The sequence below is a fragment of the Nyctibius grandis genome, chromosome 13 (genome assembly GCF_013368605.1).
Source record: "Nyctibius grandis isolate bNycGra1 chromosome 13, bNycGra1.pri, whole genome shotgun sequence".
Lineage (NCBI taxonomy): Eukaryota > Metazoa > Chordata > Aves > Nyctibiiformes > Nyctibiidae > Nyctibius > Nyctibius grandis.
The window spans coordinates 11133678-11276947 of NC_090670.1; the positions used below are offsets into that span (position 1 = coordinate 11133678).

The following is a 143270-nucleotide window of genomic DNA, read 5'->3' on the forward strand; positions in this document are numbered from 1 at the left end:
TTGTAGGCAGGTAATTAAGCTAGTGTCTGCCTCAATTTCCCACCTGAAAAATAAAAACAGAAATTTATGATGAACAAAGGAGTAGGGTTGTTCCTTCTGCATTCAGTCTTGGAAACTTTGAATGCAGTTTTATGTTCTCTCTTTCAGCTCTGCTCAGAGTAGAAAGCCCAGATGGGCACCTCGATGTGTGTGACACAAGTGTCCTTCACTGGTGTCACAGCCTGGGGACTTCACGCACTTGCCTCTCTCTCTGCAGCTCACATGTCTTTGGGACGCTGCCTTCAGCAATGTGCTTACTCAGGCACCTTCTGTGTGCTCCCCCCATGACATCATCACTTGTCATTGCCCTCCACCCATGACATCACCAGCCATCTTTCCCTGTCATTATCCAGAGTGTGACGCTGCCTGGGTGACCCCTACAAGCCCCTATGCATGGCCTCTCCTGTGCAAGGGGGCTCTGTTTGCAAGCAAGCCCCGAGCCAGTGACCCAACCAGCCCCTGCTGAGCAGGAAAGACATGGGAGAGAGCCCCATTAGCAACCACCGGTGCATCGCCTGTGGAGGACACCACCAAGACCTTTGTCATGGGAAAAAATACAGATGAGGACTTGCTCTCTCCTACCTGCGTGGGATGCAGGAGATGTGGGCTTGACCTCCCTGAGGCTAATGGGGGAATTGAGCGCAGGTGCCCCATGGTGTGCAGGAATGATCTCTTTTATCACATTTGTTGTGGTCCCTCAGTGCAGGTGGTGGATGCTGCACGGCTTTTGGAGGAGACAGTTGCAGGTGGCACCTGCTCTGGGAACACATTGTCCCCGTGGCCAGCGGGGACCAGCAACTGGGTTTCTCAGCTGCTTCTGCCTCCTGGGTGATGGTGTTGAGCCCTGGCCCTCCTCAGAGCAGGAGAGCTGCGGGGACAGAGGGAGAAAGAGGAGCTGAAACCATCCACACCTCCATGTGGTGGTCAGGAGTGGAATTTTTTACTTAGATCCTTGAAATATGTTTCACTGCTGCTTCCAGCACTTTTTGTTGGATCTCCATGACTCAATCTTTGACTCAGAAGGGGGCTTCTCTGCTGGTGTAAATGGGAAGGAGCATCCCTGGGAGTGAGAGGTGCTACACCCTCTGAAATGGGGATGCCTCCTGGGAGACATGGGCCCAACAGACACACTCTGTGTCAGAGCAGATCTCCATCGTTAACAATAATGAGCAGGGAGGCATTTGTTGGCACTTCTTAACTGTCTGCAGGGGCTGAAGGACCTTTTCCTTGCCTTGGGCCCTTCACACTGCCAGTCATAATGTGATCAGAAATGCCAGTCCCAAAGGGCATTGCTGCCACTCCTAACCACCATCGTGGAAATGTGAAGAGGAAAATAAACTTGAGGCCTTTTATGTGCTAAGCTCAAACCTGAGCAGGCCTTTGCCACAGATCAGGAGTTTGTGTTTACAGCCCCGAGGTGAGATGTGCAAGTGGGATAAGTTGATGACATGCCACTGCAGTAAGCAGGCTAACAGTGCCGAGGAGCTGGCCCCGATCTCCACGGCAGTCAGTAGCCAGGGGACATACAGCCACACATGCCTTCACGACATGACTAAGGCTCTACATCCCTCAACACGCATGCAGGAATGAATTCATGCCTCCTGGGGTACCACCGCTCCACTACAGCTGCGTGTCAGCCCTAAGGCTGCCCTGCGGACCCGATTCACCTGCCTCTCCCATCACCAGCCTTCAGGAATGGCTGGAGCAGGTTGTCCCTGTGCCACTGTCATCCTGCAAGTTGTCTGTGCATGGCAGGAGAAGGCTGTGGCATGGGGAGACCAGGTTTCGTTGTAGGTGTGGGAGCTAAACCTCAACAACACAGCTATCACAGCACTTCTGCACTCTCATAATCAAAGGACTTTCACTTGGCCGTATCCTTTTTCAAGTGAAGGAAAGCCCAGACTAGACTGTGTCTGCAGCCTCGTAAGCTAAAAGACAGGCTCAAATGGGAGCTGGTGCATGAACCCATCTCCATGGACAATCCTTTCTCCCTTCCCTCCACACTTTCCATCCTCTAGTTAAAGAGATCTGAGCACAGAGGAGATACATGACTGCATGCAAAGCTCTGCTCACCAGTTCACCCATTCACGGTTCCTAAAAATGGTCAACATTTCCGTTTACTCTGGAGAAGTTTGCACTATCTTGCAAAGTGATGAAGGATCTTTAACTCAGCAAAGATCGGGAACCCTGTATACACGCTATGTGATATTTCCTCAGGAACACATAACATCTAGCATATGGTGTGTCCAAGCAGAGAGGCTCCTGGGCTAATACATTAGGAGTGATTTGTGAGTTAGAGGACATAGAGTTGCCAAAACAGACAGTCCCAGCTGTCCAAGCAGTTGCTGGTGGCTGTCAGCCCCATCAGTACATGGGGGTGGCAACTTGTACTCTTCTCTCCCTAATGCCTGAGGGTGATTAGGTGGCCCTGTAATTTGCTGGTGGAGCATTTGCCCTGCAGGATAGCTTGAGGGAAAACCTTTCCTGCTGGAACCTAGAGTTGCAAAGGGTCTCTGGCTTGATGGGTTCAGGCCTGGATGCAGCTGCAGCAGGAGACAAAGGCTGTGTGCTAGACCAGGTGGGAAAGCTTCAGTTGCCTCTGCCCTTCTCTGTTTCCACCTCACGAGGTACACTTCATTTATTTTTCAGGGTGTTTTCCACCTTCCACAAAAGAATGCCAGCTCTGAGGCTGAATATTTTCTCTCTTCCTGCGGAGCTTTTATTACATTAGCAGTTCTGGTTTAGCGCCTGGTTTGTTTTCCTTTCTCTTGTCCTTTTCTGCTTTAGAAGAACAACCATCTTCTGCAGGCATTTGTTGGCTTGACAGAAGAGCCAGCCATCCTGCCAGGGGGGAGAGGGGACCAGGAAAATTTTTCTACCTTAATGGCAAGCCTTTGGGAAAAGCAGCACTTATGCGATAATCGTGATGGCAAGGGAAAGAGCTCCTCATTCCCTCCTGCTGTGAGAAGGACACATGACTCTTCTTCAGGGCAGGAGGTGACACAGCTAAGTGGTACTGGTGGAGCTGTATTTGGAATGTTCCCTAGTGCTAATTCTAATTGTGGTATTTCCTAATGTTGGGTACTTTCTACTGAAATATCTACGCAGAATCCGTTTGCTGAGGGCATCTGCATGCTTGGAGAAGAGGTCTAAAGCATGCCTTGGTGTTGGCAAATCTCAGCCTCCCTCTCTTTCCCTGTTTTTGCTAAAAGGTAGAGACAATCTGATTCACTGCCTCACTCATGCAAACCCCTTGGGACAGCATTGATCCTTCTCTCCCGTGCCACGAACCCAAAGATGAGGGTAGAACACAGATGAACACCCAGCAAGTGCTCAACTGTTAGACACTGTGGAGAAAAAAAAAAAGATAAAAGGGGAAAAGGAAAAAAAGAAAAATAAAAAAAAAAAGGAAATTGTACTGTCTCTGGTGGCTGTAGACCATAAGCCATGATCTGTATAGTATTGGCACAATACTGTCACACTGACTGCGACTTGAAGTCAGCGGTGACCACAGGATAAGAAGGGAGGTCAGGGTGTGGAGCTTGCAGCATGGCAACAAGTAAGAGAGGAGTGAAAATGAATGATTTAATAGTGGAGGACAGCAAATGGCCATGAACACAATCCTCCATGGCCTCTTCAGGGTGATTACAGCCACAGCACATCATCTCCAGCAGCCTCTCACAGCTTTTTTCTGACTCAGAGAACCCCACTGCTGGGTTTTCACTGGCGAGCAGACAGCCCCCAGCAGGGGAGGGAGACCCAGCATTTGGGGTTCTGGGAGGGGCTCAAGGATGCCTATCTTCCAGATGGCAAGAAACAAACATCTCTGTGAGCATCGTCACATATGAATGTGCATCAGCCTTAATGACACTCAGCAGAGATGGGTGACTAATTCCAAAGCAGTCCTTTATTCATGAACATGGCTTCAGGTAGATTATTCAAGAGCACACAACAGCTTCTTCAAATGCATTCACTGCTAAACAATCGGCTTTCCCAAGTTTCCAGTTGTGGCTGAGTGGTCAGGTAATTCATGTGACACGGTTTCTGCTCCCAACTGGGTGAACTTGCAAGCACAAATGTCACCATTTGTGAGTATAATTTTTCCTCTTCATGTATGCCTCTGACATTTGCTTTCCACTTACCTTTTTGCCAGTAACATGCAATCACAGCTGGTGGAAGAGAGCAGTGCTAAGGGGACAGAAAAAGGAGGAGTGGAAGGGCCCAGGAGGGTCTAAATGGGGCCTCTGGTGCCCAGAGCCTTGGCAGAGGCAAATGCTCCTCATGTCCTCCCTGGCACCCAGCAGCTTAATTCAGAATAAGTGCTTCAGAAACACACTGCTGCCAGGAGAGCTCTGTGCTGGCAGCAGCACATGAGGTAGATACTGTACCCATACAACAGCCTGCACGAGACGGGAGCCAGGGCAGCTCATCCCACGGTCAGGGCTCCTGGTGGTACATGTGCACGTGGGGAGATCATAGAATCATAGAATGGTTTGGGTTGGAAGGGACCTTAAAGATCATCTAGTTCCAACCCCCTGCCATGGGCAGCGACACCTTCCACTAGACCAGGTTGCTCAAAGCCCCATCCAACACAGCCTTGAACACTGCCAGGGAAGGGGCATCCACAGCTTCTCTGGGCAACATGTTCCAGCATCTCACCACCCTCACAGTCAAGAATTTCTTCCTAATATCTAATCTAAATCTACCCTCTTTCAGTTTGAAACCGTTCCCCCTCGTCCTAACACTCCATGCCCTTGTAAAAAGTCCCTCTCCAGCTTTCCTGTAGCCCCTTCAGGTACGGGAAGGTGCTCTAAGGTCTCCCACGAGCCTTCTCTTCTCCAGGCTGAAGAGCCCCAACTCTCTCAGCCTGTCTTCACAGGAGATGTGCTCCAGCCCTCTGATCATCTCACACGACCCTGGCATATCAGTGCCATGGCTGGCTGTGCCCTGCACTGCAGAGCCAGGCACACCGTGTGAGGCACAAGTGATCACACAGGAGACAAACTGCCCTGTGGAAATAGTGGAACCAGCTGCTTTTCAAGTCGGGGCTGAGCCTGACCAAGCACAGCCCAGATCTGTAGGGCTGGCTCCTCTTCTTCAACAGGCTCATGGGGAAACCCTATTGCTTTGGCCCATCTCCCCACAGACCTTTAGCAAAGGTGAACCCCCCAGCCACAAGAATCAGGGAGCCACAAGCTTCTGGGGGAGCTGACAAAGCACGTATTGCCCATGGCACCAGGGCATGTCTAAGGTAGGGCACATCCTGAGGGCATACACCCTCAGCACAGCAGCCAGCCCAGCACTGAGAGCCTAGGCAGACAGGCAGTGCTGGCTTTGGGCTATGATGCAGCTAAATAGCACCAGCCATAGCTGGATGTCATGGTCGAGTCCCTGCATCTAACTGCAGCCTGGGAGGCCACAGGGAGTGGTCTGTGGTGAAAGCCTGTGGGTAGCGTGCTGCATCCTGGCCCCTGACTCTGCACGCGCAGACATATTCGCTGACATGTGACATGTACCACTTATCTGCTTTCGCAGATAAGTGAAAACACAGTGGGAGATCACTGCTCTGAGCTTAACTCATGGAGGTCTGGAGGAGTAGGGGTGGTCTGGGCTCTAAACCAAGCAGAGGTGATTTTCCACCAGCCTCAGCAGAAGGTGAGATGACTTTTTCTCCTCTTGTTCTAGCACAGCCTTGTTGTGGACATAACACCTTCCTGGAGCCCTCCTTTTCCCCCACAAGCCTCGCATGCTGGCTGGCCCCAGGACCTTCCTGCTGTGACAGAAACCACAGAGGAGATGGCCCGAGCTGTGACACCAGGACAGAGTATCACACAACCCAGCTTTTCCATGTTTTGATGTCTCTGCATTGCAACAGCTCAGTCTGGCCTGCAATGGGGAAGCTCTTCAAAATTGTCACTCTCCATCCCCCTTTGGGGAGAAGGAGATGTAGAGTATGTGATTTGTGGTGTACCTCTGATGATGAAACCACGAAGAACCATGCCAAGCATGAGGGAAGAGATCATTATGAACCCTAGAGCCAAGGATTTGCCCAGCCGGGGCTGGGGCAGATCTCCCTGCAGGGAAGGGCAGGACAAGGGTGCTGCCTGACAGCCACTGTGCATTGCTCTGTGCCCCTTCAGAGGCATTTTGGACCTCGTCCTGCCCAGCTGCAGTGACACATCTGCTCTGCCCTCTTGGTCCAGATAGCTTTTGAGACCATCTACACACAGGTGTCAGCCAGTGCCAGGAGAGGGGAGACTTACCTCCTTGGAGGGTCTGCTCTGAGCTGCCAGGCAGGTACAGAGGAGAAGGCATCTGGGACAGTCCTGGCGTGAGAGCTCGGACGTTTCCTCTTTTGCCATGGCTTCTCCTCTGTGTTCAAAGTGCTGCTGGATCCCTTCTTTTTCCCAGGAAAAAATCCTCCATGGAAATACATTACTGCATGCCTGATGTAGAGCTCCTTAATTATATTACTTTTTAAAGATAAAGATCAGAAGCTGATGCACAAGAGATTGTGACTGCGAAGATTTCAATGGCTGTTACCATTTCAGCAGGCAAAGCCATAGCACCAGGAACTGATCCTCAGCAGCATTTCTAGAAGTTAAGGATCCCTTTTCCCAAAACTATTGTACCCGTCACACAGCACCCTCTAGGGTGAGCTGAGCATCCCTGCTGAGCTGGGCTTCCCTGGCCTGGGGGAGCCTCCAGCCCCACCAGAGGCTTCAGCTCTTCTCCAGCTCCCCAGGAGGAGGCCACCAGGCCGCTCTGCCCTGTGGCATGAAGAAAGTCTCAGTAAATCACCTTCTTTTTTATCTCTGTGGCTGAAGGAAGAAGCTCAGCCTTTGCTGATCACACTGTTTCAGGCCACCACAGCACTCATCAGCGCTTGCAGCTGAGCCACTCTTGTCCAGGCGCATCCCCCCACTTGCCAAAATGCCATCGCTTTCCCATCCTCTCCGCTGCTCCCACTTCCCTGGGAAAAAAAAGAAGAAAAAAAATCCCCTCTGCAAGCCAGCAGGGGTTAATGTTGTCAGTCCTGACGTCAGGATCCCAATTTGCCCGGAGAGTCCCCCTCCCCATCCCCAAACTCCCTCTCTCCTCCCCTCCTCTTGTGACTTTGCAATGAGCAGCAAAACTCCACAGGAGCTGCGGCAGCAGCACTAGGGAGACATTCAGCCCTTCCTCGGAGAGCAGCTCTTGCCACAGACAGGGATTTATTTATTTGCTACACATGCATATATGTATGTGGTCTTTTACTGGGTTGCATTTGGTTTTCCTTTTTTTAACCCTTTCAGAAAAGCCCCAAACCTCCCAAGTGACGAGCCTGAGATTTCCCTAAAATAAAAATAACAGCACAGTAGGGTTGGGTTGCTTCCCCTTCCCCCTCGGAAAACAAGGAGGGAGGGGGGAGCAAGAAGGCAAAATCCAGAATAAAATCATATTGCTAGATAGCTCCCACCTCCCCCCTCACACACACACACACACACACACACACTCTCTCGCTCTCTTTCTCCTCCTCCTCTTCTCTGAAGGTGGGTAGCAGGAGCCATGCAACATCTGCAGAACCGGATGGCAAAAGAGCAGGAGGAAAAATAATCCAAGTGGAGTGCTCAGGGGACACTGACTTCTTTTTTTCTTTTTTTTTTTTTTTTCAATTTTTTCTTCTTCTCCTTCTTCTGCGTACCTGTGAGATTCGATTGCACATTTTGCTGAGCCCATTTTGGGGCATTTTATTTTGCTTTCTCTTGGGATTTTCTCCATTGCCAGAGGATGTCTCTTGTTGAGAGGATGCTGAAAGGAAGAAGAAACGAATTCTTTGACTGGCACTGAAGGAGGTGGGGGGGGGGGGGTATTTTTCCCCCACATTTTTAAAAGTTTTCTTCATTATTCTTTTTCTCTACGAAATCATTAACTGGGGAGGGGTTGGTTTCTTTTTTCCCTCCCCCCCTTTTTTTGGAGGGGGATTTCAGAAGATCCATCCTTCTTTCCCCTCCCCTCCCAAGATTTTTTTTTTCATCCTTCGCCTTTGTGGAAATGTGGACATTTCAGGCAGACAGATTGAGTGGAATTGTCTCTGCTTTAGCAGCTCTTTGTCTCGCCTGCTGTGCGCAAAGGTAAGGATTGCGATCCCAGGCTGCAGGGGCAGGGGGGCTGAGACAGGATGTGTTTGTTTTGTTGGGGCTTTTCTCCATCAATTGTATGTGGGAAAGGGGAGGGGGTTCTTTCCCCAAATTGCTTGCCCTGCTGCCTGCTGTTGTTATTTCCCAGCCCGTGTCATTTTAAGGGGAGGAGGGATGCTCATACATGAGATGTGGGGCAGGCTCTCTGCAGCCAGAGCCCACCTCGCAGCCCACTTACAGCGCGTGTCGTCCCCGTCCCTGTCCCCCTCCCCCGCCACGCAACCTGGGGGAAAATGGCAAAATGAAGCGTTTTTCTGGGGAACATGGTGCCCGTGGGAGCTGAGGGAGCGCATACGCACCCCGGCACAGGGCTGCCTTGGCCGTGCCCGGGTCTGCACACCCACGGCACACACGCAGCCACACTCGCGTCCGAGCGTGCTGTGCCTGTACTGAGGCTCTGCGGTGTCTGGGAGGCGATGCCTACGTCTGTGCCTCCACGCAGATTTATGGCACGCAACATAACCGTCTGTGGGTGCGATCCGTTCAGATACGTCCCTGCCTGTGTGCATTCATCCGCGCCCATTCGGGCGCACACACGTGTATCACAGTACACCTACAGCATGCTTTACCTGCTCTGTGTGGAGCCATGTAATTGTTTGCACTAACACCCCCCACGCTCGAGATGCAGCTATTCCTGGTGTATACCTTGAGCAGTCCGAGTGAGCCAAGGAACCAGAGGTGCAGGCACCCCTCCAGCCCGGACGAGGTGTACAGAACACATCTGTCTGCTCCGACACAGGTGTTTACCCACTGCCTTCACACACAGGAGTAGCGCTGCCTCCTCCTCCTCACCCTCCCTTCTCACACATGCGGGCAGGTGGGTTTGCACCTCTGTGCTCATGGCGTGCATGAAGTCTGCTGGGGAGGGAGCTGTGGTATGTCCTTGCTCAGCCACGCACGATGAGCAGTGCATTCCCGACGCACACATGCAGGTCCCTGCACGGGCTTGCAGATCTGTATATACAAAGGTTTATGTTCTCATAGTTATAAACATGCACATGCGCAGATTCATGCCCCCCTTACCCACACCATTCATGCATGGTTCCAATGTGCATGGACACATACACAGGCATGCTCAGAGTTGGTGTCCAAGCGAATGTGTAAAGAGCAATGCCCATATCAAAAGCTTTTGCTCAGATGTGTCTTTGCATGTGTGTTGATAGCTGCTTATGTCCAGGACTGATATTCACCTATAGTCTGCATGTATATCTGTGCACATCTTGGAGACAAAACACGCTCCCATGTGCACATGCCTTCAGCTACTCCTACACACCCCAGCCAGCAGCACGGTACACATGTATGTAGACGTTTGGCTCCAAGTGTATGTGTATATGCAAAGCACATGCACACCCACACAGAGGCAGGGACACAGTATTCAAAAATTCAGTTCACAGGCTGGGTGCACATGCTCCCTAAGCGGATTCAGACCCACATTTGCCAGGAATAGCACTTACATGCAGCTGTTCGCCCACAGCCGCACAAAAGCACAACTTGCCTGTTCTGTGGGAGAGATGTGGATTTTTGGATCAAAAGGAGCACTGAGAGGCAAGAGACCTTGGCTTTAATCATGATGCCAGTTTAGGCCCTCCCTGGCCTAACCTGTAGCTGATGAGAAGGAAAGAGCCCCTATATCCCTCTTCCCACTCTGCCCCTTTCTGCAGGGCCCCTGCCACACTGGTTACTGTTTCTGCCACAGTTTCCTTGCCTATATTATGGAGGTGACACTGCTTCCTGAGTTTATGATGTCTTGCGTGAAGCTAAGCAGAAGTGTCTAAACCCCTTTAGAAATACACAGTGTCTATATTATGAATATGGAAATCTATGAATATGGAAATCTATGTACCTAGGAATGGCTGTCTAGAGATGAACAAATGCTGGTGCACACTATCAGTCCACACCGAGCATATATACACACAAGCATGTTGCAAAACCTCACATACCTGCATAGAAATCCACAGGTGCCAGTGTGCCTTGCAAGCCTAGACACGGCGTTGTGGAAATGCCCACGTGTGCACACCACTCCGGCCTTCTGACAGTGACTAAAGCAATGCAATGAAGAGCTGTACCCCTCTGAAGTGCCTGCTCAGGAGCGCAGCTCAGACACTTCCCTCCTAGCACGAGTGCTGAACGGTTTGTCCACGCACCGAAGCTGGGCCCGGGAAGTGTGCTGTCTCACGTTTGCACATCCCTGTTCAGCTGAGAAATGCCTGCACATACACAGCCTGTACATCCAGAGCCTTAATGCATGCGCAGACTCCCCAGTGGCCCCACATACCTCCACCCACACCTATATGGAGACTCTGGGCACCTGGAAACCCAGCCTCAGGCACCTACAATGCCTGGTTCTGTGCTCCTGCATAAATTGCGTCCACAGCCCAGCATCTCATCATAACCCGATGGAGCAAGATCCTCACCCAGTCACCTCCACACAGACTTGGATGTAGTCACACACTTGCATACACACATTTGTGCGTGTTTCACAGCCATCCCCTTGAGCTCCAGCGCTTTCATGTGTTTGCATGTCTGTGTGCACAGGCAGGGAGTCCGTACACCCTCGGTACAGCCGGGAGAGCACGCAGGTCTGTTTGTGTGCGGACACACGGACGTGTCAGCACAAACCCTGGTGTCCAGAGAGGCACGGGGCTGGCTGGCAGAGGTAGTGCTATGGTGCAGCTTTCCAGCTTGGCTTAGATGGATGTGGGAGGCAGTGTTGACAGGGAGACATGCTGTTGTGGTGGGTGACTGCAAAGAGCAGCAGTTGGCAGCGGCAGGGTCTCTATTCTCATGCAAAGCAGGGGATGAGGGTGGCACAGAGGCTGGGTTTTCAGGCAGAAAACCTATATACCCAGCAGCACTGAATAGGTTCAGTATTTTTATCACCCTCTGCTTTCTGGTTTGCCACCTTCAGTTTTGCTTTGGCTCTTGGGCAGTTATTAGAGGGAGCTCCCTTCTTGCTGAAATGGCTGGAGGAACTGGATCAGTGTTAGGGGGGATGGCTGCGACCCTTGAGTGCAAGTCACAGGGTTGGGAGGGAAAGGAATGCTGCCCTGGCACAGAGAGCAAAAGATGGACTCCCCTGTCTCTATCTCTTGATTTGCGTTGCTAAGAAGTCACAGTGATGCTGAGTGACAGCAAATGAATTTTTACATGCCAATGATCAGCCGTATGTTGAGGCCATAAGACAAAAGGAGCGTTGTTTTTGTTTTTTCCTTTACTTCAATAATATGAAGAAATACCTGGATGCACTGAGACAGAGGTTGCACTGGGTTGTGTGACAGTGCAGAGCATCTGCTGCGGGGGGGGACTTGGGTAGTGGGGACCTCAGTGTGTGACGAGTCCGTGCTGTGTGGTGTGAGACTGGGAACAAGTGCCCAGCGTGGGAAGGGAGCGAGCCAGGCAAGAGAGAGGCTGCAGCTGCCCCATGCACGCCTTGGTGGAACATAATGGGTAATTTCTGCGTGTGTGTGTGTCTGTGCACCCAGCTGTGGGTAGGGCGCAGCAAGGTGCACCGAGTGTGCAGGTCTGTGGCTGGGGAGAGGGTGTGCGTGGTGAGCGGTGCCCACATTGAAGGGGGTACCAGCCCAGCAGAACCACTGGGATGCAGGAACGCACCAGGAGGGAACATGGGGTGATGGAGTTTGGAGCACGCAGGAGTCAGGGTGAGCCACAGAAGAGGAGCCAAAATACCTGCTGAGACTCCTGTGCTACCCCCAAGGATGACTTAGGACCCCTGGCAGCCCCGCGGGACTCATGCGAAGGCTGGGGGCCAAGAGCTGCACCAGGGACAGAAAATACAAGTGAAATAGGAAACTGGGAGACTCTGCCCATGGGTGGGGTGTCTGTAGCACACACAGGCGCTTTGGTGCTGTGGGGCATGAGGGATGCTCTGGCAGTGCTGGCCAGATGGGACCCTGTCCCGTGGGGCCGGTGGCACATGGGATGACGAGGACTCTCTCTTTTGTCTTTCAGCCCATCCACTGGGAATATTTCTGTGGTGAAAGAGATTGTGGACAAACTGCTGAAGGGCTATGACGTCCGCCTCAGGCCTGACTTTGGAGGTATGGTGATGGCAGGTTGTGGGGAGCAGAGCACTGGGGCCATCGCGTGTCTGTGCTGCCAGCTCAGCTGCGCGCCACATGCACTGACCTCGCAAAACGCTCCCACCTGACTTCTCCCCCTGCACTGTTTGCTAGCCCTCATCTCCTCCTTGCCTTCTCCCTCATGTTTCTTTCTTTCCTCCTGTTTTCCCTCCTCCTCTCACCAACTCCTCTCCTTCTGCCATAACCAATTTCTGCAGACAGCTGCGGGGTTGTCCGTGGTGTGATGTTTCTGGGGACATTTTGCTGGACACTCTGCTTTTCCTCTACTCTGAACTTCCCTCCATTGTGGACAACAGATCACCATCCTCCACTTCTGTTCCCAATGCCAGATTTTGTAGCTCTTTTCCCTGCAGAGGTTTGGGGTGCCCATTGGTAGGGCTGTCAGTCGGTCTGCCAGGCTGTCCCCTCAGCAACAGTATGGGATAAAATATTCCCTGGGGAGCTCGTGGCCTTGCTGCTTATTCAGTAGGAGATGTGAGGATCTGCAATTCTTCTCTCGTGTGCTGTGAGCAAAAAGAGGAATAGGAAGAGCCTTCTCTTTTTCGCCCTGGCAGAGATGAAACATGAAATAATCCTTGGGAACCGTCATATTCCAGGGTACAGTTGAGGTCCATTTGTTGGAGAGGAGAAGGCAGTAGAGAACCACAGCTGACCACATGGGGAAGGGGATTTGGAGGACTTCTGGCTTCAGCCTGCTGAGGTTGGCTGTTTTCAGTCTTTTCTGGGCAATGCTATTTCCTCCTCATGAAGAGAGGTGTGGGACTGAGGGACCTTCAGCCTGCAGAAGGACAGGAACCACATCAAGATGTCCTTCTCCAGATGACTGCTGGGAAGCAGATTCATGCTTGTGCACTCGAGGGGGAGAAGTGCCAGGGCCAAGTCCATAGTGATACAAGGGAGGAGTTTTACTCCAAAGGGCCTGATCCATAGTTCCTTGAAGCTGGGGATGAGGGAGCATCCCCACTGATTTCATCAGGTTTTGAAGTCACCTCAGTGTATTCCAGTTTCCCATGACCCCAAGAACGAGCCCGTCTCTCCCTGAAACCTCTAGTTTCCCTGCACCTCACCCAAATCTGCCTCCATCCGCTCACTGCCCCTTTCCCTTTGGCGGAGACTGCCTTCCCTCCCTGCGCTCACCAACCCCACCACCCTTGCCACCACGATCTCCCCCAGGGTGGAGCAGGGGCTTTCAGGCAGCAGCATCAAGCGCTCATGGAGGACTGTGGAGTGGGGGAGATGCTCATGCCTCCATAGTGCACAGGAGGCATCTGGGAAGTCACATCAGTGAAGTGGGGAACTCTTTGGGGAGGTTTGCAGTGCTCTGCAAGGAAGCAGTGGTTCCCTCTCTCCCTCCTCTCCTTTGAACATGGGATTTGATTTGAAGGCTCTGTCTGGGAAACAAAATGTTCCTATTAGCTGACCAGCCCCAGTCACAGGAATTGGTGCAGTCACATTTTGTGATGGGAAGAACTGTAGATATGACATAAAAACTGCAAGAAAACCATATTGTAAGCTGTTGAGATGATTAAGATACAGTAAAACGGTAGATGATGTGGCTCTGCGGAGGCACAGAGCAGAGGGGCACAGCAGGGAGCCATGGGGCTGGAGGTCCAGCAGCCCAGGTCTGTTTCACAGCCTGTGTGCTCTGATGCCAGGTCCCCAGGGCATCCAGCTTCCCCCCAGGACACGGACCACCCCTTCCTTCAGCCTGGGCATGGCAGCACGGGGCTCGGTGCAGGCAGTGCTGCTGACCCTGCCAGGTCTGTGCGGTGCACAGGCTGGGCTTGGCAGGCACTGCGTCCTTCCTGACTGTAAAATGGATGATTTTGGGCAACCATTGCATTTAATTTGATTTTACTTTGAATTCCCAAAGTACAAACTGCATTTTCTCAAGCAGAGAAATGGAGAGACGGCAGTAACCCTCTTTCCTGCACTCATTTCACTGTTGCCTTCCACCCTTTCTTGTCCTTCCCTCTGCTCGTGAGTGCAAAGTCCCGGCTGGCAGCACCAGTGATGGTGCCTTTGGTGCTCAGTGTGCTTGTGTGACCTAACTCTCAGTATGTCTGACCCCCTCACCCTGAGGATAAGCTTATCTGGACAAAATTTCCCCTGCAGCATGTACAGATGGGGGAAGGGTGGGCTGAGAGGTGAGTCTGAAAGCTGGAGATCATTAGCGTTACAAGCCCAGGGGGAAGGGGTGGAAGTTTTCATGCACCACTGCTGTCTCCAGAGCTCACCAGTTCTCTGAGATTTTGGGCCAGGTCTATTCCTAGGAGAAATCCAGTGGGATCATGTCAGGATGTGCCTAACCCTTTGTGGCTTCTAGTTCATCCACAGTCCTGCTGTGGAGAGGGCGTAGTTCCCCCCAATAAATTGTGTGCAGCTGGAAAAGGCAGTCTTTGGGCAAAGCCCTGGACACTGTGTGTATGCAGACCTGACATCTCAGGGACTCGTGGGACTGGACTGAACCCCAGTCCCAGCACCCTGAAGACTGGGCTGTTCTCCAGGACGCTGCCCCGCAGCCCCCCTCGAGCTCCAGTTGGACCGTCCTGCTACCTCTCAGCTGCCTTCCAGCTGGGCAAGATGGGTGTAAGCCACCTCTGCTGGGAAGGGCGATCATTCTTTACCCGCTTGTGCTCTTGCCCTGGGAAGACCAGTTAGGGTGAGTTGTGAATGGCCAAGACAGCATCTTGGGGGGGTGGCAGGTCCTGCTCAGAGCTGTCTGCCCCAGAGGAACAGCATGGGGCTGTCTTGGGGCTGGCCCAGCAGTGACTGAGGGGTCTGGCTGGACATGCAGCTGCCTGCAGGAGGAGTGGACAAGACTGGAGTAAAGCAGCTACTGCTCAGTTTCCTGTGAGCCAGGCTGAGCTTCTCCAGAGAGCACCTCTACCAGCCAGAGCCCTCAGCCCTCTGCAGCTCAAGAATGAGGGCACTGGGGGCAGGAAGATCAGAGCAGCCAGTGCTGGGCACCCCAGAGGTGCAGGCAAAGAAAGGTCCTTACCAGCCAGATTCCCATGTGAGAAATGCAACCCACAAAAGTGATAAACCAGGCTGCCCTCCCCTCCTCCCTTCTCTGCTCTTTCCCTACTTGCTTTCCCCATCTCTTCCTGCTACAGGAGCGTTATTTCCTTCTTGCCATCCTTCCCCCACATCAGTGCCTGGTGGCAATCACCCCTGCACTGTCCCCCACCTGCTCAGCTCTGCGGGCAGGGTACCACCTCTGCACCCTGGGGTGCCTCCTCCACACACTTACCATTGCTGCCCGCAGAGCAGGAGGGAGCTGGGGACCTTTGGGTGTAGAGGCACTGGAAGAGCCTGTTCCCATGTACCGTTTGTGCTCCTTGCCATGGTGAGGCAGATCTTGCACTTCTCAACCTTTCTGAGTGAGCCAGTGCTTCCACAGCACAGCAGCCCCAGGCTGCCCTTCCTTGTCCCAGCTCCCCCAGTGTCCCCGGGATGTGGTGCTTCAGTGGCTGCAAATGCAACTCACAGCTCCCCAGTCCTCTTTTTTGAGAGAAAAAGAGAACTCCAACTAATGCCAGAAGGAGGACAGGCCTGCTGGGGATTGCAGTTCACTTTTTAATTTTGAGATGCCTCGTTAGCTCTGGGCCGAGCTGAGTGGCTGAGAAGCGTCAGCCACTCGCTCTCCTCCCCTCTCCCCCACCCCCTTGGAAACCCATTAGGCCGATGAGCGGGTCGGCTCTCAGGGGTGGTGCTGTGGCAATGAGAGTGACGTGCTCATCTGGGGAGCTGGGCTGAATGGGCGGACATGTGGGAGAAAGGGAGAAAGTTGGAGCCATGTAGCGGTGATAGAAAAATCTGGGAGCACCTCCTCCAGAAAGCTGTCCCGGTTCAGAGGGGGCAGCCCAAGGGGGTCAGGCACCAGGTGAGGTGGAATGGAGGGGGTGGCGTTGAAGGGGATGCTGTGGGGCCAGCAGGTACATCAGTCTTTGGGACACAGATGATAAACTTGTCCTCGGGATCCCTGGACAGTCCCCTCTTACTTCTCAGCCACTGTTCCCCAAGCCCTGGAGTAGCACACCATGTTGGGGAAATGTGGAACACACCATGTTGGGGAGATGTGGGACACACCACGTTGGGGAGACGTGGGACACACCATGTTGGGGAGATGTGGGACACACCACGTTGGGGAGACGTGGGACATACCATGTTGGGAGATGTGGGACAGTGGCAGGGTGGGACATGTAGGGACCACAAAGCCCAGTTTTCATGGGCTGAGCAAGGAGGTAGCCTGGGGCTGAAAGGGCAGGGGGTCATTGCAAAGCAGGTCTAAGGGGTTTGGTCAGGATTGTGATGGGGATCTGGAACAGCCTTGGAGGAGGGATTTGAAAGGTAGGAGGAAGATCCAGCCAGGGCTCATGGTCTGCTGAAGAGGGCGATCTCTGTCCTGGTACTGCAAGATCGGCAATGATGCAGAGCAAGGTCTTTTGGCAGGGTGTGTGGGGGAGTGCTCTCAACTCTGGGGGGTGCAAGGCAGCGTATCTCACAGGAAGATCAAAAGGCAGGTGGGTGTCAGCCAGCTGGCCCTGGCCTGGGGGGATGGACAGTGTGGGGGGCAATGTTCGGCAGGTGTGTTGCAAGCCAGACGACAGTAAGGCAAGCAGGATGCTCGTGATTTAGGACTGGATGAGTAGGGGATGCTGCAGATCAAGTCTAGGAAGCATTGCAGAGCCACGAGTTGGGGAGAGAGGGAGCTTTCAGAGCAGCACCCTGGTTCTTGTAAGTGCTCTTAGGCACTCACTTTCAGAAGCATTAGTTCCATAGGAGAAAATAAAAAGAAAGCAAACGAAGACTGTATTGCCCCAGGGTAGAGAAGGCAATGAAGGAGTGGCAGGAGGATCCCACTTGCGCTCAGTGACTCAGCTGCTCTCTGTTGGTGCAACATTTCCAGCCCAAAAGTTTGCAAGAGTTCCAAGTAGGTGGCTCTGCTTCCCAAGAGCGGATGGAAAGGGGACCCTATATGGTTTCCCAGCATCACTTACGGATCTTGTTAGCCAAACACAAGGTGAGAGCATTCTCTGCTCCTTGCCCCGAATCCACCTAGAGTGCAGGGTTCCTAGTGTTTCTCCTGGGTGGTGCGCACAATGTCTCAAAATGCCTGGTGAAAAGGGAATGACTGGGAAGCCCTCAGTATTACACAGTAAATCCTGTGTTTTTATGCCTATGGGTCCAGCAGCCTCCCCTGCCACATTTTTAATTCAAATATCCCTAAGGAGAATTAGCGCTTCGGGGGTCTTGGATATAAATGAGTCTGTGTCCTGCTCCTCATCTGCTCCACGGCATGGACCTGACTTCCCAGCTCTTGTCACCCTCACCCAGTCTCACCTCTCTCCTCTGACAGCCAACACCCTCCTTAGCTGCAGCATCTTGGCCTCCCTCCTTTCTCTCCCCTGCCCCTCCTGCCATCACACCTGCACCGTCTCGGGGACCCAGCCCGCCCCCATGTCCTGCTTCTTCCCCAGTGTTTCTTCTTCAAAAGCCACTCCAAATTCAGTGGACCTGGGGATGAAATCCTCAGCCCTTCACTGCATAACAGCGTCACTTGAAACCCAGAATTGTAAAAATAAATGATTGCTGATGCATAAAGTGTTGCAGTGAAGCATCGTCAGTAGTTCAGGGCTCCAAAACTGGCAGGGCTGGCAGGCTGAGCGGCTGCATTGGCTGGCATGAATGCGGCAGGAGGCAGAGGGGGGCCCCTGCCCTGGCCCACCAGCCCTGTGTGGCTGGGAAACAGCTGCTCTTAGTGGTTCTGTACTGGAAGGAATGGGAATTTGGTTTCTTACATAGTCAAGGCTGGTGGTATTGCACGTTGTTAAGGCTCACTGAAAATGTCCCTGTTTTCCACTGCGTAATAAGGTTCAGCCACAGTGGTTGTGTTTTTTCCACACAGCTAGCTTGCTTTGACTTTTTGAAGAGGAGAGGGGAAATTTTAGGCAAAATGATTCAGAAATTTCTGAGAAGAAGCTGAGACATGTACGTGCTGGGTTTTTTTCCTCTCCTAAAACGTTGAGGGGTGAAACTGGCAGCACCTCCAGCAGGGCTGGCCCAGATGCGTGTGTAGCAGGCGGGTGCCTGGGGCTGCCAGTGACCCGGCTGGCACAAGTGCCATGGCCCTGCCACATCTGCTGCCTGTGCAGCATCCCAGAGCGGTGGTGCTGGTCCAGGAGGGCCAGGCTGTGGGGTTGGGAAGGGGGCAACCTGGCAGTGTGGCGGGTGCTGGTCCTGGGCTGCCTGTCCCGGGGCAGTAGGAGCTGCAAACCTGCCTTTCTAGGGCTTAGCCCTCAGCTCTCCAGCTCTCTTTCTCTCCACTTCTGTGGCAAAAATGTTTACATCTCAGAGCAGCCAGATTCAATCTTCCCTACGCTTCTGAGATGCCTCGAGCCAACTCTTTTGCACGCTTTGGGGTGGAGAATTGAGGCTTAGCAGGAAGGCACTCCATCTGCCAGGGCCGTCTCCTTCACTGTCCGCATGAGAAATTGCCCAAAGCTGGACACAGGGTTAACCTGAAATGCTGCACTTCACAGAGCCTTACTACAGCAGGAAGTATCACCCTTCCTTCCCTATACCCTGGCAGGGCAGAGGAGCAGTTCTGGATTTGAAAGCAGAGGGGTGAATATGGATCAGATTGGGGAAAGGAGTGAATTGAGGAAGGAGAGGCAGGAGCTGCCTGGAGAAGTCTGCAAACCCCAATGTCAGCCAGGGCCAAAGAAAAGGTGGATATGCACCAGGGCTGCCAGTAGTCCCACTTTCCTTCCTGAGAAAAGGGTGTTAAGAAAAGGATGTTCTTGGTCAGTAAAACTGGCTGCAGCTGTGCAGCCCTCACTTCCTCCTCCGTTTACACGACTTCTGGCTCCAGACCATGGGTCACACCCTCTCTAGGGCTAATGCAGAAGGAAGATGACAACCTCCTGCTGTTGTGTCTTACTTCATTAACTGAAGTGGCAGGAAATGAAAGGATCCAGTCCTTCTTGGGACATATGTGGATGTTAACACATTGCCACATGATGGATTTTCTATTTTTTTCACTTTGCTCTTTTTATAGGAAATTCATGCTGTGAAAATGACTTTGAGGCTGTAAAGTCAGACACTCGGGACTTCAGAAAGGCCAGAATTGGGGTTTCTCCCTGGATCTGTATTTAGTCCGCTTGTGAGGGTGCATCAGCAAGCAAGGTCCAATAGCTGCTTCCTCCTGAACGTGTCTACAGTGCACACAAAAGATGTAATTTACACATGGAGCTGATCTTTCTTGTTCCTTTCATTCAAGAGGGGGCCAGGTTGGGAGCATGACAGTGGGGACTAGCTGAGGTGGTCACGACAAGTGATTAGGGCAGGTTGAGGCAGACTGGAGTGAGATGCATGTCTGATACAAAGCCTGGGACTGAGCAGGCAAAGACCATCTTGGACTCACGCTTTCTTGACTGTTCTGTATTCAGACCTGCTCACAACAGAGAATTAGTTGTTTTTATAATTGTCAAGCACACTAGTACAGCATGAACATGTTCACACCTCCCCTCCAAGGACTCAAAGGTATCCCCTGGTGTGGGGTGCCCAGCCAAACCACCAGATTTTCCAGAATACTTAGCAGCATTGTAGCCAGCACACTGCGTGTTTGAAGCACAGCTCCTATCGATTTCAGCCACAGTTGTGAGTGCTCTGCCCCAGTGCCCCAAGAGACAGACATGCAGAGTTCACGAAAACCTGTGAGGCTTAGGTGACTTGCGTAGGAAGGAGCACGTAGGAACCCCTGTGACACATCCAGTCCTGGAGAACAGGACTCAGCTACATAAACATCTTCTTTCCTTTCCCGAAGGTCTCCCTCTCACTCACTGCATGGCTATCAGCTTCTTCAGCAAATCAGGCAGGGACCCCACTGTCAGTGCTATCATCCTGTGTATAATCCTGCGTCATCCACAGAGCAAATCCATCCTCTATCAAACAAGGAAAAGGAATGAACAAGGATCCTGTGGACTGTTTAATTAATAGCTGGCTCCATAACATTCATTCAGCAGTGGGCATCCTTCCACCTAACTTTCATCCATTTTGTTTTCTCATGCATTTTTTTTGAGTACAATAATATTTTAGAATATTACACCAGTCCCTTCCTCCAGTGTGACAGAGCTTGCGAACTTCATGCTGCATGTTGAACATATTTGTGCTTTCATCTGTGGCCCCACAAGATCCTTATTACCCTCCTTCAGAGACAGGAATCTCTGAGACGGAGTGGTGGAGGGAGTTTTGGGTGTTGTGATGAAGACAGCAATGAAGACGTGTTCCCTCGAGTCTCAGCCCAGAGTCAAATTGGACTTGGGTTTCTGAGCAATCTGTGTGCTTGCCCTAGAGCTGTGCTTGGTGGTACCAAGCATTGTTTTCTGGGTTTGGTATCCAGTGGAGGACACAAAATCTTGCTGTCATCCATTAAGCCAGTATACTTTCACAGGAACTGGAGGAGGTGTTGGTTCTCATGTGTGTGTCAAAGCCCATGTCAGATAACTGCATCCGGTTGCCCTCTTCCTTCCTTTTCACCCTTGGCTGGTGCAGTGTTTTCCTGCAGCTCCCCTCGGCCCCTGGCACAGCCTCTTTCCAGCGCTGTTGGAGCTAGCCCACGGTAGTGCACTGTGGCTAGCGAGGGGCTCTGAGATATCTCTCTAAAAGAAAGATGTCATCATCATTTTAACAAAGCATTTATTCTATGAATTTTGCCTCTTAGTCATAGATTTTTTGTGACTGAATACAATGCCTTCAAGTTATTGATTAGTAGAATAATTCCAATACTTCTTTATTAATGAACTAACTAAAAGCAGATTGTTGTTTAAAGCCAGTCTGGAGGATGTTTGCCACCTCACTTGGACCCATCTTCCTCCTTGACTAACATCTACATAACACTCACCATTTCTGAGATTATTCCTGCTGGTAAACTTGCCTTCGAGGGACTGCCACTGAAAGCAAAATGTGAAAAGAGTGTAAAACCCATTAGTACAAGTCCTTTTGATTACTCAAAATACATTCCCACAGCCCTAGAGCTGTTCATCAGAGCAGCTTTACATATCTGCATTGTTCATTTCCTAAGAAAGACCCCTAATATCCCAGTTAGGCAGAAAAATGTTTTTAACCCACAGAGCACAAAATATAAAAGCCAAGGAATATGCTGTACTTTTACTGCTACATGAAAGACAGACTGTGTGTGCATGTCACTTTTCTCACCTATGTCTGGTTCAAAGGAAAAAAGTTGGAGGCTACTGAAGTGTCAGGCTGAGCTGATATAAGATGGTTCTTCAGCGGTAGTGACAGCATTTGGTGCGGAAGTCTGTAAGATCCATTCTTGCGGATAGCCCTTGGTGGGGTTTGTTAAGTGTCTATTTATATCTTGATATTTCATGTGAAATATCATGCACTTGTTAGAACAGGACTAGAAACATGGACAAGACAAATTATGTGCTCAATTATGACATAAAGCCCGTTAAAGGAATTCACGTCACATATGTGAGAAAGAAATGTTGGACAGTGGAGCCCTATAGCGTGAACAGCTCAGTCAAACAAACAGATATTCTGGAGACCCAGTGATTGATCCTGTTGCCATTAAATGAAAAGAAACAGAACTCTTCTCAGTCAGCCCTTCCTCCCAGGCTGTAGGAGCAGGGTATGAACTTCAGGCTGGTTTGGGGAACCCCGATCGTGCAGTTCCTATAGGCTATTCTTCTGGTTTTGGCATTTATCCTTGGTTCCGTGTCAGAGCTAAAAACTCATTTTCTTCTCTGATCTTTGCCCCCTCCCCTTTCTATTTCTCCTGCTCTTTGCAGTCCTGCATGAATAGTGCTGTTAAGTAATTGTGCACTTATAGATGCCTGTGCTTGTGACAGACGTGAGCCTCGGCCAAACCTACCATGGCTTGAATTTCCCTTCCCAGACCTCAGGACCTCTTAGTTTAAGTCTGGGATGTCTCTGAGTACAGTTATAGTTGGAAAAGAGCCTCTGTAAAAATTACATCTTGTTGTTACACATTTATTCTCCCTCAGTGGTTTCCATGTCAAATTTGCTCAGTTTACCAGTCAAAACAAGATATTTCTACCTGCCAGCTCTGCCAGCTCAGCCTGGGCTCTGGAAATCAAGCTGTGCTCTCTCTGCTCTGGACATCACACCAGCCAAAAAGGATTCTTGAATCAGGGCTGAGCTGGATGTTATTTTGATTATGCACGAATATAATTTGTTCTCAGGTAGTATTACAGGCTCTGTGTGACAGATAGCAGCAAGGCTCCTGTGCTGTACAAACACTGACTAACGAATCTTCCCCACTACCTGCGGGATGATGGGCCACTGTGAGGTCCATTTTCCATCTAGGGGACACCAAGAAGGGGCAGCTTGTTGGGGATGACACAGAAAACCCATGGCAATGCAAGGAATAGCACTGGGAAGTTCTGCTTCCTGCTATTGCTCTTTATTCATGAGAACAGACTCGAGTACCTTCAGTGCTCCGGTCCACTGCTTGGTCGCCAAACTGTGACATTTCCTTTGACTGCGGTAGCCTATGAAATCCCCAAAGGGAACAGGCAGGTGGGCCCACTTCTTACTGCGGAGAAATGGAAGGGGTATAGCCATAGGAAAGGCTCTCGCATACAATGGGCATTAATTTTGTTCACAAATAGTTCCCCTTCTGGTGGATGGAGAAGGAGGGCATTTCCCACCCTCCTTCTCAGAAAAACTAAATTTTGAAAATTTGGTCATTGGCTGAATATTTCAAAAAATTATACGTGGCAGGTAATATATTCACTGTGTGTGATCATGTCATATAGTAGAAAAAGTGGGAAGGGTGTCCTGGCTATTGCACTAGTTCCAACCTTCACTCTTCTTGTGCCTCTGTGATGAATCTCACCACGGGCTGTCAGCAAGAAGGGACACCAGAGGCTTCCCTGTTCCAGTGTGAGACTTCATTCTCTGAGCCCGCAGGATCATTTCAGCCACTAAAAGCCATGGTAGGCTTTTATCTACTATGCAGACCAACCCCTACCAAGAGCAATGACCCAGAAGTAGTATGCTTTACTTGGTTCCTATGACAGTTCATCATCCTGCGCTTGCATTTGGGACCAAGTCAGCCGAGAAGTGAGAACACCAAACTGCTTCTTCCTCGTCCGTAGGGCATAACGGCAGTTGAGCCACAGAACCAGGTCGGGTTTTCTGATCAGGAGATCTTTCCAAACACATCTTCTCAGCTACCAGGCATCTCCCTGGTGTTCTTGCTCTTCTCTTACACATTGGCCACAGCAAGACAATCCACCTGCAGGTGGATTCTTTAAGGATCTTTGTGTTAGTGAGACCTCAGCAGATGACTCCTCCAGATTGGGGGAAATTGTGCCATGGGAAAGGCCAGGTTCAGGGGCCGCACCAAGCAGTTCAACAGGGAATGCATAAACAAGGGGGCTCCCCGTTGCAAGTGACAAAGCTCTGTGTGTAACACCAGAGGCTGTCACACCAGGAGAGGAGGCCACCCAAGTTACGGCTGGGAGCTTACTGGTGAGACACTGTCACTTGAAGAAGGAAACCCTCTCCAGCTGGGGAGAAGGTCTGCAGGAAAGCCCAGTCTGCTGGCCTCTGGGGAAGGGTCTCAGCTTGGTAGGAAATTTTTGGAAGTGAGGGAGAGGGTAGGCTATGAGCTGATTTTTAATTCTTATCCTCCTTTCATAACAAAAATAGAACATTCATCACAAGTTCCCCTACATGTTTTTCTTCCCTGTTGCACACTAGCTCCTTGCTAGTATTTGAAGCTAGAGAAAAAAAATTGATGAGTATTCAAGTTAATAATGCGTGATTATTATGTTGATGAATTGCTGGAGATGAATATATATGTAAAAACTCTGCAAGATTCTCTCATCCGTGCATCCTGAGTAAAAGCAATTATTTTGGTGAACAAATGGCAGTTAGTTCTATCTCTTAATATGAGGTGCTAGGGTAAAAGGTAACCTGGTAACCTTTGTCCCGCTGAATTTCCAGGACACTTTTGCAAATCGATCATTACTGAAATGTTGGAAACTCCAGCGCAGGGGTCAGTCTTTCAAAAGTGATCAACTTACAAACTTGAATTCTTCTTCCTACAAAACTCTTGCAATTCTCAGTCATCACTGAATTTTGTAAGATTTTCTCTGTCTTGAGACTGGAGAAAAAGCAAAACAACCTGAACAAGGCACATCCAAGAGACTCAGAAACTGGGAGATGAAAACATATAATCCCATGTATAACATTTGGAAAGGAGGAGGCTTGTTTGTGTATGTGCTTTGCTTCTCATGATTTCTAACTCAGACTCATGATTTTAATGTGAATGTCATGATATTTTCAGGCCTGACTCACTCCTTTTTTTCAATACTTGCACTGTAAATTGTCCTGACTGTCACTGAGCATAAGCCTTGAGCACTGTGCAACCCCAAAGCTCTGCCTCCGAGCTGAGCGAAAGGGCCGTGTGCCCTTCGTAGGGTAAGGAAAGGACCGGATGCGCGGTATGGGGAGGTGGTGGTGGGAGACATCTGAAGTCAGCATTAACAAAAGCCCTAATAGCAGGCTCTGTCGGGAGGCATAAGGTGGGCACCAGGAAAGGGCTGTATCTCCACAAAGGGCTTGACAGAGGTAACAAGAAAGGAATGACCTTCTCTCCCTTGGACACCCCAGCCACGGACTTTGCCCTGTATTGGGGGATGAAGGACCATGTCCAGCAGCATCAAAAAACCATCTCATGGAGATATGGCAAGGGGGCCACAGCAGGACTTTCCCCTACTGCTTCAGGAAGTCCCAGCCTTGATTTCTCTATTTGTGCAAGTTTGGCATGTCCTGACCTGGCCGTCTTGTTTCTTTTCTTTTTTCCCCGCGTGCTGCATGTGTCCGACTGGATTCAATCCAGGAGGTGGATGCTGTGGTATCCTTTAAAGACAAGAGTCTGTAAACAGTGATGAGGAGGTGTGAGTAACTCATTAAAAATTGAAAACGGGGAAAAAAAGGAAAACACCTTCTTGTTGTCACTTTGATAAAAATGACAAGTTCAGATACTTTGTTGTTGTTACAAATACTTCCAAGACGGAGTAATGGTTTTGATATGAACGAAGAAGCTTGTGTTAACCCATTTGAATTAATTTGGTTCAGCTCATTTTCAGCTAAGGGGATTAGATGGCTCAGGATCTGGTAATGTGTGAGAGTGTTTTCCCAGACAGGTCACATACTAAAGTACAGGCCAGGTATGCAGTTGTTTGGGGGAACTATTTCCAGTGCACGTAAGAGAGAGGCTCCTCCATGTAGTAGATATTTATTGGTAATGTTCTCGAAAAGCCCACCACTCAAAAGGTGGGTCAGGACCTTTGTGCCCTGAGTGAGTAGATGAGAAGTGAGACAGGCTGATGGGCAATATGGGAGAAATTTTCACAGCTGCCAGCTGGTATGCATGAAAAATTGCTAAATGGCCTCACCTGTGTCCACTCTGGCAGCCCCCACCTGAGGTGGGTGGAGGGTCCTGTGGAGGGATGGAGCTGAGTGGTTGAATCTTGTGTCAGTTCCCAGCAAGTGCTGGGATGGGATGAGGTGGGATGGCACATATAGCACCGCCCCTGCAACTGAGAGCTGTTTTGCTGTGGGTAGGAGGATGGTGCTGTAGTTTACCTAGGTAGTTTGCTGTCCTCCTCCCTCCTGGGTTTCTGCAAGGAGTGTCACAGTGCTGTTGGGGTCCTGGCACTAGGGGTTCATCCCTAATCCTGCCTAAAAATATGTGTGTGTTTGTGGACTTTGTAGCACTGGAGCTTGTGCAGGAATCTAGCATTTTGTGTTGTGAAGAGTGTTTTGCAGGCTGTGAGGGAGCCCTGGGAGTGGATCTGCTTTGAGGCTAACCTGGTGAGCTGGAGATGAGCAGGAGGAGATGGCTGCCTGTGCTGAGGCTTGTGGTGAGTCTGCTCTGGTGGAAAGCTGTAGGGATGTAATTAAATACTCTGCTCCCTTTTGCACATTTACTTATGAGGTTCAAAAAACTCAGTGTTTCTGTGCAGTTCTTTCTGAAGATCTGCCACGTCCTGTGTGCCTTAAAAAGCAGGGTAATAGGCAGTTGGCTAGGAAATGAGGAGCAGCAGGGTGCCAAAGGCTTCTGAGCCTGCATGAGCTGGGAGGGAGGTGGTTCTGGGAGCAGGAGGGTGTTGATGGCTCTGGGAGTGCAGACAAGTGTCCAGGCTGACTGTGAGGTGATGGAGCAAATGTGAGCTCTGAGGGCCTGAGTAAAATCAAAAGGGCTGGACTCTTCTGGAGTCCCCCACAGCTTCACAGGCAGGCAGAGCTGTGCCCCACGGCTGCACTGGCAGGGCCCACAGGGAAGATGTACTTGCCTGCCAGGATCCTGACAGAGGTAGAAGGGAAGTTATCTCAGGTGGAGAAATGTGAGGGTGGCTGATCAGTGTGAGTCTGATGCTTCATGTTGCTGCTGGGTAAAAAATGCCTGGCTTGTGTTGATCTGCTGTCAGTCTACAATATATGCTTGCTTGTGAAGCCCTGTTGCCCTCCTACTACTCCTCTTGATGGAGAGTAAGAGCTGAAGGGATCTGGGATGCTCTGTGCCTCTGCTTTTCCCAGGGTTAGCTCAGTGTAACCACAAGGAAATGCAATGCTTCACAGAAGTGCCCTGCTCTGCATGGAGGAATGTAAAAGAAAACACAAAGTGTGTGGCCTGAAGACTGCAAAGGGAGATATGTCCCTGGAAGGGCAGGGCAGGTGACCAACTCTTGCTCTAGCAGCACAGTGCACCAGGAGGTCAGGGCATTGCCTTCATCTCCTGATGGTCTGATCTTAATCCGCCTTCTGCAACTACCCTGTTCTGACAAAGAAACCGATGGCTCTGGCAGCTCTGCAAAGTAAACTGGCTGAGTGTTGCCTACTTCAAGGGATGGATGGTAGTAGGGAATTGGTATTCCTGGTAAAATAACTCTTAAAGAGTTGATTGTTTAGGACCCACTGGTGGTGCTAGGTTGATAATGATCAGGTGTGATAAGGTGATGGAGTTGTGTATGAGCTAACCCAAGGCGCTGCTGGGAGGGCAGCTGGGCTGGGCTGGAGCAGGGAGCTGTACCCAATTACATGCACCATCCTGCACTGATTCAGATCTTGCTGGAGTGGAGACCCACATGCCTGGACTTTGGTGTTGAATATGGAGAAGAGCGCAATCCTCAAGTTACACCAGGGGAGGTTCAGGCTGGATCTTAGGGAGAATTTCTTTGCTGAAAGAGTCTTTAGGCATTGGAACAGGCTGCCCAGGGAGGTGGTGGAGTCACCATCCCTGGAGATGTTCAAAAAATGTCTAGATGTGGTGCTTCAGGGCATGGTGGCATTAGGTTGATGGTTGGACTTGATCTTTTAGGTCTTTTCCAACCTTAACAATTCTGTGATTCTATGTCTGTAAATGAGAGCAAATACGCAGTTTGACAAACCTGGGAACTTATTTTCCCTTCACTTTGCTGTAACCTTAACGAGGGTGCATCACCCAGGCAAGAGATATGCATATGGAAGGCTTTGGAAGACTATCTTCATCACTGAGGATGAAACAGCTTTAAAAATCTGTCTCCTGAATATTGACCTAGGCCTACACCAAGAACAGATGATATTCTGAGCAGTCAGTGATTTTTCTTAATGCTGATAGTCTTGTGTGTGTGTACAGGTGCTTTGCTGAACTGGGTCCACAAGCAGTGCAGATGCTGTAAGGGTTAGTGTCTACTCTCTTGTTCTATTTTTTGAGCCTGTACATTTGAGACCTTGTTTTTATTCAGCTTGGGTAGCTGTCTACCAGCATCTTTTAAAATCAACCTTGATTTAGCTTCCTCTGTAATCCTTCAATACCTCTGGGACAACCTTTACGCTGTTTTTGCAGCCAGTTGATTGTTCTCTCACTTCCAAATTTCCATGGGATATTTGCAATATCCCACTCTAATACCTACTAATCCATTAAAAATACCCATGAGGTAGATTAGGTAATCCACTGTGCCTCACTGACTGTGCTCCTTAGCTCTCTACTTCCCCTAGAACAGTCACAGAGCAAGTGCTACATCTGCATGGAGAAAGCATTGTTCCTCCAAAAGGATCCCTCAGCACTGACTCACAAGCAGGCCCAGCTTGCTTGAGAAAATCCTCTTTATCTGTTCAGATCTACAGGGACAGCTTCATTTGACAACATGCTGGAAATGTCGCTGCCATTATCGTGGTTAACCTGTGTGTTTGCAAAGAGCATCACAGGATAGCAGTACTTGAGTGGTCAGTTCTGCCAGCTCTGCAAGTGCTGTGTTTCTTGATTCCTTGCTGAAGAATTGGCCTCATTGCTTGCTTGGAGGAAAGGCTGTCTCTTACTGAAGTTCTTGATTTGTTCAGTGTTTGGATATTCCAAAGGTCTGCTCAAGAGCTGTGCTATGGTTGTATGCTCCATTAGATGTTCCATCAAACCTGTGTGCTGTCCTTGATATCACAGTCTTGGTGGGAGCTTGCTCTAACTTTTCATTTCTCTTGGGAAGTCCCTAGTATTCCCCCTTCTTAAATGAATAGTGTAAACTCAGTCCTCTGACTGGATGAGGTGAAAAGCCAGCCTGCCAGGAGAGCAGGATGGTACAGGCTGGAAATCCTCATTAGCCTCCTTGCACAGGGTATTGCTGTGTCCAGTCTGATGTGGATGGATGGGAAGATTAGCAAGGTTAGTCACAATCTTGTTCTGTGCACAGGCTCAGCGGCTTAAAAAGTGCCAAGCACTCCCTAAAGAAATATGGCAAAATGCAGAAAACCTGTCAGGCAGAAGAAACTGTTTTCTGCCAGACCTACTTGGAGACTAGCTGCAATCTCCATGAGAATTAGTGGTGGTAGATAACTCTCGAGCCCCTGCAGAACAATGAATCCATGGAGGAATAGCAGGCATTGACAGCCCCAGATATTCTGGAGACCAGGGCCCTGTCTTTCAAGTCCAAAATACCATGCTTGCTTCATGTGGATGAGATTCCTCAGCAGCAGCAAGTCCCTCATGCTCCCTGTTCCCTCATAGACAAGAAGGCAATGTCATATTTGCTGACTTGCCATGAAACCATCTCTTTCTGGTAATGTGCAACAGTGGCCAAAAGTGTAATGTCATGGTATGCTTTGCTCTTTTAAATCCAACAGATGTCATGGAGTGACCTGCTAAGAGTAGGGAGAAAGCTTTGATATCATCCTTTGGATATATTTGTTCCTGGCTGTTGTGCTGAGCCTGGCAAGCTTATTGCACAATATTGGCTGCAGGTGGGGGAGAGGTCATGGAAATAAGAGTTAAAAGCACAGGTGGAAACAGGGTGGGAGGATGTTTAATGGATATTTAAACTTAGATTTTCTTGGAAAAGTGTAAGTAGGTTCTTAAGAGACCCTGCTGAACTCAGCACTTCTAGGTGTCACTGCAGATCAGAGATGCTGGATTAAAGTGGTTCCAGGAACATTTCTGGTTTCATGATATGTGGTCAACTTTTCTTGCTCCTGAAGCAATGTTAACACTTACTGAGTTTGTGCTTGGTGCTGTACCTAGCTAAAAAAAAAGGAAAAGGACAGGAAAACTAGTGTTGAGAAACTTCTTTGTGATTTGGCTTGTGTAGCCTGCTGGGATGGCATCTTTTAGACATTCTCCTATTAACTGCTGTAGCAGAGCCTCAGTCTTGATCTGTGAGCACAGCTGTTATGCAGATAGCAATTTGAACTCCTCTTACAGTCCTCCTATACGGTGAAAACTCAGAAGCATTTCTGTTCTCCATGTCCTGGGGGTAGGTATAGACTCTTCCACAGTGAATTTGTGTCCTGATAGTAGGCTGGCATCTGAGTTATCTTTTGGGTGGTTTAAAAAACTATGACCCAGGACTAATTAGTCTGTCAGCTGAAAATTATTCAAGGGTGTTTGTTTTGGGAGGGACAGAGTAGGATTTCTTAAGAGATTGTATGGTTGCATCCAGGCAGCAGCTCCACAGCTAGTGACAAGCCTCGTGCTGAATGTGCTGCCTTCTGCACCTCTGATTACCTGGGAGATCTTGCCTCCTAACTAACCATGTCTGTCAGCCCTTGTATAACCAACTCATCGCTGCACGTAGCAGTGACGTGGGTCGTGGTTTTAAGTAGTAAACACAAAGCCAGGGTGCCCTGAGGTTCAGTGTTGTGAACAAAGCAGAGGCAGTGGCTTGGGCAAACCATTTTCTGCAGAAAGAGCAAGTAGGTACTGAACAGTTCTTCCTTGTTCAGGAAAGTGGGGATAAGACTGAAGGAGTCTTGGGCATCACTTGGAGTGAAGTCTTGGGAGTCAAATTACAGACTGTGTGCTTGTTGTGCCTTTGGCAAGCCCGAGAGTATCCTAACTGCTGATCCTGTGTGTGGGGATCATTGAAAAAGGCAAGCAAGGCACTGCAGTCATGTAGCTACATATATCAGCAAACCTTGCCCTCTTCATGCCTGTCTATATCGCCCTGCATTTGCAGAAACAGTTCTGCCAACCAGTGCAGAGCAACCTTGTCTGGGACTTGCTGTTTCTGGGCTCTAGTGCCACTGCTGTCCTCTGACTTCTGGAGAGCTGTGGATGAGGAGCAGGGTTTTGCATGGATAGAGTCTTATGCCTGTGGGTATTTACCATTGCAGGGTAAGGCACAGACCTGTTCTATACGTAGGTTTAGTGTCTGAAACTTCTGATTTTCTCTGGTTTGCTTTTTTTACTCAGCAGAAGACCTTAAAGCAGCTTTCCTGCTTCTGCAGGGATCTGAGAGACTGATGATGCCACAAGCAGGGTGCAAGAAGGGAACGCTGGGGCTCATGCCCAAAGCTGCCTTGAATAATCTTCCCTCTTGTCCAAAAGAGGCAATGCTGAACTCCTCTCTCTGCGTGCAAGATGCGCTCTAATGGCAAGAGCTAGGCTGCCCCTTTAATGTCTCTAACCTCCTGCACAAAGTGAGCAGCTCCCAGGATGGGTGCAGTGGGTTTGGAAAGGCTTCTGTGGTTTTATGAGTATGCTCTCCAGGGAGGTTGCTTTTTCTTTTCTCTGTACGGTGACATGTCATCTTTGCTTCAGTGGCTGGTTTCTGGATACCGTGCTTTAGAATAAAGATGTAGACAAATTGGCAAAAGGCCAGAGAAGAGCAGCACTAATTGTCAGAGCTTTAGAAAACGTGACCTCTGAGGAGAGGCTGGAGAAATCAGACGCATTTAATCTAGGCAAGACAGTGTTGGGGGGGAGGGAGAGGGATGCAATGGTTTCTTGGTACGTAAAAGCTGTTGTTAAGGAAGGATGAGTGATTTGTTCTTTCACTATCATTGGGGAGAAATGATGAGACAAAACTACACTTGCACTGCAGAGAAGGTTTAGTTTGGATACTTAGGAAAAGATTTTAGTGCAGTGAAATGCAGGAAGAGATTGTCCAGGGGAGCTGTGAAATTTCTGACACTGGTGGTTTAAAGAAACTCTGATCTGCTTCCATGAAAGGTGTGGGCTGTGCAACCTCCCAAGATCCCTGTTAGTGACTCTGTTCCTGTAGTTTAGGCTAAAGGGTAGGTTTGAGGCTGATGCCTGTCCCTTAGCAACCGCAAGCCTGCCAGCATTGCCAAGTTCACGTGGTCAGAAATGCATGAACCAGACTCCTTAAAGCATTATCCGTAGTCCATAAAAACGGTGTGGCTTCAGTGGATGATAATATAAAGTAAGCTCTGTTTATCTGCCCACTGTTTTTGAGTCTTTTTGGCTATGTCTGTATTGCAGTTGGAGATCTGATGGCAGAGAAACCCAAGCTTGCTCTAGTCTAACCTTCTTGGGTAGGAGTGAAGAGAGGGTAGCTTGGACCTTAGTACAGGGCAGTTGCCCAGGGAAGCATCCACTGCCTGGAGACCTATTACACTGAATTTTGTGCTATTGTCTTTGCTGTTCTCTGCAGCTGAGTACCAGGCTGAGATCTGGAAGAGATGTCCTGATCCAGGCTTCCATCAACTCTGGCTCTAGTGCAGGCAGACACAGGCTTGGAAACATGACCCTGCAGTCATGCCATAGGAATTACTTCTGTAGCGACAGGACTCTAGGTTCTGGGGCTTTTAAGCATTATAAAATGTGAAAGTCATAACTGGTTGCTGGGAAAATATTGCAGACTAGCACAACTTGTTCTCTACCTTGCCTGGTTTTATGTTTGACAAGTATCACTTGCAGAAAAAGGACAGGTTTTATTATAACTCTTTTGTCTGCTTCCCTTGCAACTTCCCCAGTACATTTTTCACAGGCATCAAACTACTTTCAGGACAAAATGTGCGTGATTTCTCCAGTGGTGGTGAGAAATGGGGACGTGTGAGAGTGCTGTTCACTGGTGAAAGTGGCAGAATTTCTCACACTCCCTCACTCGTGAGCTTGCCTACAAATCTTTTCTAGGCATAAGCTTTTTCTTTAAGGGGAGAAGGTCTAGTTTTTTGCACCCATTGGCAAGGCACAGATAAAAGCATGGACCTTTAAAATCAAGTTTGCTTCTTTTGCCTTGTCTCAGATCCACAAATGCAGAGTTCTGCCTTTTTGGACACATTTTTACAGATGATGTTATCCCATATTTTAAGTACCCTACTTTTGTATCCCTCTTCCCTGAAGCTATTAACACTGGCAGAATTGATGTCCTTTGTTTATTTTGTATACTATTTTGTGTACTGCCTGAATGTTGGACACCAGCCAGTCTAGTTTTTCATTGGGCTGCAGCAAGAGGTAGGGCATGTTTTTCCTGTTGGCTGTGTACACACTCTTGCATCCCTGTCCTGAGGAGACTGCGAACCAGTCTTCACAGCAGGGATGGAGAAGGTGAAATGGCTTCTCTGTGATCAAGCTAAGAGTAGGTCCAGTAAAGGCAGGACTTTGCATACCTTCCTCTCTGGAGCACTTGTATGACAATAATGCTTCTGCCTGTGGTTTGATGGGCACACACCCGAGGGTTTGCAAACAAGCAATGCAGCTTCCCACTTGCCATGCTAGATGGGGCATACAGGTCTCGGCAGTGCCCAGAGTGGCCAAGAGGAACATTGCTGACTGCGCATGGGAGCTGGGTGCAGCTGAGCCCAGGCTGACGGGGAGCGGTGTGGCTGATCTCCACTCCAGCATTTGTCTTGGAGCTGGGAGGCCTGGATCTTATCCATGGCTCTGACACTGAGTCACTGCATGACCTCAGGCACTCAGATACCATGGTGATGAACACAGCACAAATGTCTAGACAGATAGATTAGGTTGGATAGACTTTGTATTTGACAAATATTTGTATATCACCACTCTCAGTGCTCCCCTGCTAAAACCACCCAGCCTGGTGGTTTCAGTGGGTCTCCTGCGCAGCAGTGGTGGAAGAACCACTTTTTGCACTGAGGAAAGAGGGGACACATAATCACAGTGACACAAGTGCTGGTGGTGACAGAGTGGAAGCAAAGCAAACAATAGGGCAACTTGGAGGAAACAACACTGCATGGCAGAAAGGCTCAGCGATCAGGAGCTGGCTTCTTCCCAGCTCTGCTGCAGCCTTACATGTGGCCCTGTCTTTCCTCCTGTAACCAATTAGTCTGTAAGATCCTCAGGGCAGTGGTGACTTCTTCCTCCTGCTACAGGTTCTATCACAATGCCCTGATTTCAAAAAAAGACAAACTGCCAAAGTAAGACTTCCTTAAAAGCTTTCCTGTGCCACTGTCACCTCTGGCACAAGGAGAGTCGGTTCTCCCTGGAGTGACTCTTTGTTATTTTCCCACCTGGTTCCCTTGTGAAAGGTGAACATAACAGTACAGCAAAGATGTGACTAGGAGGGTACCTGTGTAGGGATTCTCAGAGGCTCTGCAAGGTCTTCTGGGCACCCCTGATGAGTGAGGGAGCAAGGAGTGCTGGAGAAGAGCACTGCCCCTTTAAGGAGATTTGCATAGCAGGGCCTAATTACAGTTGTTGATTCTGATGTTTTCAGTGTTGTTCATATTCCATTAAAGGATAATGCTGCTTAATTTGCAGCAGAGGGTCTTGGTTAACAGTGCACCCAATCACAAGGCAGCCCTAATGACACTACTTCCCTACTTCTAGTAACACATAATTAAAAAATCACTTCATTTCCAGTTGTGTAGTTCTCCCCTCTCCCCCAGTCTCCTAATTACTTTCTAAGCCATTTCATGATTATCTGTAAATATTTCGGCCCTTAGATCTACTAATGAGTCCATGGAAGAGTTAATACCTTGAGTGGCATAACTGCTTGCCATTCCCTTTCTAGTACTGCATTGCAAGGAATCATTTTCCACCTTGCATGTGCGAGAAAAGGGGTTTTGCTCACAGTGGGATTGGGTTTGTGCTCTGGCTGTGGGGATGACAGGAGAGGGGTAGCACTCAAACTACATCTCAAGCTACAGGAAGATTTTTTTTGCTGGTTTTGGTAGTGGATGTGTATCTCTCTGAAAATTATTTTATGTGGCTTAAATACCACTGAAAGGGCTGTCCTGTTGCCTGGCTGGAGGAGCTGCTAGTCAGAGGAGCTTAGGTACAACTGGGTGTGAGTCTGGATCTAGCTGGGATGCCCACACATCTGGAAGAATTGGCTGAAATGGCTGATTTCTGCCCTGACTAATGATGTGATGAAGGAATGAGCTGGAGTATCCTTCCTGCCCATGTATTGCATTGGCTTGATTGCTCTGTTCTTTGTATGGTCAATCAGTAACACCTTATCTAACCCCACTGGGAGCCTACTGATGGTCTCTGAAGGCATTATTTGGAATAACCAGAGTTAATTGTATAACTAGGGGTAATTAGCTTATAGGAATTCAAGAATCAAGCTTAGGCTGCACTACATCTAGGGGTGAGTTTGTAAGGCTGGGAGTTAGAGAAATCTACCCTAATCATTTGAGCACATGTGACTTGGAAATCCTTGATACTTGGGGAATATGAGGCTGCTTCATATCCATGCATTTCTAGGCAATTCTTTAACAGCAGATATGGGAGAGAAGAGCCTGAATATGGTCCTAACCCAGATCATTTGTGTTTCAGGTAACCCTGTCACAGTGGGAATGAGCATCCATATCTCCAGCATTGACCAGATCTCTGAAGTCAACATGGTAAGTTTGGAAAGCAAAAAAAAAAAAAAAGCCTAAAACTGTTCTTCCATTTTCTGGTTGAGATGTGCTTCCAAGACAATGGCTTCTTAGAGCCACCTGAGATCTCAGGGTGCACTTCTGAAAAGGAGGGTAGTCATACCCCTGCTTCCTTCACTTCCTACTACAGATCTTCTCTGCAGCTGGGAAGTTGTTGGAGGAAGAATGACATTTGTTTGGTACTGAAAAAGTTCTTTTTTTCTTCTGCTTTGGACATAAAATTTTGAGGGGTGATGGGAACTCTGATTTAAGACAGAATTCTTCCTCACTAAAGCATAAAGAATTCAAGGATGATTTCTCCATGTGTAGTGTGATGAAATAGAAGATCAAACACTTAATTGGGCCATGGAAATAAGGGTTTTTTTTCCAAATTTCTTTCTCAACATATAGGTCTCAGTCTGAGCCTTGCTCCTTCCATCTGCTGAGTGGCCTCTGTCACTGGGAGTGCCTGTCAGTTGTCCCCACATCCTCAGCCCAGCCCCAGGCTGAAACAGTCCTGAACTCACTGAAAAACACTTGCAAGACAGGAATGGCATGTGGGACCTCTGTGGTACACACCTACCCCTGCTGGTGGTACTCATAAGGTGGTTGGACATGCTGAAAGACTGTGGTTCACTTCCTAATGTGGGGTAAATTCTAGCAGGGTTGGTGAACGTCTATACCGGCACACTGAAGTATCCCTGGTGTTATCTGTGAACATGTGGACGGAGGATCTCTGCAGGCATCTCTGGAGCTAGTGGCATCTTATCCAGAGTGGACTCTCATCCCTTATCCTGCTGTGCTGGTTGCACAGCCACCTCTCCAAGCCATCAATGCTTATGCCTTAAAAGAGTGGATGTGAGTTGTATTTTTTGGTTGGCACAAAGACAGTGGCGGCTTTACAGTCAGACTGTGCCTGCAAAGTTGAAAAACTGTCAGTGGCTTTTCATGCTTGCTGGTGGTAACTTGGCATTTCTTTGGAGATTTGTATGGAAAGGGAGGCATCTAATGGAGAACTGGTTTTGGGTGGCATTGATAGACCAGAGCTTTTCATACTGCTGAGAAGAAAAAATTTAACTGCTCAGATAGCAATGGTTTGGGGTGAAATTTTTTAATTATTTTGGTCGTGGTTTGGGTACATAACCAGGCCTGTGCTATCTGCCTCTTGGAAGCCCTTAGTGTGCCCAGCAGAGGACATGGATTGTGATGATCATTGCCTAACCTTGCCTTCCTCCCTCCTGCCCAGAGGCTTTTCCTCCAAACTCCTCTCCTTTCCAAGAGGCTGAGTGGAGTGGAAGGCTAGTGGGGACCTCCTGGCAGCAGCTGTCCTGTTCCTCAGTTCCTGACCCATGCAGGAGAATCCTAGGCCAGTTCAGAGCTCTTGCTGTTCAAGTCAATTAAAACCTTGGTCTCCCAATGCTCCTGTCCTATTTATCTGTTTCTGGACTCTCCTGCCCTGTTTCTCTGGCCCACCAGCTATTCTGCTGTTGCATAGCGGGGAGGAGGGGAAGTGAGACAATCTGAGTAGTTGTTTTGGTTTCCAAACTGCTTGAAAATCCTGAATGCGTATGTTGATATGACCCAGGGCAAAGGGCCAACCATGAAGTTCAGGTTCTCATATGGAACAGTTTCTTCTGCAGACTCTCTGCTATCATCCCACCATTACCATAATTATCTGCATGGCGTGTTACACCTCAGTCTAGTAACAGTGACACTGGACAGTGTGTACCGTTGGAAGTTCAGGCACAGACCTATGTCCTCATTGCATTGAGTAGCTGTGCTTGAGGTTAGGCTCTACTTAGAAGTGCCAGATGGCTTAACCTAGTTCCGTACATCTTGCCTGCAAGGGCAGAGCTCAACTTTGAGTCACCTCCTCCCCCAGTCTCATCTTGGACCTGAGTTTTCCTATGTGGTGAACCAGCTGTCACCCTCCTTACTAGAGCCAGCATGGCTGTAGCCTGTAGTTTAAGACCCCAGCTTGCACAAACTTGACTATGAGGGAGTGAGGGATTTGGTTCTCAGCTTACCTATAACAACTGCCTTGGTCTTCCTCTATAAACCTGAAAAGACAGATGAGCACTGCAGAGGCTGGTTCAGGATGAACCTCCTGCTGGAGATGTGTCCATGGACTATAAAGGCTGATCAAGTGCTTTGTCATACACCTATTGTGAGCAGCTGTGACCAGGCATGCTGTGTCCTAGGCTAGTAGCCATCCTCTAAGCAACACTTTTCAACCCTTGCCATGTGAATGCAATGCTTTCCCCTCTCCAGTGAACACCTGCTTCCCTCTGCTGCAGGATGGCTGGGGCAAATGTGTATGCTTGTGGCTGGGGAGAAACAGCAACAATAATATCTCTGTGGGGTGCATGGGAGAGCAGGTTTCCTGGCATGGACCTTCATCCACATGCTGCTCTGGATCTTGCAGAATTTGGGCAGCACTGTTGATGGACATTGAGTGTTTTGATGGTTGTGGCATGGCTGTAATCAGGCTGGGCACCAGGCACTGTCTGTGCCATGCCTCTGTTGATACTGCAAGGACATGTCACTTCTGGGCTTTTGATTATCCGTCCTGGCTCTCTGTTTGACTTGACAAGCATAATCTCCTGCCTATCCTTCCTACATATGCTGGGGCGGAGTGGGGGGGAATGGGGGACAAAGTGGTTATATGTGAGAACCTACTCAAAATCAAGATTTATAAGCACTGTGGTGAGGCAGCTTCAAAAAGGGGTTAAAAAATCAGAATCATCTTAAAAAACAAACATTTAGGGAGCAGAAGGGTTCTCATGTGATATAAGTTTCCAGGCTGAAGGGATTTTATGTGCATCATTCTTCTGTGTGACAGATGCCCCGGGGAAAAGGCTATGTCTTACCCCTGCTCTGGACATGGATACTGGCAAGAAAAACAAGGCATTTTTTGGCACTATGTGTGATTGGGAAAGGGACTGTGCAAGGAATAAATTAAAGGCACACAAGTGAAGCTGGGTTGTCATGGCAACCAAACAGCTTCTATTGTTCCACAAGGAGTGTTATTACTTACTGCCCCTTGTAGGATAATTAATTACTCCTCAGACATCATTTTGGGAACAGTGGCCCTGGTGCTGGGAGTGGGCAGGCTGAGGAGAGCCCCCAGCTCTCCCATACCTTTCCCTGGGACTCTTGGTGTCTGCTGGCTGTGTGATGGTGGGGAACAAGTGCTGTCAGTGACTAGCCGTTGTGTGATTCAAAAAGTTGTTTTCCACAGGAGTCCAGCTGGATGCAGTGCTGTGGAGGAATACAGCTCTATCCATAATCTAAGGAGCACTCCTTGCATTCACTCCCATGGGAACTGTATTCTCAAAAGGATGACAATGTGACATTTCAATCCTGGAGGTTACAGGGCTCTCTGCAAAGGCTCTCTGCAGTTATGTCTTTATGCTGGAAGTTCCCAGACAGTCTGATATACATAATGCTTTGTGGCTGCCTGTACATGCTATGTGTTTCCTGGTGCCTTGCTGTACAGAAGTGATGCATCTCCATCTCCTTGGGTGCCGTGTCCACTCTGCCATGGTACAGGTCAGAAGATGGAGTCATGCCAGGGTGCAGGGTGTTCATAGGTGCAGTGCTGGCTTTGTAACTATCTCCCAATGATGAGGGACCAAAACTACAGTCCTTAATTTAAAAAGATGGCACCTTCTTGTTCATTGCAGCTGCTGCCTGTGTGTGGCCAGCCGTATTTTCAAGCTCACTTGCTAGAGTAATGCTTTATTACTGTGTACTCCTCTTAGCCTTGCTAAGCAACACTGAGCTGCAGCCTCTGTTCTTGTCAGTGATTAGAAGGATTATTTGCTGAGCCAAGATCAGTGACATCAATTGAAATGCCTGGGAAAAGATACCAGGGGCCAGGCCAAATAGGTATTGGGGAGGGAGCATTTGACTGGCAGACCCTCTGGGAAGTGCTGATCCATGAAGATGAAAGGCCTAACTGGAGTCTTTTCGTATCCTGTATGAATTTGCAAGTTGGGGATTTAAAGGTAGACTGAAAGGATGTTGTTCAGGAGCTCAGAGAATAAAAGGATGGCATCTCCTAGTTCTCCTTAAAGGAAAGGGACTGGATAAGTTATCTGTTAAATGCCATTTTGCTACAGGTGGTTGAATTGCAGTAAGCACATAACAACATGCAGGTATTTGTTGGTGTAAAGTGGTACTTAGACAGTGCTATGTTCAGACCTCTTAGTATGGTACCCGAGTTATTGAGGAGTCTAGCAGTGCTTCTGCCCCAGGAGAATGAAGAGCACTGGCAGTGTGGAGCTCAAGTCACTCCGCAGCTGAAGCAGCATGTAAGTTTCTGTCCTTGTGGTACGTGGCCTGAATGCTACCCAAAGTCACTATCAGCTTGACAGTCTGGTTCAACTAACCTGCTTTGGTGGATCCAGTTCTGATGGCATCCAGTATCAATGGCTTCAGAAGGAGCTGGAAGACTTCCCCCGCTCCTGCATGTCCTTTCAACAGACAGCTGAGGAGGCCTGTTCAGGTTATATTATACTTGCTGCATGGTGGGACTAGAGGCTAATACTTCCACCTGTAGCCTTCTCCCTCTGTAGGTAGTCTTTGGGGACATATTTTTCTAGTACCAGGCAGTTCAGACTCCCTCCAAGCATTAATGAGCTATTTCAATAAGGAAAACAACCAGAAGTTTTGTATGCATTTGAAATAAGAGATGGTTACTCTTCATAACGCTTCAATTTTCCTGCCCTACGATCTGTGCAGTCCTAAACCTGCTCCCTCCCATGTATCTGCACACCATAGACAGCTCAGAGCATCCAGCCGTTACAGTTGTGATTTCTTTGTGGCTCCTATAACTTATTCATCCCAAGATGCTCTCCTACATCTGCAATAACATTATTTCAGTTTGTTATAGCACTAGCTTTAAAGTTTTATAAACCTGGTGACAAGTTAAAAAGTTACAAAAGGATTGTTGTAGAGGGCTAGTGTAAGACACGAGGCTTCCAAATTGAAATGTTTGCAGGAATATAGATGTTGAAGAAATGATGCCTGTGGGATTGGCGATACCTTTTGCTGGGGGACAGTCTACAGTGCAGATAGGTTAGAGGTTGGTGCAGGATGCTTGGCAAAGCTGACCTTGATGCTTTGCTTCATTGCTTCCTGCTCCCTACTCCTGTATTGCTTGTTGCCACGTCTTGTCAGAGTGACCACACTCGCGCTGGCATACCGCACTGGATCTCTTGGGGGTTATGGAAGGAAGCATCAAGCTTTTTCCCAACTTCCCAAAGCTTGCTTGAAAAACAAGCTGTCTTGTTAGCAAAGTTTTCCCTGTTCATGAGAGAAGTAAAGCATGTCCCAAGAGAGTGATGAGCTGCAAGGGTTTTAAATTGGCTTTTAACCCAAAAGAAAGTGGCTCAGGTTGTGTGTAAGGGTGCTCTTGACCAGGACAGTTCATCCTATAACCTGTTATGCCATCATCAGTGCGGCATCACTCTTCTCACTATGTCAAATTTTCCATCTATTAGGCATGCTTGAAATAGCCTTTGTAGCGGAATCTGTTCTGATCAGGCTTTGCAGTTCTGTTTTCACTGGAACATGAATATGCCCTGACTGGTTGAATCTCAGTTTCAGTTTAACCCATGTACAGTAATATATGTGCTTGACTCTGCTGTGTGCTGGGTGTAGCTGATGAAAGAAGGCATTGTGGATGGCTAGGCTCCATACAAGAGGCTTTCGTTGGTACACAACACAGCAGCCTCTTAGGCTGTACGTTCTCCTGGTCAGAGCTCTTGACCTTTGGGCCCTTTCAAGAAAGGGGAAGGAAAAGGCAGGAAACATGTATATCCATGTAGGATTGCTGATCTGGATGCATGATGTCCAATCCATTCTAGAACTGTTCTGACAGTCAAATTGTGTATGGAAAACCTGGTTTCCTTGGGGCTGATGCAGCTTTGGCAGTAGCCTTTGAGGACCCTCAGCAGACCCTCTGTATGGCTGCAATAGTGGACAGAAACAACTTTGTAGCAATATGCCCCTGAAAAAGATTTTCCATTCATATAAATGTCTTGAGCTTTAAAAAAGATTTTTAAGAAGAGGTTTCTACTATTGTACTGTACCTTATACTACCATATATTATCTTCAAATATATCAGCATTTTTCTTATTCTTAACTGAAAGTGTTCTGTTTTGTTGCCATCTCTTTTCAATGGAGAAATGACATACAGATATTTCCCAGTCAGTCTATTCTATGTCCATGGATATCCAAAGGTTTTTAAAAAGCAAAGGTTAAAGCATTGAAATCCTACAGTCAGAGCTTTCTGGAGTTATATGCTATGAGATACAAGTATGACATGACGCTCCAGTGCCTTAAATGTTTACCTGTAGCCTAGGGTATCTCCAGCACTGTGACATTGTGGTATCTAAACTGAGGGTGTGTTGGTACATTACATCTTGGTATTTAAGGCTGCTGAATATTGAAGACTGCCAAACTATGGTAAAACTAAGAGGCAGCTTTGGTGCTGAGCCAATGGTGCTGCAGGGGCTGTAGTCTTGTTGGTTTGCTGTAGGTTCCTGGGGTGGTAGTGTTGCAGGTAGCAGAGGATGCTGTGGGGTCTTGGTGCTGTAGAAGGGCCAGATCCTTCCAGTGTGGTATGGTGAGAATGATACAGCTCTGACTTAGGGTGAGATATCCCCAGGCACTGTGCTGGCGTGGACAGGGAGGGGTTATGTGCTTTTTTTTTTTTTTCCCCATATGCTAGGGGCTTCTGTGTGCTGTGATTTAAACTAAGGTATTGCTGAGATGGAAGGCTTCTTCAGAACTGGCAAGTGTCTGTGCCTTCCTCTGCTGATGATTTGCTTCAGTACAACTTAGGTCATGCAGCTATTGTCACTTCAAGTCCTGGTGTGCAGGGCTGCAATGCATTGGATGGGTGTTTGCTTGGGAAATCAAACAGTGGCAGTTCTGTACATGTGAAATGGCATTTTCCTGAAGGGGAGGGTTACCGGGATATGTAAAGGGCAGTCCTGCACAACGGTTGTGTGCAGTGTCCTGTGTACACTGCCATCAGTTACATATAGTCACCTTGGTGGCCTTCTCACGTCTCTACTTCTCCAGCAATAGGAAGTAGCTTGTACATAATCACACAGCCAGTTGGCTAGCTGAAGGAATGCAACAGAATCTTGATGCTTTTTCCTTCTGCTAGAGCAATGTTTGGAGAAATAAAAGATGGTTGTAGTGGGGTGGAGAGTAACCTCCAAACAATTGTAGACATAGCAGCTTTGAGCTCGTCTCTTTTGCCGGAAGAAGGTACAACTGCCTGGTCTGTGGCTTATCTAGATAGATAGTAAGAGTAGAAATCTGAATTCCTAGAAACATTTTTGAAACAAAGCAGATGTCAGGCACCTATCTGCCATTCCTAGATTTGAGGTTACTGTGTCTATCCTTACAGTGGTGACATTCTGTGACTGCTGAGGCTCAGGGTGACTTTCACCAGCACTGATACAGACTAAAAAGTCAAGAATCGGATGTGGTTATCTGCTCACACCACATTATGCTTTCCTTGAACAGAAATCCCACTGATTGTGCTGAAATATCCCTTGGACAAAGGCAGTGCATGAGGACAAGTAAAGCAGCTGGCCTCAGGGGTGCTCTGCAGTGTGATGGCATGGGAGAGTGGATGCTAAAGTCTAAACAAGCAGTGGTCCCCTTTCTGCCCAAAAGACAGGGTTGGCCCTTCCACAAGAGGGTAATGTTCTTTCACAAAATAGTTAAGAATAAAGCAAACTTGTGCAGGGGCCTGAAGTAGTCCCCATTCATTGATTCTGAAATTGGTTGCAAAGAGATTGTCCCGGCTTAAAAACTAGAAAATAGGTCAGTGTGACTCATATGTCAATATTTACTGCATTTATGGCAACTTGTAGAAGGGAAAAATCTTATCTGCCTTCCATAATATTTTACAGATTATCCCATTCCCATGACAAAACTCTCCCTATGCCCTTGGTCCTGGTGTTGCTTGACTGCAGAGCCAGCCCAGTAAATTCACTACATCTTAGAGTCAAGTTGCTAAGTAACAACCCAAAGATCACCATACATTCTCTTCAAATGCTGTGGCCAGCTGAAAGCTAGAATCTGCACAAAGCACCAGGAATTCCTTTTGAGACAGGTCTCAAGGACTCAGGGCATGTGTAGCAGACAGGAGCCTGGTAAAGCAGTAGTCCTGTCAGGTCCCTGCCACTGTACTGCCTGGAGGTGTCCTCCTGTGAGAGGGGACAGCTTTATCACTTCACCTATAAAGGGGTCTCCTGTACTTGTGCTGAAGTGCTCTAATGTTTTGAACATTAATGATGTCCTTGAATGAAATATTTTTGTTGGCTGAATTGCATGATTTTGCCTCGTACATAGATCAGTAAATGGTGAACTGTGGAAACTTTACTGAAACAAGCTCTCCATTGAAGAAAGACTCTGAACTGCTGAACTAGAGAATGACTATCTGTACCTGAGGCTTTCTGTTCTACCATGGTGGTTTCTTCCTAGGGATCTTGTAGCATTCACATGATATGTTAATGGGAGAGTTTGCAGAAAGCTTTTTGTCTGCATAACTGGAAATTCTTGGTTATGGGAAAGCTGTTGGGTAGACTGGCTGAATCCTAGCCTAGACGTTGGGTTTTGTAGCATGAATAAAATGTGGTGGCAATGCTTGTTGCAAATGATTCTCCCTTGTGCATCTTACCATGATGCTGTTATCCCTAAGGAGCAGCTCTGCAAGTCCTCCAGTTCACAAGTTCAAGCCTCAGGAGGGCTGAGTCCACCATGCTCCTGTACTGAAAAGCAGAGTTCACGTGTTTTGCTCACTAGGCGATTTCCCAAGTGAGAACATTTTTGTGCTCTCACTGAAGAGGCTAAGTTCACTCTGCATTTCGTAGGTGACTCCACCCCATGGCAGGAGAGAAGTCATGTTGGAGAGGATGAGAGTCCATGGCTTTATAGTTTGCAGCATGCTTTCAGCTAAACAGTGCTATGTATTTTGATGCTCCATCTGTTCCTGTATCAGCCAAGTTATCTTTAGACCTGAACATGTCAGTGTTGTATGGTGGTGGTATGAACCACTTCAGCTTGCACCCCAGCATTCCTGTAGTAGTTAGAATTGCTACTGCAGAAAACTTTGCCCAGGATAAAATGTCTGTCTTTTCTTTTTTCTACTTAAGTTTTTATTCAGGTTTTTACACAGGCAGAACTCCCACAACCTTTATATATAATTTTTATATATATATTAAAAAGCTGTCTGTATTTGAGAGCGATGTTCCAAACTGCCACCTGTTTCAATAGCAATGCTGCAGCATTGGAGAGGATTACTGCAGAATGCTAAAGTATCTTCCTACAAGTGAAAGCTTCATCTGGTTTGACTGAAAACCAAATTAGATCTTGAGAATCTGACCTTCTGACATCCTGTCGTATATATGTTTAAAGCATCTAGCAATAGAGAGCGTACGTGCGCAAGAGTGCCAGCACCTCAATATAGAACCTAGATTGAAATACAAGTGCGTGCGTGTCATGTTGCTATTTGAATATGTAAATAAATGGGGCTATATATAACTCTATATGTTATGTACATGTTAAGTGAAGGTGGCAGATACGACAGCTGAATAGCTTTGCTGCTTCTGAATGCTGGTAGAGGCTCCCTACATGCTCCCTACATGTCCCATGCTTGCTCCTACCCCTCTCAGCCTTTCTGTTATCGCATTTTTCAGGCCTCTGGAGAAGATCATGTGTGGGGACAGGAGTTGTTAATATTCTGAGTCTGTGCTGAGTTGCTAGGCTACAGAGAAAAATGAACATTCAAGGAAAAGGGATGGTACAAGGAAGAGGATCTGCTGAGCTGTTTGGAGATCCAGAAAGGTCCTCTAGTCAGATGAAAAGGATCATTTTGGGGAAGGAGGGTGTGCGTGCATGTGGGATGAAATGTGAGCAGTCCCTTCTGCCCTGACATAATTGGAGTCTCAGGCTGGCTTCAGCCAGAAAAACAGCAGAGGAGGCAGTAAAAGGCAAGATGCACTGGCCCCTTCCACGTCACTGCTTGGAGGGCATGCACAGCTAGCCTACTACTGTATGTGCCAGGGTGCAGTGGGTCACCAGGCTGGAGTATGCCCTCTTACACATCCTTTGCCCCATCTTTGCAGGATGCACTGAGCTCCCATCTGAGGCTCTAGTGAAGAGGGAAGCAAACCCAAAACATACTCACTGCTTACAGGCTGGACCTCATCTCCCTTTTCCACTGCAGCAACCTTGCCACCACAGTATTTCCTTTAACTTCAGTGTGACTGCAGGGGAAGGCAGCCTGTGGTCTCTGTCCACAGGGGTCCATCCCCTTTGATGCATTCCTAGGTCATGGATACACAAAGTATTGGCTCTTTTATCCATCAAGAGTTTGCAACTAAAGCTCAAGAGGACTTAAGGTTTTACAATACACAAGCTCCTGTCCAAGTCTAGTTTTCTAAGTCCCTGTCTAGTTCCTGAACACAAACCCTCTTCCTTTTCAACTGTTCCCCCCATAAATGAGTGTCAGGTATTTAGCTGTACAGGCTGTCAGCCATCAGACTTACCAGGTGCCTTGTGTTCCACTCTTCTGGAAGGATGGCTTTGCTGTGTGCTCCTGTTCCTGTCTGCAAGATTTCTGTTCCCTCTCAATATTACTGGCTGTATCAGAACCCTCAGAAAAATTAAACAGTGCCTTTGGGTATTTTTATTATCTGGATACTTTATTTACCGAGCTCACATGGGCTCCCTGCCAATAACTTTCAGCCAGCTCTGCAAATAGAGCTCCTTGGCTCCAGGACTGTTGGTCCTGGTACTGCAGAGAGCACTCACTCAGCATGGACAGCAACTGCAGCTTGTTCTCTGCCATCCAGTTGGCCGTGAAGTCAAAGTCTGCTTGCCTGTGGACCTTCACAGCCTGCTGAAATCTCCTTTTTCTTCATGCATCCTGTAATAAGCTCGACTTGTTCAGCAGAATCTGGAGTGTTTGATACAGATGCATTTTGAATGCTATTGTCAGTTAACTACACTGCACCCGTCCATCAGGTTTATGATCCCACAGCCAAGACTTGGATTACTAAAGTGGAAGAACAATGGCATGGGCCATATTGTGTGCAGTGCTGCTGATGGCAGCTTGGACTGGTTCCCTTGGCTTCACCCTGGCATAACCAAGGGCAGACTAACCCATGGATGGAGACAGAGGTAGACTAGATCCATGGTGATACACTGTCTGGTCAGTACCCTTGACAGCAGAAATTGATTCCTAGAACAGATCAGTTGATACTCCTGTACTTTTTGGTTGTCCTAGCATGACTATACAGTGCTCTGTTCGTACCACATTTGAGACAGTTGATTGCTAGCCCTGTTCTCTAATGGTAACTCAATCTTACTGAGTTTGTCAACTTAGGGGCCACATATACAGCTACGCAGAATATTCATATGTAGAAGCAGTTACCCCAGTTACAGAAATGGGTCTCTGTGTGCAGGAGTCTTACGGTTTTCAGGTGCAATAGTTTGCATCCAGTTTGCTTGGGCTTGTTGGAAAGTAGGCCTTGTTCTTCAAACCACAGGGCTGCTATCCTCTACTCTTAGGAGACCATCCTTGACCTAACTGAACCCTATTGCCAGAAATATGTTCTACTCTTCTTCATTTCACCATCTCATCTGCTTACTCCCAGTTATTCTTCCTACATGATCAGACTTTGCTTTCTACAGTAAACAAACACCATTCTAACCTTTTGGTTAAGCCATTGTGTGCCGGCCTAGTTGAGGTGATTGTTCCACCCAGGACATGTTAGTTATCTTACGTCATTTAAAGAATGTTTGCCTCTGTCTGCCTCCTGGGAAATTACATCTTGTGGCATTTTTTGGAACCCGGAATATCAAACCTTCCTTCTCTAAGTTAAAACAGTGTCTTTAAAGCACTGTGTGCCTTGATGGTGTTGCAGAGAGTCTCATGGTTTCAGTGCTCAGAGCTGTATATACACCATCATATTCTGCCATGAAAAGTAGTAATATTGCTTCATTCATAACATGATTCTCCACCTATGCAGCCCCAAACCGCATTGGTGGTCTTGACTGCCACAAGCTCTATTTAATCTTTTTTTTTCCAGGGAGAAAAAGTAATTTCTGTTCATTACACACTTAGCACTTGCCTAGAGATGTGGGGATCCCAAACTGCAGCATGGAGGCAAGTTAGCAGCAGTGTCTTATTTCTACAAATAAGAGAAAATGAGGCATAGGTGAAAGTGCCCAAAGTCTCATACAGAACTAGCATTGAGTGAGCTGCAATTGATACCCAGAGGTGTTTTCCAGAGTACATAATTCCAATGGGCTACGAAGCACCTTAACTACTTTAATTCCCCATTCCTCCAGCCTTTTTTCCCTGTGATCTCTACTAGTCAGTGTCTATGAAGAGAGCTGCAGAACCTCTTCTGTGTGGGGTAGAGTCTGACTGGATTGGTGTCCAGTAAAGCTCTTGGCAAGGTGAAGAGGATGTTTCATTTTAAATATAAAAAAATGTACAGAGGAGTGAAAAGTTCTGGGAATGTTTTGGAGAAATTACATATTTCCGTTACCAGGTTGCTCCTGATAGAAAACCTGTTGAGTTTTAACCATTTGAAGTGAGCATCTCTCAGCAAGCAAGAGGTAAGAAAGTCACTACAAGGTGAAAATTCTCTGATACGTGTAGAGGCTGCAAAGCCCCTTTGAAAAGGTTTAGGGATCATTGCTCGTCTTCCAGCATCACCTTTCCTTTCCCTTAGCATAATCCAGTTTTCTTCACCCATCCTTTTGAAGGCTTTAGAAACTGGTATCTTCGCTAGTCAGTGTTCAAATGTCTCACTCAGATTTAATTTACTCTAATAACCTGGTTGTTGCATGTTTAATTAAATAAGAAATTATTATTAAAAACATTTTTGAGCTTTAATGGCTGCATATTAGATATGCCCATATGTGTATGCAGGAGCGCACTGGCAAGACATGCTGCAAGGCAGTAAGGGTAGTGCTGGGAAAGTAGGAAAAGATAAGTTGGGAGAAGCTAGGTGGGAGAGGGGAGAAGAAGAGGTGGGATACAGGCACCAGCACTGTCCCATGGCTTGTAGGTGTGCAAAAGGCACTTGTGTAGCATGATACATTAGTGCAGGCAAACAGTGGAAGGTAAAGGTAGCCTTCCTGAAAGCACCATGTTTTCCTGTCATGGGTCAGCAGAAACCTATGGCAGCATAATCTGTTTTAAATTACCAAGTGCTTCAAACCAGACAGCTTGTTGTAATGTAAGCATGCCCTCGGACTCCTTTTCACAGCTATGCAATGCATGATCATAACACTTCTCCGAGACTCCAAAGAGATAATGCATTAATGCTTGTGTGTCTCTCACTTTTCCTGGAAGAAATTACTCAGATGGGGACTTGCTGCCTGAGCTCCCTCCTTGTTTAAGTGAGCATCTTACCTGTTTTTACCTCTCCTGGTACTAACAATGAGTCCTTACCAGTTCCCAGCCCGTCTGTAAGTGAGAACACTTTCTGCCTGAAAACTGGTCAAATTCATGCATCACCTTTTTCTGAACTTAATGTATGGCCTTGCTTTTCTGGCCTTAGTTGGCTGTCTGGACAAAGCATGCCCTTCTGTGCTGGTTTGGCATGGGAAGGTATAGGAACCAAAAACGGGTTTGACCATTTCTCTTAAAGTGGTTCCTCTCTGGGAAAGACAATTTCTTAAGTTATGATGAGATGTGGAGTGAAAGCTAGCTGGTGATGCAGAAACGTGAAGGTCAAACAATCCTGATTTTGGGGGTAGAATGGGCTCCGGCTTTTGCCCAGCTACTAGTTCACAGGGAACCGAATGAGGAGACCAGACCAGCAGAAATGGTATGCAGTAGCTCACAGATTTTGTGGCTTAAGAATAGAAACTGCCTGGCACTGTTTTCTAAGAGCTTGCCTGAGGAAGATGTCATGCTGCAGGTGGTGATTTTGGGATTGCTGCCTGTAACACTAAGCAAGGTTGCAGTTTCATGTGTGCTCATAGAGCAGGTGATACTCATCCCTCTGCCCATCAGTTCTGGCTTTCTCCTCTTGACCTCTGCTTCCAGCATGACTGGGGCTGTTAAGCAGATGACATATGGTGCTGCCTCCTGCTCAGATAGGGCATTGATACACAGGCTCAGAAGTCTGAAAGCCTTGTCCACGGGCATATCAACACCCTCTTGGCTTAGGACCCAGCTAGGTATGTCCTCTATCTTACACCTGCAGGACCAGCACCAACCCGGGTGCTGCAGGGATAGGGCATGGCAGGAGAGAAATAGGGCAACAAAGTGACACTTTACTTGCACACCCCCAGTTGTTGAGGATATAGCTGATATCTGTCCCAGTTTCTGGACATGCATTCAGCAATTAAACACATGCAAATTACTACAAAAGTAGACCATGTTAGTGAGGGGAACATCTCCACGCAAAGTACTTCTCAGGTCCTAAAGAAAATGAGTTCAAGAGCGCAAAGACCTGCAGCATAGAAAGGCACAGAGCGTATCCTAGAAGCCAATGCATTTCTGTCCCCTTGCATTACTGGCAGAGAGACTGCAGGTGGAAGGTGCTCTTCCTGATCCCCAAGTCAGTGCTGACATCTGGTTATTCAAAAACAGGGGAGGTGGAAAGAGACTGTGGCTTTCTCACCTAAGCTAAGCTGAAATGTAGGGAGAAGCCAGTATCTAAAATAGTTGTCACTTTGTGTGTAACTGTTGTCATGCAGAACTTTAGACTTGTAAACTGGGCACTGGCCTGCATCAAAAGAGGAACTAAAAGCAGCATTCTGGGAGAACTCTCCCCATGAAAATTACAGTAAGTACCAAAGCTGCTGTCTCCTGCCCTAAGCAAAGGTAAGAGTCTGAACACACTTTGTGCTTAGAGCTGGAAAGACTGCTATCAGATATTTACTTATGTCAGATTAACTGGTGCATGTTAAGGTCTGGGACCCATTGATTTATCTGCATGGAGATGGATAATCCCTTATGAGAGCAAAGTAGCTTTCTTAAACAAGCTTGCTAAGGAAGAACCATGTCCGTATTACTCTGTCCTTCATGTGTTCTGTACATTTTACACTGCTCCAATTCTTTGCAACTGATTGCAGAGACATCCTGTCTCCTCCCCTTAAAAATAATTCCACTTATTTCCCCTACCCCCTCCTTAAAATGAAGCATACCTGAGGACTACTTTGTCCTTTAATTTCTCTCCCAAGAGTGACGGGAACAGGAGCTGGTGTTTAATCATCAAAGAAGTTGAAGCCAACAAACTGTTCATTAGTCTCTGGCAGTGGCAGCTTGGTTTTTACTAAGTCAGATGTTCCATTTTTCTCCCTCTTTCTGGAGCATCTTGGCCTTCCTAATGTTCTTTTGTGATCTTGGACAAGGAGACCATATGACATTTGCTTATATGGGGAAGGACTTTTATTTGGTTACTTCTCTAAAAGGAGGTGCTTGATCAAAGTCGGGGTGGAGGGGAAATGGGGGAAAAAATAGTCAAGTGGCACAGCTAGTGCTAGAGGCAAGTTGCAAAACCTCCTTTATCCTTCATGCCCAAAGTCATGCAGCAGCAGAAGAGCAATGTGCACTCTCCTCGGCAGAAAAGTTATTGCTTTCAGTACCTTACAAGTGCTTGGTGAAATACAACCTCCACTAACAGCCAGGAATAGTCACCTTCACTTTCAAAGCCCCTCAAAAAGGTATCTGAGACATTTGTCATCCACAAAAATGGACTAGGCACAGGAGACATCCATGTTGCCAGAAATACTGTATTCTGAGCAAACTTTTGACCCTTTCACATACGTTATTCCTTTAATTTCTAATCCTGGCTTCCGAGTCTAGTGTATCTCCCGATGAGCATGCAGGCTTCTGCCTCTGGACAAGTTTAGTACTGCGGACTCTATAGGTCACAGCACAAAGTAAAATGATCTGACCCAACCTGCCAATGATGTACATCTCTCAGGAGCTGCACTGAGGGTTAATGAAGCAGCCTGCCCGGGAGGGATGCTTCTGGTGACTTTCTGTTGGAAGATGGAGCTTCTGCCTTGTAGCAGGAGCTCTGTGTCCTTGGGCTATTCTTTCCTGTTAGTTCCTTCCTTTTATGATTTGGACTGTATTTTCCACACTGATGTCTAGATCTTCCAAATATACTGTTAAGCTCCTGACTTGATGCTTTTGTAACAGCAAATACCACAGGCTCTGTGGAAAGTTATTTCCATTACCTTGGCTTCAGTCTGTTCTTGTGCAGCAACCCATTGCAGAACATCAGATACTGTCATCATATGGCTCTGTTCTGTGTTTATCCCGTGCAACAGTTCTCCCACCTTGCTGTTTTGTGCCTCTGTCAGAGCCTTCTACTACTTTTTAGTGTAGTTATTTGTGTTCTGCATTAAAAGGGGGTGGGACCTTGTAAGCTTGAGTAGCATAGAGTTATGGTTATTAACTGACTTAATGCAAGCACTACAGGGAATTTGAAAAGAGTAAGACTGATTTGTACTTGTTTTAAAGTGATGTAAATACAGTAGAGAGCTAAACTATGGAACTCACTGACACAAGATTTCAGATGCCAAAGGCCGAATATTCTGAGACTTAAGACACACTCTCCAAAGACAAACTGAGTATCTTCAATTAAGAAGGTATCAGCTCTGGCTCAGGAGATCCTTAAGCCTCAAATAGCTGGAGGATTAAGTATCACAACAGAGACCCTGTTTTGCTTATATTCCTCCTTGCTATTCTCTTTGCTGTTACTGAAGACAGGATACTAATGTAGAAAGGCTTGTGGTCTGACACAGTACAACTGTGTCTCCAAAATCAGCACAAGCACACTGGTAAGAACACCATGTGGGACATAGACCACGGTTGTGTTCTGCATGCTGACATGAAACTGGGCAGAAGGGCAGCTCTTTCTGGGGAAGAGAGTCTCCTTAATTTTGGATCCCTTCTTCCACTGAAGAAAGGGACATGCGATGCTATCTTCCAAAGGGGCATCCTTGAGACTAGGGACAGTGTGTGTCATTTGTGTAAAGAAGTGCCTTAGGTGGCTTTCCAGTTGAAGACCAAAGCTGCTCTCTGCAGAGTGCTGCCCTTGTTACTGTGGTGCCTTAACTGGTCCTGCTCTACCCCTTGCTTTTCTTTGATCTGTACACAAGGAAGTTCAGGTTCCCACCTTGAACTGACTCCCTGAAGTGTTGTGTCTTTTGGTGGCTTGGGCGCATCCCTGCACACTGCTCAATGCCTGTGGCTTGCCCACAAGCAACTGGCCGCATGCCTGTGTCCTCACCTGGACTGTGGTGGCTTCAGATAATATCTGGTACACCCAAGCACTCCAGCTTCTTCCTGCCCTACGGTTTGTCAGTGCTTCAGTGGCAACCAACCTGTGCTCACAGTGCCAGGCGTGACCCACTCTCCTGTATCAGTCTTTTTTCCTGGACCACATGTCCTCTCACTGACTTGGTCTCCTTAAACTTTGCCTTCCTCTGCACAAGTGGGTTTGTTCCCATTAGACTCAGATCTGGCACCCTCCTCCTGGGACACATCTGCTCCAAGAGGCAGCTTTGGTCTCCTGTGACAGCGGGCTCATTTTACTCCCAGATTACACAGGGCCAGCACAAGTGGGGAAGGGTCCAGGGTGAGTCCAGGTTTGCTTTCTAAGGATAGGTGAGCATTGCAGTCCCAAAGGGGCTCTGGGAGGTGGAGCGGCTTATATGGTAGATGCTAATAAAGGTGTTTGGAATATGAACCAGTGGAAATTCATTCTTGAATTCATACTAATGGTGCCATCTTATTTCCCTTCTTACTGTGCCCTAGCTGCTGTTCCCTTAGACTTATCTACTCTGTCCTCTGAGAAACTGGGGAATGCCTGTGCATGCTGGACTGAATTTGTTGCCTCTGTGGTTCTGCAGGAAAAACCTTCCTTCATCCATGCCCCTCTTGTGTCAACATTTCAGCCTTTCACTGTTCAGTTTTCTTACATAATCTTTGGTTTGGGGTCTCTGCTGAGTTTCAGGAAAGGCTGTAATCATCAGTCTCCTCCTCTTGTCTGGAGATGGATGGTAGCGGCCCTGTCCTCAGTAGCTGGTAGGATGCACTGTCATTTCAGCATGTGAGACCCTCAACTAAGCTCCTCTTCCTTCTCTGGGGCTTTTGTGGGCCTCTAAGTGAGCTGTCCTCCCTCCTCGCAGGGAGATACTGCTGCAACATGAGTGTCTGCTGGCTCCACATGTTGCTTTCACCTCTGTGTTGTGTGTGTCACATGCAGCAAGAAGGAAGAGAGGAAAAAGAGCAAAGCCTTTGCAAAACCTGGGAGCAGGGGAGGTAAGGGGGGCTGGGGCTGACAGCTCGCAAGGAGCTGCTCAGCAGAGCAGACCAAATGGAGGCATGTGGACCAGGGGTCCCACGGGGTTGGTCACGCTGAGCAGCTTTCCAGCAGGCTCAGGTGCCACCTCAGCTTTGTGAGGGGCTGAAGGGGAGCTGTAGTGATGAGTGTGGTCCTGCACACAGCTGGGCCATGAGGTCTACCTTGCAAGGCAGGAGTACTGTGGTAAATAAAAGCACTGGAAGTAGTGTTGGAGCTGTGCACCTTGTGAGCTACTGGGTACTGGACTTCTGGGACAAATCAAGGGATCTGGCCACTGCCAGGCTAGCAGAGATGGAGGAGAGAGGAACAGCTTGTTTTGAAACATACAAGCTCTTTTGGCATAAGGGTCAGTGATACTCAGCAGGGTTCCTCGGGTCTGAAAGAGGCTTTCCCCTTGCCAGTGCTGTTGACTACAGCATTTCAGCTTCCCGCAGTGGGATGCTGGTCAGGGAACGTGCAGGCTGATATGGCCAGTTAAGCTACAGTAGCAAAGCCTAGCTAGAGAAGGTTTGTAGGTGTCTTTGGGAAACTTGCTTTTCCTCGGGGTAGAAAACAGAGGACCGGGTGGAGGCACATAACTTCTGGTCACGTTCACCCTTCAGAAGCTCCCTTTCCCTTGTCGCAGCCTGTGGTTTTTAAAAACCGAAATCTAAGTTCACACTGAACAATTTCCAAAGGTCTTTGCAGTGCAACCTGTACAGAGCTTCTGATGAGGAGTGTTATCTCCCTTCTTCCACACTTGCCTCTACTTCCCCATTTGCCACCAGATGAAGCAGGAGGTTGCACAGGGTGGCCTGGCACATGCATGCTACCTCCAGCATGGGTCCTGCCTTTTGTCCCCGGTGCAGTAGGTCTACCTGGCAGGGTGAGCTGGAAGGTCTCTGCGAAGTTCTGCTATCCTTGCCACAGCAGTGACTGGCCTTGGTCAGACTCTGGCCCTTCCTGAGCATTAAATGGTCCTCCAGAAAGACCTAGTGGAATCCATAACAGGAAATTTGGAACCATTTTTATTGCTACTGGAGCTGCATTGGTGCAGTGCAGAGAGGGTCTAGGCTGCTAGTTTAGAGGCAAGCAGAAAGTCATATTTGCCTGAAGCACCGCTTGCTCCTCCACTAGCAGCAGTGGAGAAAGGTGCTTACTGGGTATGCATGCACAGAGAAAGCCCCCTTACTCATCCCTAACACAGGCAGCAGGGAAATTCAGCTGTGTTCTCCCACTAAAGTGCTTCAGTGGTGAGCTGGAAGGAAGAGATGGATGGGTGCATGGGCTCCAGGTGTGTTTGGTTTTGAAGCTCTTCATTGAGCCTGGTAAACAGGCCAACTTTCTATCTGCTTGTGGTATATCTGTGGCATCAGTAAGCTTGTGAATGTCGCTGGTTACTGGGAGGTTTGGGAAAGCCTCATATTAGCCCAATGACAGATAATACCCTACAACAAGACTTGGAGGAAAATCAGGCTCATTACTTCTGATTCCTGAACTTATGAACCACTGCATGCATTGGCTCCATCTGGCTTCTGCAGAACGATGTCACCCTTGGTCATTATTTTATTGCCTCTGAAAGGAGGCTATGATTAAGATCTCATCAGCTCTGGAGCCTAGCCAGGTGGTGACGTTAGGGTGTCATGTGGGTACTTCATAATTGCCTGACCAGGCTATGGGGTATAAAGGGGAAGGCAAGCTTGCTGCTTTCTCTCGTGAGCACTGGTCCCTCTCACTCACTGTAGTATGCCATATCATACTCCAGCCCCCTTGTCTGTGCTCTACTCTCTCCCAGGGGCGTGGAGGTAGAGCATTCCTCTTCCCCACAGCTTGGAAGTATGTCAGGCAGCACCTGTCCTCCCAGGGAAGACTGACCTCTGTGGGGTAGACACTTCTGTGCTCTTCCTTTTGCCCAGAAATCCTGCCCATTGTTCAACAAAGTGATGGGGCAGGGAGAGCAGCAGAACGAGAAGTGGAGCACAGGAGTCAGCAGAGAGGGGTTGAGGGAAACCTCAGTCACCGGATGAACCATGATTATCAAGTGCTCCAGACTTCCATGACGCTGCCCAGAGAAATGTGTTGTGCCAAGAAGCCCAGGAAAATTGGAGAACAGAGCTTAGCACAGGGCTGGGCTGGCTGTTCTTTCCCTGAAAGGTCTTTGCACCTGAAGAACATCATCAGCCTGGTGGCTAGCATGTAGACTTTTATTTCTGCACCCTTCTGAGTTTGATCCCATCAATCCTGGAAATACAGAAGGTGTGTTTAGAAAGTGTATCTCTTAGGTGCTAACAACTGTTCGCTTTGTAAGCAGCTTGCCCTTTTTTGACTTCTGGAAATCAATGCCACCTCTTGTCTGCTTGAAGGCTGGCAGGAGCCTGCAATGACAGCAGGGTGGCCTGGTTAGGGGTGAGGTGTTGCAGGGCTCTGGCAAGGATTAGGAAAATGCAGGTCAGTGAAGCAGCTTGCCAAGATGTGCGGGTGGAGCCCTCAAAGGAGGAGAATGGAAATGATGCCTCTGTAGCAGAGTTTCCCGCAGGCAGGGGAAGAGCCTGTTACCAAGAAGGGTAAGAAGCTGCAGGAGCTTAGGTGCTCTGCTCCTCTGTGTTCCCACTGCAATGCAGGTCCAAACACCCTGGAGGGGTATGGGGGAGTACATTTTCCTTTGCAAGGTCTTGACCAAAATGAAAATGTTTGTGCCCCTGAGAGATGGACTGTGAGGCTTCCAAGGCAGGAGATTAGCAGTCCTTTAAAAAGCAAAGCAAAACAGTTTCTTGGCCAAGAAAACTGTCACTGTGTTTTTGTTCTTTTCAATATAACACAGAAAGTGACAGATATAGCTTTTGTATCCAGTCTACACCACAGATGTACTCTGTGACCTTTTGGATATGCATGTGGGTCTAGATTTCTGAATCATTGTTAGATATCTGAAAGCTGGCATACCCATAATGTGGGATTATTTGAGCTTGTTTTCAGAGGTGCTAATCAAACCTGGCTTTGAGTGAAGTCAGTGGGAGAAGACAGGCAGGCAGGATGTTTCTGTGCTCAGCCCAGATGTTAGTGCATGAGCAAGGTCCTCACCAGCCCCTTGCACAGAGCTGGAATTTGCAGAACAGAAACGCCTGTCATGCAAATCTGTGTGGTCAGGAGGATTCCTCTGGCACTGTAGGTATCTGCTTGGGAAGAGACAATACGTCTCTGGCCCCATCTTTCCAGATCATTTGCATGCATTCACAAAAATGCTTTTTATTTAAGGACTTGTGAAAAATCAGTGACTTCTGCAAGGCCACTGTCAGGAAGACTTGTGCCCACTTCCTAATCAACATCCTGTTATTTTAATGCTAGCTGTTTTACCCCAAAAAGTCTTGGCTCCTAACCTATTTGAGACCTGTTGTGAGAATGTTTTCTGTAACTGGTGTGTACAGGACCCATTCCTGTACTACTCATTTACCTGAGAAGAAATAATTGTTCTTCTAGTATGGTGCCACTATACTGTGTCTCTGAACAAGCTGACCTGAGGCCTCTGGATCTCCCTTGGCCGTGCTGTTACTGTCCAGCAACTAGTTTGGTTTCTGCAGAGCTACAACTGTGAGCCACCAAACAGCTCTCCTTGCCCTCTATAATATAAATTCTTGTCTCAGCAGCAGTTTTTTAGAGTCAACTTTTTAGCATTGAACAGGAGAGGAGCAGGAGATATATATGGCATTATGCTAGCTGGGGATGGTTAGGGAACCGCCCTTTTACCAGTGGGTCATGCTCCACTGGTGACAGATTTCTTTCACATATGTCCCTTCCTGAGAATCACAATGAACTCCCAACTTAGCTCATATAACAAGGCAAGTGCTAATAGCTTGTCACGGATGGCCTGGGTTGACTTTGAAACCTTGGCCTTGAGGTGAGATTCTCCATGTGCCCTTGGGAATCTCTTGAGCTTCTGCTCAAAACAAAATTATCTTTTACCAACTTCATGGTAACAAGCAGTGGCTGAGTGTGACTGCATTGTGTCCAGACACCTTTAGATGACTTAAATGGGAGATCAATCCTTGAAGTCTTTGACATGGTGTAGCCCACTATTGGTTGACACCCTTCAGTGCTATCGTAGTCCTAACTACTACTAGTTTTGCAGCCAAACCCTAAGCAGGCTGCGGAAACATGAGTGGGATGCAGTTTTGTTTGATTGGAGTCATGTAATGTCATTTTGTCCCCTACAAAGCTCAGGCTTGTTTCCATTTTCCCAGAACAAAGCACAGTCCCCCACAACTGTTGGAGGTGTGGACACAGACATTTGGGTGCCAAAGAATTTGGAGACCCATCAAAGGTCTCAGCAGCGGCAGTAGCAAAGGGACTGAGTTATGTCCCTACCCTGGAGCCAGGCTGACGTTTGCATGTTTCTCTCCCAGGACTACACCATCACAATGTACTTCCAGCAGAGCTGGCGGGACAAACGCTTGGCGTATAATGACCTTCCTCTCAACCTGACCCTGGACAACCGGGTGGCTGACCAGTTGTGGCTGCCCGACACCTATTTCCTGAATGACAAGAAGTCCTTTCTGCATGGGGTGACAGTGAAGAACCGCATGATTCGGCTCCATCCTGATGGGACTGTCCTGTATGGCCTGAGGTAAGTCTAAGGGGAATCTCTGTCAGTCGCGGTTGAGAATGACTTCTCATCTAAACTTCCCCGATTTCCAAAGATATTCTGGTAAGGCTAGGACCCAAAAGATACTGAAGTGTTGCACAGTTTTAAGTATGTGTTCTTTCTCCAAGCTGGAAATGGTTGTTTCCTTCAGGCCTCCAAAGTTTCCTGTGCTGCTATAGACAAATGTTGGAGATGGGAATAGCCTGCTCTGAGCATTTCAGGTCACTGTCATTCAAGTTGCATAATACTTCCATTTGAAACACTCATTTCAGTTGCTTATAATTTTCTGCAAGTTTGGCCTATGGAGATGAGACTTCATTACTCTTGTATCTAAGGCTGAATTTCTGTAGCATTTGAGTCAAATCACTTTAGTCATTTTTGAGTATGAGATAGGAGACATGGTTTTGTACTGTTAAAAAAACGTCTCTTTACCAGAGAAATTCTTAAGATGAAGGCTTGAAAGTTGATATCTAGTAAGGGAATGGTCCTCAGTGAGGAGACTTGTTGTGGTGTCCGGAATCAACTAACATAGGCAAGTCCACAGCCTTTGAAAGTGCTGTGCTTACACGCAGTGAAGGTAGCAAAGGTTGGCCTTACTGTATTATCTGGATATGTGGAGATGCCAGGGTAAGTAAGAAAGTTAAATGGAGTGGGCAGAGGGCTAAAAGGGGAGTTTGCAGCTATAGGTAGAAGTGCGGGTTTTGGATGCTATAGATGAAATCTAGGCAGTGATTTTCCCAACCCTGTATTTGTCTGCTTTGAGCTTTTCTCCTAGGAATTTTTTTCCTTTTTGACTACCAAAATTCACAGCTGGCTTTTTCGACTTGCCTCCACGTTCCCAAATGATAGTGATAGCAGCTCTGGGCTTATGTTCCAGTGCAGCAAAGGGGGGAGGAAAGACCTTTCTCCTTCAAAGAGGGTACACCCACCCTTCCCATTTACAGTATCAGCTCCTCTACTGCTTCATGTTTTGTGGCAAAGTCTGACTTTTTATGATTTTTTTTCCTCCTCTTTAAGTAAAACAGGGCTGTTTTGGGGAGGGTAGGCCTGGGTGTAGGCATAGCAAAGTAGGAGACTGCCCAGGGCATCATCCTGCCAGGGCAGCAAGGTGGCTGTGCGCTGTGCTTTCCCTGTGGCAGAGCCCTGGGAAGTCAAAAGAGCAGCAGTTGCTGCTGGTGCTGAGGGACAGGCTGTGGCACTGGGGTGATGTATGTACTACTTTTTCCTTCCAATTAGTGGATGCCTCTTGCTCCAGGCCCAGGGAAAGCAAAAGGTGCAACAAGCCCAGCAGTGTGACTCTGTCCTAGTTCTGCCTCTCCCTTCCCAGGACAGGTACATCCATCTCTCTACCTTGGGCCAGCGATGTTGCTTGGCTGATACTCCCCGGGAACCCTGAGCCAGCTTTTCTGACCCACCAGAAAGATTGCAGCCTTCCCACAGCTGTCTACCCCAAATTTCCTCATTGTGTTGAAACAAGAGTGAAGGCTAGGCACGAAGATGCTTTGACTTGGGGTAGGTAGGATGATAAATTCTGCCTGTTAGGAAGGAGGGGGCAAAAAGTACTGTTAAGCTCAGGCTGCTCTTTGCTGCTGAGCCAGCCCACCTGCGCATAGAGCTGCCTCCCCCAAGCTGGTGGGAAATCTTTGTGCACACCTGCACAGCAAAAGAAGCAGAAATGCTGGTATATTTTTATCAGCTGCCATTTAGTCAGCTCAAATAAAGAGGAGTGTGAACCCTGCAGCACAGGTGGCAGGCAATGGAAGTCCTTGGAGGGTTTGCACTCAAGCTGGCTTGGGCTGGGACACTGTGCAAGCACCTCCTGCACTGTCCCTTCCCTTCCCCTCCCGCCAGGCAGCAGCGTGGGGAAGGGTGCTCCACTCCCTCGCATGACCTGTGTAAATGGGTGAGATGAGGAAAATTTCATCCAGGCCAAGAGAAAGAAAATGACAGCTGTTTGCCCCTGTTATTTCCAGGGCCATAGTAAGAGCTGCCTGTGTTGTTTTAACTTTTGGCTGGTTTTCCTGGAAGCTTCTGTCTTGCCCCTGGAGAGAATGGCAATTGCAAAAACGAAGAACTGAGCAACTGCAGCTCCTGGTCCCGAGCTGTACCTCAGGGCAGGTTGGCTGGTTTTTACTGTCGAAAGCACTGGGGTTTTGGGGGGCAAGCCAGATGCCCTGAATGCTTGAAGTCCCTCTAGCTTTATTCATAGTGGTATGGGCAATATTTTCTTTAGGGTTGCCTTCTGTACTGACTCCTGCACCTGCGATTTTGCTGACAGCAGTAGTGCTAGGTGCAGTTTTACAGGTGCAAATAACTGTGATCCTATTCAAAAATACATAGCCACGTGCACAGCAGGTGTAAGCAAATAAGAAAACGGTCATTGAATATTCACCTGTGTTCCCTTTATCTTTGTAAAAATGGACCCATGCTTGTCCTGTAAACAGGAAGAAAAGTGCAGGTCCTGCCTGTGTTTTGAAGCCTGTTCTTGTCTGTTCCTGCATTTTTCAGGAGGATTTATAAAATGGAGTTGCCCTGATGGAAGAAGGCCAAAGGAGGCAATTTCTGTTTCTTTCCTTTGTTTGCCTGTTTGTTTTTCCCTGAGCAAGGTACTACAGCTCTGCTCCTTCTCCTGCTACCTTCTCACCCATCACTTCCCCCTCCTTTGAGCTGATCCTGTAGCAAAGTGACTCAATCATTCTATTTGTGGCACAACAGTCATTTTTTCTTTCCAGCAGTCTCTGATGTCAGAGACCAGGGAAGATGATACCCTGGCAGGCCCCTGCCTTCAGCAAGTGTTCGAGCCACCGGCAGGATCAGGCTCAAGCGCTGGATCAGAACCCAAGGTTCAAGTTAGCTCGCATGGAAGTCAATGGGTATTTTGTTTCTGATTTCAGTGAGAACAAGATCAGGTTTAGATTGGATATCAGGAAAAATTTCTTCACTGAAATGGTTATCAAGCATTGGAACAGGCTGCCCAAGGAAGTGGTGGAGTCACCATCCCTGGAGGTATTTAAAAAACGAGTAGATGTGGTGCTTAGGCACATGGTTTAGTGGTGGACTTGGCAGTGTTAGGTTAATGGTTGGACTCGATGATCTTAAAGGTTCTTTCCACCCAAAACGATTCTATGATTCTAACTTGTTTCCATGAGTTAAATGAAGCCCTTTATTCCTCTGCTCCGCTTCATTGTGTAAGTTGTGTGTCAGAAAAGCATACGCTTGTTTTTGGTAGAATTGGCAAATTAGCAGATGAAGGGAGTGCAGCAGATGTAACATAGCTACATCTTAGGAAAGCGTTCGATACAAAAGCTTACTCCAAAATTAATTCACACTGGGCTTGGATTAAAAGCTGGTTGCCAGGTCTCCAACAAAAGGAAAGCACAAACAGCAGCGGGCTGTGCCGGGGCGGTGGTGCTGGGCTACTGTGGGGCTGGAGTCGGGACTAGTGATCCCTACCCCCCTCCCCGATGAGTTAGCAGATGGCATAAATCCCAGAAGGCCAAACGGGGGCCTGGATCCCAGATCCAGCCCAGAGGGCGCCCTGATCTCTGCAAACGCTGTCGTGGGAGGATGCAAACCGGCAGAGCTGACAGGGTGTTTAGGAGGGGTAACGTGGCATGATGGTGCCTGAACTCGCCTGGCCCCCAAACACCTTGCAGGAATTAAAAGTGCCTGTGAAGCATAGCGGAGCTGGTCACCTGTGGCACGCAGCAGGGAAGTGCTAAAATGATGTGGGAAGTCTGCAATATGCAGGGAGGCTTAAAGGAGCTACCCGCAAAGACAAAGCAACCATCTATTGGGTAGTGGAGGGATGTGGATAAAATAGTGAGGAAGAACTGGATAGCACTGGCTGAATTCAATATATTTTTCCTCCTAATGGCTTTTTGTCAGAAATTGCATTGGTTTCATCAAATTTTAAACAAAAAATTAGGGAGAAATTTTTCATTTAATAAAAAGCATTTCAGAGAATGTTGATGTTTCACTCCCAATTTTATGTAGAGAATTTTTCACTTATGTCAATATTTCCCTCACTATTTCAAACTGCTTTACTACCACTACTGACATTTAAGAGTAACATAGAGAATCACCAAAGGCTTTCTCTGGACCTCCAGAGACTGTCTAGTCCATCCCTGCCACAGTATTCAATAAGTTTTACATTACCGCACATACAAGCTATACATTATGGTCTGAGATTTTTATTTCCTTTTCTAGACCATGTAGCATCTATTTGGTAGTGAAAGAAGTGAACACTTGTCGAATGCTGATGTCATCAGGATTTTGCTATCTGTACTGAGACCTAAAAATAGAAACAACTGTAGCAATGCTGAAATTCTCATACAGTAATTTGAAATCATATTTGAAACCAGCTTTAAAACATCCTTCAGGGAAATCTTTAAGCTATTTGATTTCACTCTAATTAGGGACAAAAGTGGATTCCAGCAAAACAGGTGCTTTGAGGAGCCCAGACTGCATCCCTGAGCTCGCCGGGGGAGCAGGCGGGCTGGGATGCTGGGAAGCAGGCGCGAAGCCGGGTGGACAGCAAGTGAGATGCAATGCCTGGCTGGCGAGGAGCCCAGGCAATGTAAACTGAGCAACTGAAAAACTGCAGAGGAATTTGGTGATGGAGACTAAATCCCGTGTAGAGAGAATGAGGGATCTCCTCCTGTGAAGGTGGTGGTGGGGAGAATGTGCGTGTGTTTTGGGGTTTTTTTTTATTCTGTCCATAACAGTCACTGCAATGAGGTGTGTTTGAGAGATGAGGCAGTTTGGATGCGTGCAAAGGTGCCAAGGCATAGCAGTGCTCTGAGCCCAGTGAGTGCTCTCCCAGGGAAGCAGACCTCTGCTATCCTCAACAGTGTAAATACCTGTTCAGGGCTTAAAAGAAGGGGGAAAGAATTGTCATACTTCAAACAACTCAAAATTTGCAGTTTTAAACTAAGAGAAGCTGGGTGTATCTGCTTTAGCAGCACTTAATTTATGCTTTTTACGGGGTAAGTTACCATCAGTCACCTGCTCCCTGCAAGGTAGCAGCTTCTGGAGAATGTCAGCCCTTGCGTTGCAGCAAGCTACTGCTGACCCACTTGAGGATCAGACCTTGTTCCTGGGCAAGGCAGCAGCTAGAGAACCACTTCTAGGTCACCTTACATAGGGAAGCAACACAGGTTAACAGACACATGTCAAGCATCTCACCTGATTGCTCATCCAACACCAGGTAGACTGTCAGAGCCCCCCATGCCACCCTGCTGTGTGGTGCCTCCAGGGCTGCTCTGCCTACTTCACATGGCTGGGGCTCTGCTCAAGCTCATCTTGGGGACTTCTTCATAGCTCCCATCTCCAACCTACCTCTTGATCAGGATCAAGCCCTGTCTGTATTACATTCCCCAGATCCCAGCCTGTGGTTATTGGATTCTCCAGCTGGTAGAAAGGTTTCTCCCGCTCTTGTCTCACTTGAAGTGTGCTGTTTGCAGCCATATCCTTGATCTTTCCTTGGGTGTTACTTGATTTCCTGCAGAGAAGATGTCCTGATGGGTTAAGACTGAGGAGTTTTTTCTGCACTGAGACCACTGAGCAATTTTCTTCTCCCATCTCACAGGCTAGAAGGGAAGAAATCTGTGATTTTTGCTTCCTCTTCCCTCCCTGAGAGAGGTTTCTCTGGAAATGGGAGAGATGACTCAGGCTCTACCCTGTCTCTAGCAGCTCTGCCTGCTCCCTCTGCAGGTTAGGCAAAGGCAACAGAAATCTCTCCTTTGGTAGCTTGGGTGCAAAGTGTTGGGCTTATGTCCATCCAACTGGTCCCTTGGAGTTAGTCCTGCAGCCTTGTACTGCTCCCACCTTAGCACAAAGATGTGGGTGTGGGAGAAGAGTTTGCTAGGTCGGTGAAGGGAAATAAGAATTTAATTAGGAGCTCAGCTCCCCAGTTGAGGTTTGGGACAGATCCCCTTCTGCATTTTTGCCTCCTAGGGTTGGGATGAGGGACTTAGCTAGAAACACTGGAAGGAAGTTTAATAATATGGAATTTCAGAATAATCTTAGAAGCTGTGGAGGAAATTGGAGCTCACTAAAACAGGATAAAGCAGCAAGGCAGAGCTGCTTCTCCATCCTTAGTGTTGCAAGAACAGAAGCAAGCATGATCAGGGCCTGGCTGGAACTGCTGCCTGTGCTACATCTCCTATAAGTCTGACTTGTTTATTAGCAAGAATAGAGGTCAAGGAGTACCCACAAACAGCTGATTCCTACTGTCTCCTCACAGATCACCGAAACAGCTTGCGAGCCCTGAACCCCCGGCTCACCCTGGCAGCACCTCTCAGTCTTCCTGTTTATCCTATCCCAGCCCCCAGTCTGACCCCATCCCTGGACCCTGTCTATTCTTTGCCAAATCCCACAGGTTTAAGTCATGGGTTACTGAATTATTAGCTCAACTTCATCCCAGCCTGATGCTGTTGAAGGAAGATATCTCCTGCTCTGTAAAGCACAGGTCACTCTTGTCTGAAGCAACTATAACAAATGAATCTCTTTTTAAACCTGTTCCACTTGGGTCTCTCTTGTCCCCCAATCCAGTTGACAACATGCCAGATGCATGGTGCATTTGGAATAGAATAAAGAGGCAGAAAAGCAAAACCTTGCAGCCAATGCAACTCTGTGTTGTATCCTGCCAGGGTGGAAAAATGGTTGATTTAGATGCCTGGTACCCTGAGTACTAGTTTAGAAGAGCTTTTTTTTTTTTACCACCATCTGAGTGCAGTCCACACCGTTATTTATGAAAGGATGCCTATGCAAGCACAGATGCTTTTGGAAACAGAGTGACCTTAGCAGGACAGTGCCAAGGCTTATGGAATCACTTTTAGGCAAACAGACACAAGGGGAAAAGATTCCGTATCCTTGCCTTGCTCTTGGTTCTAACATGACCTCCAGGAGTTTGCAAAGATCAGACCATGTTAAAAGAATGGCAAAATTCACCATGGGTTTATAAATCCCTCCAGGCCCTTCGAAGTTTGTGCTTACTGCCAGGCAGAAGGTGACATTTCCCAGTATGTTTTTATGACTGACTTTGAGGATGTACAGAGTAAAAATTCAATTTTGTTTTTTTTTCCCCATGTTCAGCGAAACAGCAATTTTGCCTCTCTCCTTTTAGTCACCAGAATTCCCTTACAAGTCTAACTTGCCTCATGGGGCGAGCCTGCACAAATCCTGTGAAACCCAGGCTGCTTCCATCCATTCTCCTTATTGCTGCAAACTGCTGTGAGCTTTGGGAGTCTGTATCCTGGGGGGGTCAGGAGCATCTTCAGCTTCTTGGGAGATCTGAAATCCGAAAAGTTGCAACCAGCAACTTAAAAAAAAGTTTACCTTTTGCTGTGAGAGTGTTTATGTTAGTCCCTGCATAATGACACTTAATCCATACCTGCAAAACAGGGTAAGTGCCTGAACTGCTGGCTCTGTCTCCCCTTGAATTAGGAAGGCAATGGTGAGGGAATTATTTGTGCTATACTCCTCCTGTTCTCATCCATACTGAATTTTAGGTAGCATCCTTTTAAAGCCAAAGCTATCAGGGAACAGTCCTGGGCACCTGGACATCAGTGGCCCACATAGTCAATTTTCTTCCTGGTTTTGGTCTGTGTCCATGGACAGTCTCTTGGGCATTTCCCAGTTAGAGCACAGCAGAGGCTGGTGACTATTCTCAGTAGACATTTTGCATGCAGCCAGACCCTTTTTCTGGGGTAAGAATTGAAGTGTAGATAAAGGCTGTTCCATACCAGTTGACATTGGCCCCAGAAACTAGTGCCAGGCATGTTTAGTTTGCTGGTATAGACACAGTTATGATGCAGACAATGCAGTAATTTAATTTGTAAGGATGAGCTTAAGGAGAAAAGGACCTCACTTGTTTTAGGAACCTCTCAAAGGTAGTAGCCTTCCCCTCTCCCCCACCTAGTCCTCCTTAGAGAGCCTGGACCTGCTCCTTTTGAAATCATATGGTATTTTGGGGCAGTCATTTTTTGCCCCTTACACTTGTAGCTGGTGAATTTGATTCTCCCAACACACTGGAGACGATCTAGAGGATGAATGGGTAGCTGAGGGCCTTCAGAGCTGAAGTTTGGTAGCGGGAGACCTGACTGGAGCAGGAGCTGAAAGGGCAGCCCTGTTGGAGGCAGCCAGCAACAGGATAAGGAGCAGATGGACAGAAGACATTCAGCCATGGCAGGTTGGAGCTCTGTGCTGCTCTGTGTCTGTGAACTTATATAGTGCTGCTCTGTGTCTGTGAACTTATATAATCATTCTAAACAAGACAGAAGAAGCCATTAATAAGTAAACAGCGATGAGGAGGATCGGAGAGGGAATGAAATGGCTGGTGGTGTTCATGTCAGAGAACTGAAATATTTCCGGAGGACTGATGGTTTACAGAAACTTGACCATTCCCTTTTGAGCTGCTGCTGTGGTGGGACAGTCCCCTGCTGCTGTCAGGTTCAGCCTGCAGAGCAGGCCGTGGTGGAGGGACAACAGAGTAAGGTTGCATTACCCTTTCTGTGCCACCATCTGCTTTGTCAGTACAAGCTTCAGGTGGGCAGAGCTTTCCTCAAATAGAGACCTAGCACACACCCTGTGTGACTTAGAGATTCATGGCTGCTTTTCTAGAAACAATATCTACCTCTCCTGGGGTTGAAGGATGCTCTCCAGAGCGAGGTATCTGGGTGCTGGCAGAGAAGGGGGATGTCCATCAGCCCACAGCCTCCCAGAGCTGATCAACATCTCATGAATGCATATCCCTTTTTTCTTTTTTTTTTTTTGAGATGTATAGTGGTTTCTCCACAGCCCCGTCTCCCCCCAGATGAACTGTGTCTGCCTGCCAGCTTTGCAGCGGAGTAGCAGGGCAGTGAAGACTTGGCTGTTTGATAGCACAACTGCCTACAGACCTCAGCAGAAATGATTAGGGCAAGGGCATGAATGTGTTTTTTGTGGGGAAGGAGGTGTAAATGTTGTGACATGTGAGGGGGCTGATGCAGAGGCCCACGGGGTGGGCAGGGATTGAGGGAGGAAAGGGGAGCTGGGGACAGAGCGGGGTGGTGGTGGCCAGGCTCGGCGGCTGAAGGGAGCGGGACGGCTTCATTGAGCTCGTTGTGTAAAGCTCAGGCAAGCCTCTCCCCTCCAATGGGCAGTGTCTCTGCGAATTGCCATCAAAGCACATGAAATTTCACACCACACAAATTTTTGAATTTAAAAGGGGAGGGAGGTGGGTAGAGAAGCAGGAGAGGAGGAGGAGGAGGGAGAAGACGCAGCCTGGCTGGATGCCAGCGCTTCTTGCTAACACCACGGGGAAGGTGGCATCCTTCCCAGGCATTCCCTCCAGCCCCTGCACTCCCTCCTCCCTTTCACTTTGGTTGCATCTCCTGGAGGCAGCGTGCTCTGTCTAGAGCTGTTTACAGGGCAATAGTTTGTTCTCTGTCTCGTCATCTCCTTTCTCACAGAGTATCCACTCCTCTGCTTTCTGTCTTTCAACCTCTCATTCTTCTCCAGCTCTCCTTCCCAAGGCTGCTTTGCCCCTTGCTTTCCCTGATCTCTCTCCTCTGTCCCCTTACCCCAGTGGCCTCCTGTCCTGTACTATCTGCTCTCCTGACTCTCATCTCCACTCCTGCCATAAGAGCTCATGCTGTCATTGCTCTTTGATTCTCTCCTTATCCTTCCACCTTTATTGCCTGTTAACCCTGTTGAGACACCCAGGAGCTCCTTAGTGTCAGTCCCCCCAATCTATCTCTCCATCCAGTCATCCCCATGCTATCTTCAGTGTGCCAAGCACACACATCTCTTCACACAACAGCTCAGAGCGTATCAAGGTAATACTTTTATACCCATCAAAGCATGAGGCAGAGGTTGGTCCTGTGGTCTTCTGGACCAGAGATGGCATGTACTGTGATCCCACAAGGTCACTGGGGTGCCTGTGTTTTGCTCCTGTTCCCCTTTGACTGCAAGAGGTCAGCAGAGCCTCTCATCCATTTATGAGTCCCATCTTCCCATAGTACACAGCCACCAAAGGAGCTAGAGAAATCTCTTGTTGGCCTCTCTAGGAGCACGTGAATGTTGAGTCATTCATAGAGGCCACAGATAGACATTTCACCAACAGTGGCAGGTGCTGTGTAAAGCAATGACAGGGTTGTAATGCTGTGGGTCACCCATGGACTTCAAGTAGGGTATGGCAAAGGGAAGTTGGTGTCTAGGATGCTTTTTGAGGTCTGAATTCTAAAGAATTAAACACCCCCTTCCTCTCTGGGATATCGCTTGCTTTATCACCAGTAGGGCTGGTTTATCACGGTTTATGAAGCCCAGAGGCAGGATCTGAGCTGAACGTGGTGCCCCAGGCCAGCTGCCCCTCACATCTTGTCATGCTGCAGGAACCCCACATCCAGGTGGTCCTGTGGTGCTGGTGTCCCTGGGCTTGCCGGGTGCACCTCACCGTGGGTACGGCACCGCAGCTGAAATGCTCCAGAGGAGCAGGTGGCTACAGCCCAGGACAGTCACGTGTGTCTGTGTTACCTCTGCTCTGAAACAGAACAAAACCTTCACCCTACGTGGTGCCAATTCTCACCTGCCCGAGCAGAATTATGTGCGCAGATCACCAGGAGTTTGGGACCTGCAGCCAGCTGGGGTATATCTGGAGGATGCTGAATTATATGGTGTGGATATACCCACCCTTTAATTGGAAGGAAAGAGAAATTATCTGACTTTTGAGGACAGATGCCCTCTTAATCTTGTTTTCCTCCTTTCTGTCCTACCTGTCCTGAAGTTCTCTTCTTTTTGAATCAACAGGGCTAAATTCTGCCCTGATGTAAATCTCTGCTGATATAAATTGGTGTGATCTTGCAAAAATCATTGGAGTGGCTCTGGATTTATGCTGGCTGTTAGTGTGAGCAGGATTTGGCGCATGGAGTGTGGTAGCCATAGCTCACTGTGTCGTGCTCTGCATTTCCAACCAGCTCTGCAGGTGATAAGCAAATCCTGTCGAGAAGCGAGAGGGTCCCTCTCGAACCAGAAGAGGCTTCCTCTGAATGTCCTTTGTGTGTCCAAGTTAGCCAGCCAGGCTGTAATTTTGGGATGGACACTGTGGAAAGGTTTTAGCCCACAGGGTCCCACAAATGGGGTGGAAAATTTTCATTTAATACATTTCTGCATCTCACACTTTAGGGAAAACAGGAGGACGCATTTGTAAGTGCTGTTTCCCACGGGTGCAGTATAATATATACAGTATAGGCCGTGTGCGGCACAGGGGATGAGTCATACCCGTTCGTGACTCCTTGGTCTCAGTGCCTGGCCAGGGTGGACTCTGCACCCGCCAGCTGGGGCTTTCCTGGCAAGGTGCAGCTCCCCCCATGTGTGCTTCAGATCTGCTCCTCCACTGTAGTCTCCTGTGCCCAGCTACCCCAGTCCAGGAGGATATGGGGCGGGGAGAGGCATTGAGTTTCCAGCAGCCCTCCTAGGGATGTCAGACTGGGAGGCTGTAAAAGCAATACACGCAATCCCAAAGCCACAGTGATAATTTTTAAGTGGCTCCTGTCCTGTTATCCTTCTCCCCCTCTGAGCTTTCTCCTCCACCCCAACCGCATTACAGATAAAAGGGTTAAGAGCTCACTTGGGCCCCCTGCTCGGAGAGAGGGCAGTTGCAATGTTGTATCTAGACCCAGTGAGGATATATATAAATTCCCTCCGTCGTCTTCGGATCTATTTATAGCACAGCAGGCAGTGGCAAAGGCTCTCCTCAAGGCTTCATCTCCTACAAACAGTCTTCACAGACAGCAGAGGGATAAATTTAGCACACGAGATTTCTTAAAGCGCCAGCAGCTCTGCGGGGCTGCTCGCCTGCCCTGCTACAGCCCCCACCCTGATGCCCCCAGGGGAGCCCTCTCCTGCAGGTGCTCACCCCCTCCTTCTCCCCCCCTTTCCCATTTTTCTGTCTAGCTTCACCCATTCTCTCCCCCTTTCTGGTCTCTTTTTCTTTCATTGATGTTTTTTCTTTTTTTTTTTTCCTGTTTTTTTGCTGCTTCGCCATCTCATCCTCTCTGCTTTTTTTCTTCTCTTTCTCTCTCTCTCCCAGGCCACAGGGCTCAGAAGATAAAGCTTTCTCGTTAACAGTTCACTGGTTATGCCTACATAGTAAAAAATGTGTAGCTTGATTAATGCCTTCCAGATGGTTAATTGAAAAAAAAGAGGGGGGAATGCACCAATCTCTCCCCTCTCTTCAGCACTCTGCACACATACGTTGCATAGGAAGAAAACTGCATTAAAGGGTGAGGGGAGCAATATATTTGAGAAACAGGGGCAGCCTGTTAACTCCAGGGCGGCGTTGCCAGGCTGGCGAGTTAGCTGTTGATTTGCTTTGTCCCTGCTTCATGCCCTCTTGCCTCCGCTATCGCACCCCAAAATTCCCCATCCCAGAGAGTGATGCTCCTTTATGTACAACACGTAACACACACAAACGTTCCTCGCACCCTCATGTGAACCCCACTGCAGGCACTGCGCTGCTCTGCCCCCATCCTCTGCTCTGACATCCTCAAAGCAGCACCAACCCTCGTTCTCTCCCCATATTTATTTTTTGGGGGGTATGCACACACGGCCCCCCTCTCCATGTGTCTTCCATGAATCATGATCATGCAATCGGTTGTGCAAGAGTGACTCTGTTACCGGAGCCGTGAGCCCACAGGAGCAGAAGGGCCCCGTTGGTGGGGTCTGGGCTTTTGGGTTTAGCAGTACCAAAGTGGGTGTGATGGAGGGAGCATGGGTGGGGGGCTGCAAATAAGGTTATTGGGGCAACTCAGGAGGAAAGGGTAGCGATAATGTGGTCGGCTGTTCTTCTCTGTAGGTCATTGCTGTGCAATTTAATCAAGGCATCTTCTGTTTTATGGACTCGTGTCAGCTGTCTCCCTCTTACAAACTGACATGCCTCTCCTTTCCCCCCCTGCCTGTAGCTCTGCCTACTCCCCGTTTCTTTGTCTCTCTCAAGGGAGACACAGAGGAGGAACACAAATCCCTCCCCAGCCCATTAATAGAGATACTGTCTTGCTGACGTGAGTCACGAAGGGTTTAAGCCGTGCAGTTGAGGGTGAGCCGCATCCAGCCCCTCGCCCCGCACACCTCCCACCACGGATCTCCCTGGTTTCCAGGGAAACAGTGGCCCCAAATGCTGCCTGACTTTCACGTCTGCCTTTCATTTCTCCTTTTTTTTTTTTCTGTAAGAAAAAACACACAATTGTTTTTTTTTCTCCCTTCCCCTTTCAGGATCACCACCACTGCCGCTTGCATGATGGACCTGCGGAGGTACCCCCTGGACCAGCAGAACTGCACGCTGGAGATCGAGAGCTGTGCGTATGCCTCGCGTCCGCCCTCTGTTGCACGGTGCCACCCGATGCCACCCACTTCCCGCTCACAGGATGAGTCCCAGGGGTGTTATGGGCCACCCCTCCTGGGGGATGTCCCCTGGGGCAGGACCAGGCTCCCTCATTCAAACTCCATCCTGAGGGGACTTCGTGGGTGAAATGCCCAGGGAAATGGAGCTCTAGCAGCAGCCTAGGCATTAAAATCCCTCTCACCCTCAGAAGGGTGGTGGAAGCCTCCCTTAGCCCTAAGAAAGCCCTGTGAGTCTGCACTCACTTGTGTCTGGCCCCGCTCTGTGCAGAAGGTGGGACCCGAGCCCTCCTGTAGTCCCTCCTCATCTGTATCTTCCCTTGACTCCTCTGGAAAGCCTCTCCCGACCGCGCTGGCGGAGGAGGTCCAGCTCTCCCTCATAAAAATGCACCACAGTATCCCCGCAGGAGCGGTCCAGAGAAGCAGATCTCACAGTAATGATGATGCAGCTTCAGTGGTGATTATCAGAGAATTGCTTTTTTCATAAAAGAGGTCCCACAGCATCTATAGTCGGAAGGTGCGGTGCCGCCTTCCCAGCCCTGCCTGGAGCCCCCTTCCTGCTCGCCGCTCGGGTTGCTCGGGATGCACAGCCATCGCAGTGCTTGGCGTGGTGGGTAATGGGATGTAAATTAGGTCCTGCTGAAGGCACTAATGACATGTCATTTCTGGCACTCCTTAGCATTTTGAGAATAGTTTACGGTACGACCAAGAAAACAGAAGGCAGAGAATTACCCACAGTTCCCTATGTTGCAATTTTGTTCTTAATGGGACATGTCAAACCAATTTGTTAGTCGAAGCTACGTTTCCTTACAATATTTTTAAGATCCACACAGAGATGAAGAGATTCAATTGTTTTCCTCCTTAGAGCTTTTGTCTTTCAAACACTTGCATATTTGAAATCTGCAGGGTTCCATTTTGTTTCCTTCCAAGTCCACACAACTCTGGAATAATAGTCCTTTCCTGGCTGGCTTAAAAAACAAAGTATATTAAAAAAAAACTAAAACAAACCACCAAAATAGCCCTTTTGTAGTGCAGGGGTGCTGGGTTTGTAAGGCAGCAAACAGGCAGCTGGCGTCTCCTTCCCCAGAGCAGCTCAGGGCGCTTACCTGCAGGAGATAAGCCAGTGCCTGCCCGTTGATCCCATCCCTCCATCCCAACAATAGCCCTCACCGTGCATACCCCTGCCTAGCTGCGTGCCAGGATTCAACAAAAACCTGATGAGGCAGGCAGCAAACAGACTGTTAATCTGACGTTTTAAGACGCTGTATCAATACTTCATGATATTTCAGATTGAAATGACTTGTCTTTGTGAAAGTTCTTCTGCTTTTTAAAAGTAAAAGGGAAATTTGGTTTTCTTTTTAAAGCTATAAATCAAAGTGAAACATTTAGTTTTAGACTGAATAACCTTTCCCTTTAGAATCACTTTAAAAAATGGCTTCCTAAAAAAAATGTTTGATTTCATATTGCATAATGCCATAATAAAAAAAAGTACAAAAATTGGTACCTAATACCAGCAGGTCACAGAATAAATGGAATAGAGCTGGTTAACTGCGAGATCTCCTAAAATTAGTTACTGTAATTTGACATTTTCATTGCTGATCAGGAAGTAAATTTGAAGTCACTGCTGTTAAATTTGTGGATGATGAAGATAGCAGCCTGCGTGCCTTGCTCACTGCACATTTGAATACCTCCTAATCTGAATACATCCAGAATGTATTTGAATACAGCTAAATGCGGAGGTCTGTGCCTGGGTGTGGGAGCGCGGGCAAAGCTACCAGACTGAAGGGCTCGTACTCGCACAGGTATCGACTGGGGGAAATGATGAAGGGATGGCAGCCCCAAGCACTGCTGCTGGAGGCTTCGTAGCAGGGCTCTGACAGAAAGGGCTGGAGCGAGCCTCGCTTATGTAAACCAGGGGAGCCGTGAGTCAGAGCAGGGGATCGACTGGCCTCTGAATATGTCACTGGTGAGACGGGAAAGGGACTCTGTCTGGTTTCCAAAATTTAGAAAGGAAGTTGAGAAATCAGAAGAGGTTGGGAAAAGATGCTAAAAAGTGGTTCAAGGGCTGGAGCAGATGTTTTGCAGTAAGAAACCTAAATAGCTCAGTCTGCTTTGTTTACTGCAAAGGAGGTGGAGAGGTGACTTGTTTACAGGCTGGGTGCACCTCTGCAGAGGGCGAGTGCTGGGTGGAAAGAGCTTAGTAACCTCCTCGAAGAATTCAGAACAACCACCAGAGTCTGGAAGTCTGAGCCAGATGAATTCAAACATAAAATTGCACACAATGTTTTCAGTTGCTGGAATCAGCCACTGAGAGGAGTGGGGGATTTGGCTGTTTCTTGCTGCTTTCCACACTTGGTCTGAGTGCTCTGGGAGAGGTGCTGCAGCCAGATGCACTAATTCCTGTGCACAAAGCTGGGGTACTCGAGTCAGTGCAACAGCCTGCGACACCCCAGCGTCTGCAGCAGATGAGATGATAACCTCTCTGAATCTCTATGGGCTCGTGGGTGTGAGTGTCTTACCACTTACTGCCATGGGAGTAGGATCATGCCATGGGGGAGGAGGTGGAGCCCTGGCTTAGGTGATTTACACCAGAAGCAGATCTGGAGTGGCATTTTGAAGTTTGTTATTATTTTTCAGCACCCATGTATAAGCGCAGGAATGACTGAGAGTGCAGGATATAGGCTTGGAGACTACACAGTCATCAAATAATTCAGTTTGTGAGGAGACCTCAGGGTGTCCAGCCCCCAGCTGAAAGCAGGGTCAGCTATGACATCAGACCAGTTTGCTCAGCTTTTTCCACTTGGGAGCTGCAGGATGACACCATCCTCAAAGGTTCAGCTCTGATCTGGAGTAACCCTTAGCCCCTAATGCTAGGTAGAAGAATTTCTCCTCTATGGTACACTCAACAGCTCTTCATTCCTCTGATCCTGCTAATGCACTGGTGCTAGTCTTGGTGGCAGCTCTCCTTAGTGGATGTTAGGTGGACTTGGCAGTGCTGGGTTAACGGTTGGACTTCATGATCTTAAAGGTCCTTTGCAACCAAAATGATTCTATGATTCTATGTTAGCCTTGCTGGGTATTCCTAGCCAACTGCCTCTGCTGCCAGGGCTTGTGGACAAGGCACACTGTTGTGCTGCAGTGCAGAATGTGAATAAAAGCTGTCTGTGGGCATAGTTGAAGTTCATGCTCTAAGAGAAGCCTTTCACCATGCCGTACCAAAGCCTGTACATATCTTACTGCTTCTTTGCACACAGAGGTGCTCCCATGCAGCTCTGCACTTTGCTTAGTATAAGAGGCCATCGCTTGTGCACCAACAATCACAGTGCTTCAGACCTCAGCTTGCCACAAGTGGCATTAATTTTCAGGTGAAGATGAATCCTTGCTCACAAGAGCGATGGGCAGCGCTGTGAAATCACACTGATGGGAAGAGAGCTGCATGATTTTGTCCCCTGGGCCTCATTCTCCATGAGTCCAGAGCATCTGGGGAGTTTTTCTCCTGGGACTGTGGCTTTGTGCTTCCCAGCACTTCCAGCCTGTGCAGCCCTGTCTGGTATGTAGAGTTTGAGGTTAAAGTAAGGCTGTACCCTTGGGTGAGTTAGCAAATACATTACCCTGAAACATAAGGGATGAGTATTTGTTATCAGCCTGACTCGCCCTCCTCTCTTCTCCCATTACTGCTCTTTTTAGCCAGCACTTGGTAAAAGCAGCCCCTGATCTCAGAGACACTGTCCACTTCCTGGCTCCAAATTTTGACTCAGAGTACTTAAAGAGAGACATGCTCTGATGCTCAAATTTCTTTTCAGCTGCTGTTGTAAATCTTTTTTCTCTCTGGGAATTTTTAATACTTAGATGCTCTGTTTACCTAGTCCCCAACAGAATGTATTGTGTGGTCTCCCCCTTCTGGTAAAAGGAGGCAGTTTTTGAAAAGCAAAACACCGTGTTTGGTGCATTTGACAGAGGCTTCTGATGCAGAAGTCCCTGTCATGTCAGCCATTGAGATTACATAGCACAAGTCAAAGCTTGGTGGGCCACTTCACACCATTTCCCCCCTGAATTCTAGCCAGATGTGGGAGTTCTGAACAATTTTTTCCTCTTCTCCTTGGGACTGTACTACCAAGCTCAGCTGAAGAAGTGAAGTATGTCAGCAGGGAGGGGTTATGCTTGCTACCTGATGGTGTGGGTTTTCCTTTGGATCCTCTTCCAGATCAACTTAGTGAAAATGGGGGTGTCATCTACTCCAGCTTGTCAGCTTGGTTCTCTCTCTGTGCTTCTTCACCTCTGCAGATGGTTACACGGTTGATGACATTGTCTTCTTCTGGCAAGGAAATGATTCTGCTGTCACGGGGATGGAGGTGCTAGAACTGCCTCAGTTCACCATTATTGAGCAGAGGCTCGTCAGCAGGGAAGTGGTCTTCACCACCGGTGAGTCTCTGCTGAAGGGAAGCGATGGAATGTGCAAAGCTTCTGCTGATCAACGTCAGTGTGGTTGTTCCTCTGATTCAGGTGCTGAGGCACTAACTTAGGATCTAGGCTTCAACTTAGGGTCCTGTTCCTTTGGAAAAGAGGCATCTTCTGTGCCCATCAAGTTTGCTTTTTTTTTGGCTGCATCTCTTCAGAGACTTATGGGATCATTTTTTTGCTGCAGTTGTTTTCATTTCTTAGTCAAAACACCAACTGAGCTCAAAACAGAATGCCTTTAGAAGGTTCTTAGCCTTCACCTTATTTTTATGTGGCTTGCAACTGGCTCTCAAAGCTAATGTAGGTGCAATAGTAACTAGAAGAATACATCCGTTGAAAAGCAAGTGGTCTATGAAATGACGCAAACCCATCTGCACACGGCAATAAAAAGATCTGGAGAGAATACCTTGGACGATTCAGATACTGACAGTGGGAAAGTTGGAGGGGTTTGGATTTTGATTGCTGTCTTCACTTTGACCTGGCACGGAGTTCACTGCCAAAACAGTGTGCCCCACACCTGTTAAATAGGACAATTTTTAAAAAGCCATGAAATCACAGCCTGAGTCTATCAGCAGTGGTGGCAGATGGTGATGTTACAATAGTGCCTCGGGGGCATGCTGGGAGCAGGGTCCCATTGCAATGGTTATCTAGAGACCCACAACAAGAGGCAGTATTCCTCCAAAAGAAGTTTGCAGTCTAAGTAGGTAAGACATTCAAAAGAAAAGACTGGGGAAGTACTGAGTTCAAGCTACGCAAATGGCACATAATGGTGAGAGAACATAAGCTCTTTTTTCCTAGTCTACCTCCTTGATCATTAAAAACTGTTGTTCTCTTGTTACTTTAGCTGCCAGCCCACGATTACACCCGTATTTCAGGCTGCTATGTTGCCTAAGGGACGGAGGTGGAAAGGAGGAATGACTTGGACTTTGTTTCACAGCAGTGAGAGAGAGAGGCCCTGCTTTGTCCCTGTCAAAATGACCCTGCTCCAGTGCAAGGACTGTACTTATTGTCATAACTATCCCCGTTAGGTTTGCTAAAAGATTAGAAGGAAGTTGTAACAATCTGGGGGAAAAAAAAAGACCTACAGATTAACTAACAGTACTCTATTTGCATATGAATTTGCCCAGTCTGACCATAATCCGTTTTTAGAACAGCATGGGAAAAATATGATTCAGATCTTCATTGCTGTTTGGAGGAAAAGCTAGCACATGAAACACTGGAAAATCATCTCACTGCATCCAGATATAGGGTTAAAGTCTCCTGTGCAAGCATGTATCAAATTGGCACGTACCATAATAGCAATTTCAGTACTGAACAGACGTTCTCCCATGATGTCTGATTTAATAATGTAAATTATGTAGTATCCTTTCTTCTTAATATTCTGAGCCAACTGAGCAGACTCTGAAGAGCCCCCTTCCAAAAACTGATGAGTCTGCAAAACAAAATGAAGAAAAAAATAGATATTTCTTTTTATCCCTGCCTCTTGAGAACATTTTCCAAATAAAACTTCAATTCCTAACCTCAGCCCTTACCATAAATATAGCCTTGCCCTCCTCTCAAACAACATCTCCCTTTAATATCTCATTGACAGGTTCATATCTGCGCTTATCCTTGAGTTTCCGGATTAAGAGGAACATTGGTTACTTCATCCTGCAGACTTACATGCCATCTATTCTTATCACCATCCTGTCCTGGGTCTCCTTCTGGATCAATTATGATGCTTCTGCTGCACGAGTGGCACTGGGTATGTACCTTTTCATTATACGTTGAAGAAGGTGGGTTTTTGAGGGAGATCAGCTAGGACAGCTGTAAGAAAGAAAATATCTTTTTCTTTATGAGGTAGCAGCCAAGCAAGTCACATAGGTCGTCAAACTTGGCGTCCCAAATGAAGGACATTTTTTCTGAGAAAAAACTTCAAATTTTCAGCCAGAAGAGCTACTTTTTTTTGTTCAGAAGTATGAGTATTTCCCAAACTTGAGTCTGTATTATTTGAATCAGTAAAAGTTCTACCATAAGTTTCTGCGGGTGCAAGTTTAAACTCTACAACAAGAGTATAAATGGTCACAGCTTCTCAGACTAGTGAGCCCACAATTCCTTCACTCTGGTTTGTACTTTTTTTTTTTTAAGAAGAGAAGTCTGAGCAACTCTTGGTCACCAGGTATACCAGGACCAGTTAGATGATAAATGCTGAGGATGGGTGGCCAAAGAGTGGTAAGAATGGTGAGTTAATGGTTAAAAGGTGAAAAAAATAAAGGAAGTGGCATTACACATTTTCATGATAGTTTAGGCCCCATACAGGCACTTTTTGTAGCTGAAGACCTTCATAACCAAAGCAAATGTGGGACAGTAGTTAAAGTCCAAGTTCTTCTTAAGCACATGCTTCCCTAAATAGGAATGTTTGCCTCTAAGAGGAAAAAAATGAGGTCTTTTAAGCAACAGAAGGGAAGTGGGGGTGGATTGCAGATGAGGATTTTGAAGAAGGAACAGGAGAAAGGGGGGATGGCTGGCATATGAGAATGGGGCTGTGCAACATGATAGAATATTCAGAGGAAACAGGAGAGCCAAGGAGGGAGAAGGATTTCATCTGTGAGTGTGAAAAGGCTGAGAGAGGCAATGGAGAATAGGTAGAGGCTTTGTCTTACAGAAAAGGTTGAGGGTTTAAATTGGCTCTAGGAGAAGACAGAGTTTGAGAACACTCAGAGGAAGGATGGATTGTACAAATATATAAAATAGGTGATTCGGTTGTGCTTGCTTGGAGAGGCTGGAGTAGGGAGACAGGGAGGGAACAAGAAGAACACGGTAAATTAAAAAGGTAAGTTGCATTGACAAGATTATAATCAGTGAGAGAAGAAAAAGAGACCATGGCAGACATTGCTGGCACAGTGAAAGTACAAGCATAAGGGTGGACATGAGATGCACAGCTGTTGAATTTCTTCTGACATCTGGATCCAAAGGAGAAGACAGAAGAAAAACATTGTAGATCAAAACTGAAACAGCTCTCCCTAAACTATTCCTGACAGCTCTCTATCTACCTTGTCCTTAAAAAGCTCCAAAGAAGGAGACTCCACAGCGTCCTCTGGGCACTTTATCTCCAGATTTACCTGTTTGTACAGTCAAAAAGCTCTTCTTTGCCTCTGTCCTAAGTCTCCATTGCAGTTTGTCTCGTTCTTAATGCAGACGTGGAGAACATTCTATTCCCCCTTTCTTTGTTCCAGATTTCTGGATATTTAGACTACTGTCTAAATATAGACAATATAATATATTGCATGTAAATAAATATATCTGCCTTCTGTTTACTCTTCTGTGAACTGAAGACTATTAGTTTTTTAATTCTTTTATCAGAAATGACACTAAAGACACGATGAGTGTGAGGGGGAAACAGGATGACCAGAGGTCCAGGATGCACAGAGAGGTTTGAGAGCCATCACTGTAGAGGTAGGGCTGAAACCAGAAGAGCAAATTAGGGTTATGGAGACCAAGAGAGATGAGGAGGAGGGACACTAGAAGAAAAGGAGATCAGCAAGATAATAAGAAAAGCAGGACAGCTGAGCTAGAGAAGTGGGAAAAGAAGACCAGGCTGAAGAAAAAAAGTTACTGCCCCCAAAAGAAGTATGAAGGCTCACTGCCATCTTTTTGAAGCAGGCAAAAGACTGTCAAAGAGACAGATCTGAGGCCACTCTGACAGTCCAGAGAAGGGAAGAGGCTGAGAAGAAACCAACAAGAGGACTGAAGCTGTGAGAGTAATCATGGTGCACCAGGCTCTTGGAGACCGAGTAGATGAGGAAAAAAGTGTTCAGTGAGACCAACAAATGTTTATTTAAAGTGCAGAAAATATGAGTAAGCCTAAAAAGGAGAGGATGAGAACCATGGGAGGAGTGTGTGCAGATGATAATTGAAGTAGTGAGTGGTAAAGCTGGTGAGAGGAAGGTGGGAATTGATGGGGTCAAGGATGTAGACAAAAGCCTAAGAGGCAGGTAAAAAAGAGAGCGCCATGAAGAGCGAATCTCTTCACTCTTTCTGCTATTCGTGGCACTGGAAAGACACAGCAGATTATAAATTCATGTCAAGGATACTGAGGCATTCAGTAGTGCCCAGGGAAGTCTGATGAGTTCATGAAGTGGAAAAAAGAGGAGAAGAGACTGAGATCAAAACTGAATGTTTCCTACCACACTGAGGAAAGAAGGAGGATCAGGGAGGACTTAAAGAACCAAGGTCCAGAGGATGTTGATCCCCATTGTCCTGATGGGGATCTTGGTGGCTAGTTTATTTTCTGCAGTGATTTGTACTGGGCAGCTGAGCTTAAAATAATGGAATTTTTCTTCCCAGTTGCACGGCTCCCATCTCTCCTGAGGTTGTCCAGCTGGAAGGGAGGGGTGGGGAAGCTGAGAGTGGCATGTCGGGAAACCATCCCACCTTGGTAACAGGGCACTTACCCTCTCCTTACAGGGGTCACCACGGTACTTACAATGACTACCATCAACACCCATCTGCGGGAGACTCTCCCAAAGATCCCTTATGTCAAGGCTATTGATGTTTATCTCATGGGCTGCTTCGTCTTTGTGTTCCTGGCACTCCTGGAGTATGCATTTGTCAACTACATATTCTTCGGACGAGGACCACGGCAGCAAAAGAAACAGAGTGAACAGATCAGCAAGGCCAACAACGAGCGCCACCGTTATGAGGAGAAGAGGGTGAGAGAGCAGGTTTGTCCCCTTCTTTCATTGTGGCAGGAGAATTCAGACTCTCCACTGTTCATTCAGTCTTGGATGAGCTGTGGAGCAGCCTTTCTCCTCATCATGAGAGATGAACTCCTGTTCCCCTGTTTGGTGGTTACTGGGAATTTTGTCTGCTTTATCATTTTGTCATCATTCTCCAGCCAGTCTCATCAGGACCATCCTCTTGCACAGAGCAGGTGTACCCAAAAGTACCCCTGTGGCTTTTGGTCCCATGGTGTTGGCAGAATCACACTACCCCACTCAAAAATTTGCTGCGAGCACGTGTGGATAGTCCTTGAACTCCAGCATCAGTGGACAACATTTTCAAATGCGGAAGTCCAGGTTCAGAGCTCACAAATGACCAAATCAGTGGTACTGTTACACAGAAAACAGTTCAAGATCAGTCCTGATGGTGTGACCCTGTGTGCGTTGTGCACAGGACATCCCCGCCACCTTTCTCTCTGTCTTCCCTGTTCTAGGTTGACCCTTATGGTAACATCCTCCTCAGCACTCTGGAGATGAACAACGAGCTGCTGGCCACAGACATGATGAGCAGCGTTGGCGACTCTCGAAACTCTGTCATGTCCTTTGAAGGCTCAGGAATCCAGTTCCGCAAGCAGCTGGCCTCTCGGGATGGATTTGGTCACCACCCAACTCTGGACCGCCATGTCCCACTGACCCACCATGCCGCGGCCCGCAACCGTGCCAACTGCCGTCTCCGCCGGCGGTCATCTAAGCTGAAGCTCAAAATCCCAGACCTGACAGACGTCAGCACCATTGACAAGTGGTCACGAATCATTTTTCCAATCACCTTTGGATTCTTCAACCTTGTTTACTGGTTGTACTATGTAAATTGATGCCTGCAGCCTCCAAGAAAGATAGGGACAGACACTCAGACAATGACAACACAGGAGTGTTGTGATCTTTTGGGTTTGGGTTTTACTCTTTACTATCATTATCATTTTATTCCTTTGATTCATTAGATTTATTCTAAATTTACTCTTCTCTTTTCAGCACGTGTAGAACCACGGAGTGTGGGGGGGCGTAAGGGAGAGAAAGGTATATGGGAGGGGGGTTGGTTTCAGGGAGGGACGTGTTTGTCTCAATTTTGATTACCTGCTGAAGGACTTAAACCATTGTAAAAAAAACAACACCAAAAACAAAAAAAAAGAAAGGAAAAAAAAAGAAAAAAATGACAGAAAAAAAGAAAAAAACACACACACAAAAACAACAAAAAAGGAAAAGTTTTTAAAAAGGGGGGGAGGGAGATTTAAAGAAATTGAGTCAAAAACTGGTGGGGGGACAGGTTATCTTTGGCTGTGCTCACTAATGCGCTATCCTCACTTCCATTTCACTACTGAATTTCATCTTTCTCTTCTCAGTATTAGTATATTTTTTTAATCTTTCTTCTGTCACCACTCTTAACCCCTTTGTGTTTATTCTTTCATGGATTCATGAGATGGTGGGGTTTCATTCTCATGCTATGAGATTTCTCTTTTCTTTTTCTCTCTCCCTCTCTCTTGCTTACAGGCCTAAAAGAATCTTTTAAACCAACAAATAAAAAGAATATTTATTTTGGAAGAGCTGGGAAAGGGGGAGGACAGGGCAATTATTTGGGAGGGAAGGGACAATGTGGGGTTATGGGAGCGGGGGGAGGAGGGAGCTTATCAGAAACAAAGGCACATTTGCAAGTTGCCTTTTTCCACCTTCAGGAGTTTGCAAGCTGTTTTTCCTGTATGAATGTGTGTGTGCGTGCGGCGCATCTGTGTGCGTGTGTGGACGTGTGCATGTATGTAGATATGGATGTGAGTGTGCAAGCATGTTTTCTGGGGAGGGGAACTGGGGAGGGGGGTTTTGTAATGTCTTTTGTAGAAAGAGAACACAGATGACATTTAACAGGCAGTGTTTTGGGGAGAATAGCAGGGGTTTGTTTGCTCATTGCAACTTTGCAAGGTTGGAGGTCGGAGTCCCAGCTTGTATTAGAGAGACAGAGCTGGGGAGGTAGATTGTGCAAATATATACTTGCTGAGGAAAGAGAGGGCTTTGGGGATCAGCAATGGGACGGTGCTGCTCTTCACCACTGGCATCTGATCTCTAATAGACTAAGCTGATTCAGTCCTGAAAGGAGGGGTTGCTCCTAATCATTCCCACCCTGCATCTTTCTTACTGAGTTTGGGGAGAAAAGCAGTTGCAGGACTCTAAATACTCAACCCTTTCCCCCTCCTCTACCTGTTCCTTGTGCCAGACAAGGGACTTCACACTCCAGCCGACTGAGTGACCATAGCCTACGGCAAGGTGCAGGAAAGGGTGGATGTCATTTAACTTTGTCGTGATTCAGGACGAAAAAATCCGGAAATTATAACTATCCCCTTTCCTAAGAAGTTCAGAAGCAAATTGTGGGCTGGCACCCTCTGATCTGTACTGCTTCTATCAGGCCTTGCTTTTATGTCTGTTAACACATGTAGACTGTAGAGAAGAGGACTTTGTGTCCCTTCTTACAGAAGATGTAACTAAGGATGCAGAAGAGTTCCATGGAGCACCATCCTGCTGGAGGACAATGGTCTTCAAAGACTGGGCAGGGTGAAGGTTGCAATGAAAACGCTGAGCTTGTCAGTGTTTGAGGAAGCCCCTAAGTCTGTAGCAGCTTCCATCCACAGGCACTCATTATAAAGATACAGAAGGGTAAATTGGCCTTGGACAGCAAGGTCAACTTTTTCTAAAGGAGCCAGTGACTTTCAGGAAAATCACTGAATTACTGGTCACTTTGGCAATCACTGATGATTTATAATCTCCCTTATAATATTAATAGAAGCCATGAAAATAATAAATTCACAAGTGCAAAACTTTAACCCTAGGGTCATTCTGCCATTCCTGGAATAACAACGAGAACCTTCTTCTTACCTGATGGAGGTTTTTACATGCCAGACAAACACACACTGCCTTGAATCCAACCATCCCTTTATTTTCCTGCTGGTATTCTCTTCCTTTTCCCTTGATTCCCATTGCTTGGGAGAACAGAGTGATCTTCTGAGAACAGGGAAACTCCTGTTTTTCAGATGACAGATGCATCTAATGCACATCTTTTCATTCACTAATTTATGTCTGTAACATGCTATGAAAATGTGAATCACTTTAGGCCTGACCTAGTAACACTGAAGTCAAGGATAGTTTTGCCTTGACTTGTATGAAGTAGGATCAGGGCTCATCAGAGTAATAAGTATTGTTATTTTTATATCAGTAATGTGTCTTATGTATTTTCCACTAATAGAATCCTAAGCATAAAAGTAGAGCATCGATCCTTCTCAATTGCCCCCAGTCTCTGTCTCCCTCTCTCATGTTCATGCATGCACACATTTGGTACAGGCCTCCCTGGACTCACCAAGGGTTTAGCACAATTGTTAAATCAGGCTTAGATTCCAAGCTGCCCTGCAGAACAGTCTCTTTCTGGTTTCCATGTTCAAGAGTGATGCTGTTGAAAATGGGTTTTCCCAATGTTATTGCAGTTTATGGTCTAGACGGGTCTGTATAGGAATAAGAGTCTGAAGGGTGAATGGAGCTGGATGGGGTAGTTTTGTCTACCCGATACGCAGGAAGTTAAACCTTGGCCAGTGGAGAAAGTTACGCCTTCTAGTGGGTTTCTATTTGTAAATGGCTTTTAAATGTTTCAATGGAAGTCATAAAGTTGTGTTTTATGACATCAGCAGTATAATGTAGGTGGATATATGTATGTCAGATGACTGCAGTTCCCAGATGGAGGCTGCCTATCAGCAGGTTCCGTTTTTAAGGGGAGTCTAACAGGCTGATTGATGATTAAATAAAATATCTAAACGCTTACCCTTTATATATGTGATTGCAATGTAAAGGGTGGTCAGAACGATAAAAGGGAAAAAAAGAGGCAGTTATAAGAAGCCTATTAAGATTGGAGGGAGAACAAATGGCCATGTGGTAAGAAATTATGAAGCTGAGGGAGATGACTCAGGTGCTCCAGTAATTTGATAGGTGTAGTAAAAGCCTGACAAATGTGTGGCAGGAGTTAGGCACCTGAGAGCTCTCTCAGATAGTCCCAAAGACTGGCAGGGGCAGTGGCACACAGATGGTGCAAAACCCACCCACACCCTTTGCTACTCGGGTGCTGAGCCCCACATGGAGTGGGGTCCTGACTGACCCCATCCAGCACCCTGCAGGTACAGCCCAGGGCCTCCAGCAGTTGGAGATCGGGCACAGGGGGGGCTGTGTTTAATATTTGAGGCTTCAATCAGAGATTGAGCCCAGAATTTAATAGCAACAATCCAAAAGCTTTCCAGGGAAAAAGCACGGCTCAGCTGATTTCTTCACCTGCTGGGACTGAGAGTCAGACTCCTTTGCTATTGCCTCGGTTCTCTGTTGGCTGGGTTCTCTTTCTTATCAGGAGTCATCCTAGTTTCTCTCTTTGAATGTTTCTGACCTGGTATTACCAGGTCAGTTTTACTTCATAGAGTCAGTCTTAGTATATCCAGACATTTGGACTATTTTGTCCTACACAATAATCTTTGCCAAAGAGTGTGCGGTCAGGATTTTTCACAGTTCAGGAACTGCCTTATAATTTCTGGTGACGGGGCAGAACGCTGGAGAACAACTGAGTGTCCTGTGAGTCAGATGAAGGGTGAGGGAAGAATGCCGAAGGCCTCTAGAAATGCCTTCCTCCAGAACCGAGGTTGTACCTTCATTTTCCCCCTCCATGGCTGTCTGTGTCCACCCCTAAGAAAGGCAATGAACCCATGTCTCATTTTGAATTCCAGTGATCCAGAAAGGAGATAGTGGAGAAAAAAAGGAATTCTAATCATACTCAAGGCTCAGAGGTTTCAAGCCATCACAAACAAGAGGAAAGGCAAGGCATGAACCTCTCACGCAGTGGGTACAAAGCTCATGTTATTGGAAAGGTGGAGGAGATTTCCTCACTGCAGCTTGTGTGCCCACTTCTGTCCACCTTTTCTTCACGAAGAGAGAGCAGTGGGGAAAGGGGGAAGAAAGAGTATGAGTGCTGTTCCAAAGTGGAGATGCTCCTGACTTTTGCTGCAGTGGTGTAGGAGGCAATTCTGATCGGGGCCTGGTTTGCTTGCAGCTTGGGGCAGGATTGCTGCTTGCTGGGTCATGTGTCTTAGCAGAGACTGTAACATGAGTGTAAGGGACAGTCCAGGCTGCCTGAGGGAGCTGGGCTGGGGGAGAAAGTTTTGCACCTTTCCCATGTGTAACAGCCTAAGACAGGCATGTGGAGAAGGAGGAGGAGAAATAGAAATGAAATCTCTCTCAGGATATACATGGCCAACACAACTTTATCGCTTCATTTTCTGATACTGTACAGTGCTGTCACTCAGGGACCTTTAGGAACTAGGACCTTGGGACTGTAATCCTACCTGTCCCCCTCCTATCCCCCCTTCACCTTGAGTATTAAGAACTGAAGAGAGAACGAGAGAAAGAGCAAAAGAGGAAAATAAGAGCCCTGGTAGCAAACCCCTGCTATTCCATGGGTGAAAGTAAATCTTTGGTTACTACGGTAAAAGGAAAATGTATACCTTTATATTCATGTCTTCAAGCATAAACCAGCCCGTAGTGTATATAGGATAAGTTCACAGTGCATGAAACAAACAGGACTGTAGGTCTTAACTGGCATCCAGCTTTCTTGCATGCACATCTGACACCACGCCAGCAGCTTATGTCTTGCAAATAAGTAGGGAACCTGCCAAGGCTTGGCACTTCCTCTGTCCAATGGACAGCACATCCACTTCCCAGAAACAGAGCCACACGGGGAACTGATCCGGCCAGTCTGTTTGACCAGATCTGCTCCAGAGGCTCTGGCAGGAGGAGATAAGGAGTGGGGGAGGGAGTTGGTTTTGTTTCCTTTTGTTGTGGGGAGGAGGAACAGGTTTTGAATCTCTGAGCTGTTATCAGGCGGAAGAGAAACCTCTGGAGCTGCAGACCAAAGGACAGTGGCTTTAGGGAAGGTGGTTACTGAAATCCTAATGAAGAGGATGGGATGAGGAAGAGGTGGTTGTTGGGAGAGAGCTGTAACTTCAGAAGCAGAGCAAATAGGAGAGAGGTAGTGAAAATATATGTGCAATACAATAGGTTTGAGGGACTAGAGCACTGAAAACTGGGGACCTCCGCTGGGTCAGACAGGCTGGATGCAGCTGCAGGCAGCACTCAAGGAAATCCAGCCATGGCAGCAGTCCCTGGTGGGCAGAGACTGCGGTCTCTGGGAGATGGTGAGGTCAGGACCAGGGAAAATAGAGGGAGACTCACGGTGCTCTGCCATCAGTATGAGCTCGGTCCCTTTAGGCAGGGACAATCATCTGCATCTGGACAATGTTGCAGGAGATGGGCTGGGATGAACAGGGGAGCGACTGCTGTGCCAAGCTGGGGCAATGGCTGAGCTCTACCCTGGTGTCAGAGATCAGAGCCAACTGGGCAAGAAATGCCATGCGGGTTACCAAATGCTTTCCTGGAGATGAGACTGGGCTTACCAGGCAGGGTGGGGTGTCTTTACAGTAGACACAGAAATTGGGTCAGGGGCATGGGTTGGGTAAGAGATGTGAAACCTATGTGTTGGAAGCAGGACCTAATGCAGATGCTGGGAGGGAGGGAGGAAGGGTGGGAAGGAGGGAGGGAAAGGAGCAGAGACTGGGGAGGAGAAGATGTATATAGTGTTGGGGCTTGGGTTTTATTTTTCATTTTATTTTTGTTTGGTTTTGTTCTTTTTTTTTGAAAAAAATGTTTGATTTCTAATGTCTTGATGTAAACCAAATAAAAATGGTTCTGTACATTCAGAAGTAAAGAACAGCTGAAAGGTGACAAGTGTAATAAAGAAGCACTGTCCTCCAGGCTGACACTATAACGCGTTTCCCCAGACTTTTCCCACAGGGGCTGGAGGGCAAACCTGTGTCTGTGCCTGCATGGAGGCACAGCCCGCTGGGATGGTGACCTTAGGGCTGGCTCCCTGATCCACCTCCAAGAGCAGTAAAGAAGAGGTGGGCAGTAGAGGTGGAAGTGATGGTATGTAAATAACTTTTCAGTGTTTGATCCTGCCATCCGTGAGGCCAGTGGGAGGAGGCTGTGTATTAGACCCTAATCTCTTGCGCACGTGGTCTCTTCCTGGAGAGCTAACCTGCACTATGCCTTACTGGATCTTGGGATGTAGCAAAGCGGGTGAAGATGATATCAGGTATCACTTGCATAATTGAAGTAGTGCAGATGGAGTAAAGGCAGCATGAGCCTGAACTTTCTCTGACAAGCTGTTGTTGCTGCTGCTGCTTTCTGCCCTGTGACTTAGTCTAGGGTGACAAGTGCTAGGAAATTTCCAGCTGCTCAGAAGAGGTACAAAGACAGACCTCCATGTGAAAAGATTTATCTCAAGACCCTTTGCAATTCAATAGAACCTTGCCTGTGGGTTCCTGGCTGTTTGTGAAGGATGGGCTTGGAAGAGAGTGCAAAGCAGGGACCTTGTGTGAAGCTTAGTTGTCTGTTTTAGTGTCCATTGGCCTTGCAGAGACAAATTCTTCAGCAGAAGTGCAGAAGTTCAGAAGTACAAATGAGTGGGCTCAAGTGCAGGATATTGACTGGATTTGGACTGAGGGACACCTGGTTTCTACACAGCTTCCAGTTAGCAGAAATGACTGATGGGGAATGCTGAGGATGATGATGGTAGTAGGTCTGAGACATATCGGTAACCCTCTGTGTTACAATCCATCTTTATCTGGACTGGGAGGAGTGTCAAGGGTAACAAGCAGTATGGGAAATTGCCTGTCTGTCTTGTCTTATGTTTAGTGCTTTGGAAAGCAGAAGACAGTCTTGCCTCCATGGGGCAGAAGTGTGGCTTCTTTCTGCAGCTGGGCCAATGAATGTTGTATTGTTTGTGTTACTGCAGCCAGGCTAAAAGAAAAACAAACCTTTACATGGAAGGCAGACTGGAGGGAAGTCTCAGTCCTCTTGGGAAAGGCCATTCTTCAGCAGTAAGGCTTCTCTCCACTGCAGCTGCCACTCCAGCTAGAGTGCATCAGTATGGGGCAGCCACACAGCCCTGACTCAGCCATTTCTGCTGATGAGCAGGCCAAGCAAGGCTGGTGGGTAAGCAAGGACAGGTGTTTTGCAGAGATAAAACAAGGAGGAGTTGTGTGAGCGTGAGCTCCTGCCCCCCATTGTGGTCTAGACTAGAAAACCCTGGAAGAAAATGCGGTCCCTTTCTCCAAGAAGCTTATGCTGTCATCATCCCAGTGTAGAGACAATGGACCCAAACCATCCCAAACCTCCTGTTCTCAGCTCCATGCTGTGGGCTGCTTGCTCCCATCTAAGATAGCCAGAACTTGCCAGCACCGCAGGCAGAAGGTGCTTACAGAGTAATACTGAATATGTGTATGACAAAGTGGGGAGATGAGAAGTGGTAGACACATTTGTGATATAGGGCTGCACGTTTTATCATTTGCACAGACTGAGCTTGGCATTTATACAGGCAGACTTTTCCCCCAGAAAGGATGAGGTAGCACAGTGGTGAGTAACATTAGTTTTTCGAAGAGGGTGGTAATTTCTCCTCCGATGTGTGTTTTAAACAGTAGATCGGTATTGGTTTGCCTTCTATAAAGGCTAATGCCTCCCAGCTCTCAGTGCTATGTCAGCTGAATGACGTGGGGCAGCTCCAGGGTTAATTGCCATATTCAGTTAGATGCTGGGTCCAGGTCTTATTTGGGGACCTTGCTGGGCATTCAGTGGACAGAGTGTCCAGGCAGAAGAGTCAAAGATCTTTTCTCTGACTTTCCCACCCCTCTGGACATGGCTTTGACTGCAGTGTGCTTAGCTGGGTGTGCAGTCATGTGGCTCACACTGCCCAGCTGCACAGATAGCCCTGGTGCTGCTGAGCCTGGTGGGGAGGGCTTGGGGACCAACAGGCTGGGAGAAGCCAGGCCAGCAAGGAAGGAAAATATGATTGCCTTTGTTGTGATGCCGATGACATTTCGGGACTGAGACAAGAGGCAATGGTCTGTTTTTCAGCATCAGGAACGCCCTTTCTCAGGTTAGCAGAGGCATTTCTTTCTGTGGCTGATCTCAACTCTCCTCTGCAGACAAAGGAACCGGCACTGCTGCTTTGCTGACAGATGCTCTGCCCCACACTAGGATGGACTCACTTGACTCCACTCAGTCCTTGAGCAGGTCCTCTTTATTTTTACCTGTAGGGGATGGTGCATTTGGTTGGTGTCTTCTTTCTCATCACCATCCTCTGAACTAGCCCGGGGCCATGGAGCCTGTGCTGCTGCAGCACCAAGCCTTGTTGAGGCAATCCCGTTCCCAACGAGACCAGAAGGTCTCAGTGGTGAGTGCAGGAGGCGAGCAGGTAACTCCTCACTGCAACAGTGGCTGTTGCACAATATCATGACATGTCAGGCGGGAGGCCAATGAGGAGGTGCACCTCATGAGAGTGCTGGTGCTGGCATAGCTAGTGATGCTTAACCTTTTTTCTCCAGAGACAGTGGCCCATAGAACCTGAAGTCCTGGGGATTGCTGTGCCACTTGCCTCAGGGACATATGGGGGCCCATTAGGGGTGTTTTGAACAGGAATATATCTTTCTCTAGTGCAGCTTCCAGGCTGTTGTTAGAGACCTCACCAGCCTCCTGCTCCATGAATTTGGAGGCAGTGAGAAGGGAGATGTGTCCCAGAGGCTTTCACAGACAGAGGCTGGGCAGAAATCCCAGAGTTTCAGCCCCCTCCAAGGCTAGGTGATGATGAAGGAAGAGGTTAGCAAGGGAGATGAGGTTACCCCAACCTTCCCCTCTCCCATTTCAATTGCACTGAAGCAAGAAGGGGATGGGCAAAGTAGAAAAACACAGTGGGATTAAATGCACACAGTGCCCCAGTCCAGCAAAGCCCCATGCCTTTCTCAACTCTGAACACGGGAGCAGTGTTGACAACTGCGCATCTGCTTAAAATCATCCCTGGATCTGAGAGCTTCACTGGATTGGGGCCAATGTGCTTGGCAGACCAAAAGGGAAGATTCTTAGTGAGTAACCCCCTAGAAAGGCTCAGCAGTTGTCACAGAGAAGAGTTTCTAACATCTGGAAAGATGAATAGCTAGGTCATGGAGAAGAAAATGGGAAAACTGAGGAAAAAGGAGAGCCTCAAGAGTTACCCAGAAAAATCCCATCCATTGGCAAGTACACATGACCCTGGTGGCAGGATCACTGTCCAGTCTGTGGTATTTTTTCTTTCCATTGCCTGGCATGTCATAATATTGTGTCTGTGTGTGAAATCACATCCGCTTTCAGAAGAGAAACCGGTTTCTGAAGGACAAATGCCCACTCACGATGTGCTCACCACAGGGATGTTATGCCAAGAGACATGAAAGCAAGCAAGATTAGACCTCTAAGGCTGGGGCATCCTTCCCAGGAAAATTTAAACCATTTATGCCAATGTATCATCCTCTTAAACTGCACCCATCCATCTTCCTCTCAAAGACGAAGAAGCGGCAACATCTTCTCTAACTGAGGACATCTTATGTGGCCTGGAATTCAGACAAACAACTAACTGAACAACAATGATAACAGGACAGGGAGATCAATGGCAATGTCAATGTGTACTATCAAAGGGACTGCTGTGAACCATCTTAACATACTCTGAGTGTCTGCATTGCATCCTGTACAGCGTTACAAAAGAAACAAAAAACAACAAAAAAAAAAACAGAACAAAGTACCCATTTTTATGATCTTTAATTTGCATTTTCTGCATGAAATAAGACCTTGATCCTCGTCTTTTTTCACAAAAGCAGATTCTGCTTTAACTAATGTAAAAAAAAAGGAAAGAAAAACAATGTTTCTAGCAAAGTGATTTAGATGTAGAAATTTTTGTAAAAAAAAAAAAGGAAAAAAGAAAAAAAAGGGAAAAACAACAAAGAAATAAAATAAAATGACCTAAAGAGCCATCTTTGTCTACTCTAGAGGTGGGAAGGTGTGATTGGTGGGTGGCACTTTCTGCTGTCAGAGCTGTCAGAGACGCACTGGAGCCCACTCCGTGCTGCGGGAGGGCTCCCAGGAAGGGTGTGCTCACCAATTACTGCTGGGTGCTTTCAAAAACTGTCTCCTTCCTCTTCTTTTAGGGAGAGCAGGCAGGAGGGCAGGGGGAAGGGTGGGAAGGGGCAAGGAGAGTTGCCTTTATTTTATTTTGGGTTTTTCTTTGGGGTATTTTTGTTCCTGCAGTGACAGTTTTTGAAAGGTGATGATGAACAAAAGTAAAAACAAACAAACTTGAAAATAGTTTACAATTTTGTACAAACCATTATAAATACTAACAACAAATGTTTTTAAAAATGGTCCATACCAGTGCCAAAATAATGTAATGTGTACATTAATTTCTTCTCTTTTTTTTTTCTTGAAAAAAGGTGTTAAAACACAAAAAATATTTCTTTTTTAACAAATGCTGTATGTGGACATAAATGTACTTGAACGCTGTTATTATCAATTGGTTAGGAATCTTTCTTGAGCTTTTGGGTTTGCTTTTTTTTTCCTACATAGAACAAAAGTAACACTTATAAAATACAGCCTTTAAAGGAGAAACCGTCAACTTTTTCTCTGTTGGTACATGTTTCCATTTTCAAGGCACTGTCTTTAGGCCTGTTACGGGCCTCTGAAAAGCAAATCAACCTTACCCTCCAGAGGACTCAAACTTGTCCTTAACTTTAAACGTAACTGTAGTGATGCCATTTGAAATGTGTGTCCAAAGGACTTTCCTAAGACTTAAGCAAAGTTTTCTGCATGTCCAAGCATTCTGCTGGGTTGAACCAAGAGCTGGGATACGCACAAACTCTATGACACTGCCTAGAGCAGAGGGGAAAGTTAGAATAAATCCCCAGTCTTATTTTTCCACCATGAAGGGAGTAACTTACCCTAACTTTGAGGAACAAAGATCAGAGATTACATTTTCAAAGGCTCTCAAATCCTGTTTCCACATGCAAAGAAAGTACTCCAGCATTTCTAGGCTTTGCCATGTGGTTAGAAAAAGTGGCTTAGACAGGACCATTTTCAGAAATGACTAATGCACTTAGAGTAAGACATGGAGGTATTTCACGTTAATAGGCTGAGTCCTAAGCTCCCAAATTTCTTTTTAAAAGTTTAAAAGGCTTGGCCTTTTAAGGTAATCTAGAAGTTTTTCGGATGAGCAAGTAAGGCTGTCTGGTCAGCCATTGCAGATTGGGCGAGTGTGTTGAGGCGCCGGGATGTTGCAGCATGTCGGCATCACTCAGCAAGGGGCTATTGGGACATGGGGAGATGCTGTTAGGGAGGTGGGACACATGGTCAGCTGTGACCCCAGGTAAAGGAGGAAGCTGGCCTTGAATCCCCACTTCTCTGTGGTGCAAAGATATGTTACCACACCAAAGCCCCTCACCTCAGCTTCACTGGGTGCCCATGCTCTATCCAGGCTGCATTCTTCACAGCTTGGTCTGCTCCATACCTCTGTGGCTTTATGCTGTAAGCATGTATCTAAGGATTAAAAACACAAGGAAAGTGAGTAGTGCAGGGATGCTGGAAGTCTGCATGCCACTGATGTGACCATCCTTGTATCCCTGCAGCAGAGAAATGCTGCCTCCTCCACGCTCAGGCAGGAAAACAGGAAAATTTACACTGCCTGACGTGCTCCAACTGGGCACTCAGGTATCTGTATCTCTTCTCAGTTGAGACCTACTGCCAGAGGGATCAGTGTGGGTGCTAGAATGAAAAGTCAGGAAAAAAGTCATTCTAGGAACTGCATTCAGCTCTCAACATGTGAAATCCAGTCCTTGTTCCCCTCTCCACTGCTGACCAAAGCCACCACCTGTTCAGCAAACCATCTGTATGATATTTGGCAGGTGATGGGGAGAACGGTTTCTTTTTTGCCTTTGGATTTTTTTTTTTCACTAAAGTCTATATATAATATAAAACCATTACCTTGCTTTCTTCAAATATGACAATTCAACTTTTAGCTCTCCTCACCAGCCATTAGGACAGCTCTTGTCTTTAAAAGCCCTGAAGCCCTGCTGTGCCCTTTCCTGGCACAGCCACAGCAGTGAGGAGCCCTGGGAGCATTGCTGCCCTCTGCTCTTGGACTTCCTTCCCACTGAACCCGTATTTGCTTAAAGCTGAAGCTTTTCAAAACCTAACATGTGAGCTAGACGTCCGGTCCTCAGCCTTGGATGCCCAAACTCTTGATGGTCTCAGCCTCCCCAAAATCATAGATGAATGCCAAAGAGGCTTTGCACCCCGACAGAAACAGTAAAAGCCAATTATTTGGTAGCTCTAAAAGAGAAATAGCAAGTGGATAGTGTCTGCCGTGTTTGTGCTTAAATAATGGGAGAATAGGGCAAAGGAGAGCAGCACAACAGAAATCTTTTCAAGCTGTGATGGTGAGTTACAGTTCCTGCTAACACATCACTGCAAAGAGCTTCTGTGATTCTCCTTTTCCTCCTGCCTTCATTTTATTAGATAACGGTGTGTATGTTTAGCTGCTGGAAAGACTCCTCATATTGCTGTCTCATTTAATTTAAAGTGAGATTTTAGCCCTGTTAATCTCACTTTACCTTCCTGTTCTCTTCTGCTTAATCTATTGTCCCCTGAGTTTCCATGGCAAGATCTCATACTGCAACAGGGAAAAAAATCTTTAATGATTTCTTCTAGTTGTAGTTTGGGACAAGGTGCTAATAACCACTTCACATCCATAAACAATCTTCAGGGTTCACACCTGCCCAAGATAACTTCCCTCTGTCCTTTTATGAAGAATATTCTGCCTAGATTAGAATCTCAGCAATTTTGCTATGTTAATCCATATCCTTCGTGAGCAGCACCAGTATATACCCAAATATCCTGGAAGCCCAGATAGGGTAGGTCTACACTGTTTGCAGCAACAAACACCCCATTGAATTCAATACCTGCCCACCTCTGTTATGGGGTACTAAAAGGATTTATTTTGTTGATAACAGGGGATATTGTTATCATTAATGGTGCTAGTAAACTTATTGAATATTCAAATAATGATAGAGCTCCACATTTTCAAAAGCCCTTAAGTGATTAAAACATCCAAGTTCCTCTGACTTTTCAATGGCTTGGGCATTTAAGTTGCACAATAGTAATATCCAAAGTGATATGCAAAGTTTGTAAAAACATTAATAGCATGTTCAGATTGGTTTCTTCTGGAAATTCTCTTGCTGTTCGAAAGAAGAAATCCTCAAGATCAGTTTGTATAACAGTGTGCAAGAATATCAATACACTCCCTCCTAACTCTAGTTGCAGGAAATATCACTGCAGATCAACCTCCAAAAGTCTGGAAGGTAGAAACAAGGCAGAGTTTAGTGCATTGCTCTGCCAATTATCATGCATTAAAGTGAATATATAGCCTCTTAAATTTGAGAAAGAAGATATTCTAAAAAAAAAGAGTTGTTTTGGAAATTTCAAGCTAATGTCTTTAATGCATGTGAAATCTCCAGTGTCAAAAAGGTTTCATTTTTTTTGTTGATATTTCTTTGGAGCATTTTGTGTCCAAGAATAAATTATGTTTTGACCTGTATCAATTTTCATTGGCTAATTTCAGGCAGGCAGAGGCAGAAGGAGGGAAATTCAGAAAAATAAAAGATTAGAGCAAAACAGATACTAAAACTTAAATGAAATAAAGTATTTTATTTCAAGGCAGCTGAAAAGCATTTCATTCGAATCACCATGATTTCACTTTTTTTTTACAGTTTTTGAAAACCTGCAGATTTTTGAAAGAAAAAATAAGAACAACAAACATTTTCCAGCCAGTTGTCTTGTGAAGTCTCATCTAATAGACCCTGTGCTGAAAAGCCCTTGTAAGTCACTCGCTGCCTGAAGAGTAGAAGGAGCCGAGCCAACTCAGCTGCAACACAAACATGTGGTTTGAGGGGGCCTAGGCATTGTGTGCTTGCTGTATAGATCCTGCAGCTTTCCCCCAAACAAGACACTTCTCCAAATGAGGGTGATGCTGAAGCAGCTGTCTAAATCGGGCACTGTGTCAACAGTTTAATTATTAACTGTTCCATGTGTTCTCACCAGCCCCTGGGAAATGCAGTATCAGCCACAGGATTCAACCTTGAATCCCGCTCATGGACTTTTCCCCCAGAGCTGTTCAGTCACGAACAGCCTCGAGATAGCCCACATTCCTTTCCAACAGCCACCTCAGTCACTCCGTTTCTTACACCAAAAAGGCTATGTAGGAAGACAGGGCTTTTCCATGACTGCAGGGTCTGTTTGGGCAAGCTGCTGCAAACAGAAGGCAGAAGTAACTCAGCATCCCAGAACATGTCTGCTGAAGAGACGAAGGCTCCTTCTCCATGAAACTGAGGATCTCCAAAAACCTACCCCCAAAACAGGTAGGTTTGAGGCCTTTGGCTATTTGACAAAAAAAAAACAAACTGTAAAATCTGCTTCCTACAAACCACCAGGAAGCTAGTGTGCTTGGGGTCAAACACCCAGCAACAGATATTGCTGACAAGCATCACGTCAGGGTCTGCACCAGCTTTGGTTAATGGTTTTGCTTAAGTTTTGACATCATACTACACACAGTGCAGGAGGCTGGCCTTGCAATAATGAAGCCACAAATTAGGATAGCAAGGTCTGTAGCTGGAAAAATAATCTCCAGAGGAGTTCCTGGTTGAAAATGTGATTTATATAAGCTGTTATGGACAGTGGTTTTGTATGATCATCTCAGTTTTAGGACTGAAAATTCACCTCTGATAGCCTGTATGTTAAATATCACTCTCATTTGTGTTGTTTATTTACAGGTCAGGTCCTAAATCAGGGTTCAGAAGAGCTCCCTAAAGCTCATTATACTGTATTAAGGAAGGGTCTGACTTCAGCCTGTATCCATTGTATGGAAAAAAGACCTACCCATCCCTTTCTCCTGTACTTGCAGTTGTGTAACAACAGAAGAGTTCAGCTTTAGCACTCACACAACTCTCTTAGGAGATGTTGTCAGGTAAATATGAAAGACCAATTAGAAACTATAAGTTATTGAAATAAGAAGCAGTATAAGCAGATATGGCAGAGACAAGGCTGTGATCTTCATGCTCCATGTCTAAAATCTCTGCTGTACAAGCCCTTAGGAAAGAACTCTCCCCATGCAAAAAAAGCCAGCATTTTGGTGGCATGATACCGAGCTCACAGCAGTACTGTTATGAGATGGCCCATCTACCGTGTACGCGATCCCACAGCGTAGATCCATCCTCACCCACCCACTTCCTCACACTGTATATTCTTTCGCATTGTGGGTTTATTGGTGAATGATGAGTGCATTTTCAACAGGATTCATGTTTCAGTTGCTATGCGGAGATGCACCCTCCTCAGGGAGCTGTGAAGATCACAACAGGAGCTGCTGCCCAGTTTGTTAAAATACTGAATTTAAAGGCAGGTGCTGCAGGCACAGATGGAGCCGCTTTTTAGGAGAGGGGCTGAAAGTCAGCACTGCTGAGCACCGCCAGTTGCACTCCTGCTAGAGCAGGAACCGCTGCGGCGTCTTGGTTCTGCACCTGGACATCATTGTGGTCTGACGAAGACATCCCTCCCCTGCCGTGCACCTGCAGGCAGAGCCGCTGGCAAGCCGGTTCTTCTGCTTAACATTGGATGACCAAGGAGGATACACATATACTATTACTATTTCATATTTCTATTTCTAGTCTCTGTTCCTTTTCCCAAAGGCAAACTCTTTTTTTTTTTATTCTAAAGTTTGAGCAAAATCCATTCTGCCATTTTGAAGTCAGATGGGTGAAAATGAGCCAACTTTAAATCAGAGTTGCCAACTGGTTTAATTTAATTTGGTGAATTAATCATGAGCCTAGTTCTAAGTTCTTCTTCCAAAAAACAACAACATGTTCTTCGATTCATGGGAATACATCCAGGGCTGTGTTTGCGCTTAAAAACAAAAAGTTTGTTTCTGTCATGGAAACAAGCTCTCATAAATGTGACTGCTGGAGCTTGTTATCAGAAGATAAATTAAAGGAATCTGTCATAAAATGTTTATGAATCAGGTAATAGGTTTCAAGTCAAAATCAAGATTTTGGAGAAGTGAAAAAAAAAAATAACTAATGATTATTGAATATTTCTGTCTAACGGTATTTCTGCACCTGGACCAAAAACTCCTGAGCTCCCTTCCCCTGCAACACACATATATATGTACACCCCCCACACAAGAATTTAACTTTCTCATCTGGGACTCTCTCACAACAGTGCTTCTCATCAGCCTTTCTGGACAAAGAAATAACCATAATTTATGCAGTGGAAACAAGGGTGGCATAGAAGTACATGGCTGCTCATTTTTACAGTTTTTTTGATAAAGTTCCCACCTGGCTTCATGTTATGAAACAGTGATTATGATTCACACTATAGGCTCACATGAATGCCCCAGGAGGTATGTAAGCAGAGCAAGAGGGAGCACCCAAGAATGGTATAAACAAGAAAAACAGAAACGTAGAGTTCAGGTCTCCAGATCCCCTGGTGCAGTACCTTATCCACTGGAGCGTGGCAGAATTGGAGAGCATTTGTGGTCTTGATGGGGAATTTATATGGGTTCCTGCTGCAGAGAAGACCTTGTTCCCTCTCCAGTGATGGTTCAGAAAGAGGAGATAGGACTGTCATCCCAATCAGACAATATTATTTACTGATAGAGCTGTCCAGCTGGAGTGAGGGAAAACATTGCACTGTCCTTGGAGGCAGGATAAGGTATCTGCTGTGCAACTTAGGGAGAAACTCCTATAACCTTTTATGACAATGTGAGTGCTGCATTGGCAGGAGCTGTTGTGCACCCTGGGTCACCCTAATTGTATGAAAAGGTTGTCCACAGAAGGGTGTCAAGAAGGATAAAACAGAAGCGGAAATTTCACCCATCTTCTCACCACCCTACATATTTGCACACATACTGACCTACTTGCCACTACGCAAAGTTCCCAGACAAAATCATGTTGAGGTATTGGGATAGTGAAAAGCACCTTCTTCACAGACCTTAGAGGTGACTGGACAGTGTTTTACAGAAGAGGATCTGAAAGTGTCTTCAGATCACCACTTTGTCATCATTCCTTATGGCAGGGAGGAGTGGATGTGTAGACAGGCAAAAGGACGATGAAACAGCTCACAACGGAGGGAGCCTTTTGCAATACCCCTTCAAGCACGTACCTAGTACCTTTTCTCAACGAAGGTCATTTACAGGAAAATCCCCTTCTATATGCAGCTCTCCGGAGCTTGCTAGACATTCCTACATGGCTCATAAATCATACAGGCAGCTTTTACCATCAGCATTTTCCTTCTCCCTTGAAGTACTAGCAGCCACAGCAGCTGCTGAGTCTGAAGTTAATTTCACAAATTAACCTGAGAGTACCTCACAGTCCCAGGACAGCAACCCTACCTGCTCTGTGCATCTTCCTAGGAGGGACAAAGCTTGCAGCCTCAGCACTTCTGTAAGGTTTCCAAGAGGAGGGGAAAACCTTAGGAGGAGAAAATCTCAGCTGGTTACATGTTTCAGCCAGAAGGCAAATGGAGAAGAGAGATTGCATTATACAAAGGCAAAACACAGAGCAGAAATAAAAATGAGAGGAGAAAGGCTTCTAAGAGTATGAATGAAACAAAGAAGGAGATGCTTAGTTATCAGTTATACTTAGAAAAGAAAGAAATAAGAAGTAAGACTCAGGCTGGAAGAACTTGGTACCAGTGACAGCTAACCAGATCACAGGGGCCAGAGTCCCTTGGCAGGTTGACTATCTTTTTTTGTTTAATGTGCTGTGAATTTTTCAATACCATGGTAGACACACACACACACACACCAAGTTTGCCCACAGAGGTTTGTCTTTGCTCTGTTTTTTGTCTCTGGGCTGTGGAAGGTTCTTGTGAACTCAGACCTACATCTTCCTATTTCAGTTGTAGGGACTAAGCCATGCAGCTCATTATTGTGCTCTGCCTTTTCTCCACTCCTTTTACCAACACACCTTCCTTCTCACCAGACCTTGGCATAGGGGACATTAAAGCCCAAGAGGTAAAGGAAGAAGGGTGGCTTTTCTTACTTTCCTTGGCGGGTATTTGAAGCTGCTGCGCCACCCCAGTGAGCTGCAAAAGGTGTGGGGTCTCCCTCCTGCAGCAGGCTGTGTGCTGGTGGCCAGCAGGCAAACCCAGTAAAGCAAACCAGGTACCTGCAAGGGATGCACACCTGAGTCATGCTGTTTGCTATCCTGTGTCAGGGCCCTGCCTCCACTAACAGGCTTTAAATAGGCTGAACAGCCTCACCTGGGACCTAGTCCTGGTATGAGCTGTGCTGCTGGTGGGTCTGTGCTCAGCTCTGTCCTGGCTTGGTGGTGGGACTGGTATTGGATTTGTCTCTTCGCCTCCTGTTTGTCTCACAGTTACTGGGCTGTCAATTGATCTCTTTGCCAGCCCTGCCCTGCTTGGGTACTGTGGGACTGTGATTGCCCTTGTCGCAACTCATGGAGCAGCTCTGCTCTTGCTGCTTCCCATCATCGCAGAAGATCTAGTGGCGTTTTGTAGCAGGACTGATGGGACGACAACTCACTTCAAAAAGGTAAAATCTGAGACAGCCAAAACACATCTGATGAAAGCCCTGCCCTGTGAGGCTGGGATGCAAGAGGTTCTGATCCCTAGGAGAAGGGGTGGGTTGGCAGAAATTCTCTAAGGAAGCCTTGAAGTGTGCAAGGGACTTCCTGAGGTGTGTTAAATGTCCTCCATGGTGTCCAGTACTTCAGGTTTGCACAGGGTGTTTCTTGATATTGAAACTGTTGAAATCTGTTTTCTTCTTGCTCAGGAAGTGGTGGAGAATGTGAAGGCTGTGGACATCGTTAAATGCTGTGTGTAACTCCTGCAGGCACTGCACCTGGGTCGTCAGGGCTTGGAACAGCAGGCAAATGCACTTGCTAATGTAGATGAATGAATGGTGAGCTCCAGTAATTGATTTGGGTTTCTGTCCCAAGAGACACAGCTAGTGTTAAAATCCATTACCTACGTGGGATTTGTATTTCTGCTTTAAGGCTGATTAATTAAATGGTTTATTTTTGTAAGTACATAGCAAGGAGGAAGGAAGATGGCTGAGAGAGTCTAGAGCAAACAGAGCAGGCTCCCTTCGATCACTGAAGGATGCCTGATTTCCTCGTCCCAGCCATGCTCGCAGGGGAGTCCTGTCCTTCTGCCTAATCTGGAAGTGAGGGATCAATATTGCCAAGTGTCTGGGTTGCTCCTCAGTTCTCTGTAGACCAAATAGGTCTTTTTGGGGACCTTGGCAGAAAGGCTTGAGGAGTTGTCTCCTGGATGTGGTTACTTTGTGGCGTGCACGGTGGAAGTTTGCGTGACGTGCTGGTCTGGCTCCAGCTGGTCTGTGGAGTGAGAAAACTGGGTAGAAAATGTGGCCTTTTCCTGAGCGTCTTGGGATTTACCCTGCAAAGTCCCTCACTCCACTTAACAGGGAGGAGGGGTAGGGTGTGTGGGTGCTTTTCTTTTCTCCTTAGTCAGCAAGTTCCTTTGGTCAGGACTCTTTCTGTGTGGTGCATGGGGTGATCTCATGATATTCCCACAGGTGAGGAATTTCCCAGAACACACAGCAAAAAAGGCCTTACAGACAGGCAATGGAAGAGCAGAGAAGGCATTGAGCCTGCCAGCTTCCTACCATTTCCCAATCCTTTCCTAGGTACAAGGTCAAACCCACTCTCTCCCTGCTGCTGGAGAACATGCTCTGGGGATGCTGTCTATGGCCTCTACCTCCTGTGACAGTGAATATTTTGTTAGTCATGTAAATTGGAAAGACATCAAAATGGGAGGGGTGGAGCAGCCTGGTATGCCCTCCTCACCTCAGAGGTGTGGGACCTGCTGCTTCAAGTCCCTTTGGGCAGAGGAGGGAGCTGAGTCTGCCAACATTCTGACTGTAACTATTGAGCCTATGTTGGGATCAGAATTTTTCCTCCTGCCCCAGTTCTGTGCAACTACTTAGTTTCTTAATTTTCTTCATAAGCTTCTTGTTAGCCCACTCTTCTAGCCTATCCAGGTCTTCCTGAAGGGTGGCTCTCCCTTCTGAAGCTCGCAGTTAAGCTAAGGAGGTCTCTTCCTCCTCCTACTTCCCTTACCTTTGAAGGGGATAAACTGTTTTTGTGCTTCCAGGAGAGCATTCTTGAAAACCTCCCAGCACTCACTGACTCCTTTATCCTCCATGGAAGCTTCCCACAGAATCCCTCCCCACTGAGCTCTGAGCGAGCCAAAGTTTGCTCTTCCAAAATCTAAAACCTTTGTCTCAGTACTAACCTTCAGCGTGCTCAGCAGGATCCCCAAATCCACAATATTGTGGTCACTGCAGCCAAAGCTATCACTAACCGAAATATTACAAAGCAGGTTTTCTTGGTTTGTGAGTAGCAAGTCCAGCAGTGCCTCATTCCTGGTTGGCACATCTAACATTTCTATGAGGAAGCAGTCCTCTATGCATTGCAGGAACTTGATGGATGACATGTGAGGTGCCGTATTGTTCTTGCAACAAATGTCTGGGTAGTTGAAGTCACCCATAAGATCCAGGTTGTGTTGACCTGAAGCTTGCTTAAGTGATCCAAATATTGCTTCATTGGCCTTATCGCCTTGTTTTGGAGGTCAGTAGCAGATGTCTACTGAATCTGTGGCTTGGTTTGAGTCTGCTGTGCTCGAAGTTGAGGCTGTGCTGTGCACTCTGCTTTTCACAGAGGACTGAGAGCTCTTCTTGGGTCTGTGTACTCCTTTTCTGATTTAATTTGGTCCTAATTAACTTTCACAGTAATAGGATGAGAGGCAGAATTGCAACAGAGGAAATTCTATTAGATAAAAGGAAAAAAATTCCATAGGGAAGGCAATTAGTCATCAAAACACAGGCCAAGGTAGGCTCTGGGATCTTTGTACTTGGAGATACTCTTTATTTGATTGGACAGACCTGAGGACCTAAGTTAACTTCAAAGGTGGTCCTGCTATTGTTGGGGGTTAGACCAAAGACCTACAGACCTCCCTTCCCACCTGAGTTATTCTGGGATGTTGTGAACTCTGTGTTGGCTCTTGCCTTGCTTTCACCTGCTCCTCACTCCACACCAGTAGCCTTCAGTGCTAGGAATGTCCCCAGCACCACAAGACCCAAGGGCATGGTCCAGACCAGGGGAAAGAGCTTGGGTGTACAGACGTGACTCTAGAATAGGATTCAGGCAAGCAAACTGATTGGGTGGAGGAGAGTAAAAATAAAGCACTGCCTTTATTGTCAGGCTGTGTCCAGGGACCAAGGAATTAAACCAGAAACATACACAAGCATTGGGATAGGGGGTGACTTAATCAGCTGGAATTAGCTGTGGGGTTTGTCGCTTCATCTTTTTGTGTTTGGAGTGATTACAATTAAAATGCAAAGGTCTGACTGCTTAAGTGTTCCATGCTAATTGGAGGATCAGTGTGCTTTCTTTTCCCTTTCTTCTCTAATTTATTTTAAGGCTTTGTTTCCAGTACAGAAAGTGTGGCAGGCCCAAGAATTTGAGATGAGAGAGAGAGGTGGTAAATACCAAATCAAAACTGTGGGCAATTCCTCCAAAGCCGAGGAGGGAGGGAAGCATGGGGCTCTCCCTGCACAGGGAACAAATCTTTCCAAAGGGATGCAATAATCCTGCTTTCCTCTCCTCTGATTACTTGTTAAGCTGTGGTCCAGCAGCTCTGGGATTGCATTGAATAAGATGGGTTGGTCAAGAGTTTGCATGTTTTTGCAGCTAGTATGTGGGCTGGGGAAAACACTGTTCCTCAGAGAAGACAGGGGCCTTTTCTTCACCAATGGGTGCTTTCCAAGGGTGTGAGGTCTCTGGTTTTTGGAGAGGGCAGCTGAAGAGCTATCACACTGGTCTTTTCATATACTCTCATACAAGCAACTAGCAGCCTATGGCTTGTGTTCATGAGGTAGGTGCAGGCAGCAATTAGCACACCAATGTAGCTGCCCCAAATCAGCATGATGCTTCTTGTGCCTGGAAGGGGGAAATCCCACTTGGGTTACCTGAGTGAACAGTGAAAGGGAACAATCTAAGGTCTCCAACATGCAAGACAGCACAGAGTGGAGACTTCTTCATGCACAAGTGGTGTCTGGGGAAGAGTCTTGAACGTAGTGTCACTGCAGTCAGTGACGGGGCCAGTCCACAACTCCAGCCAGTGCACTTCTGCTCCTGATGCCAGCTCTACTTTGGGCTACACTTAAGCACCCAGCAGGTACCAGCTCTGTGGTGGGGTGAAGATTCAGGGGCATTGAGGCACTGCCATCACAAAAATAAGTGTCAAGTGCTGTTATGGGCAAATGCATCTATTCCCACCCAAAACTTGCATTGTCATCTCTGCTTTGCAGAGAGCTGTGGTCAGCAGTGATGGGGAGCTGGGCAAACTCATTGCCATCTGCTGAATTCATCTTTTAGGCCGCTGAATGCTCCTTGGTAGCCTTCTGCTTGTGCCCATCACAGCCCCTTGACATGGTGATATGTTACCCCCTCCTTTTTGATGGGGAGCTGAAGCCCAGAGCACATCTGCAATCAAACAAGGTGACCCAGCACATCAGGGAGCAGAGCTAGCAAGAGCCTTGATAACCATCATGTCAGAAGCAAGGGGTTTGCAGAGCACAGCGAGGACTGGCAGAGTGAGAGCCAGGGATGCAGCAAGTCACGGGCTGCTCCACCAGCTGCTCAGGAGGGCAAACTGTCCCGGAGAGCCCCTCCTCAGAGGAAGGTTATAGCAATCCTCTACAAACTTCATGACAGGCTCTAGAGGAGCACAGGAATTTCACATGCGCAGTATCTCCTTACTGGGAAGTAGCTGCAGCACTTAACAAATTAAATAAAAACCCAGGCTCCCCATTTTAAATTTCCCTTCCTTGGACAGGCTGCCCACATGCTGCGGGGCTGGGGGAGATGACCAGAAAGTGTCTATGTCCAGATGGAGAACAGGGGTGGCTCTGAAAGGGTTGAGAGGAGGTGGATCCTCCTCAGAGACATGCAGAGGAGAGCGAGTGAGGGATACACTGGGGCTGCACTGCCTGCACCGTGACCAGGGCCCATGGGAGTCCTCTGTCTCTAACAAGCCCTTCTCATGCCCAGCCAAGCACGTCAGCAGAGCAGCCCCGTCCCCAGGGAAGAGGAGGATGGGTCCCGGGGGCTCCGCCGCAGAGTACCTAGTGATGCAGCTCCTGCTCTCGCTCCAGTGGTCTCCAGAGATGGGCAGCTGTGTATGAAAAGTGTAGATCTTTTTTTCATGAACTCAGCAAAACTTGTGGAAGGAGGGAGGGGGCAATTGAGGAAGCCTGTAGCTTTAGAGCAGAGGTACTGTGAACCCACTGGCTGTTGTCTGTGATGGTTTTTCCTCCTCCATTGCCCATGCTTCTCCCTGTTTCCCCACAGGCAGAGCTTGCCTCACACATGGGATACTGGAGCTCACCACCCTGAATCCTGAGCTGAGCGTCAGCTGTGGCAGGGGATGTCTGTGTGCATGAAGCTCCCTTGGGTGGGCTGTGGTGTGTGTGCGTGGCCTGGCCGAGCCACACATGGAACATGTTCAGAACCAGGTCTAGCCATGTGTCTACCCATTAATCCTCCTTGGCTGGGTTTCTGTCTGTCAGCACATCCCTGTCCTGCCCACATGCTGTGAGCTGGAGGCAGCCACCACTGAACACAGGATGTTAATGTACCTCATACTGACAGGAGGAGTGGTTGCCCCTGAGTCATGTCATCATATTCCTGTTATTTTCCTTACCTGGGGATGGTGGGAAACAAGTACTTTCATGTTCAGGAAGCAAGATGGTGGGCGCTGGCATCAGCCTTTCTCTGTTTTCTTGTTGTTTAGCAGCTGGCACCCTGGGGGTCTAAGGTATGTAAGGAAGGGGCCATGCCACTCTGGCAGGGAGGGCAGGACCAGCATCAAGTCTCTTCCCATTGGTGGGGACGATGGCCAAAACCAGCTGCAGAAACTGGCTCTGGCACATGCACACTGAGGACTGGTAGTTGGTTTCAGATCTGGAAGTGTTCTCCATCCATCATGGTACCTGAGCACTCAGGGAGCAGTGCAACAATGAAAGGTTCTAGCTTCTTCCTTGCTGCTGCTACTCAGCAGATCCTATCCTACTTCAGCTCCTAAAGACCAACCTGAGAACATCTCAACCTGCACAAATGCAGAGAGAATTGCATTTAGAGATGACACTTTTTGCAAAGTGGGAAGTGCTGTTAATGGCCGTTTTCCTAATTGCGACAGAGCAGAAGAGAGAGGGAGCCACGTGCCCCAAAATGAAGGTGAAGCTGGAAGTCCAGTTCCTGGCTCAGAGAATATAGTCTGCCAGGAAGCCGATGGGACTTCTCCATGTGTGGACTTGTTCCTTACCTCAAAGGTAATTGGGGCAGTAGGATGGGGTTGGCCTCTTATATCTCACTGCTGTCCAGTGGGATATGCAGCTTGAGCCACCAGCACTTGGTTGTGTTTGGAAAGAATGTGGGAGCACCTCTGGGAGCCAAACTGTGCCTCTGTTGTGAGGCCTTGGACTCTGCTGTTCCTGGCACTGAGATGCTTCTGGAGCCAAGAGGGAGAACAGCCGCTCAAAAAAAAGGCAGTTTTCTTGTTCTCCTGACAAATGAATTTAAATTGAACCAGAATTTTGAGTGAAGCTGATAATAGCTGTGCTATTTTAATCCATCCGTGTCTCCCTTGCCTCAGCACCAGCGCCGACGTCAAAGGCTCCTCAGCCAGGAAAGACCCTGGTCGGATCTCCTGGAAGCTAGCGCTCTCAGCAGCGGCACAGGAGGATTGCAATGCGCAGACGGCTGCAGCCCTGTCTCTGCTAATTGGCTCTGTTCCTCTGAATGTAGCACTGAATCCTCTGCAACAGAGCATAAAAAATGTGAGGAAGTTTCCTCCTGCAAAAACAAATCTCAAACCCATATAGCCTTAATAAATAAATAAGGTTCCATGTTCTGCTCCCAGATGCCACTGTGGAAATCCAGAATCAGTTCAGTGGATGTATTCCAAAGGTACCAGTGTCAGAGCGCGCTGAATTTAGCCTGAATGGCAGAGGAGAGAAATGGGCTGCTTTTGCTCACTGCATTGAAGCATAAACGTAATTTCCCTTGTGAAGTGTTATAGTGATGCTCTGAAATATAACAAAAGGAAGCTGTGGCTCATTGGCATCGTTGCTTTCTTTAGCTGCCTTTGCTGATCATACCAGAAGCAATATGTTACCTGTGTGTCTGAGGCACAGTGCCACAGAGGAGCATGTCTTTGGGATTGTTAAAGCCAAACGTGTCCCAGGTGGGGTCCCTGATGTCAGTGATGCCCATCACGGCACAGGGGACAGAAGTTGAAAGGCCTACCACGACCCTGGCTGCAGTACTTTCTGCCTAAATTTGAACCCTATCTCTGGTGATACTCGTGAAAAATTTCCTCTTTGCCATGAATTAGGGCAAACCCCTCCTTGATCTTTGCATGAGGCAGATCAGCTGAGCACATGAAAATTGTAAGAAAGGCAGAGGTAATGTGGTTTTACTTCTTCAGCCTTTTTTTTCTTGTAACTTGCCTCATTCCAGTTCCAAGTCAATTTTTTTGAGCTCAATTATCTTTTCCCTTGTCCACCCCAAAATTTAGCAGAAGGTTGTGTAAAAAAAAAAAAAAAAAAAATCAAAACCAAAAAAAACCCCAAACACAAATAAAATTAAATGAAACCTACAAACAACACAAACCCAAAAAAAAACCCCAATGCAAAAGAGTTTTTTTGTAACCAACTCGATATCAGCATCTGTGGAAATGAAATATTTAGCCCAGGATTCAGTGCTTATCCTTCTGGTGTCAGCTCTAATCTGAGTTGCCACTTAAGAAAATGAACAAACAAACAAAAAAGAGTTTAACCTTTTCCTTTATGAGGATAGTTTCAAAGATGTAAATTTGGGACTTGGAATTCATCATAATGAGTTTCTTTGCATATACCAGATTGTTTGGGGGAACTTGTGATGTCCCACCATGGCTTCTGTGGCTTATCTGCACCATGGCATCTCTTCTCTCCCTATCCCCAACTCCCTCTGCATGTGCTTATAGTGTTCCCAAATGCCAGTGCTAACACGTGCCCTGGGGGAGCAGCAGCTTCAGGCCCTGTGGGGCACCAAGATTTTTGACTTAGTTATTTTGCTGTTTGCTATCACTACTGCTCTAGTGATAGAGATGGATGGCTCTTGGCTCTGGTGGGCACCAGGTCAAGGGAGCATGCCTGCAGAGAGGAGGGGGACTTAAACCTCTCCAGACACATGCCAAGCTCCAGGCCAGGTTGCCCTGGCACAAATTTAATAATCCATCTTCTAGGGACTCTTTAAATTGACCTTTAAACAACTCCTAATGAGATTCTGTTTGGGGATTTGGTTTTGATTTATTTTTGGCAGCAGTAACAACCAAAACCCAAATAATATTTTTAGCTTTGGACACCCCAGGACCCTTAACAAATCCAAAAATATTCCTGAAAAGCAAGACGGCGGTGGTCTGCTTTTCTCATAAAGGCCACAAAAATACTAACCCCAGGAGAAACCTTTTTTTAATGCTAAAAGCAAATACATTTTCAGCCAAAATAGAAGTTGATGTAATAGATTTGACCTTTCTTGCTCGATCTTGCACAGTGCCAGTGCTTTTTTGCTAACACACTGCTAACCTGGGGCCTTACCACACCGCAATTCAACCTTGCTGTATCTCAGACATAACATATACTCTGCCACGAGGGTGCAAGCCAAGCCGGGGGTGCAGAAGAGCCCACCGGCTCTGAGGTTTGCCCAGCTTGGGGGAACCCTCTGTCTCTCTGCTGTTATCGATGCTGAGGATGCCTGGCCAGTCTTGCTGGGGTCTGGTGAGGGGTCCTCTTCAGGTGGCTCACAGGTTTCCATGCCTTAGGCACTGGTGGTGGGGACCATCCAGGCCAACCTCAAAATAGGACTGCTACCATCACTAGAACAGGTCAGTGTGGCTTTGTCTTGTGAAGAACTGATGAAACAGCAGTGGTGATGGGAAGCCAAGGGAATAACGTGCTTTTATTCCAGCTGAGAATCTTCCACTGATTATTTATGTCTTGGGGATAGATGGTTTGGTATTTCCTCTGTTCTCCAGGGGATGGCTGGGCTCCTTAGCTGGAGGCTGGTCTGGAGAGTGTCTTCACTTCGGTCAAATAGGCCAGTTGTCCTCACCTCAGAAAAGTCATGGACTCCCTAGAGGGCTGCTGGCTCTCACCTTGTCCCTCTGCAGCGGTGTTGATGCTGGGAGTCAGCATGCTCTGTTTGCTTTTAATGACCACAGCAATGTTCTCATTGCAGATGAGCCTGCCTGTGTTTAAAGCAGTAAAATGAAATTCCCCCTGACCCCCCCTCCCCAGCCACAAATGAAAAGTACAGCAAGGTTGGAGGGGAAATGGCACAGCTGGGTGTCCTGGGTGCTCGCCCTCACTGGAGGCATGAGCCGTCCAACTCTCATGGAGTTTCTCTGAAAAGCATTCCTCCCCAATCAGCCAAGCCCCATCCCCCAGGGCTGGGGAGGGAAGGGGTGCTGGTGGGCAGGGGGGACTGGCAGCAGGATGATGGCAAGGACACAGAGGAGGGAGTACAAGAAGAGAGCTGAGAGGGTGCATAAGAGAGATAGCAAGGAAAGGCACCAGAGCAATGACCACATAGCATCTCCATAAATACACAGCAGAAAGCTCTCAGTCCACCAGCTTGCCGGAGGCACCTAGTGCTAAGGCTGGGCGCTGCTCTGCAAAGCAGAGAAGGCCTTTTCTCCCCCAAAACGGCTGTGGCACAGCTCATGGCGCCTGCCCTGCTCCCGCTGTTCCCACCAGGAGTGGGAGATGACTGCCACCATGTTGGGGTTGGACCAGGGGGATGTGGTGTCCCGGAGAGGGCAGCCCAGCAGAGCAGTGGCCACTGCAGAGTGGGTGAAGTGCAGCTGCAAGCCTTTCAGAGCAAGGCAGTCTCTCTCCTTCACATTTGTGCAACACCGAGCATGTTTTGGATTTGTTTTGTGGTTTCTTGGTGCTGCCCTAATACTTCTTGTGGAGCTTCAGGTGAGCAATAAGGCAAAAGTAGAACGATTCCCTGTAGCAAATGTGCTGTCTGGTCTTCCACCAGCTTTGTCCTCTGCTATTATAAGCCAGATCCGGGCTTTCCTGGATTTGGGAGCTTGGCTTTTAACCCACTCATGGATTTCTTTTTAATTTTGATCCAGGCTACTGGCTAAAACCCACAGAGCAAATGATGTCTGCCCTCCTTCACTTTTTATTATGAAGCTGAAATTTAGCCTTAGTTCACCAAGCGCTTTTTAACTAATCAAGGATGAGCTAATCAAGGTCACAGGCCTCGGACTTTTTCATTTCCTCTGGGAGTCTAGATAGAGGTACATGAGTGTAGTCATGGCCTTGCCTTACATAGTCCTTGCAGGAAGCCAGAGAGGGGTTGTGAATGTCTTGGTGAATTCTTTTATTTTTTAGTATTCAAAGAACTATTCTGTAAAGCCAAAAGTAGATGTGGGACAGGGGAGGTCTCAATAAATTATACATTTAAAAAAAAAAATCAAAAAAACCCTATATAAACATACTCTAAAAAAAAAAAATCAATCTTTTTTCCATAAATTTGTATCCACTCATAGCTCAAAATACATGGCATTTAAAAGATCAACAAGGAAATGAAACACAAAAATTACCAGGACAACGTTTCAGCCACTCAAATGTGTTTATTTGGTTCATTTTAGAACTTATTTTTCCATTTGCAATGTTCATCCTCATTTAGGCTGAAAAAATGCATGTGAAACATCAAAACTGTACCTGAACTGGAAAAATTATTTCCCTCTGCTTTTGAATGGCTCCTTTCCCAGGCTGTCAGCCACCCACCCAGCTCTTTGCAAAGTCCCTTTGGGCACGAGCAGTCTGCCAGCAGCTCGTTTCTGCAGTCCCAGGCCTACAAAATGCTGCTGCTGTTCCCACAAAGGCCTGATCTCTCAGTGGGATGCCCCAAGAAGCATCTTGCTGATAAGCCGCTGTTGACTGCTCCACGCATGCTGTTCCCCATGCCCCTGGTCTGCCTACGCCTGCCCGCGGTGCTGAGCTCCTTCCAGCCAAAGGCATGTGGTGCTGGTGGTTGGCTTTGCGCCTTGCTTTCCGCATCCTTCTCTAGCTATTAACATAGCGCCACAGTTGTGGCCGTGATGGGAGCTTGCACAGCCCCTTGCAAGGCCAGCAGCACTGCTTTAGACACCCAGCAGAGGACACGGGGAGATGTTCCTGGTACCCTTTTCCTGAGTCTGAAAGGAAATTGGCTAGTCAGTACCTGAGTCTTGCTGACCAAGGGAGGTAGGAGCACAAAGGAGAGGTTCGGAGCAGCCATTCCCTTTCTTGGGGTTGGCTATGAAGCCCTGAGACTAGCAATGCTGTTTCTGAGGAGCAGAAGGAGATGTTTTCGGCACTGAAAGATTGCACAAGGGGTGCCAAGAAGAGGGTTTGTGCAGGTGTCTGTCTTGGCTTCAACTCCATGTTACGTAAAACTGATGCAACTTTTCTGTGCAGACAAAGCCTCTCCTGGGTAGAAAGGGTATATGAGAGATGCAGGTTTGGGAGAGCACAAAGAACAGAAAGGGGGGTGGAGATCTCTGATTCAGCCCTCATCACTCTGGGAATTTCAGCAGCTGCAAAAAAACCTCCTGCATCTTGGAGAAAAGTGACTTGTAACTCCCCACAGGACCTGACTATGACAAAACCCAGCTGTAGTTGCAGCAGATAGATGTGCAATTCTGAGCCTTGGACCTCTCTCTCCTTTGAGATGTGTTACTCTTAATGCAAACCTCAGCTGCTCCTTCCCAGCCTCCTTGAGGAAAGCAAACCATTTTCTCACCCCCAGCTTTACTTACAGAGCAGAAGGGGAAGCCCACATTAGATTGAGCGCTGTTTAAACTGAACACCAGGAATGAGTCCAGGATAAGCCCTAACCCTGTATTTCTGCTTCCTGTAAACAGCTGACAGCCTGGACTGTTGCAAGAGCATGGGCCAGATGAAATAGCTGAATGGGTCATTGCTGTCTGTGTGGAGAGCAAACCACCTCCACATCTCCACATAGCTCAGGTTCTGCCTGTACCAGTTATCTGAACTGGTAGCCGATTAAAGTGAACAATGTCAGACTGAGTGCTCTCAGTTTGGGTTAAGAAGTGTTTATTTTGGAGGCAGGGGAGTTAATTGTAATGTTTTCCTCATGGGCTCAGACTAAATTGCAATAGGAAATTAGGGCGTCCTCACAGCATTTGCATAGGTCTAATGAAATGCACTGGCAGGACCTGTGAACCCATGGAGACAGGACACATGCTGGAACAGGTTTGCTCTCAGGACTTGTGACCCCGTGGGAGACCCATGCTGGAGCAGTCTGTTCCTGAAGGACAGAATGGAAGGGATTCCACCCCATGGAAGGGATCCATGCTGGAGCAGTTCATGAAGAACTGCAGCCCATGAGAAGGACTCACATTGGAGAAGTTCATGGAGGACTGTCTCCCGTAGGAGGGACCCCACTCTGGAGCAAGGGAGGAGTGTGAGGAGTCCCCCCCGCCCCGAGGGGGTCAACCCACTACAGTAGGTGACTGCAGCGTGTTACTCATCTGAGCTTGCCAGGAGCTCCTCAGCTTGGGTGCAGCCTACAGGGAACACCATGGGCAAGTCCCACTGCTTCTTGCCTCTCCTGAGATTTTTGGACTCTAGTTTCAGCACTGACCAAAGCTCAGAAGCAGACAGCCATGAACATATTAAGTAGAAGGCGTGTGAAGAGAGCAAGTTAATTCAATTATATTACAGCTGAGGTAGATTTAGATCTCTACAAAGTCTGGCACTGGTTCCTATTTTTCACCCAAAGTGTTCTCTTCAATCTTAAAAATGGCTTTGATATGTGCTGAGTACCAGAGAGGCTGTGATCAATTTGTTAGAATGAGTTTATTAAAGAAGAGAATTCCCTGAAGAAGAAATTGGGAATGTGGCATTTGTAATTATCTCCATCAATTGAGATGGATTCTGAAAACCTGAGCTTCCCCTCTCCGGCTTTGCTGCAGCTCTGGTGTTTTGCACACAAACCGCATCTCTGAGCCATGCTGGCTGAGCTGCTTTTCTCCTCTGAACACTGGGTGATTCCTTACTCCCCCCCCCTCCCCCCATGCCATGAATAGTCGAAACAAATATGCCAAATTGCTGAAAAATTCCCTTTCTGAGGTAGACCCAACCTGTGTGCAAATTTGGGTTAAATTCCACAAACAGTTTCAGCCAAAAGCATACAGGACATGTTGAAACATTTTTGTTTTGACATCAAACTGAAATGTTTTGAAATGGCCTTTTTTAAAATTTCAAAACTGATGCAAATTTTGTTTAGCTGAACATTAAAAACGAGACTAGACAATAACAGAAATTGTTCTCTTCCTATTGAAGGACCCACTTAGGCTTGACTTTAATGATCTTTAGGGTCCTGTTTTGTTTCACCAAAATGGTTGACCCAAATTTCCTCTGATTGCTTTAGGTTCAGCCACTCACATGAAAAATAGTCTGTTCAACCAGCTGTATTTCATACATCTCTTCCAGTTTCTTGCCTTCTGCCCTGGCTGTCCTTCTGCACGGTCTGTTTGCCTCCTTCCGCCGTGCAGTTCGATGCCAGTCCTCACTAAACCCCCTCTGTTTGTGATACACTCCCTCTTCTCCAGGCTGTTTCTCAGTGGAGGGCCATTTAAATGTTTGGCACAATTCCTTTATTATTCAGCGCCACACATGTATGTATACATAATAGGAATGAATAATGGATGCTAATAATGCATAATTAATTCATGATAAATGTCTATTACAAAGTCAGTATCAGAAGTGGGATCACTGCAGGGAAGCTCCCCATCCCCCTCTCGGGATCCCAGTGAGGTTTGAAAAGACCCGAGCTCAGTGTGTACCACCGTGCCTCTCCGAATTACGGAGCTGGGTCTGTAGGAAGGAGAAGAGACCGTCCCCATGTGCTCAGAGCAGAGGGAAGGGCTGAAAACTGCAGTGCCAGGAGCTGAGTTACTCCCACATAGCACTGTGTGAAACTGGGCTGGGGACCAGTTCCTCCCGTACCTGCTCCTCCTCCTTCCCGACCCAGGACAGGACATTAGATCAACACCTGCTGCTCTCCAAACTCCCACCACTGTCAGGGAAGACCTGGGCAGAGCCCTGTCCCTCCTGCTTAATCATATTTGTTCCCTCCGTGTCACCATCAGTCAGGTTGGCACTCGCGCATGACAGCTTTGATCTTCCCACCTGTGCTGCGGGAAGTCTGGCAGGGCCAAGGTCGCCTGCTGAGGACCATTAAAGCCTACTTGTTAATGTATCTGATGTCTGAGGCTCTTTGCATGGAGTCCAAGAGCCAGGGTTAGGCTTGGAAACGAGCATGAGTGAGTTCTTACAGCCCTCAATGCCTGCACTGCTGTCCAGGGAGCACCCACGCCTCCCCCACCTCTTCTGCTTTCCACTGAGCATTAGCAAGGCCACAGATGGTCTCTGGCTGGGACCAGCCAGGAGGATTTGTATGTGATGGGAAAGGAGTCTCCAGCACAAAGCTATTCTGTCTTCGTGAGTGCCACTGCCTGTCCCCACTTAACACTTGCTGTCCATGTGAACATGGGCAATATATCTCTGTAGTTCACAGTCTGCTTGTATGGTAAGTATGGACCCCACAGGTGTGCAGAAGAGTCCTCATTTGTTTCCTGACAAGAAGGCAGAGCACTGTTTTGTCCAAGTGGACTGTAGGCATGTCTGAGACCATAATTTCATGCCCCACCAGCCTATACACCCTTGTCACATCTGTGAGTACAAGAGATGCAATGCAACATAGATGGTCCTAGTTATGGCCCGTAAAGGAGCTTGATCAGGCTCTGACCTCAGTCACAGGCATGAGAGGTCCCAGCACCACCCACCACCAACTTCTGAAGGCAGCAGTCAGAGGTTCTGATGCATGTCCTGGAGAAACCCTGCTCCCACCCCATTTCCACTGCTGCAGCCAGGCTTGTGAGGATCCCCTAATAACAGCTTGAAATATTCTCGCACCAGCACCAGCGGTGCTAGTGCTGAGCATCCATACAAAGTCTTGGCTGAGATGTTCAGCAGTTTCTCTGCTGTTCACTTACCCTTGACCCTGCTTCCCACATGTCCTCGTTTCCAGTTTGGCTGATGCCAAAACTAACAAGCCACTACACTGCTGCTGCTCTCTATTACTGTTCCTTCTGCTCCTCCTTCATGTTCAGTTCCACACTCCTCTCCACTTGTCATCACCGACAGTGGAAGCAGCTGCTGTCAACCAAAGCCTTATTTAAGGGAAAAAAAGTTTAAATTGCTCCAAGAGGGACTCTTCTGAACATTGGCTGAAAGAGAGTGAGTGTCCTCAACCAAGTCATCAAATACAGCAGTCACCAGGGAGCCCTTGCATGCTGCAAAGGGAGAGGCAGAAAGTGCAAGAAATCCCCTGCTAGAGGGACCTGACCCTGAGTTGTGCTGAGGACCTGCTCCATGTGGGGCCACCCTTGCCAGCAGGGACAGGGATGGCTAGGGAGAGAGCTAGGCTGTAAAGAGCCTTAACTAATGGACCCAGGGGACCAGCATCTCGCCTATGAAACTGCAAATACATCTCCTTCTGACCCAGCATGCATCCGACTTCGCAGGAACATTTGTATCTTGCAGAGCATGGCTGCTCTCCCCTTGCCCACAGGACAATTAGCAAGATTTGGCACTTCCCTGCCCATATCTTCCGAGACACTTACCCTCTCTTCAGACCCCGAGGCCACACCGCCTGGCAGAGCAAGACACGTTTATCCCTTACAGTGTGCAGGCAGCCATCTCCTTGCCATGATCTGCCCCCGCCACCCAGGTGTTCTCTCCTCCCTGCTGCCCTTTGCACAGGCCCTACGCCATCTGCCAAGAGATGTGAATGCTTTGCCTGTGCCATCCTGCAAACCCAATGTAAGGGAGCTCTGCTGAGTGCTGAGCTCTGGAAGGTCCCTTCCAACCCAAACTATTTTATGTTTCTATGACTCTATGATTCTGTGATCCCAGGGACAGGCTCCTATCGTCCCAAAACCAGCAATACCACAAGTAGAGCTTGCCTCCCACTTTCCCAAGTCAAGACTCATACACATGGTACAGTCCCACCATGGCAGACTGCTCCCTTCCTAACCTTGGTACATGCTGCCTCCAAACTCCCTGCCTCAATGTGATGTGGTACGGCACCAGCATGCGAAAGGTCAGCTTTCCATTATAAGCAATTCAAGGCACTTAAGCTGTATCAAATGCAGAGAAAGCTTCTGTACCACATAAAAAACCACGATAAAATTGCAAAAATGTGTTTGACAAATCCATCAAGTCACATCAACAGAGCGCCTGGTGTTTCTGGATTTCTCCATGCGTGCTATTGAAAGCAGTAGGAGTTTGCCAGCTACTTTCACCAGAGCTGAGCTGCACCCTGGAAATGCAGCTTTCCACAAGCTAATCGTATGCTCACAGTCAAGCACATGAGCTGTGTGATCTTATCCCCTCCATTTTTCTGAGATCAGTAAAAGGGCTGTGCACAGGACAGTAGAAAATGTGGTTCATTGTATTCCCCACCCAGCAGATCACTTATTTCTTTAATTTCTAGATTTGCCTGCTGTAAACAACCATCACATCCTGGCTTTCCCTCTGCTGTTTATCCAGTGACAGTCTGGGCACGGGGGCAGGCTTTTCTCCTTCCATCCTCTCTTTCCCATCTTGTCTACCCATGAAATCTAGCAGGAAAGGAAAGCCAAGGAAAGGAAAACGAAGCTGGGTGCAGAGGGTGACCACAGTGCCAGAAGTACCCTCACCAGCCAGGGTGCAACCTCATCACATTGAACAAGGCAGACTGGTGACAGTAAGAGGCTTTGGTGAGCCTGTGGTCACCATCAGGCAAGGGAAGATATTGCCCATACAGCAGTTCAGTCAGGAGTAGTCGAAGACAAAGCTAGAAACTGTGCCAGAGCTCAAGTATAGCTCTTAGACCCACGGGTGATGGGTGGGGGTCCCAGATGAGACTGGTCCAGGCAACTGAAGCCCATTAGTGCACACAGAGGCTTGAGAAAAATGTTTCATTTCCCTTTCTGGCATAATATGTGTAATTTTTCCTTTATCAGACTGTCCGATCATCATGTACACTAGTCATTTTCCTAGAGAGATAAATGCTACAAAAAAGATGCAGTATCAAGGGAAGAGCAAGGATGCTGACAATGCCCCAGGTAGGGAAAGCCATGCAGGGATTTGGGTGAAGCAAGTCCTACCCCTCCCCACAAGACACTCCAGGAACCACTCAGTAAGGGGAAGACTTGGTGAAATGGGTGGGAAGGAGGTAAATTGAGGTGCCAGTGTCAGCCCTCAGCCAGAACATGACCCTTGTGCCAGGAAGAAACAGACCAAAGTAGGAACTTTGTTTTATGATACCCGCAGATACTTTGTAGAGGAGCATCAAGCCCTGTGGTGCTGCTACATGAACAATGCTTTCTAAACAGGAGGCATACTTCTCCCTGACTTTCTGAAATCTTAAATTTGGAGGGGAAATAGGAGGTGGTATTCGATTGTCCACCCTCCATGCTTACAGCACGCCTCATCTCAGAAGAAGTGGTGTTCACATACAACAGGGCCACCTATCACCCTGTTCACCAGCCTTCTTCAGTCAGCCCTGCCTGCCTCAGCTGTACTGAGTTAGAGCTAAAAGGGACAAAGCCCAGCAGGAGAGGGCTGCTTTAGGAGGAGGGCTGGGCTGGTGGTGGAGTTTGGAGAGTAGTTTTTTGAGGTAAGCTTTAAGGTAGGTGTTGCAGTCTGCTGTGTGGTATTATTGGCTAAGGGCTGGGTAAAGCAGGAGGGTTCAGTGTGAAGACGAGGGTCTGAAGATGTGGAGCTGCTGCTAAAGATCTGCCTGAGATGTTGGGTAGGTGGTGAAGAAGAGGAGAAGCAAGAAAAATCAGAGAAGAAAAGACAAAGGAAGGAGTGCCTTGGGGAACAGAAAAGTTGGCTTTGGCTGTATCTTAAGTCTGGGGCTTAGAGCTGGGGGTGATTTCAATTTTCCCTACCAGTGCTCAGTGATGTGTTACTGAGGAGATGCAGGGTGGTACCAACAGGTGATCCGCAAGTGGGGCAGTTGGCAGACAGCTTGCTGCATGCCTGAGTACAGGATTTGACCAGGCAGGTTTTGAGGTCTGCAGGGGAAGGTCAAGCTCAGAGCTATCTTGTGCATGTGCCTGCACCCTTCCAGAGGTGCAAGAACATGCTGCAGCCTTATGGGCCCATAATGCCTCTCTTCACAGAGGAAAACTGGATTTCCATGGTTGTGTGGGGCCAGAAGTGGGAGAGCTGCCTGGCTTTTGCTGTGTTCACTGAGTACTAGCTCTGCCTGAGCCTGGCTTGAGAGTGCCTATGGAGCTTGTGGCTTTTTCCCTCCTACAGAGTGATCTCTGCTGGTGGCAGTTTGATTGTCTGATGGTCTGTTGACAGTTAATGATTCTCACAATTTAAAAAAAAAAAGTTATTTACCAATTTTCTTTCCTGTGGAGCTGAAAATAATAGCAAAATCAATCTAAACTACATAACACTAAGAAAACAAATAATTATCCAACATGACCAAATTAAGCTGCTCACAGAACTCACAGTGGTTCTGTTCAGTTGCAGCCATGGGACTCCAAAATAATTATTGCCAGCTGCCAAATGTGTGATGAGTTAGGACTTTTTTGGGGGAGGGCTGATTCTTCAGTGGGGGCTGGGAGAAGGAAAGTACAGACACTCCATGCAGTGGAAAACATGAACATAACTGCTGATATCGCATAGGTTTAATAGCACTTGGTGTTGGCTTTTTTACTGTTCGAAAGAAGTACACAGGTAATAGCAGTAATATGGCTGGTACTTTCCAAAGTGAAATGCAGAAAACAAATTCAGAGTGTGAATAAGGATTTTTGGAAATGATGGGGAGAGTCTGTTTTCTCACAGTAAAAGGCTGTGTGGGGCAGTGGGGAACCTATGGAAATACTAGAATAAAAACATCATCTTTAAATTAAAGCAAAAGAAAGGTAAGAAAGGGAATCAGAGTTGTTGATTTTTAAATTTTTTTTTTTTCTGTCTGTGTCACTTGCAAGACCCCATTTTAGCTGTGATACAGTCGGGGTGTAAGCCAGCACGTTCTCGAATTTTTCTGCTTTTAATGAGATATTCCCAGAACACTGTTTTGTGGTATTAAAGATTAAGCTGAGATGCAACAGGAGGGATGAGTGAGGCCTGCAGCATGGAGGGTAGTGGATTAGTAGGAGAGAGGCTTCTAATTATAGAAAAATGTACCCTTTCTTTGGAGAGTGGCATATCTGGAATAGCTACATTATTGGGCTGTCATCTCTGAAGGAAGGCTCCTAGAAAGGAAGAAGCACAGGTAAAGAGAAGGAAGGAGAGGGGTAGTGCAAGCTCTTCTGAGGAGAGAGTTGCAGATGGAGCAAGAAACAAGGGTGCAGTCCCAAGGGGATGCGTTTGTGCTAGTGCTGAGCTTGGGGAGATGAGTTTTGTAGATGTCAGCAGACAAAAGGTTTGGAGCACGGGCTGTACTTTCTTACCCAAAATGCAGCAGCAATCAGCATTTTAACTCTGATTTGCTCAGGTATTTTTTTTTTGCTTTATCCTCACACACACTTGAATGACCTCCTGGTGAGGTTAGACCTCCCTTGGTTTGTGTGCTCGGTGTGGGCTTAGAGCCAGGTCCCCGTTCCCAAGCACATGCTGGTCACCCATCTCTGCTGTACAGCAGCAGCCAGCCTGGGTGCAGCTGTGCAAGATGTGCAAGTACAGTCTCTTGTTTCAATGGCCTGTCCAGGTGTTGATGGCCTTGGCATCGCTTGTGATGCAGCTGACTAAAGTTCACCCAAGGCTGGGGGATGCTTGGATTGTGTGAGCAGGTGGAGGACCCCTGTTAGCCTTAAATCAGCCGTTGGGGTCCTTCAAGTTGGCAAAGCAGCTGCGAGGGAAGCTGGGAATAGCTGCTAGTCCATTCCACATCTGGGATCATTGGAGAGGTGAATTATAAGGGCACTGACACCACAACTGCTTATGGTAAGAGTAGGAGGTTGAAGCTGATCTTTAAAGAAAAACAAACTGAAGTATGGAGCCTTTATTTGCCCACCAACAATTACTGTTAAACTTCTACACCTTTTCTCCTCCAGTAAAAACTAAGACATGTCTCTCCTCTCACTGTGGCTCTGTCTAAATCTAGTGAGGTCCTGCCTATGCTTAATTTGGCTTTCTACTACCTATGTCCTTTTTTTTGAAAGAAAGAAAAATTTTCCTGGCTTAGTAACACCAGGGATTTCTTTTTCTAAAGACACAGCTTGAAGAATTGAGGCAAATTTGCTGTTTAACTTCAGCTGAGAAAAGGAAAGAAAAAGTTGAAACACTTCCCTTGAAAAACAACAGATCTAAACACCTGGACACTTCAGTGTGAAGTGGCATATTTTCCATTTTAAAATTGGCTTTTCTTTTTTTAAGTTGTTAAGTAACTCGAAGAAAAATTGAGTTATCAGGTGGGAATACTACCTTGAGTGAGCACCACTACTGCAAACTGCCTGTCCTGATATTGGGGAGATGCCCAGCTTTCTCCCTTTTTGATGAACACAGATGGCTTCCACCTTTTATTTTTTGTAGGCTTCACAATAGACAGGAAACTGCTTTTGGAAAGCCTCTGTGCCTTTCCTTTGACAACTGAGCTCCTGTAGTTTGAGGCTGGTTTTGACGTTATTCTGTGTAATTAAGCGGAGCAAGAGAGGGGCTTCTGCAGCCACAGTGACGTTCTCTTGAATGTGGAGTACACTTAAAACAGGATTAGCCAGCAAGCTGATTTAGGGGATGGAGTTAGACAATGCAATCCTCCCAAATCTGGTTTTGCATATGGAAAAGGAGCTGGAGGAAGAAGGGGCTGAGGGCAGACCTGCTGCCTGGCTGGTAACATGAGGCCAGCTCTCCCCTGCTGTCCTGGGCTCACCTGAAGGAAAACCAGGCAGGTTGGATGGGGAGGCACAAGCCTAGCAATCTGGGAGGTTGCTTTTGCAAGGAGCAAAAAGAGACAAGGACTTGGTGAGGCCCAAGGGATGAGTGAGCAGATGCAGGTGGGGCTGTGGGTTGGGGTGTGGGGGATGTTAGTGGAGGAGTTTGAACAGACATTGTAATGCAGCACATCAATGCCTGGTGACCCCGCTGCTGTAATTTGGAGTCGCTTGCTGTCTTGCCAAGGCAGATTTGTATGTGCAGCATTTTAAAGAGGTGTATCCCATCACTCTGCGTGTGCTGTGACATTCCCTGGTCAGGGACAATCATGTTCCATGGTCCCCGAGACAGCAGACCTGAGAGCTTGTCACCTCCCCAACATGACATGGAGACGAAACGAGGCCTTTCCTGGAAAGAAGAGCTTTCAGAGAGGTGGCATAAAAGAAAACAGTGTGTTTATCCACAAATCAGATTATAATTCCAGGAGGCTAGAGGGAGGCGGGAGGGAGACAGTGCTTGGAATTTGAAATGAGATTTAAAGGAATAATTAAGGGTTCTGCCACTGAGCAATGCCAAAGAACTGGCTGGGAATAAATCAGATTGCACTTGAAGGAAGTGACCTGGAAATATATTACTGACAGTCCCTTAGCCAAACCTCCTCACCACAGAGCGTCATTGAATGGAGGGTGAGGTAACCCTGGTCGGAGCTGGGGAGGGCTCAGTTGGGGAATGAAACCTGCCAGGCAGGGGCTTGGGAGCTTCTAAGGTGGCCTTTGTTCCAGTTCATGGAAATTTCTGCTCTGAGTAGACCAGGTCTTGTTGGTATGATTTTGCTTCTTGAAAAAGCACACGAAATCTTTTATTAAAAACCCTGCAGATGAGTTAACAACTGGGAGAAGCTGGAATATGATTAATGTCTCGTGAATTAGCCCTGGAGGTACTTTATGGAAATAAGATTTACAACACTATTACACGCAGTCCTGAATGTGTTTTACATTTTTAAATTAGGAGAATGAATGCTTCTCTCTGCTCTGCTCCCTTCCCCCTTGGGTCCTTGCAAAAGTATAGAAAGATGATCCCAGCCGATTTGGGATGGAAGGTTTTGGCACTAGGGAAGGCATTGGACTGTGCAGTTAATTGAATGATCTTACTGGCCCCGGCGCTTTATCAAGCAAGGAATCAAAATGTGTCCTGACATGTAGGATGCAATTACAAGTCATTAACGAGAAATTATAGATGTTAAGATGGAAAGAAGGGATCTATCAGGCTGCTTTGTCCGTCTTCTCGCTGCCAACACAGGATTGCTCCTGACAGCATATGGTTCGATGCTTCTGGAATAATTTAGCTCTTGACACCTTCCAAGCAGCACGGTGCTTCAAGCAGTCACATTTATTTCAGTGTTTTAAATGTTCTGCTTAAGATTTTCCTTCCAAACTACTCAAGTCTTGCTAGAGGGAGATGGTAATCTCTGTGGAAGCAGCAGTAGGTGCAACCCCTGCCTGGGTACGTGTGTTATACTGAGGGGGATGCTCTGTGGAGACCGTCCTTAAGAGGAAAGCGAAGTGTCCCCTCCTGGGAGCCCTCTGCGGCTGGGACCATGGTACCCTGGGTTTGCCTCGCCACACGAAATGTAATGAATGACCCTATTTGGCGATAGCAAAACTCTCCCATTCCTTATGCACATCATCTTACACCTGACAAGAAGCTGGGCTACTGAAGCTGTGTGACCACGTTGTACAACACAGACCAAGTGTGCTCTCTCCTACTGTATGCAGGAAAGATTAGAAATAGGCAGCTGAAGCTCTCAGTCTGGTGGTTCTGCTAAAGTCAGGCCAAAAGGTATGTGAATGAAGGAAAAATCCCAGGAATAGGCTACAGGGGATGTTGAAGAGCAATGAACCCTACACTCCCATCACCAGAACTGACCACAGGAGATGAGACTAAACCAGTTCAGGTAACCACAGGGTAATAAACCTGATGAAAATATATGAGATGGTCTTGAGGGGAAGGTGACAAAGCAGGTGCATCCACCTGGGTGTCTCTACTAAAGCACTGGGTTTTTTGGTGAGTAGATGATAAAACAAGAGCTCTGAACCGGCTTTGAGCTCATACTGGTTTTGAGTTTGGTTTTATACCCAAAAATCCAGTAATTTTGCATGAGTACCTGATGTTTTAAAAACCTGTGTTTAGGTGGGGACCATTTTGCTAGAACACCCTGCCATCCATAGGCATCCTCAAGCTTGGCATCGAGCCTTTCCACTGAAAGCCTGGCTCTGTCCCTGACTATATCTCAGATGATCTTGGACCCCAAAATGATGCCGCCATATTAAAGTGTCCAATCAGCCCTGCTTCAATATCTGGTATGGTATGTGCTCCAGGCAAGCTGAAGGCTACAGTTAATCACTGGTTACTGAATACTTTTCTGTAGTTTAAGCAATCTGAGAGAAATTGGTATCTTTGTGAGTAGAAAGTGGAGGTGGCATATCTCCCCTTTAGTCTAAATGTAGTGGAGGAGTGGGATATTTGAGCCGCAGCCAGGCTAGAAGGGACTAACGTGGCACAAAGCCTAGCAGTCCCTCACAGTCATTTCTGTGACATGTCCTGGAAAAACTTGTTTTCCTCTCTGAGCTGCAGGTTGGGAAGCCCAGCTCAGTTGGGAGCAGTGTGTAAAGCACGGATAGCTTCTGGGAAGGTGGGTGTCTGTATGAATGTGGAGCAAAGACCTGCCTAAAGCTCCTGCGTGGTGTGTAGCCAGGGCCCTACAGGGGACTAAAACGTGGGTTAGCTCTGTCCTGTGCACATGCCAGCCGGCCCTGCTGGCAGGAACCACTGTGCAATGTGCTTTTCTAGCACAGCTGAAGAGCCCAACTGCTGCGAGTTGTTGTGGTTAGGAGGTAATGTCAGTCTGCTGGACTTTGAAGGGACAAGTGGCTTTCTGCTGAGCTCACAGGCATAGCGGGGCTGTGGTGTAGTGTTGGGAAACTCCTGTGGCTGCAGTTGGCAGAGATGTTAATGCCAAATCAGTTTTATTATTTTAGTTTTTATTACCATCTAGTGGCAGGCCTTGGGAACTGAAATCCTAACTCAGACTTAAAAACCATCCCAGAAGATTGCATCATATAATCTCATAGCCTCTTGCTCTCCTTTTATTTTTTCCCCCTCACTAATTTTATCTTTCAGTTGGAATTATGTTTCCATGAGTTGCTGGCTTCCCACAATTCAGCCCTGAACCTCCACGCGAAAAGTGTTACATATACTTGTTTTACAACCCATGGCTCCCTTGGTGTTTCAGTCTCTTGCAAAGTGTAGCTTGAAGGCACCAAACAAATCCTAGATTAATACCCTATAAATTAACTGGAAACTAATTTAGGATAGATTGATGGGAGGGAGCTGATCAGGGCCTCTGAATATGCTATGCCATCATGGTCTTGACACCAAGTTTTAAGGTCAACTTGCTCTGCACTGGAGGGCTGCTAACACAAATCTTAGCAGCTCGTAATGGTGGTGTCATGTTTGGACTAGCAGGTGTTTTTGGTGAACATGCCCCATCCCTGAAGTGATTCCCTGGTAGAGAGATTAAAACCTGCCAGGGACGAGCAGGAGTTGCACAGGGCACAAGAATGCTCCATCTTTGACCTTACTGCGGGCTCTGTACTGGTTTAAGTGAAAGAGCACTGAGTCTGCAATTAGCAAAACTAAAATTAAAGAGTAACAGATAAGTAAATGTACTGAACTTTGTTTTTTAACCTGACTCCAATCTAGGTATGTATCTGAGCATTTCTGAGGTGCAAGTCTTCTCTATTTTCTTTTTTTTTAAAAAAACAAAACAAAACAAAACCCTCTGGATTAAAATAGTTCTGCCCTCAAATACTGTATGCCTTTGGACAGATCACCTGCAAACTTGCTACACCATCACTAACACTAAGCTCATAAACCTTTAATCTGAAATTAAAATCTTCCAAAAATCCCAATCTGAAACAACATGAATGTCACCAGACAGAGACCTGCACTTCTACCACAGAGATAAATAACCCTAGAGGTGTACTTTTATAAACTCTGCACTATCTTCTGTAGCTCACTGCAGTTCTCCCGAAGTTGAAGAAATTATTCCAGGCAGAAGAACTGTGTTCTTGCTGCTTGTCCTACAGTAATGGAAAGGAGAGGTTAAGACTGTGTTTTCAAAATAATTATAAACCCATTCTTTAATTGTTTGGGATCAAAGACTGTCAGCTTCAGAAATGTTCACTGGAGACCATTCACTCCCCTTGTTCTGGAGATATTTTTCTCATGGCTATGTGGATCCCATTTGGGGATATCCTGGTTTACATGCAAGGGGGCCTTCTGGGGCTGAAGACTCTTCTCAGAACAGGATCCCATACAGCTAATTATGCCACAACTGACTCAGTTGTCCACCAAAAAAAAAGTGCTGATTGGTGCAATGTAGTTTGATTTATCTGTCAGACTATTTTGTTGTTTAATGGTTTCTCTCTGAGTATTTAAGCAAAGCTGCCGTTTCTGAGCTGGGGAAACAGGAGGAAGAGAATTGGAATAGAAAAGGTAAGGTGCTTCACTGTTGGTTGGGGGGGAGGAGTTTTTGTCATGTTTTGCTCCCCCCCCTAAAGTTTTGGCCTTTCTCCTCCACAGGATTTGACACTGCAAAGCAAGCTTTCATCAACTGCCAGAGCAACAAGTGATCCCTGGGTGTGCTCACAAGCTCCTGAAGAAGTGGATGCACGTGAGTGTATCTGCAGGCATTGTGTCATTGCATGTTCTTGTTTTATGGTAAATAACTAGGAAGAAAGAACAGCAAATGCTTCTAGCTTAAATGTACAAGATCTCTACCAACCTGTTAGCCAGATTCATGCTGCTGTTTGGACTCCATGATGTTTTTGATTCACTGGTTGTGGCAGAGATGTTCAATGCATTGACTGAAGAGATGTTTAGAAGTGACGTGGGTTTCTGTCTGTCTGGGAAGGCTAATGGTCAGTGCCCTGCCAATTGGCACAACTCAGAAGGTCCCAGAGGGTTTTAGGAGTGAGGGGGGTGCAGTCTGGATTAACCCTGCCAGGCTCCAGCAGCTTTCAGCTCGTGCTGAGGACCCTGGTTGCTGGGGAGTTTCACTGGTGAAGCTGTAGGCACCCACAGGTGGGCAGACTCTTAATTCCTCATTTCATTTCTGATATGTATGGTTCAGATGTCTCCATATGAAGCTTTCACCCAAAGCTGCATTTATAGTCCACTTCTAGGAGATTATTCCTTCCAGTCACTGCAGGGAGAGATGAATCGTGATCTGGAAGTGGAGTACAAGTCCCTCTGTCTGTTCCCCCTTCTCAGCCTTTGACTTTTTTAGGCCAAGCAAAAACATTTATCTACTTGGTGCCTTAAACCTTTCACGATGATAGATATAAAATGTGCTGGAAGAGCTTCCCTGCATTACAATGAAGTATTGTGTATTTCCATCACATTTTCATGCCTCTCATCATGCCATGAGGTTAAGGCAATAAAAGCCATGCAGGAGATTCTGGCTCCCTCTTAATGATCTTTAACTTCTTCAAATGATTTTGTGAATCTTAGCCTATGTTAACTGCTAGCCTCTATTTACGGCTCAGCAACCATGAGCAAGTGATAGCTGACAGATGAGGCAAAAGCTAAAAAGGGAAGTTTTCTGACATCACAACAGATTTTAAAAAAATCATGTGCATCTATTCTGGGAACTCAGCTGCCAGGTTGGCACTACATGAGGTGTCACTGTGGCTTGAAGAGCAGTCATAATGGTATATGGAGGATTCAGACAAGCAGGTTCCAGTTGTCTCTCTAATGTCCCATTTCCTGCAATAAAACATTCCTGAAAATTGGAAAGCAGCAAAGTCCACCCAGAGGTCTGTGATGAGGGAAGTCATTTCAGCAGGCTCTGCAGTTTCATACTTGCATATCCACAGCTTAAGGCTACTTCTCCATCTCAACGTCCACCTCTGACCTACACCCTCGCCTCACAGGGCAGCCCAGCTCTGCCAAATAGCAATGCTGGTTGATGGTGCTGATGCATGAAGAAGTGTAAGAAAACTGTGGCCACCTCCTTTTCTGTTCCTCTGGCAGCAGGACTGGACAAATGGGTCACTTGGTGTCTGCCCTGTGTCTCTGGGCTGGTTCTGGAGATATGGGTTTAGCACAGAGGGTCACCATCTCGCCTCATGCACGTGCAAATGGAAGATGCCATTCTGGCACCGTCAGTGACCAGTGGTGCTGGCAACCAGCACTGAAAAATCATAACATGGTGAGCAAAGAAAAAATACAAAACTGGCTTTTAAAACTGAGACTCGAAAAATAATAATCAAGGGTGCTTCATGCTTCTCTTTCAATAGCTTTCTTGCTACAAACGTTGTGATGAGAAAAACATCTTCCTGCTACCCAGTGTTGTGCAGAAATGGAGCATGCAGACATTTCGGGGCCTGCAGAAGCTTCAGATGCTTACAGTTTGCTGGTTACACTAATGTTTTGCCTTGCCTGACCTATCTCCTCAGGGCAGCATAAAAATAACCAGCTTTAGTCCACTACTTTGGCTGCTAATTGTCCACTTGTAGATCTTAGTCCCAGCTGGGGCTGCTTCTGCCCAAAGGCAGTTGTGTTCAGTAAAGTGGCAGGTTGCATTTACGAGCAGCCCCACAATAGAAGCAGGTGGCTACCATTTTCCATGCAGAAAGCTCTTTGGAGAAAAGGAAAAGGGGCAAATGTGGAGAGTGGAAAAAAAAAAAAAAAACAAACAAACAATGCAAAGTATCTATTAGGGGAAAGCCTCTGCACTGCTCTAGTTAAAATGGATAGAGACCAAAAGTGTGCATAAATTGAATGAGAAGAGAAGCAATATTTCAGGACATAGGAAGGAGAAGAAGAAATACGGCTTCTGTCATTTCTCTGATAACCACCACACCCAGGGCTGCCCTCTATGTTTTCAATTTCGATCAGTGTGCAACATCTAAGTGTTTTCCAGTGAAGATGCAGCCCCCCTGTACAGCTAATTTAAGCCTTCTGATTATGACTTCCTTCAGTGAGCTACCTTGTCTTGACAGCTTACAAGTAGCAGGTATTTCCCCTGGGGTGCTGCAGACCAGAGGTAGAAACCTGCAGCTAAGCACAAAGAGAGAAAACGGCAAGAAATCACTTCACCGGTGCAAGGTTCAGAGCTCTCCTTTCTTGAGTAGGTGAAAAAGGAAACTTCTAAACCGCCTGTCACATCCTCTCACTGGTAACAGACATCACCTGGAAAGAGGACAGCGTGGAGCTTGTCTCTGGGAAGAAACAATAGAGGAAAAGTGCCACAGAATGTGCTTGTTCCACAGCACTACTTAGCAGAAGCTGGATTTTTTTTGTATCAAAGGAAATTCTGCTATTTTTAAATTGTTTTTCATGCAGAAATGTTAAAAATGAAGCCTTTGAAAATTCTTGCCTTGTGACAATTTGGGGGATGGGGGAACCTATCAGTCTATCAAAAGACTTTCTATTCTTATATTATTATACTGAATTTCAATATCTGTTCTGTCATACTATCCAATATCTGCTCCAATACCTCACCTATATGACCACAGTATGTATACATATGAGCAGAATAGAGACAGTGGTTGAGCACTGACTGTTGACTACTCTTCCACTACAAGCATCTGGAGGCATCAAATAAAACTGATGGGAGCAGTTTGGAAGCAAGAAAAAGGCTGTGATTTTTCACTCGGCTGGTACCTGAATTGTAGATCTTACTGCAAAGGGATATCACGGATGGCAAAGGTTTAGATGGGATCAAGGGGAAAATGGTCAATTAATGAAAGACATTCTTACTAGGGCTGCTAAAGACAGAGGAATCACATCTGCCTCAGAGTCACAGGACCTGGAAGAGTTTTAAGGTATTGGAGAGTCTTAGTATTTCACTGTCTTGCCTTGCTCTTACCTTCCTTCCCTTTGTTTTCAGCTCCTGTTAGAAGTGACGTATTAGGACTCGTGGACAGTCGTGTGACTCATTATGATGCTTTCTCAAACTTAGAATTTTTTGTCCTCTTATGATTTTTATTCTATACAAACATTTTCTTAACTCTAAAAGGTGTTTATATTTGGGAAGTAAAAGATAAATTCTTACAAAATGCTTAAACTGATATGTTAGAGTATTGCTAACCCGTTTTCACTCATCTTTTGGAATAAAATGTCAGTTTTGCATGTTGATATTGTTCCATATTTTCACAAGATGGTTTGCCTTCAGGCACACGTAATTTTTGAACCACAATCAGTATTAGGACAGGAATTTCCCAGAGCAATATCTAACAATGTTAAAAATGTAAAAAACTATCCTGGATGCAGATAAGGTACGAATGAGTTGTAAGAGCTAGTTGGTCTGATGTGCAGGTCATCTCATTCTAAAATAACTCCAAGAAGTGAACTTTTCAGAGGGGTCTGGGGTGAGGGGCTCAGTGCTTGGGCTGCCATGGTAGGGATTTTTCTTTTTACTTATGAATATCTTGTGACTCTGGTAGCTGGAGGATATAGAGGCTTCCCCCATTTTCAAAGGGCTGAAGGTACAGCTGACACTTGGATATTCTTTCTGTGGATTTCATAGCTGGACAGTGTGCTTCAGCTTGTTCATTGTTTCTGGACAGATGTGTTCAATGCCACTGGTTATGGTACTCACACAACAGATAGATAGCTGCAGTCGTCTTCTTTCTTAGCAAGCATTGACTGGGTTGAACATTGAGGGCCACAATTTACAAACTTGGATGTGTACCGAGGGAATGAGTCTCTGTGCAAACTCTCCAGTGATTCTGTCTCCACGGTCAGGTTCACCTTACAATGAGTGAGTCCAAAAACCTATGGAGAAGTCAGAAACTGGCTGGAGAACACATGAAGCAGTGGGAAAAGAGGTTGAAAACCTCTGGGACCTGATCACTCTCTAAATCACAGATGATAATTTCATAATTATTCATGCAGATTCATCTGTAGGTATCCAGTCAGTAGCTTTCTTCTTTACTCTTCTAATTGGGATGAAGAAAAGAGGGGATTTTTCTTTGCTTGGATTCAATGAGGATTGTAGTGATGAGAGACAGTGCCTGGCCTATTGCTCTAGGTCATACCCTAATATGCAGCCTCCTCAGTTCTAGGGAGCCAAGAGCAACCTCCTGCCTGGGCTCGGCTGAGCATATGGGGCATATGAAATTCTTCAGGAGCACAGTTTTACTGTGCAGGCACCCAGAGCATGAGCACAGGGCAATGACAGGCCCTTCAGACCTTCCCTTCTCAGTAAATCTAGACCAACTTGATACATGACAGATTGAGACAGCACAGCAAGCAGTCACGAGCAATCCTGCTTTTTGAAAGCTGGGAGAACAGTGTTTCTGGAACGGCCTGATGAAAGCAACACCAAGCATCATCTCTGCCATTCTGGCCATGCCCAGTTGCTGCTTGCTTAGACAGAAAGAAAATAAATGGTTCCTTGATTCATGAGGCTTTTCTCATTTTTTTTTTCTCCCAGCTCAGATCTGCTGAAGGCAGTGACAAGCTTCCGTCCTTCAAAAAATTCAGTATAACTTGAAAACAATGAGACTCAGGGATCAGCACTAATAGTATTAATATTTGCTCTGCAGATTAGCTCTGAAGAGCTGATAATTTCATGGGCTTTTTGTTCACTGTGGTGCCCCTGGATTCCCTCTCTGGAAGTGTCTTGCTGCAGCATTTCTGTCTTTTGATGTCAGTGTGATGAGGTGCATGGATGTTTTTAGACATGAATCACATGCAAAAGGCTGATTCTCTTTTTCTATTCTTCTTTTTCCTGACATACTAGGCAGCTTTTTTTAAAAAAAACAGCCTTCCAAATTCCCAGACTTCTTTTTCAAGTGAAAAGCAACACAAAGTTTTATACTCGTTAATTGTTCTCTCTCATTCATGGTGAGTTTATGCATCACAATGACATCATGGTTTACGCAGACATGTCCCATATGGCAGTTAAGGCCAAATGACTGTAGCAATGGGGGACCTACCACATTAGGTAGTTTAGCAAATACACTTTGAAATCCATGCTGCTGCAATTTCTTGAAATCAACTGAGTTTAGGAACAGACAAACAAGCTGAAGTCAGACCCCTACAGTACACTTCAGCAGTAACGTGCATGTGAACTGTTCCCTGGAGATCAGGTTTTGTGGCATTGAAGGTGTTGCTCGGTTTCCCCAGGTCTGTGCTCCGGCAGAGTGTGAGGTGTTCTCAATGCCTGCCATGTGGCTGTCCCAGATATGGGCAGGAGCAGCATGCCATCGTCCTGGCAGTAATGGCATCGTTGCTCTGGCTCTAAACATGCCTGCTGCAATTCAGGTGGCTGCCTCTGGTATCAGCATCTCTTAAATCAAGATCTGTGTAAATTTTTCTTCATTACACAGAGTGTTGAGTGGTTTCAGAAAAGAGGTATCCAATTGTTCCAGGAAAGGGAACCTATTTGGGTTTTGGCCTATCTCCCACCTGCCAGCAGTGGTGACTTGGTTAAGAAGTGGACCAGCTTCCCAGAGACTCTGGGCTCTTCCTGGTAAGTTGTACCAGTGTAGATTGTTGTGTTAGTACTGTAATGACTTTATTTTGGGTCCAGACTAGCAATTTTTTTCACTTTTTCTGTGCTGTTTGTGTTTTGATTATTTAAATTGAGTCCTCTGACTTAAATTTAGGTCTGTTTGCTGAAGTATGGTGACCCTGGGGCCATAAAAGTTAGTCCTGAAAGCTACCTGTATTTGTGGGTAAAGGAAATGTAATAACTGTTAAAGTGAAGATAGTGCTAGCTGAACATACACCGTGTCCTAATTTTATTGCTGTCCTGCCATGGGCACAAGCTTCTTCAGACCTACACTGCTGGTCTAGCAAGACTTTTGCTTGTGCCACCGCATGTGTATTAGGAGCTGGGACGAAAGCCAGTAACTCCTGTGTTGTGAGGAATGTCTCCAGACAGAGAAGGTGAGAGTTGGGGTGCCAAATGAAAGTAATTTGTGCTAATTTGTGTCCCACCTTTTAAAATATATAAGAAGTGCATGGTCCGTTTTCAGAATAGTAAAGTATCCTACACATGCTCTGTGACCATACTTTATTAAAAATGCAAAAAATAATCTCAGTTGGAAACAATCTGATCTGAACCTACCTGTCCTTGACCTGAACCTACTTGAGCCATTAACTGAAATTGGGGCCAATGCCCTGGGAGTGAACTGCTGGGCAAAGCGAGAAAGGGAATGGAGAGCTGCCTGCCAGCCAAGCACAGTGCCACTGTGGCAGGCAAACCCTCTTGCACTTCTGAGGGGCCAGGTCCGTGGTTGTCAGATGAGGCAGTCATTCACTGTGCAAATTCGAGATACCAAGCAAAACGCCTTTGTGTCTGTCACCCCAGCCTTATGCGTTTTCTTTGCAGTGGCAGGAAGGTTTGTGTATGTATGTGGTGAGCAGTTATATCTGAGCTGACAAGTGCCAACTCAGTCACCTGATAGTGTGAGCCTGTGCTCCCAGACTAGTGCTTCAATGTAAAAGGAATAGCTGCTAGAAAACAGGTCAGTTCCCACAAAAAAAATATAAAACCGCAAAGTCCTCCGATATCTGCACTTCTCTGTTTCAGGTTCCTGTGCTGCTGAGCAGCTCTCCATAGGGAGCCCTGGGAAAGGAGACAAGAAATAAGCTTTGGAAGAAGAGAAGATCAGCAGCAAAGAACACATGGAAAAGGTTTGTTGAGGTTTTCAAACATACTTGATTTGTACTTTTGGCACTGAGTTGAGTAAGTCCAGATCAAATCTGAGCTTTGATTCTTCATTCCACTTGCATTTCCATCCTCTAGTAGGGAGGGAATTGCTGGCAATGTCCTAAGAAACACCCCTCATGCCTTCTGGTGCTCTCAACTCCCTTGCCTGGGTAATTTACCAATGCTACTGAAATTTAGTAGGGTTTGCATTTGGAGCATAGGTCCCCATTCGGCCCCCAGAAGGAGTTTGGGAGTCTGGGTTCTTTTGTTCTAGGCCACTTTCTTTTTCGAGAACCTCAGATCACTCTGCTGAGTGACTGTTGAGAAAGCAAGCGGGAGACACACACACCCCCCCCTTCATATTTGACTTCAGTGCAAATACCCATGTGTTATGCTGGGTTTGGGAACAGGGCATATTCTGTAGCACTAAGGGAGCCGTGCATTTTGGAAGGAGAAGGTTTGCTTTTCTATTTTTAGCATCCTCTTTAAGGATGTGTTGTTTGATCTGAAGCATTTCAGTGCCTAGTGTCCCTTCCGTATTGATGAGCTGCCAGTCTCATGGCTTGGAGCAATGCTTGGATAAAACTCCACTGTCATATTAGCTGCTTTTATAGCTAGGATGCTTTCGAAATTCATGTCATAAAGTATAATGCATCAGCACAAGGCATCAAATGTGCTGTTGCAGGGCAACGGGTTCTCTTGGCCATAAGGCTAGAGGCAGGTATTCAGAAGCAAAGCAGTTACTCATGCCAGCTGAGCTTCGGTGGGAGATGGGGAACTTTTATTTGTGTGTGTCTGCTTGGTTTCCCATTAGACAGTGGGTATTTTCAGGACATAGGGCCATACAACAGAGAGGAAAGGTGAAATTGAAGACTCTCAGGATGCAAATGTCATCCTGAATGACGGCCCTGATGGTTGTACCTTCTGCCCTCTCAAGTGGAAGTGGGCTTAGCCCACCAGAAGCAGAGAATAACGCCTTTGAAGGCAGTTATCACAGGTGGCAGAGCTCTTCCTTCCTTTAGCCAAGCCTGTGACACTGACCCCCCTTGCTTTGAGGAGCTGAATTACAACATGCTTTGTGGTGTATTGTGGGTTGGCTGCTGGGAAACTCAGAGTGAACCCTTAGCTCTGCTCTGTGTCCTTCAGCAGGTCACAGGAGTGGATTATTATGTCTCATTTTGAGTAGCTGAATTACTGACTCCACAAGGGTGCTGGGGGGGCAACATCGCTGGCTTTTGTGCCTCAGGTACCTGAACTTAAGCATGGATATTCAAAGGTTCTCAGTTTAATTCTAGCTAATACAGCCTTGGGAATTTTATAGTGGGTAAAATGACAATTGGAGGAATGGAAAGCATAGGTACTTGAAAAAGAGATATCATCAGGAATCAAATTCTCATTTGAAAGGTATAAATCTTTGGGCAAATAACATCACTTTTTAATTAAAGGAACACTGTCAAGCATCATCCTGATACTATATTTAGCTTTTAAATTAAGTGTGTTCTGAGATCCTCATTTGCTGAGTGATCTGAGCCTCTTGTCTGCAGCACAGAGGCGGTAAGTGATGTCTGTGTAATGCTGGGGAGGGGCTCTGGAACTGCAGTGCCCTTGGGGTGAAATTTTCAGCTGCTTTTAAGCTAAGTCATGGTCCACAACCTCTCTTCCATCCTTCACCTTCTGGAGTGGAGAAGTTATGAAGAAGCTTTTAGTGCTTGTACATGTAAATACTTAAATGTTCGGGCATAGAGACTTATGGTTCTTTGTGTGGTTTGGAGCACTGTGTGTCTTCCTTTCTGTTTCAGGAAAGAAAGGCTGTCAGGAAAATGGACCTATTCAGTCTACTGAGTAAGAAATGTCCTAGAGGTGAGGTGAAAGGAATAGGTGTGTGGAGGACATGCATCTGTCTTGCAGTTGTGGCTGTCAGGGAGTGGAATGAGCTTTTTCAGACATAGTTCTGCAGTGACTGTTGTGTACTCAGAGCAGGTCTGCGTATATACAGACCACGCACTGAGTGGTGGCAGAGGGGTGGGAATAAGGTGAAAGCCTCTTGGCATGAGGGTACACATAGCCAGTTGTGAATCACTGCACAGCTGTTGAGATGTGCTGCTCCATGCCCTGCATGGCACTGTCAGCAGGACAGGTTTTTCAGAAAAAAAGGAGGCACCTGTTAAACAGGCACATTTCTGAAACTGTAGGGGATAATGTCCTGAACGACCTGTGTATTTTACCTCATGGATCTAGGGTATAACCTGGGCTCACAGCTGCACCCCACTGGGTATGAGACATGGTGCTGGACATGGTGCATCACTGGTTGAAGTAAAGGAGATGGGTCTGAGGTGTTTCAGCTGGAGCATAGTCACTGTTTTGCTTTTCTGACAGGAAAGTATCAGGGTGCAGAAAAGTGTGAAAAGGAAAATTTTGGACACCTTCTAACATACAAAGACCTTCTTAAGCTGCCATAGAGCCACTAGCTATAAATGCTTGTATTTCTTGGGCTACGTCTTGGTTCTCACCAGGGCAAAGGAAGGATAAGCTGTCCTTGTGTTTTGCTGTGAACCCAGTTGCATGTGGCCAGCTTGGCTGTTGCAAGCTGTAGCTCTGGCAGCTGGCTGAGTAATGCCAGAGCAAAGCTGTGAAGCTTTCTGTAGCCTGTACCCTGGGTGTAAATACATGTTGCATAGTGCAGAAAGGACAAAAACACGGCACCAAGTCAGCCTCTGTCCTTAGGGCATCATGGACTTACCATGTTGCTGAAATGATGCTGTCGTGGATGAAACTGGGTCTTGTGTTGTAAGCAAAAAATGAATGTGTATAGGCAAGGGAGATGCCATTGGGAAATCTTGCTCAAAAGTTATGTTCTTCTGTCTGCAGTTTTGCTCTTTTTTCCTCACAAAAGTCTTGTACCAACACAGGTGATGTTGCATCAATACAATAAAGACAGAAAGAGCTTCAAGCCTCAGTGAGGAGCACAAGCCCACCCCAGACAAGGAGTGTCAGAAGATACAGAAGTGCCCTGAACTGGTGATTGAACAATTCTAAACCCTAATCTACCTTTGGGGACCCAACCACTGACTACCTAGAGGTTGAAATGAGGGTTCCCAGCAGTCCCTGAGGTGGTGCCCCTAAGGCCCAGTGACTAGGCCTGGTAGGTGGGTGGCTGTGACATGCATTGAAGTGAGTTAGAGCAGCTTGGCAAAAAAAAAAAAAAAAGTGCTTCCTGGGAAGGTCTATAACTAATGTTTAAGGACCAGTTGCTCTGATTAGTTAGTGCTTTGGGAAAAGTCCCACTGGCAGGAGACAAGCTGACATGGACTCATCAGCAGCTAACCCAGTCTTGACTCAGTCAGTGTCGGTGTAGTGCTAGGCAAAGCACAGGGAGGCTAACTCACCCCTTACTCCTGGCATTGCTCCTTGTTGTCCTGTGCTTCTCAGCAGCCACTTTACTTAATAGCTTGCTAAAAATAATTTGTTTACTTCAGCTTCTGCATCCAGGAGTGTAGCTCTTCTTCTTCTTGTAAATCTTACTTTCCTGGCTTGTTACCCTGTTGTAATGCTTATGTTAGGGCAAGGTGATGGAAAACTGCCTTGAGTTCTCCTGATTTAATTTCTTCCTCCTCCTCCTCCTTACATTTGTTTGTGTAGAGCACTGGGAAATCTGTAATGAAAGTAATGGAGACAGCAGGGAAAATAAAACCTTTTTGGGGAGGTAAGGCAGGATTTGTACAAGGCATCTAAAAATCTGTAGGGAAGAGCTGCCATCAGGCAGTGCAGGGAGATGTGTACACAGCAGCAGCTCTGAAGCAATGTTTCTTTTTCCTTGTGCACAGACAGAAGAGTCCTAGGAGAGCTGAGGATGACCTGCTCCATTGGGAATGGCCAGTACAGACCCCATGGCATCACTTCTGTGCCAGATACCAGCATGTCAACTTGCACACCATGCTGGGCAAAGCATGCTCAAGCAGGAGGTGGGTGCTGTGTCCTAGCTGTTCTCCCCTGATGAATTAACTCTTCTCCCCAGGGCTAGCAGGCAGGTTTTGTTGCCTTACCTCAAAAAGCAGTTGATGCTTAGCTGCTATGAGCAATTGGAGCCTTTCCTCCCAACCGAGGGAAGGCTGTGGCATAGCTTTGCTTGCCATATCACCATGGCCTGGCATAGTCAAGCTGGGATGTGGATTCCCTTTGCTCCAAGATGCCCAAGTGTATTTTTAGACTCACACATACTTGCTGTTGAAGAACTCATAACACATCTTTGCCTGTGTTCTAACCTGCTGTTTGGGGCCATCTGGGAATACTGCAGCTGGAGCACCAAAGAGTGAGTTTGTTTCACAGATAACCCTTCAGAAGAAGCAGTCACTGGAGTCTGCATTCATTACCCATCAGTAAAATTGGCTTTGGAAGGAAGGAAGCAGGCCTAAAGCACGTAATTGTCGCAGCACCTTGTGCTCTGCCTCTAGCAGCCTGCGCTCCTCTCCCTGTGGAGCTGTTCCCTGAGGAACAGCTGAGCATGAATTCCAACTTAGCAACATGCTGCATCATTTCTGCTCTTGGGAATAAGATTTGGAGAAAGCCACAGCTAAGACAATGTAACACTTGGTTAATTTAAGACACAGCAGAAGAATCCCAGATCTCAGCATACAAAAGGACAGCTCACATGGCTCCTCATCCCCTACTTTTCACCCAGGTCCTTGTTGGGAAGATCATACTGCTGTGCTGTCGGTGCTGAGAGGCAGCAGCTGACAGTCACATTCATCTCCCAGCTGCATCACTCCTCTCCTTTCAGTGCATCACAGCTGGGGAAGGAAGTGTCCTCCCGCTGTTTCCTTCCCTCCCTCCCACCCCCTTTACAAATTATATTCTTGTACCACCTTGCTTTCTCCTTCTTTTTACAAAAGTGATGGAAGTATAACTCCAACCACTTACACTAATATGTTCTATTTGCCAGACCATAAATCACTGTCATAAGTCAGTATGAGTAGCACTGTTTTAATATTAATAAATATTGTAAATTGAAGGGTCCATCTGCTTTTTGTTCCTTTGCAGGAGTGGTGGGACTTGTAGCACTTGTAGGAGTGTTATTTATTTACAGTATTTCCAAATAATGATGTAACCCCCTCATGTACATTCTTACACAGATTTCATCCATTTAACACACACAAGCACCAGCACCAGGAATGCCAATGATGAGACCCCATCACACCCCTAAGGGCTTGTTCCCTGTGCTCTCACACATGCTCCTGTTCACACTGCAGTCACTGCCACCTTGATATTGCTGGCAAGAACCTCGACACTGGAAAGGGCTTCTGCCTTTCTCTGCATCTCCCACAGGCTGTGCTAACAGGCATTCACTTCCCTTGGCTTTCTAATACCCTGCTGGGTAGCAGTCCCAGTGGGGCAGGACTCAGCTCCCCTTTGCAGTAGCCATGCACGGCACAGCAGAAGCATTGCTGCATCTTCAGGGTTGCTGAAAACAGCATAAGCTCTTCCCCACCAGCACCCCTACAGCAACTCCCTGCACAGCTCAGTGGCTGGAGGCTCTCAGTGCCCTGCAGCCTGGACTCCACTGGGACAGGGATCCCAAACTCCTCCACCTCAAGCTGAGGAGCCCTTCCCCGTACTTCCCTGCTCTGGTACGGAGAGGAGAGCTGCCTGAGTATTGTAAATCCCTGTTTCCCTGATAGTCAACCCTTATTAGAAGACCTTTTATTCATTAAGCTGTCATTGCTGAGGGAATCAAGCTCTTGCCACACACAGCAGATAACCAGCCCTGCATCCTTCTGTCAGCCACACGATGGCAGAAGAACCAAAGATCATTGCAAAGAGCTTTTAAACCAGCTGCTGCAACCAGGGAAGGCACCTGCCTGTGGATCTGCTGGTGAAAAGGGTATCATCACCTCTTACAGGGCTAACCCAGACCCCACCAGGAATCCAGCCTGGTCAAGAGACAGTGTGCAGCGGGGGCTGTGCTGCCTGTGGCTTCTCCACAGGGAGGTCACAGCTTCATTTCTCCACGCAGGAGGTCTCACATCACACCATTGCATAGCCCAAACATCATACAAGAGCCCTGCTAGTCTCCACGCAGTCTAGTGACCACAAGGGCATGAAGAAAGAACTTCAACATTTCAAAATATGAGGCAGATGTAAATTCAACAGCACAAGGCTCTGAGCCACCTGACAGAACTAGACCTGTTTTGTGCAGGCAGCTGGATAAGTGACCTCCAGAGGTCCCTTCCACCCTATATTACTCCATGGACCAACCCATTCCTGGTCAACCTCTGCAGGCAGCTCTGCTCCAGCATCTCTGCACGCTCTACCTTTGGCAATGGGGCCTCAAACAAGCTGCTTTTGAACTGCAGTGGTCGTAAAGGCCTCGGAGTAATTCCCAAGAACTGCTTTAAACACCCAAGAGCTATGCTCACAGTCTGCAATGAAAGTGTTTTTCCCCTTGATCAGCTTACCTCCTCTGTGAGACTTCTTACCTTACAGGTAAGAGATTCCAGAAGCATTAAACCAGTTTCAGGTGATGTCTTTACAAGAGACAGTTTCTACATCAGAGCCCTAAGTGCTCAGAGTAACAAGCCCTATTTCCAGCTGTCATGACATGAAAAATAAATCCATACTGCCCAATATCAAGTCAGAGAAATTCAGAGGGATGTAAGTGAATACAACTCCACTGACTTCCCGCACCAAAAAACACCATGAAACCCAAAAATAGTGCCTTACCATGGTTTGGTTCATTCTCATGTTATTCCAAAGATGTGGGCAGCCTGCCACCAGCCACATGTCACAGAAGCAGCATGAGCATGTGTCTCCAGGGCTGGGGTGGAGCTGCTCCTCTCTTTCCTGCTATGCCACAGCCATTTCTCTTGAGGAACAGAAGCACTGTGTCCTAGGGACTGTTGCTTGTCGCAAAAGCCTGCATCACTGCCAGCAGTCCAAAACCAGTTAGTTGCAGGACACAGACACTATTTTGGAAAAGGGTCTGATGGATTCTCCTTAATTCAGAAATGTGCCTGTCAATGAAGGTACACCCTGACACAGCTGTCATTTACGCTTCCATTAGCACTCTGCGCTCAATCATGAGTGAACCATGCAACAGGACATACAATTTTTTACTGCTTGTGCCACATGGGACACCTGATCAGGGGAAGGTCATTTTTAGGGTGAGGTGCTTTAATGTTGACAATTCCCTCCTAAAAGATGCATGAGCTAATTCAGCTACTACTGAATCCAAACTCAAAGCCTACAAGCTCTTTCACTATCCAGGAAATTCCAGATTAGTTTATTTTCCTTCCTCTTTTACAGCTGGATCCTGGCTGAGACAGGGGTTTTGCTGCCTTGCCAGAGCATTGTGTCAGCTCTATAAGTAAGGGAGGGTGACAACTACCTATATTTCTGAGGTGAAAATAATGGGTTTGTCTAGCACAGGGTAAAATAAAGCAGATGCACCAATGTAAACACTCCCTCACATGGTGGGACACTTACTTACATTTTTACTGTGATTAGATGAGTGGAGCCAAATACTCTTCTAGCCTCATTCTGTGCATCCTCCCTGGTTTTCTTAATTCTCTTCATAAGCCCGTGCACACAGACTCTGAAAGGTGATCTCGCCAGGAAACATGGCAAAGCACAGCAGAAAAACATCTGTTGGCAACATGGAGAGAAGCTCTGTTAAATGTGAGCCTGAGTGATCTAGCAGGTCACGCCCACATCCAGGTTCCCATTACGAGCATTTCATGGCATCCTCAAAGGTATTTACATGTGCCAGTGATGTCACAGCACCGCGAGGCTGATGTGAGTCCTGTGGGTGCTGGATGGGCATCATTAGTGCATGAAGGCTTTGGGGGTACAGGGAAGCATGGCTGCCTGCTCGGGCTTGACGTTTCTTTTGCTTAGTTCTGTTGTGCATGGTTTTGCCACACCTGAGGCAAGAGAAGGTACATACTCTAGCTTAAAAAAAATCCTCTCCCATTCTAAGCTTTTCTAAGTATGACTTTCCAAGAAGATACCATGCTTCCATGGGTGCCTGGAAGTGGCACCTCGCAGTAAAATCAGAACATATGAGTCCATTTCAAAGCAAAGAATGCTTTAGAAGGAGATCTCCAGGAGAAATGTGGTTCTGGAAAGTGGTGTGCTCAGTCTCCAATCCAGCCATCGCTACAGACTGGAAATCACCTGCCAAGCATAGCCCCAGCAGTTCTGGGTTTTGCTGCTGAGAATAAGCTCCTGTTCCACTTCTTCCCAGTGCAGGAAATCATGGAGATGAGGAGTAACTCTTCCTAAAGCAATAGAGCACATAATACAACAATATAGGTGTTTTTTCAATGTGTTGCACTGGATGTATACTCCAGATGGCATTCCAGAGAGGCTGGAACGCCATTTCCCTGTGTCAGTAATGTGCACTCCACTATGCTTGGATTCTCCATAATCCAGTCCTGCTACTCTTACATTTTTACAATATGACACACTTTTTATATAAGCTAACACCTAGTCATTGTTTTGCAGGGATGTCCTTGAACTATCATGAACAGGACAATCCTGGATTTCAGAATGACTCTACACTCTTCGCAGTGACAATCATTTTGCTGCTCATCCTTTTTGCCATCTTGGTCTACCTTTCAGTTCACAAGTGGCTCAACATGAGGGGAAAAAAGTAACTTCCAGAATTCACATACCTTGTAAAGCGATAAGTAGCAAAGCAACTCCAAATGTTGGTATCTTCCTGTTTTGAGGCACTTGCAGACTGATTCATTGTCCACCCAGAGCAACTCCCTTGGCTGACCCACAACTGTACAACTACATTCTGCTCAGTAGTTGCTATACAAAAGAAAGGTGGGCAGAAAGTGACAGCAAAGTGTCCATCTAAGCGTAGTACTCTGCCCTCATTTGAGGCAGAGCTGACCACAGCTAACGAGCACTGGTTTCTGGTTTCCTCTGCTGCAGCTGGGTTTTCATGCTGAAGATTGGTACCAGCATAAATGAAAAGCGAGTACTTACAAAGCTACTCAGAGTATTTATATTACTGTTACCTGTACTTCTAAAATTTCATAGAAAGCTTACATTCAAAGGAGAGAAATTTTGACCTTTTCTAAATGCAGCATCAGACCAAAGACTCAAAGTCTTGTTATTCTCTGAGGGGATTTTGTTGGCCAATGGAACAAGTGACAGCTCCTTCCCATGATGGGCAAATGGGACTGCTTTCAGCCGAAGTAAAACCAGCACAGTATGACTTGAGTTCAAAAGGCCAAGTAAAACATCTCTGTACAATTTTTAGGTCTCCATGGAAAGACATTGATGCACCTACTCCCCAGACTTTTTCCCACTTCAGTGAGCTGAGTTTTAGTCCTTCTCCAGAACAAAAAGCGACAGCTATGGTGAGTCCCTTCAAATTAGCTCCCCTCTACAAAATCTGAGCAACACACAGCTTATCTGGTGATGCATTATCCTCAGCCTCCTGCAAATCTGCAGTGCCCCTGCTTCAGGCATTTCTCTAAGGTCAACAAGCACATGCACCTGGTGAGATGAGGAAAAGAAATCAAACACAGCAGTGCTTTTCACTTACCCCTGGCTGCTCTGCCCATCAGAGGCTTTTCTGTTGCCAGATAACAACAACGGCAAAAGCAGAAGATCCAACTGCTCTGTTAGTTTATACTGTAGCTTTTCCAAGTTGAGGGTTGGGTTTTAGGCATCTTCCTCTGCTCAAATCTTCTCCTGCTCCATCTCCTTTGGAGCTGTGCAATAATTCCTTCAGAAAGACACTTCAGGCAACCACTGCTTCCATTTGAGCACCACAGATCAAAAAGAAGTCAAAGGAGGTGGGGGTGTACCAGATACAAAGGGATCCGAACCACCAAACAGCAACAAGGCCAGAGCTGGTGAGATACAGGACTTGGCATATATTGACATGGGATTTGTGTCTGGCAGAGCTTCAGGGAGGTAAGGCCATGGTGATGAGACAGATCCAATATCAGTCCAGGACATGAGTCCACAGATCAGGGTCCAAGTACAGCCAAGGTCTAGCTGTCGCTGAGCCAGAGACTAGCTTTCCTGCAGAGCAGCTCAAGCAGATACTGAAAATTCAGGGCTCAGATTAAAACTTGCTCCTGAGCCCATGGGCAGGGTGTGGAGGGGAGGTCCCAGGTGAGGCTGCTCAGGGCCATTAAGGCCTATTAGTGCCCTCAGGGCTGTGACAGTCATTGAACAAATTGGTCTGCAAGACCATATGCTACAGAGAGGGTCCTGACTCACACACAGATTTTTTTTTTTTACTGGATCTTTTTTTTTTACCATTCACTGTTTAAAACAGAAAATTAATACCCTCAATTGGTGTAAATTAAGATTTTCTTCTGATTAGTAGTGGCGATTAGCTGCTCTCTACCTGCTGAAACGATCCACTAAAGGCTTAGATTGCAAAATATCAGAACGGAATCTTTGGTGCTCGTTTTAGATCATGCAGTTTTGAACGATGTCAGTTTTATAGACACCTGAAAGTGTGCTGCTTCTCAAAAAATAAAA

At 47.0% G+C, this 143270-nt stretch overlaps 1 protein-coding gene across 2 annotated transcripts; it reads left to right on the forward strand.

Annotated features, from left to right (window-relative positions):
- Nucleotides 1–8073: 8073 nt before the first annotated feature.
- LOC137669658 (gamma-aminobutyric acid receptor subunit beta-4) lies at nucleotides 8074–81848 on the forward strand. 2 transcript variants are annotated; one of them, XM_068411874.1, is made up of 9 exons: nucleotides 8074–8153; nucleotides 12189–12277; nucleotides 35340–35407; nucleotides 58182–58402; nucleotides 71675–71757; nucleotides 76085–76222; nucleotides 77850–78002; nucleotides 80705–80961; nucleotides 81453–81848. In XM_068411874.1, exons 1-9 carry the CDS (start codon nucleotides 8074–8076, stop codon nucleotides 81828–81830), a joined length of 1467 nt encoding a protein of 488 aa, XP_068267975.1. In that variant the 3' UTR covers nucleotides 81831–81848. The 2 variants fall into 2 exon arrangements, with proteins under 2 accessions (XP_068267975.1, XP_068267976.1); XM_068411875.1 differs by having other exon boundaries at nucleotides 80705–80949.
- The last annotated feature ends 61422 nt before the right edge of the window (nucleotides 81849–143270 follow it).

Bases quoted from the DNA above. Each gene is read 5' to 3' on its own strand.
- LOC137669658 (XM_068411874.1), top strand. From the start codon at position 8,074: ATGTGGACATTTCAGGCAGACAGATTGAGTGGAATTGTCTCTGCTTTA. The intron at 35,408-58,181 runs GTAAGTTTGGAA...TTTCTCTCCCAG, and splicing joins AGATCTCTGAAGTCAACATG to GACTACACCATCACAATGTA. The intron at 78,003-80,704 runs GTATGTACCTTT...CTCTCCTTACAG, and splicing joins TGCTGCACGAGTGGCACTGG to GGGTCACCACGGTACTTACA.